The sequence below is a fragment of the Typha angustifolia genome, chromosome 13 (assembly GCF_048772165.1).
Source record: "Typha angustifolia cultivar Huaian chromosome 13, ASM4877216v1, whole genome shotgun sequence".
NCBI lineage: Eukaryota > Viridiplantae > Streptophyta > Magnoliopsida > Poales > Typhaceae > Typha > Typha angustifolia.
In genome coordinates this window covers 10,042,430-10,186,608 of record NC_133251.1, presented here as the reverse complement: position 1 = coordinate 10,186,608, position 144,179 = coordinate 10,042,430, and the positions used below count along the sequence as shown (strand labels likewise).

Below are 144,179 nucleotides of genomic sequence, written 5' to 3'. Positions count from 1 at the left end.
GATTTTAATTATAAATAAAATATAAATATAAATAAAAACCTAATTATAATTAAATTATATCTTGATTAATTAGGGACTATGTAGTCATTATCTTATTTGTTACAAAATAATAATGTATAATAAATTAATAGAATTACTTAAAATGTAGATCATAAGAATATTAGAATATAAATCTAATAATTATAATTTACAAATTTATCTATTAATCTAATATACATATAAGTAAATAAATAAATAAATAAATATAAGTATTACCTATATTTATGCGTAATAATTTACCACTTAATTAATCATCAATAAACTTTAATTAATAATAATCATAATGATGAATATGTATTATTATTAAAATAAATAATATCTAAATCTATTTGTATTAATTAAGACAGAAATACCTAAATAAATAAATAATAAAATTAAAAGGATAAAGGATCTCTGCTACAGTGCTGGGCTCGGGCCCAGCACTAGCCTACTACAGTGCTGGACCGAGCCCAGCACTGTTGTAGAAAATAAGAAGAGGAGAAGCAGCTGAGGAAGAAGAAGAAGAAAGGAAGAAGAAAGAAGGAAGAATAAGAAGAAAACAGAAGAGAAGTAGAGAAGAAAGAGAGGAGGGGAGGGAACTGCGGAACCGGGTCGGCGGGGAGGGCAACGGCCGCTGCTGGCCAGCCAGCGGCCGGCCTCTTACCGGCGGCTCTGTTCCGACGTGCCCGAGCTCGGGTATGAGCGAGAGAGAGAGAGAGAGAGAGAGAGAGAGAGAGAGAGAGAGAGAGAGAGAGGAGAAAGGAGCTCACCGGAGCTCGCGGAGGTGGCGACGGCGACGGCGGCGATAGGCCGGCCTCAATGAGAGAGAGAGAGAGAGGTTTAAAGAGAGAGAGACCAAACGAGAGAGAGAGGGAAGGCGGTGGGAGGTTGGCGGTGCTTGCGGCGGTGCTGGGGCCCACCGCTGCCAGATGGCCGCAGCCGGTTGGCTGCGTCGACACGAGGGGGGGGGGGTGCGTGGCACCTCCCCCACTCAGCCCCACTGCACGGGCGCGAGGCCGGTCACACTATGGCTGACCACGTCGTGCCCATAGAAAGAAATTTTTTTTTTTTTTTGAGATTGGGTTGTTACAGCCCACTAGACCGAAAGATAGGCTAGCTACAGGTGTGGGCCACAGCCCACACTGTAGCCTGCCCAAATATTAGGTGGGATGGGCTTAAGAGCCTAGTCCACCACATCAACCACTAGAAAATTGGGGTGGATTGTGCTGAGCCCAATCCACCAGTAGCTATGAGTGTGGGCTGTGACCCACACCGTAGCCCACAGAGGTCGAGTGGACTGGGATCACGAGCCCAGTCCACCGTTGGCTACAGGCGTGGGCTACTGCCTACCCCGTAGTCCACAAGGGTCGGGTGGATTGGGCTCACAAGTCCACCGCTAACTACGGGCGTGGGTTGTAGCCCACTCCCGTAGCCAACACAAGTTGGTGGGGTTTTGATCAACCCCCACCTAGCTCAGACTTCTTCTCTAAGAATAGAGAGATGGAGTTGTTGCTGCTGGTGATCCCTATCACCGGCAGTCAAGCTCCACCGACTCCCTAAAGTCGGCGAGGTCGACTTGGGTTGTAGCCCAATTTGAACCATCGACCAATGTGGTCGATGGTAAGGAAATGAGGAAAGCTTCCTAGTTTAGTGGGAAATGGCTCGAAGCTCTCATCTCGTGTACCCACCTATTCCACGTGAAGAGGTGAGTCAATCGAGGCTAATAAGCAACGCCACCACTGCCGGTGGTGGCCGCTAGTGACCAAGGAACTCGGCGGTGGGAGGCGACATGGCATTGCCTCCCATGTACCTCATGGGTACCCAATTGGGTACCCACGACAAAGGGCTGATGCGGAGAACTTCCCAGACCGGTGGGTAGTCGACCTGAAGTCGCCGATTGGCGAATTTCTCCAACGAAGATAAAAATAGATAAACTACAATTAACTATGATTTACTTAGCAATATTTAAATTAATTTAAATGGGAGAAGGAGGCTGACTAGTGGATTAAGGTGAGGGGGTTTTGATTGGTCGTCGATGCTCCGGTGATCCACTATCCACGACGAGGTCTTCGACGGGTCGGAAGGAGAAAAGGGAGAAAGAGGTGGAAGAGCGAGAGAGAGAGAGAGATTGCGAAGCCAAGAAAACCAGAGGGGGAGGGGTGTTGGAGTTTATATAGAGATGAGGGGGAAAGGGGGGCGGAGTGGAGTTCAACTCCACTCCGGTGCACTTCTCTCCCATCTCTCGCAACTAACTACAAGAGGTGAGGTGATACACTTAGTTATGATATTTTCTTATTGTATTAGGTGTTTATTTTCATTAAATAAAATTCCTTTAGGTCACGTTCGAATGTAGGAGGGGTCACGTTCGAACGCCCTTGAGAATGCCTGCATTGGGTTCGCAAATACAGAGAATGCATATTGTGCATTCGAACACGGTCAGGCGAGTTCAAATGCTCAAATTAGAACGCTTGCACTGCGTTTGCATAAACAGATGGAGCTTTATAGGTGTGTTCAAACACGATCGGGCGCGTTCAAATGCGATCGATGAATCCTCTAGAATTAGAGTTTCATATTATTTTAGGACTTGTTGTAATTGTGTGGATGGTAGCCAATTTTATTATGCAATTGGATTATTGATTTCTTGCCTCCTATCTTCTCTTTAAACTTCTCCCTCCTCCCTCTTTACCATCCTTCCACCTCTACAATTGGCAAGGTTTCTTTTAAATTCTAATCTTCCTCGATTGTCGAGCCACCCCTTTTCTTTGGGATCTTGACCAGTTCGTTCCCTTCGTCTACTTTCCTTAATCACTTTCACAATCCACCCTCATCTTCATATCCATTCATAACCCTAACATCCACTTCACCTATCACCACCACCACTACAGATACCCCATAGGTCCAGGTGCGTCATATGAGTGTCAATGATCCCCACCTACCTATGCGTTCACATCATCCCCCACCTCCGTTACAAAACCCAAGACCGGTGGTAGTGGAACCCGAGAGGCGTGCGGCACCGGTGCGCTTCGTCGATAAGGAGGATTGTCACTATACGAATGAGGTTGATCCCTATGAAAATGGTGATGGACATGCTCGAGGATTTAGAGAAGGTGATCAACATGCATAAAGGTTTAGACCTGAACTAAGGATTTTTTGTGAACCCGATTGGAAATTCTATGATTTCAAAAACAGTGGCTGCAAGTACTAGACCGCGACCACCTTTGAAATCTTCCGATGTTAGAGAAGTCACAAGACCCCCGGTTCGAACTCTCACACCTGCCCAGGTGGAGGAGCGAAGAGCGAAGGACCTTTGCTTTCAATATGATGAGCGTTTCACCCCCAGTCATCGGTATTCTAAACCGATCAGGAGTGTGATGCTCATCGACGGTCTTGAGGAGGATAATGAGGTTGTAGATGATGGAGAGTGTCTAGAGGATGTCCATGAGAAGACCGTTGAGGAGGGCGTGGAGGAAGATATCCAAGCTGAAATATCGATGCATGCATATTCGAGTACTTCCGCGCCGAGAACGTTACGAGTAGACGGACTCGTTAAAAAACATTGTGTGCACATTCTCATCGATTCGGAGAGTACACACAACTTTTTAGATAAGAGATTAGTGAGGAGATTGGGTTTGGATGCCGAACCGACCACGGAATTTGATAATGCTATTAGAGACGACACGAAGCTTAAGGCGGAGAACTTGTTTTGCCGGGTCATATACGGGTGCAAGGACACGACATCATTATGGACTTGTATCCATTGACGCTATGAGGAGCGGACATTATCCTTGGTGCTCAGTGGTTATGGAGTTTGGGACCTGTCACATTTGATTTTCGAAGTATGTAGATGAAATTTAAACAAGGAAACAAAAATGTGTGGCTTGATAGCGTTCGGTCTTCGTTGATTCCTACGATGCAGCTTATGGTGGAGCTGCCTTGTGCGTATGATTTGGCCTACTTTCTTTAGTTAGGACCAGCAGGAGACGAGCCTCAAACGAGTTTAGGTACTGCCATTGAATTGTCTAACTTATTAAATAACTTTTCTGGACTGTTTGAGGAGCCACAAAGTTGCCACCGAGGAGAGCTATAGACCATCGCGTAGAGATTGTACCCCGGGCTATATTGGCGAACGTGAGACCATATCAGTATTCACATGTGCAAAAAGAAGTTATTTCAAAGATGTTAGGTTTTTATTTGTTGGCAATTGTGTACAAAATATTCTAAGTGTTTTTTTCATGTATATGAGCTTTCCACAAGTCTAGAATATCTCTGGTTTGAAGAATTACAAGTTTATTGGAGAAAAGCTGTTGAGTTCACACCGCGTTCACAAACGCGTTCGAACTCGGAATCTGCGTTCACACAGACAGAGAGCCGCGTTCACAAACGCGTTCGAACGCGGGTACTGCGTTCACACAGACAGAGAGCCGCGTTCACAAACATGTTCGAATGCGGGTACTGTGTTCACACAGACAAAGAGCCGCGTTCACAAACGCGTTCGAACGCGGGTACTGCGTTCACATAGACCGAGAGCAGCGTTCACAAATGCGTTCGAACGCAATCTGAAGAATTCAAGCTGTCGCGTTCGAACGCACTTGGGCCCGTTCGAACGCACCTGAGATTAAGTCAGGCAGTTCGAACGCACCCGGGCCGCGTTCGAACGCACCTATGAAGTTTGCAATTTATTGGATTTTCGTGAGTACGGATAAGACTCGGATTTGGCTCTATCTTGAAGATCATATATAAGGATTGTGATGCCCTATCTCTAGGGTAGTTGAAGAAGCATTATTGAAGGAGACTTCTTGAGGCTACATCGGTTCTTCAACGAACAAGGTTCTTCTCATCTACAAATCTTAATCTTTCGTCTTAAGGGCAATCTAGATGAAAGATCAATCTCGAGGGCTACTGAGATTGGACTTCAATCACGAGAAGCAGTGAATCGTGGGTTCTAACGATCAAGACTGAGAGTAATAAAGTCATTTGGATTGACGGGTTGTTTTGTGAGTCAATCTTGTAACTGCTACTATCATAGTGATTGGTTTTGATCCGAGTTTGGATCCGTGGTTTTTTTCCCGTTTGGGTTTTTCACGTTAAAATCTTGGTGTTCATCTCTACTTTCGTTTTTAATATTTCCTCGACTTTTACTTAAGCGAACAAATGATATCATTGCCTAAAGGTTAGTTACATACGTGTGTCTAGGGTTTTTTTCAAAAGATGGTAACCGAGATGTTGGAGCAAGGCCTCATACCTATAGCTTTTAAAAAACTAAAAATTGACGACGGCACCCGTTCTAATGCTATCGGACTTCACCAAAGAGTTTATTATGGAATGTGATGCATCGAGAGTTGGCATAGGAGTTATACTAATGCAAGGAGGATGTCCCATAGCTTTTCTTAGTAAAGCTTTGTCACAAAGATCTTAGCAATTATCGACTTATGAGAGAAAGATGTTGGCAATTCTGCATGGAGTCCTTATTTGATCGGTAGATGATTTATTATCCGAACCAATGAAAGGAGCCTTCAATACTTTATAGGACAGCGTATACACACTCCGACACAGTAAAGATGGGTCACAAAATGGCTGGGGTATGATTATAAAATCCAATACAAGAAGGGAATAGTAAATAGAGCGGTAGATGCACTATCATCTATAACTAAATAAGCCTAGTATTTTATTTTTTGTAGAATAATAATATATATAATAAATTAATAGAATTATTTAAAATGTATATCATAAGAATATTAGAATATAAATCTAATAATTATAATTTACAAATCTATCTATTAATCTAATAGACATATAAGTAAATAAATAAATAAATATAAGTATTACCTATATTTATGTGTAATAGTTTATAACCTAATTAATCACTAATTAATTATAATTAACAATAATCATATTGATGGATATATATTATTATTAAAATAAATAATGTCTAAATCTATTTGTATTAATTAAGAAAGAAATACCTAAATAAATAAGTAATAAAATAAAAATAAGGATTACTAGTGCTAGTGCTGGGCTTAGTCCAGCACTGGCCTGCTATAGTGCACTGTTGGAGAAAAAGAAGAGAAGAAGCAGTTGAGGAAGAAGAAGAAGAAAGGAAGAAGAAGAAGAAGGAAGAAGAAGAGAAGAGAAGAGAAGAAGAAAGAGAGGAGGGGAAGGTGAGGGAGGGGGTTGCGGACTTGGGCCAGCGGGGAGGGCACCTACCGCTGGTGGCCATCCAGTGATCGACCTCTCGCCAGCGGCTCGGCTCTGGCGAACCCGAGCCCGAGGCAAGAAAGAGAGAGAGAGGGAGAGAGAAAGAGGGAGAGAGAGAGAGGGAGGGAGAGAAAGAGAAAGAGAGAGAAAGGAAGGAAGAGGAAAGATGAGGCTCACTTGTAGTAGCACGGCAACAGCAGCAGCGGGTCGACAGTGGGAGAGAGAGAGAGAGACAGTTTAAGGGAAGAAGGAGAGAGAGAAAGACTGAAAGAGAGAAAGTGGGGAGAAAAAAAAGATAAAGAGAGAAGCGGTGGGGAGAAGAAAAAGATAAAGAGAGAAGCGGTGGGGAGAAGAAAAAGATAAAGAGAGAAGCGGTGGGGAGGGAGGCCCCGACGGCGGGGCCCATCGCGCTAGCTGGCCCGGCCAGGTTGGCCGGGTCAGCGATTGGGGCGCATGGCGCTCTCCCCTCCTGCCACTGCATGGCACGAGGTCGGCCACGCTGTGGTCGGCCACGTCGTGCCATGCAATAGATTTAGTTTTTTTTTAAAGGTTGGGTTGTTACATTTCCCTTCCCCCCTTATAAAAATTTTGACCCCAAAATTTAAATCACATTGGTATTGTAAGAAAATCTATATATCTAGTTCCACTACCTTCTAATCAAATCGACAACTACGCAATCTCACTTTTTCAAATCTATAACTTACACCACCACAAGTAACTCCCTTATAAAATTAAAATTTCTAGATCTAAGTCAGTCAGGTAATCATACCAGGTCTATAAACATCAATAATACCACTGGTCTGCAAGGAAGCGTACATTCATTCTATAATATAAAAAGTGTTGTCATCTATTAAGTGAATCATATTCTACTCTAAAATACCTCAAGCTGTTCCAATTTATCACTTTTCTTGCTAATTACAATAATACAATATCGTAATGCCATAATCACCTATGATAATATAATATAACTTATTTAAGTAAATTATCTCCAATCTACTGAATATATACTCTGATCCCAAACATACTCAATGAATTATCCTTCAATACTATCACTAATACCAAGTAGAACGATAAATATAAATTATTTCAAGAACATCCAAAATATTTAACTTATATTTCTCTTTCTAGACAAATTATGTCACTAACCTAAACATAATTACCATCAACTGATATCCTCATAAAATTTAGGCAATAGTACAAACTCTCTTATTTAAAACTGTATTGCTCAGACGCTTAAACCATTATGCCAATTACCAAACTAATCAATATAAAAGATCACATCTATCCATATAAGACTACAATATCATTTGTATTCATAATATATTCTTTAAAATAACATTCAGCACATCTAGTCCAACCTGTTAATACTAATCATATTACAACATCAAATAACATTTATACAACCTTTTGATTCCCTACATTATTTTCCTTCTTAAACTGTAATAGTTGAATGGTTAAATTCAATCTACCTCAAGGAACATACATGATAAAATTTATAATGATCTTTCTATTAATCATTTTCTGTATCCAAACTATTTATTCCTCGATTCATGTAATTTCAGTTTGATTATTATCTATTTAATTACTATCACTACTATTATATTCACCAAAATATCACTTAATGATAACGATATTCAGATCCAAATACTATCTACTGAGTTCTACTAAGTAATCCAATAATCTCTTCAATATCTCGACAGACATAATATTCAATTCATTGCCACACAACTATTTACTAATCCATCATACGTGATCTTTAAGAATACATAAATATAACTTAGACAAATCTATAAAAATATTGTACATGAACTAAAGTTACTAAGATTAATTTCCCGATTTGGTCATGCTATTATGATCTGCTAATAAAATAACTGACACTAACTGATTCATATAGATCAGAAGACATCCAAAAATATAAATTATAACCTTATTAGTATATCTTCCATTTTACTTTAGATTAACTCGCAACCTTAACTTTGCAATTCATTAAAAGATCAAATTTTCACAAACTATAATGGAATCAATCATGAAATTATTATCTCTCAATCAAATATCTTTATCTTAAGACTCAAATGCAAACCTATAAGTCTTTACAATTATTAAGATCAATCTCATCATTCTAAAAGGCTCGCTCAATAACCTCTAGTAATAATTGAACATGTACACCAATAGGTAAACAAATGCTGATATACTCACTTTCATATACATCATTATCTATTTATCATCTAGCAGTATAAGAAACATCCATTGATACACTAAACATGATTCGTTCTATGAAGCAATTAGTTCAACTTCCAAATCATCTATTAGTCATAATGAATAATCATATGTATAGGCTCTATGAATAACTCTATCAAATTATCTCTCCAATTAGTATCATCAAAACAACTAACCTGTAAAAGCACATAATACCTCAATTTAACATCTATGATTAAAAACCAACATATTTTATCTCTAATTAAATCACTTAAACCTCATATTTTTTTCAAGAGTCTCATTTTAATATTCTATTACATCATCTACATAAAGTCCACCACATATACTGAACAATTTAATCTTATAGTATCATCAAAAAATCATTCAATAACATCATTAATATCACCTAATAATCATAAAAAAAATAAGTCTATATATTTGTAATTTAAAATTCATCATCCAAAACACACGAACGTCATGCTATAATATTCTTATCCTCTAAATCAACATCTAAAACTAATCTAATAATCAAAATATACTTTCACTATCATATATGTCATGAGACCATCAGCTTAGTAACTATCATCACTCTATATAATTCTTTTCATTATCATTATCATTTTTTTTACCTAATCATAATTCACATAATTAATAACTATTAAACCAAACCTACTATCATATCATCCAGAACTATATACATTACGTCTCAACTATTGAAATTATTTATAATCTAATAACTGTATCCATGCCATATTTTCTATGTTCAGTACCCTATTTGGTAATCATCAACTTAAAGATTTAAACAAGATGTTAATCCTCTATAAAATTATCGGACAAACATATTCCTATTAAATCATCCATCTTGTCGGTACAATTAAAATTTTATACCAACTAACACAAGTATCTTACAAACATAATTTATCATTACCAGTCATCCCAAAAATTCTTTTCCATATACAATCTACAATCATCTATATCACATCACTTAATATCTTTTTCACTATACAAAATCATCATATGTCTCACTCATCCATCCACAATCCATAATTATAACCCTCATAAAAATTAAAATAGTCTCTCTGCACATATATCTCTTTACATCAATCTCCTATTATCAAATATCTCCATAAAAGATCAAAAATACAAAAATATGCTATATCTGCTCAGAATAACCTCAAATCTACTAATAATAATCATTCTACATAAAATACTTATCTCCACATATTTACAAATTTCTACACTTTATCACAACTTATGAACAAGTCGATATATCTAATATTATGCTCCGCAGACTATAACACCTCAATATCAATAACATCAATACATGATTTTAGTACTATCTCTTCCTATTCATTAGTCGCTTAGATAAATTCTTAGTACACCAATATCTCAAATTATTACTATCAATATCACCAACATCTCAAATTATTTCTATCAATATCGTCAAATATCAAAACATAATGATCTCAACATCACAACCTAGACCTCTATCTCTACCAATAAATATCCCAATTGTAAATATCGACAACTAGCGTAATCCTAAAATAAATCGACAACTACTATACTTGATGGTTTGCCAAATCATCCTTAAACCTATGCTCTGATACCACCTGAATTGTAACGCCCCCGCCCAGCATAGGCACATGCACGCCCACGCGCCCACACGGCACGCGCGGCGCACACAACAAGTCGGGCAGGGCCCGTCACGCAGAGATGCTCTCCTATGCACATATAATCATGACATCGTCAAATAAAACCTGCTAACCTATCCATGATCACATAATCCATCACCAAATAAATCATACTATTAACCAAATAAACCTCTTAACATATGAATATCCAAGTCATAATAATATACACTAGACCACTACATAATCTGGTAGGACCCACACAGACCACAACAAACCATCAAAATACAAATAAACAACTAATACAAGAGCACACCATGATTCGACTTGTATTATACAAATCATCGTCTAATACAAAAGAGTACAAATATCAAATACTAGTACAACTCAATTTCTATTTAAACTATCATCTATACCGTCTCGCATCTATAGCTCACATCATCATCACTCTAAAATATCTTCACAAGATATCTCAAGTCGTTATCATGTACCACATATCTGAGGGGGTTAAAAAAGAAATAAAGAGAGTCATGAGTAAAAGGCTAAGTGAGTAGACCTTACTTGAATCAGTGATGCCAAACAGAGAGAAAATCGTGTACTGGATAATATGAATTAGAAAGAACATCATGTCATGAATGAGTATATGAATGTATCTTCAATAATATATAAATAAAAAATAGATAATATATTATAACTGATAAAAGTATATAATCATCGACAATGAGTAAACAAATCTTCATGTCATACTATCATTATAACTCTCTCTCAAATATGACACATATGATGCATGCCGACTATGTTATGATGTCAAATACAAAGGTGTATAAATTATGATAATTACGCAATAATCCTATGAAACTCTTCGTATTATAATCATTACCGACATCTCGGTACACTACCATCGTACTATACCACTATGCATAGTCAACATCCGGTACCCGTTCTCAACATCCTGCCTGTAGTCCCTACCATACGCTAAGGGTATCTCAGTCATAATCATACCCTACTATACACTAAGGGTATATCAAAATCCATCCAGATCAGGTACCCCACTAGTTAATAGAAATCACATGAGGGTAACTCGCCACACGTATGCCCTGGCGAATGGCAAGTGTCCGATTGTTTATGCGCACAGCCTGAACTGACTTCGGACATGGGCCACAAGATATCGCATATCAGCGACCATAATCATCCCTCTAGGCACCCCTAACCCTAGCGCCTACTCGGGTACCCTCATGCTTTTTCTATTAACTTTGAGATTTATACATTTTCTTCTATATGATAGATCACATGCATATATCCAGTACTATAACAAGTCATGCATATCAGGAAGTTAATGGTAAGGAAGTCAAGAGAAAAATAATGCAATGCAGTATCCAACCATATATCTAGCACATGCATACTCATGCTAGTTTATCACATGCATACTCATAATAGAAATCATCTCGATATAATATCATAATAGTATAGTCATCTCAGATCATCTCTATATATCATCAATGTACTCATATCTCATATCAGCCTAATCAAATGCATAATAAAATATGCTCGACTGAAATTATCTCTAGATAAAGTCATATAATCATGCTGGAGGCCAAAACATGCATGCACATAATATATAATATAACTTAATTTGAGAAAGGCGTCTAGAGGATAAAACTACTCACAGTCTGATCAGAAGACACGAACCACACATCTCTCATGTCCATCAGTCAAACATCAACTTATTGTCAAGGTCCACGAGGTCCCACATAAAGGGGTTCGGCATTTGAAAATATTTAAGTAGCCTGAAGTTAGCCGTTCATCTAATTAAAATTAATTCAAGTAAAATATAAAGGTTTATTAGGTTTAGAATCACTTCTTTTTATTTCTGATTACATAACTAGATCTATCTTATAGATTCAAATACTATAATTATATTATTATCATAAAATGCTAATTATAGTATAAGGAGAACATGTCTGTTTCCTTTTATATAAGAATATTTCTAAATATATAATTACAAAATAAAATAAAATAAAAGGCTAAATAATTATAACTATAGACAAGGTCTAATTATAATTAATTTTATAATTCATACCCTATCTTGATTAATTAGGGACTATGTAGTCTTTACTTGATAAGATAATAAATAAATAACTAAATAAGCCTAGTATTTTATTTGTTGCAGAATAATAATATATAATAAATTAATAGAATTACTTAAAATGTATATCATAAGAATATTAGAATATAAATCTAATAATTATAATTTACAAATCTATCTATTAATCTAATAGACATATAAGTAAATAAATAAATAAATATAAGTATTACCTATATTTATGTGTAATAGTTTATAACCTAATTAATCACTAATTAATTATAATTAACAATAATCATATTGATGAATATATATTATTATTAAAATAAATAATGTCTAAATCTATTTGTATTAATTAAGAAAGAAATACCTAAATAAATAAATAATAAAATAAAATTAAGGATTACTAGCGCTAGTGCTGGGTTTGGTCCAGCACTGGCCTGCTATAGTGCTGGGCCGAGCCCAGCACTATTGGAGAAAAAGAAGAGAAGAAGAAGTTGAGGAAGAAGAAGAAAGGAAGAAGAAGAAGAAGAAGAAGAGAAGAGAAGAAGCGAAAAAAAAAGAAAAGGGGAAGGTGAGGGAGGGGGTTGCAGACCCGGGCCGACGGGGAGGGGGCCACCAGCGGCCGGCCTCTCGCCGATGGCTCAGCTTTGATGAGCCCAAGCCCGAGGCAAGAGAGAGAGAGAGAGAGATAGAGGAAGGAAGAGGAAAAAGGAGGAGCCTCACTTGCGGTAACACGGCGACAGCGGTGCCAGGTCGACAGTGGGAGAGAGAGGGGGAGAGAGAGAGAGAGAGTTTGAGGGAAGGAGGAGAGAGAGAAAGACCAAAAAAGAGAAAGTGGGGAGAAGAAAAAGATAGAGAGAGAAGTGGTGGGGAGGGAGGCCCCGGCGGCGACGGTGGAAATGGAGGCCTCGGCGACGGCGGTGGGGCCCACCGCGCTAGCTGGCCCAGCCAGGTTGGCCGGGCCAACGGTTGGGGAGCGTGGCGCTCTTCCCTCCTGCCATTGCATGGCACGAGGCCGACCACAGTCATGTCATGCAATAGAATTAGTTTTTTTTTAAAGTTGGGTTGTTACAGAGACGCTACATTGAGAAGGTTGCGTACTCATCTTAAATTTGCTCAAAACCGCATAAAGTAGTTTTCGGCCATAACATCTTAATCACATCCACCATCCACCCTCACCTCCATATCCATCCATAACCCTAACATCCACTCCACCCATCACCACTACCATCACCCAAGTTAATTCATATTTTCGTCCCTGCTACAGTTTGAATCTGCGAAGGGCATAAATATAAAAGTTGTAGATCACGAAGTTATGGACCTAACCCAATTAGTTTCATAATTTTATGACTATCGGATAATATCTAAAGAATATTTGCCCACGGTTGTGCAGATTAATTCCTGTAATACATTTAGATCTTAAAAGAATCGTACCGTAGCCTATCTTTGGGTCCAAAACTTATCACTCAATTCCAATGAACCCAAGCCTGAGAGAGGAAGAAGGGAAAGAAAAGAGGAGAGAAGAAAAGTGAGGTGAAGGGAGAGGGCCCAATGGCCATGATAGCTTGGCCCTTCTTAACAGCAGTCCAAGGTGGGCAAAGGCAACAATCATGGAGAAGAGAGAAAGAGTGAGGTAGCTAAGAGAAAATGAGATAGAGTGGGAGTATATATATAAAGAGAGGTGGATCGGCTATGGCGACGATAGGCTCCCATATATGAGGCTAGCCATGATAGTCTCTGTTTTTTTTAGTATCTTACAAATCACACTCTATATTTTATCTATTTTGTGATTCACACTACGTCTTTGACGATTTTATAATCTGACCCTTTTTTTCTTTGTAATTCTCGTTTAACACCATAACGTTATTTTGACTAAATAATATCGATCAAATTACTAAAATACCCTTAAGACTATTTTTCTCCTCTCTGCCCCTACTTTAAAGAGGCATAGATAATTTAGGTATTTATAAATTATTTTATATATTATAATGGAATATTTCTTTGCCGGTATCATTTAAATTAATGGAGGGTTTTAAATGAGAATTATAAGAAAAAAATAGGGGTCGGGTTACAAAAACCTCAAAGACGTGGTCACAAAATAGAAAAAATATAGTATGTGATTCATAAAATTCTCTTTTCTTATCAACAAATTTGTCATTATAAAAATATTGTTATTACAACATAATTATCCGAAAACAAGATTGAAGATTGAGAGTTTTATTAGGATTTTACCTCTCACTTAATATGTAAGAGATCATTTGGACACTGCTCAATTTTCTCTTATTTGGTCTTAGATTTTCTCTCCACGAAGAGAGGCAACGAAGAGAGGCAACTGGGCTACTAGTGCTATTTTAATGTTAGCTAGCTAGCTATTCCTAATTGCACAAAGGAAAGCTAGTCCTCACAGGATAAATATTTTATTATGGTCCAAACGTCCACTTCCCAATCTAGATCGAATATAGAAAAGCAGCCCGCACAGTCGAGGGAAAATATTCATCTTGGTGGTCGATTTGTAACTTTCTGATTTACGAATTTGGTATTTACGCCCCTCGCATATTTTGATTACAACCGGGACGAAAATACATAAAAGTAGGGGTAATGATGGAAGTGACGGATGGTGGTGATGATGAGGTGAATGATGATTATGGCGATGTGGTGGATGGATTGTGGTATTTAGGGGATTAGGATGAGGTGGGGAGGGGTCGAGATCCATAGGAGGAGCGAGGACTCGATAGACGGGGGAGCTTAGAGGATCACTAACATCGAGATGACAATTAAGGAAGAGAGGAAGAAAAGGGGATAGAACTCAATAGTCATTCATCATCATATTTTTGGTTGCCAAGGCGACATACAGAATCCTTATTTTTTTGAAGGAAATAATTAGAACAAAATAAGAATAGATCCCCATAGATTGTATCCATGCTCAAGATAACTCAGTGTGGTCCGTATCACATAATATTTATACTAGGATACAAGAGGATTTAGAAACCTAACATGTTATGTCTTTAGTAATAATAAGAAAATTAAAGTTAGATAAACATGCAAGAAACACCTACACAATGTAAACAAAGAGATCTATGTAGAAGATGAAAATATTTAATTCTCTCTAAAAGATATATTTCATTTAGAATGATAAGAAACACTCAAAATATATGAAACATAATATGCAATCAAACACAACAATTTTAACATGGAAAAACTCCTTATCAACCAAGGGTAAAAAAACCACAGGTCTCTTCTATGAGATCAAATCAAGCACTAACAAAATAATGATTACAAAACACTTACAATCCGATTATTATTTCCCACAATCCTCTTGATGATGCTTTGCTTGACTCCCCTGCAATGCACTGCTTTCCGTGCTCCAATACCCAACCTTGATGACCTTTAAGGTCGTAAACTTGCCTCTAAGCCCTTAAGATAATGTTGAATTGAATCTTCAATATAGTAGAACTCTAACAAAATGAAAGATTGATCTCCCTAACTTCCCCTTTGAATGATCTCCAAGAAAAAATTTTAGCCTCTAGGAGTTGTACCCTTTTCTTCAAGATTTTCCCTTTTATAGCCCTCAAAAGGCAAGTTTCTCAAACCCTAATTTGGACTAAAAAGGTGAACATTTCCTGACAGTTTCAAACAAACCCATTGAAAGCTGCTTTGAATGACTTATAAAGCTCTCCAGCAAATCTTGTTCGAAGTTTGTTCGAACAAATTTGAACAATCGAAATTTATTCAAAAAAATTTGAACAATCGAAGTTTATTCGAATAACTTCGAACAAACAACTCATCATTATTTTTCTGGAGCTCTCTGAAAGCCTTGTTCGAACAACTTTGAACAAACTTCGAACAAACTACTTAGCATTATTTTTTTGGAGCTCTTAGAAAAATTTTATTTGAAGTTTTGTTCAAATAACTTTGAACAATCGAAGTTTGTTTGAAAAACTTTGAACAAAATACTCAGCTTTATCTTCTTGAGCTATCAAGCAAGATTCGTTTGAAGTTGTTAGAACAAGCTTTGAACGAACTTTGAACAAGCTTCAAACAGGCTTCAAACAAGCTTCAAACGACCTTCAAACGAACTTCAATCTTTGTGGTATCAACTCTATTTATCTTCCAAAATCATGAGATATTATGTCATAGCTTATACAGTAAAAACTAGAAAGTACAATATGACTAACTTTATTTAATCACTAATTTAACAATTATAAAATCTAACAAAAGACCCTTTGATCAAAGACAAACCAAAAAAACACATATTTTCTCCATTTCCATTTTTATTTCTTTTGTGAGAAAGTTACGGGATGCTAACGTTTAAAGGATAAACAAAGATATCAAGAGATTCGGGTGTAGTCTATTTCTTAAAATCTCGTTTAATTGATCCTAGTTAATTACATCTTCATCGATAATCTTCAATTAAACTAGATTTCATTATGAACGAATCATTTATTTTAACGTAGTTAATATAAAAAAATTTCATTTGTGCCATACTTGATAAGTGAGTTTTAACAATTGCACTAATTACAGAATTATGTTAATATCTTTTGAGCTAAATTGAGGATGATCCAGTAGCATCAAAAGGAGCTCAAATATTGGTCGACATTAAACAACTTTGGTACACATGCTTTTGAGAATTGATCTATTGATCAGGTGCTTACAAAATAGAGATGATCTTCTTTACAACGACAATTAATCACAATCCATTTTGAAAAGGTTTTCTTAAACACTAGGGAATTTGAGCATCGGGAGGGGTTGTAAATAAGTTTTATTTCTATCATTTAGTAAAATAAGATCGATAGGTTTTGGGTGTGTCCACAATATTTTTCTCTATGTACGAGAAAGATTTTCTATGCTCAAAAAATATGTCGTCATGTGTTAGTCATGCTTATCTTTCTATTCCTACTCAGTACTCAAATTTTTGAACACCAACTTGACAATATATCAAAATAAAGTTACACTAGAAGTGAATCGGTCAGCTAAGTAGGGAGTGACAAATAGCCAAAGAAACTCTTATGAGCAACTCCAACCGGGCTCCAACTCAGTGCTTCCTCCAACTGGGCTCCAACAGTGGAGCCTCACCAAAAGAATGGAGCCCAGCTCTGTTGTTTTAAAAGTTTTTAAAATTCCAAATTTACCCAATAAGTATTGCATTCAATAATTTTAATTTCCTCTATATCCTTTATTAAATAATCTAATTAGTTAAACTGAGTATATAATTAGTTTTACCAATCAGTTTTTAATAAAAAATAGTACCGTTGGAAAGGTCTCATTGAGACTTCATAATGAGTATAATATTAAATTATTTTTAAGTTAATTTAAATTTAAATTTTTTATTATTTATAAAATGAGTCTAATATTTTATTTGTTTATCAAATAAATATTTTTATTATTATTTAAAATTAATGTGTCCTAAAATATAATTACTCAAAATTATTTTCCAATGTAAATATTAAATATTAAATATTAAAATATATTAGATATGAAATACATCAAATATGAAATACATTAAATAAAAATTACATTAGAAATTATATTCCTTTTATTCCCGTGCCTCTACAAAAGATTTCAACCAGTGAATTTCGAAACTCATTTTCAGTATCAAGTGTTCAATTAGTAATATTTTTAGTTAATGACATGTAATACTTATTTCGATATTTATTTCGTATAATATAATTTCGATGTGTTTAATTAAAAAATTAGTAATTTAAAATTATTTCTAAAACTATTAGATATTAGTCTTATCTCAATGAGAGTTCTCTAACCATATATTTTTATTAAAAAATAATGACACTAAGATGACGTATTAAGTAATTTAAAATAGATAATATAAATATATATATATTAAATTATTACTTTAATAAATATGGAGCCCGCTGCGTTAAAGTGCACAGGGGTATCATGAGATAAAGAAGAAGATCAATTATCAACATCCCAATTGGCTATCAATCAAGAATAAAAAGATAATTTGCTAAGACTAACAATACGATTAATAGTTAATCAAAGTGGTTAAGATATTTTATCAAGATTAGCAGTGCGATTAACCACTGATCAAGATTAGTAAGATTAACCACTGAATTGTATTTATAGATGATAAAATCCATGAAGATGAAAACATTTTTATTATTCGGCCTTATCCTCAAGGATTGCAGATAAAGCCAAATATTTAGAAACCTATGCCGATGTGACACATGTATGTGGTCCATAGAGAGTTTCTCACAAAACTACTATAAATTATTCCTCAAATTACATCACTGTTTAAATTATTTTTCAAAATCGTTAACATTTAGTAGATTAATTAATTTTTTAATATACTGAACAACAGTTAGAAAATTTGTCCTCTTACACAACGAATTTTATTTCACCATTATTTCTATATAAAATGCTATAACAGAAAACGACTTACATATAAATCATTTTTAAGAAAAGTGATTTATAAACTATTATATAACAAATTTAAAGTTAAAATTTAGAAGAGTTATGATCTTTATTTTGTTCCATATCTTCATAATAATATATTTTATAACTAAAATAAATAACCCAAATGCAAAATTAAAATAATCTAAATTTTTTCTGTTGTACGTACTAGTTTGGACATTTGAAGATGGATAATTAACCACAGTTAATTTAAAATACATAAAAATATTTATCAATGGACATTTTTTTATTGTAAGTTATTTGTTTGTATCATCAAAATTAAAAAGTAAACCGTCAAAATTACAGAGCTAACAAAATTGCTACTTTACTCGCTCTTTCATGCTCTTTAGTTGTAAAGATGATGGAAAATCGTAGAGTCAAATTGAAAATCTCAGAAAATTTCTACCTCTCTATTTCAAATTTCAAATTTTGAAAAATTCCTCTCTTCACTTCTGAATAGAATTCATTTTTCTAGATAGTGAATGTTAGTATCCAAAAACTGATTACTTGAAAAAAAATTAAGAATTAAGAATTTTGATTCATGAACAAGCTAGTTTAAATATTTGGATTTCGGATTGGAGAATTAGGATGATTTGGATCAGTGGAGAACCAACAATGGTTTCATTTTCTTTTAGTGAGCCTTTTCAGCTGGGCCCATCTCAGCCCAACCCAACTTGCTAGCCCACCTCGTTTTGGTAGAGAGCTTTGGGCTTCATTTCGGCCCAAATAAAAGATTAAATTAGTTTTAGATTGTGGAAATTTTGTTTATTATTAAATTAACGTATAAATCTATTTATGGATAAATGGGAAGATGTTTACTCGTACCTACATTATTGATGGAGCTATCCCATGTAGATCACATATGAGCGGATTCACCTAGTTTTACTTTGTATCGAATTTATAAAATACGTGTGTATTACTTACCACAAATAACTGTATTCTCAATGCAATGTTATATTTCTGTTATACTTTGTGAAATGTTATGTTTTGCTACATATGACGAAACATTGACTATGAGTAGGTAAGACTTTGCGAATACTTACAGGCTAGATCGAAAATCTCCATGTGATAACTCAAGTCTAGTTTAAAGTCTAGGGAACAAACTTATTTATATAATGTGTTCTATTTAGGTGACATTGACAAAGTCAATAAATAGTTTCAGACTAGGCCAAAAATCTTCTTAACATGACTCTAATATCTTTCAATGGTCAAAGGAAAAAGACAGGATGCGTAATAAAATTAATTATGAGAAAATGACTCTAGCATCATCTCGATAATGACTTCTAGTTGATTTGGATCCAGAAGCATAGACCCAAGATGAGAAATATGATATTTATTTAAATTTAAGAAGTTCTGCATAATGAGGCTCAAGAATATCATCAATTTGTTACTCACAATATTTTTATTCATGCTTTATTATTCTTGTTGTTATCTATTTATTATAAATTGTTGAGCTTTTAACTCATATTTTACATATTATATTTTCTAATTGCATTTGGATGGATTTACCTACTGAGATAAAATTATCTATTCATTCAACTCTCTTAACAACGTGACCAATGAACACTAGTGCACCGAGACTCTTTTACCTCCACTTAGGATTCTTTTTTTTTTTTTTGTTGATAAAAGACACTGAAGAATCAACTAGTTAATAAAAACTCTTCTGGGAGTGCTAGCTCTTAAAGAGTCAAAATCCAGAATACAAATAAGTTTAAGAGGTAGTCTAAGTAAATTAGGCTCTGAGAAATAAAAACCCTCTATATTTCTCTCTCTCAAAAAAAAAAAAACCTTCTATATAATTTAGGGGATCAATTAATGTAAGTAAATAAGCATAATGCAAAGAGATATAAACCATATAGTCCTATCGTAAGGGATGTTTCTTAAATGAAAACCTCATATTGTTATTGGCGGTTCATTTAGTTCTTTCTCATATAATCCTTTCTCATATAATCTGTAGTCAATGTTTTCATAAACTTATCATACAATTAAGCCACAAGTTACCTAAATAATGTATACAACAAAAGTCTAACCACAGGCCATAACAATTAATCCCAAAATTTATACATGCCCAGATATCAATTAGGTATCAATAATTAAATCCTCGTAGGAGCCAAAATAATTAACTAAATGCCCATACATAGACAAAACATAAATAACGTCTAGCTAAATGTGAGTGCTTCTCCATTTCCTTAATTCCACCCTGTCTCTAAAATAAAAATGTTACGATAAAGATAATGAGAATAAAGCCTATCGAATAGTAGTTTAGAGTAGTAATGCATTAAAACAATAGGACAATATATCATATACTTACAAAGTAATGAAAACTAAACTAGCATAACATCAACATCACATGAAAAAACCAATATCCCTAATATAGTGTCTAATAAAGGCATATAATGCTCGTAATAGGGGAGTTAAATATCTAGTCATAATATCATCCATGTATGATAGACCCCAATTGTAAGCTTATTCTCAAACCACTCTTGCTAACTAATATATACAAGTAGATGTGTTTCTTTGATTGATCTATCCCCAAATATTTTAGAGTTATTGTATTTATATTGCATAGTAAATTTATTGCTACTACCACCGAGTTTTTTGTGTTAAAAGATTTTTTCATGTATATCTTTATATCAGAGTTTTTCATGATTATTTTATATTTTTTTTATAGTTTAATAAGATCAAATTATACACAACATGCAAGAATACTTCTGCTGACTCATGTGATGCTCTACCTAACAAGTGATATTAAAAATTAATTATTAATTTCACTATTTGTTATTAATCTTTGGAGTTGGTTCATAAGCTCTTCAAAAGGGTAGCCTTTGAAAACTTGATGTATGAAAATATTGTATCTTAAAGATAATATTTCAGAGTCCATTTGCTTCATAGGTGAGAAAATTACTATATTAAAAAAAATTACAACTACCTTACATGTCCAACCAAAAGTTTTATTCATCTCTACTTCAAATTTTTCTAATATTTTGCTGTGATTAGCACAATTTTGTACTGCTAACAACAATTAATAGTTTTCTTTAGTTCCTTTTGAACAATTCACAACATTTTTTACTTTGCCAACAATAACAATTTTTATCTATTAGATAAATCTACACTTGATTTATAAACTCTGGCTTTGTTTGGTTTAAGTTCAAGGGGGTTTCCTAAATTGGTTCAAGAACCCCTAACCTAGTTTAGTAACCAAATAGTAAATTATCTATTTTCTTTTCAAATCTAGTTCAGTACCCATTACCCAAATAATAACTACTATATAAATTCTAATATCATTTCAAATTGATTCTAGTTTTACCCTTAATATGACTTAAATCTATCAATTTTATGTTATATCAATCTTTATCTTTTCAACTCTTTCAAAATACTCATATTTACATTGTAAATATATGTCATGAATGTAATGAAAACCTTGAAAATTAAAAATAAATATGGACAAAAGTATAAATGTTCCTAAGCAGAAAATAATCATTATTATTTATAATTTACTAATAATAGGTTTAATGTAGGTTAATATAAAATAAAGTAACTCGGCGACTTAGGGTGTTTAAAAATAATTAGGTAACCTTAATTATTAGTTAACTAGCTTGAAAGAGAAGCCTGTAATATTAGCTTTTTAAGATTTGCGAGCTTAAGGTGAATAAAATTGACTAGTTTGCAGGCTTTGAATCCAATAAAGGTTACTTCGTTAGCTTACAAAATAAGCCAACAAAGGATATTTTGCGAGCTCACAGAAGGAAAAATTTAAAATAAATTAATCATACACATCAACGGTTGTGTAACAAATACCAAGTGAGTTACTACCAGAAGTACTCTAACATTTGCAGGCCAGAAGTACTTTGACATGTGTGGGCTTATATGCCATAAGTTTGCAAGCTTACTCGTAACAATTGTTGACTTAGAAGGCGAAATCTGCAAATGAGAAGAAATAAATCTATATACTAACTTCATGTGTCAGATCATATCCAATCTCATCTCTTTCCTCTCCTCTCTCATCTCCTTTCTCCTCTCTCTCAACAAGGTAGAATGGTTGGGAGAGGTTGGAGAAAACAATTTTCCCTCGCTCCACTATTAGCCTTCTTCCTATTGCTCCCGCTCTTAGCCACACGCCATCTCCGACAAAGCAACGTCTCGACAACTGCACGCCGTCTATGATGAAAAAAGAACTCGGCAGCCGCATGCTACCTCCGGCGAAGAAACCACTCATTGTTTTACTCCACAAATTGGTTTGTTTGATTAGAGCTAAGGTGTCATATGCAAGTTTAAAAGGATAATGAAAGTCTCCGAAAATATGCAATTCCGTTTTGTATTCCTTCTCGAAAGGTGTTTGTTGTAAATTTTGGATGTTATATTAAATTAAAATTCAATTTTTAAATTTATTAATTGTCATTTTTTAAAGAATTAGTAAGAACGTAGTTGAAAATGGATCATTATTGTAATGTAACGTAGAAATTATACATTGATTAAAATATCAATTTGAGTAATCCCACAAATCGCTATTATAGACATCATATAAGCTAGCAAATCTTTTCAAATATGTACTTAAGCCTACGGTTATTATAGATATCATATAATATTTGTATATTATAATAATAACCACCATCATGACATGAAAAGTGTATTTTCGTTTATCAAATTTACATATTCACTTCTTTTCAAAAACCAATATTTTTTTCACTCTTTCACATCATATTATAAATAATAAATACATTCTTAGCCTAGTTAAAAACTAAACATTAAATACCTTAGTCTTGTTTAAGGTATCTAAATCAAGACTAAAAATAGGGTCAACTAATATAGTTCATACCTTAGCCTCAAACCAAACAAGACCATAGAAAATATGGAATTACTTTTTATTTAATAATCCAAGGCACTAGTTTATAAGTTTTGCATGTAAAATTTATTATGTTAAATTGTAGGTTTACATGCAAATGTTGGTATGTATTCCATGCGGATATTATAAATTGTTTGTAAAAATCTATGTATTGCATTTGTTAATGCTGGTAAATACAACCAAATTTCTATTTCTCGTCACTCGGAAAGCTCACAAATATAATAAAACTCATGCATATAAATGTGATCACCATGCCCAAATCAAAAGTTGTGTTCAACTTTGAGGTGGAGAAGTTGAGAAACAAGTTAGCAAGGTGGAAGTCCAAACTCATCTCTTATGCTAGAAGAATAGTTCTTATTAAGTTTGTACTAAGTTAGATCCTAGTGTACTTTGTGGCCTATAGTATCTTCCCTAAAAAAAATTTTAGGTGGGGCAATTTATGGATGACAAATACCTTCTCTATCTTAGGAGCTGAGAGTTGATTTGCAAAGCAACTAGAACTGGTGGGCATGGTGTCATACCTCCTCTTTTTCTGAATGAAACTCTAGTGTCAAAGTTAGCTTGGAGACTAATAAATGAGAAGGATAGAATTTGGGCTTCAATTTTAGAAGCTCATTATTTCCCTAATGATTCCTCCTTGGGTGCATCCATGAGGAATAAGTCCTCTTGGCTTAGGCTGTCTGCTGAAGATAAGGAGTAATATCAAGAAAGTATCCAAGTGGCTTGTGGGGAATGATCTCTGTAATTATATTACTAAAGATCCTTAGTTGCCCTCGTATAACCTCTAGGATCTGACCTCCTCAAAAATATAAGTGAAGTCAGCGTTCTTATGATAGAGAGCCAATGGAATAGCAACCTCATAGTTGGTCTACTTCCTCAAGACATCGCAAGGACCCTTCACAGAATGCATACTTGTCTGATCTCTCCCTAAATCATGATAAGTTTATTTGGACTCAAAGGACCTCCGATGCCTTCTCAATGAATTTTGCCTTCAACATCATCTCTAGGGATAGCTGGTCGAATTCGACGTCCAATTATTTGGGTAGTAAATTTTGGAACATGCTTTGGCAGTGCAAGCTGGTGATACCCAAAATTAAGAATTTTATTTGGGTTGCCTAGTTATGGCCTTTCCAATCAGAAACTCACTTTCAATGAACAGTCTGGCATTAGAAGACGAAGCTTGCCATAATTATAAGAACACTCTCTAGAAACTATTGAGCATCTCTTCTTTGGATGTCATTTTGCCAGAGCTGTCTAATTCATGAGCCCTCTTGGCTTCAAGCCTCCCCTAACCTCACTCTCTCTAATTAGCTTATGTCTATCGAAGCTACACTCCAATCAGATCAGTTTGCCTTGGTGTCTCCTTGGTGTGGACAATTTGGAAGTAGCGCAATGATTGAACCTTTAGAGGTATCGGTCATCTCCCTAGTCTGCGGTGATTGAAGCTCTCAACCTCTCAAGTGGTAGTCACATTTTAGTCCGCCTGAATCTCAAGCATCTACCGATTCTCTCGCTCCAAGCTATCCTAGGGCAATCCCACTGTCATTCTAGGGTGGGGACCTTCTTTGTTGGATGGATGCTGCTTGGTGTGAGTGCGATAATCCATAACAACTATGCTCACAATTTGGCCAATTACACCGTTCAAAAACCATGCATGTATTATTTGGAATGATCGTCCTATGGATCTTGCTTGTACATAAGGTGATCTTCGAGCAGGTTGGGCTAGGTTCTAGGCTCAAGAATTTATTTGCAGCCTAACCCACTACTTCGGTCTGGCTAGACTAGAATATTATAAATAGTTACCGCCCACTAACCCGTGAGATATTAAGCTCGTGTCGGGTTATAAAAAATATCTTATATCATAATGGGCCAAGTACAATAGATCTCTCCCATGAAAGTATTTTTGTAACTTTTTTTAAGAACATATTTATATAGTGGTATACAATTAACTAAATATATGATGTGTGACTAAAAATTATAAGAACAATTAGACATAACAGGTTGAGATGTGGGTAAGAATAGTGGGTCAGGTCGGCAAAGACTTAGCCTGTGCTGCCTATTACTATTTTAGGCTCAGACCTAAGCGAGCTGAAATCAGGCTTAGACTGGACTTAGCCTAATTAAAATACAATCCAATCTACTTATACCAACTAACTATGAACTTTTTCTAAATGTAAATAAGTGTGCACCAAATATCCTTTTGTCGAAATAACTTACGGGAATTTTCTGATGACACAGTTGATAACACCCGGAAAGGAATCTATGTGATCTAGGGGTGAAAACGGGTCGGATTAACTTCGACCTGACTAGTTATCCGACCCGACTCGGATCGGATTCGAATAAAAAATTTCTATCCGATTCGGATACGGATAGAATTTTTAAAAAAAATTCGGATACGGGTCGGGTTATATATTTTTCTGATTCGGATACGGATATCGGATATCCGTTTATCCGCATATTTTTTTAAATAATTTACAGTTTTTAGTTTGCTTATTTAAATAGTAAATATTAATATTATTACTAATAATACGTTATATATTATTTATAGAGATTAATTTCTCTAATTTTATATATTTGACATATAAAAAAATTATTTGTTGTAAAACTCTTAATAATTTTATGTTAATTATATTTAAATAAAATATTATAATTATTTTAAATTCAATCAATATCCGTTTAAGTTTAAGAAGAGTTGTCAGCATCCCAGTTCAGATAAAAAAGGACATATTCTTGCACTAAAGTCACATATATTTGGTACTCTAAAAGACATTTAGTAGAGCTTGATCATGAACTCAAGTAAACGTCAACCAAATTTAAGTAAGACAGAAATATTTAGAGGACTTTATCAGAATCTAAGGCCTTGCTGGGAAAACACCCCCTTTTATCCCAAGTTTTGGTTGGGATAAGAAAAAAAGGTTATCTCACTCTTTTATCAGAAAGAAAATAATAAATTTGTTGTTGATAATATATAGGATAAATTCAGATACTCACATTATAATTTGACTATAATATACTTAGTAATATTTTAAAACATGCTTAATAAAAATATTTTTGATATGGAATGCTCATTTATGATAGTATTTGAGATAATATTTATATATTGTGTAAATTATGGTGAATTAAGTCTAACTAATTTTTGGCCAAGAATTCTATAATTAATGATGAGAAGATAATATAATCGCTGCAAAATAAAATTATAATTTATATTTAATTTTAAACATAATTTCCATTTTTTAAATAAAAAGAAAATTCTATTTATATTAAACTAGGAAAAGAGAAATAAGATCAATTTAATTTATTATCGTTATCTATTATCCCAACTACTTTTATCCCATATTTTATTCAACACCTATCTTACTCAATTCTTTGAATCAAACACACAAAAAAGAATATTGTGATAAAAACTACCTTTATCTAGAGATAAGCCATCATTTTATTCTTATCTTACTTTTTTCTTATCAACGGACCCTAAGAAAAAATACGTAGTCGTGACATGTAACTAATACATCACTAAGAATATATAACTAGGTTAATTAAAAACGGATACCATACTTAATAAAGAAGTCGATGTTCTAATTAATGAAATCAAGGAAGAGATTTCTCACGTAAATACACCATGGATGTTACGTCAAAATCTGTTCCAATATGATACATGCATACATACAAACAAATTAGTTGGTAATCATACAAATGAAATATAAGAAATGTGAATACTTGACGTTCTTTCATAACAATGCGGCTCGAAAGATTGGAATGCTGCTGATCTAAGTCAGTTATTGTGAATTGGCATTAATAATAACAATGATGGCTACAACGATGACGAGTACATGAGGAGAGGATGACAACACCAAAGATTAAAGACTCTCTCTTTGATCTTCCCATATTTAATTTGTCTCATTGAGTGGGATACCACCTACAAAGGTAGAGAAAGTCAAGGCCATCTAGAAATTTAATGCTGGTCGTCGTCCACGCTTGTATGACCGAGATCGATAGCTTTGTGGTCCTCTTTGATTTTCTACGAAGTGTTTCGTTTTATATATATTAAACGTGTTTATGTGAATTTATGCGGTTTTCATTTTTATTATTTCAATGTGATCCATGCTCTTCTTCTTTTTTTCTCTCTCTTTTGTCTTGGGTTTGTTGAAACGGAGAACTGTATTAGCTTCACCCCTCACCCATTTGGGCTAAGATGGAGTCCAAAATGAGAAGATTATATAATTCCGAGGGGATCGGCTCAACTGACACAATCTACTCCCTACATGATCTTAGGCTCCTCATAGCCGCTACCCAATTTGTAGCCCGATTTGCCTCACAGTACAAATGGTGGATCTGGACATTTTAGATCCCAATTAGTCTACACCAACACACATCCACTAGATTCCTAATACACAAAGGGCTAGATTCCTCTCCTCTAAGGATCTTAGCCAATACAAGGGAGCCCGTCTCGAAAATTAAGTCCAGCCCTAGCTCGACAGCCATAAGCCCCAACATGAGAGCCCATACTTCTGAAAAATGGGCAGAAACCTTGGGGCAGGGCTTCCACACTTCCCAAAGCAACTCCCTTTTGTCATTTTTGGCGGTCGCTCCGGCACCACTTTGGGCTGTCTCATTAGAGTAAGCTTCGTCTGTACTTATTTTCACCCAACCTATCTCCGACACTACCCACTTGGCTACCCTCCTTACACTAGCCTTTGTGGGAGATTTGCTCATCGTGGCATACTCGTCGGCCATCTGCCATGCATGCTGCACTACTATTCTCAAGCTCACTAGAGAACCACAAAAATTGCAACGTTTTGTTGCTTCCATATTTGCGAGAGCATGGTTAAAATAAGACCCCTCAACCCCTTGGCCTAGTGCAACTCTGGGCCGGTTGTCATGTGGAGGACCTCCTTGGTAGCTAGTTCTAGATGAGTTTCTAGCACAAGGAACATACTGTCGCCTACTAGTCCATTTGTGGCAAGGATACTTGCTCTTTTTAATATAAGTCGTGGAAAACAAAAGGTGATTTACTTGGGGTGGATGGTGAATAATCTATTTGTACCTTTGGAGAAAATTCAATACACGAAAAGAGAGTACCATATTTTCTATACATAGGTTCAAAGAGACAAGTATCAATTTGACTAAGGAAAAGTTGATGTTTGATATCTTAATAGGAAGTGCTATGCAAGCCTCCCACTGAACTTTTAAGAAAAAAGTAAATAGCTTCATTAATTAGCCACCATGGTTATGAAAATATCTGTTAGAGTTGGAGACCAAAAGCTGAATCAACTCAACAGGGAACTGCTATGCTATGTACACCCAAACCCCTACAACCTACCCTTTCAGACAGCCAATCAGTAGCATAATTGTTTTTGATAGACATGATAACTTTACAAATTTGATAATTGTGAGTTAGTTTAACAATATCATGAATAAGATTTTTTACCATCCATGAAGCTGGAGTAATGCCTTTGACTATTGACCAGTATAAGCAAGTCTAATTCTATTCATAGATTTGGAATAATTTTGTTTGGCAGGTAAAGTAAGGCCTCCCTCATTCCCACAACTTCTACATATAGAGCCGAGCTGAACTAACCTTATCTAACACCTGCAAGTAAAGGCTCACAATTAGCCTTTTGAAAAATGAAGCTAGCTCCCCCCACCTCCGTGGAACCCTTAAAAGCAACGTCTATGGTGGAGATTCCCATTGGATCAAAGCAGGAGGAAGAGTCGGTTTTATTATTCTTACAAAATAGTTCTCAAAGTATTTTGCATTTAAATTTAAACTTGGGTCCACACCTTTTTCGGATCTTCTCTTTGATTATTATAGTAGACATTATTTCTAAACTTCCAAATTTGCCATAAGATGATAGCAATAAGAGCCCACAACCAAATTTCCCCTTATCCTGAAGCTATATGCCATTCTTAAGCTAGAGCCCATCCTCCCATGAATCAAAAGGATAGAAAAATAAAAAAATCAGTCTAGTAGAAAGCCCCACAGGATAGAGGCCACTCTACAGTTTAAAAACAAGTGAGCTATAGACTCATGTTCCAGATTGCAAATAGGGCATCTAGACTCATAATTTAGCCTAATGCTGGCTAGGTAAGCCCAAGTAGGCAATTTACCCCAGCAGAGTTTCCATATGAAAATTTTTATCTTAGACGGGACCAAGAGGGCCCAAATTTGTCTCCACCCATCCCAAGCTCGAGGATTGCTTGGGAGGTTACAAAGATAGTTATAAGTAGTTTTGGAGTTGGCAGACCCATAGGGATGGATGGTCCACACCCAAATATCGCTTCTATCCCTTATAGAGATTATCAGATTAAGTATTACATCCGACAACCAAGATCCAAAACAAGGAGAATAAGGTCAACATCCCATTGAGAATTACACATAAGATTAGAGACTTGGGAGAGACTATCCCTAAATCCATCTTAACAAAAGTTGGCTATTTATTAAAGGGGATAGTAGAGACCCAAGGATCCATCCAAATATTTGTATCTCTATCATTTTAAGAAGCACACCCTTGACCAACTGCAAGGTAGTTAAAAATAACCGACAAGCCCAACATATCTTCTTTATCTTCTTTTTAGGAAACTAAGGGTGGGGAATCCCATATTTGGCCTTAACCAGATTTACTCAAGGGTCATCATTTAAGGACTTTCACAATATTTTTTGCCAATAAAGAAAATTTGATGAGTTAAAGGTTACGAATTCCGAAACACCCTAGATTTTTTGGTAGGGTGGCCTTATCCCAACCAATAAGGTGAAGACCCTTTCTTCCAAAGCCCTTATCCCATAAGAATTTTTCGGCAAGCTTAGCAATATGATCGGCCACAACCATTGGGGTCCAAGTAGAGGAAAAAAGGTGAATCGACATGAAATTTAGGACATATTTAATTAAAATAATTCTTCCTGCTTAGGTTAACGTGGCCTTCTTCCGGCCAGCCAATTTACATTCAATTTTAGCTAGAAAATCTTCATGATCTCTAAATAATAAACGATTTGGAGAAATTTTTGAACCAAGATACTTAAATGAAAAAAAAAACCCAGCATTTATATTTAAAATTTTGATAATATTTGTCCTAATCACACTTGAAATCCTATCAGGGAAAAAGACCTCAGATTTAAGCTTGTTTATACGCATATTAGTAATATTTTGAAACTTTGAAAAAATAGCTAACAGATTAATCAAGAGGAGGTCATCTGCATACATGAGATGACACAAGTGGAAATCCTTGAAAATTTTCAAAGGAAAAATATCACCCTAAACAATAGACTCCTCAATTAAGCGAGTCAAGATCTCAGAGATAATTCTAAAAAGATAGGAGGAAAGTCGATCTCCTTGGCGGTACCTCTTTCCCCCTTAAACCAATTAGAAGCATTTCCATTCATTAAAGCAGCAAAAGTAGGAGATGAAATGCATGCCTTTATCCAATTAATAAACTTTTTAGGATAAATTTTGCACATAGACTTGGTTATAGCTTCCTAGTTTACCTTATCATAAGCTTTTTCTAAGTTTATTTTAATCATGATGTAATCATTCTTACAAGAAGAAGCATTAATATAATAGGTGATCTCATTTGCTAAAGCAATATTGTTGTGAACATGTTTACCGGCTATGAAAGCTGATTGCTCAGGACTTATCAAATTAGGCAAGTCAAGTTTAATCCTATCAACAAGGAGTTTTGCTAGGATCCTAATGAAAACCATTAGGACTCAAGGCCTCTTTCATCGGCATAGACCATAAGACTTTTTTCACATCTGCGATGGTAAAATGCCTGAGTAAGTCATCATAGCTACTATCGTTAATTCTAGGCATCTTAGCTAGTGATTAGGGGTGGAAATGGGCCGAATTAACTCTGATCTGACCCACTATCCGACCCAACTCAGATCAGATTCGGATAAAAAATTTCTATCCAATTATATATGGACTCGAATACAGGTTGAATATAGTTTTTGGATTCAAATACAGATATCCGTTTATCCGCATATTTTTTGAATGATTTACAATTTTTAGTTTACTTATTTAAATAGTAAATATTAATATTGTTACTAATAAATACGTTATATATTATTTATAGAGATTAATTTCTCTAAATTTACATATTTGACATATAAAAAATTTATTTGTTGTAAAACTCTTAATATTTTCGTGTTAATTATATCTAAATAAAATATTATAATTTTTTTAAATTCAATCAATATCCGTTTAAGATCTGATCTTCTATACGAAAATTATTCATATCTGTTTAGTTAGGATATGGTTTTAAATTTTGCTATCTGTCCAATATCCATATCTAAATTCGTATCCGAACTAAAAATATAGATCTGGATATGAGTTGAGCACTATCCGATCCATATTCGATCCGTTTTCACCCCTACCAGTGATCTAGAGACTAGTCACCCCTAACCTCTGTAGCCTAGAGATTCATATAGAAAGCCACGAAAGCTTCATAAATATCCTTACATGAAGTCAAAATAGTATCATCATTTAACATGATTTTATGAATGTAATTTCTCAGTCTATGAATCTTGGTTGATAAATGAAACAAATCTGGTATCATCATCTCCATCCAAATGCCATTTAAGATTTATCCAACAAAGAAGAGCATTGCATTTTCTATTCCACATAGACAGGTTATTGATATATGAAGATGATAGGTTAAGGTACCAAAAGATCGGCTACGCAACAGTTTCTTCAAGATCTGGATGTATTATAAAAATCAGTCTGTACAACCGTGGAAAAATATTCGTCAAATATTTTTCGATAGTCAGAAAATTACGAAACTAAGTGGATTAGATTTGTAACCTCCGAATCTACAACTTTCGTATTTATGCCCTTCACAAATCCGAATTGCAACTAGAACAAAAATATGAAATAACGTGGGTGATGATGGTGGTGATGGGTGGAGTGGATGTTAGGGTTATGGATGGGTATGGAGATGAAGGCAGATCTGGATATATTATAGAAATCAATTCGTATAACTATGGAAAAATATTTGTCAAATATTCTCTAGTAGTCAGAAAATTATAAAATTAAGTGGATTAGATTTGTAACTTCTTAATCTACAACTTTTGTATTTATGCCCTTTGAAGATTCGAACTGTAACTAGGATGAAAATATGAAATAACGTGAGTAATGGTGGTGGTGATGGGTGGAGTGGATGTTAGGGTTATGGATGGGTATGGAGATGAAGGTAGATGGCAGATGTAATTAAGGGATGTAAACGAAGGAAACAAAGTGGTCAAGATCCCAAAGAAGAGGGGTGACTCGATAGACGAGGAGATTAGAAGTTAGGAGAAACTTTGCCAACAGTAGAAGTGGAAGGATGGTGAAGAGGGAGGAGGGAGAGAGTCTAGAGAGAAGATAGGAGGCAAAAATTTGATAATCTAATTCCATAATGAATTTGGCTGCCATCCACATATTTATAAATACTAGCCAACAAGTCATAATAACAATAAGTAACCCTAATTCTAGAGGATTCCCATCGATCGCGTTCAAACGTTCCCGATCACGTTCGAACGCACAAAAAACATTCTCTGTATATGCGAACGCGATGCAGGCATTCAAATGAGGCGTTCGAACTTACTCGACTGCGTTCGAGCGCACATTATGCGTTCTCTATATTTGCGAACCTGATGCCAGAGTTTGCAAGGGCATTCGAACACGATCCCACCTGCATTCGAACGCGACCTATAAAAATTTTATTTTAATAAAAATAAATAACTAATGTAATAAGAAAAGATCCTAAGTAATGCAATAAGAAAAGACTCCTGCTGGTCCTAACTGAAAAAGATAGCCTCATCTCCTGCTGGTCCTATGGAGCATTGGTGAGACCAAAACGCATCACCTGGAACTCATAATGCCCATCCGGAGTCCGAAATGCAGTTTTGTGCACATCCGCCGGGTGAACTCTCATGGCTCCATATTTGGAGCCTAAAGGCTCAAAATATAGAGCCAAAAATGGAGCAAGAGCACGGTGCACTCCAATGCACCGGGCTCTGTTCCATATATATTAAAATAATAATATAATATATATTATTATATTAGCTATTTTAAATTACTTAATAGGTCATCTTAGCGTTATTATTTTTTAATAAAAAAGATATGGTTAGAAAACTCGCATCGAGATCTTTAAAATAAGACTAATATTCAATAGTTTCAGAAGTAATTTTAAATGCATCGAAATTACATTACGTGAAATAAACATCAAAATAAGCATTACATGTCATTAACTAAAAATATCAAAATTATATTACATAAAATAAGCAAAAATTAACCAAACATAATAAAAACATTAGATGTTTAATATTTTGGTAAGTCATCCCCTAGCCACCAGTTTCGGTTCTGTAGCCACCGGTTTCGGTTCCAATTTCGATTTCATTTTTAATATATTTCATGTTTAATGTATTTCATATCTAATATATTTAATATTTAATATTTACATTGGGAATAATTTTGAGTAATTATATTTTAGGACACATAATTTATTAGACTCATTTTTATAAATAATAAAAAATTTAAAATTTAAATTAACTCAAAAATAAATTAATATTAGACTCATTTTAAAGGTCTCGATGAGAACTTTCCAATGGTATTATTTTTGTTAAAAATTGATTAGTAAAACTAATTATATACTCAGTTTAATTAACTAAATTATTTAATAAAGGATACAAATGGAATTAAAATTATTGAATGTAATAATTATTGGGCAATTTTGGTATTTTCAAAAGATTGAAATGATAAATGGAGCCGGGCTCCATTTTCATGGTGGTACTATTGCTAGCTCCAAATTTGGAGCTAGCTTTAGAGCCCCATTGGAGCTCAACCGAGCTCCAAATTTAGGTTAGAGTTGCTCTTAGGGAGGCCTTTTCGCTACCTACCCTTCCTGGGCTTGATAAGGGATGTAGCTTTCACCAAAGAGGAGGGATTTGCAATTTACGTTGCTTTAAAGGCTTTGGGAGCGATGAAGGCTTTAGATCTAGATCGAGCGGTTCTTTCGGTATACTAATCGCTCTTCCGAGGCCTCTCGCTTTGCTTTTTCAAGAGCGTGGATTGCTAAAGTCACCATCTTGTCATGTTCCAGACCCCCAATAGAATTAGGGGTCATAGTAGGCAGGATAGAGAAAGGAGGTGGAAACCAGAACCCAACCCTAGCAACTATTGGTTGATCAACTGGGTAAAGACAAGAGTTTAAGGTAGAAGTCAAGAACTCGGAAAAATTGGTGTTAGAAAGAATTGTGGAGTAGAGCCTAGTAGAGTCATAGGCTCCAGCTCTAGGGAAGGCAAACGTGGATGGGAAATGGGATCCGCTAACCCCTTTCTCTCATCGACTAGCATAAGAGAAGGGCAGCCATCTTGAGGCACGATGGCATGTTCCACCTCCACCATATCCATGGGATCCATGGTAGAAAATTCCATCACTGCTTTTCCTTTGCCTTTGGGGTCGTACACCACCAACGAGGATGTCTCATCCACATCTCCCTCCATTGGCTCTACTAGATCATGCCCTTGTAGAGCTTGCTTACATATTTTTACCATTTCCTTGTGGGTAGATGTGGCCAAGATAGAGCCAAATCCAAGTCTTATCCGTACTCACGAAGGTCCAAGATTTTTAAACTTCGTTGGTGCATTCGAACGCAGCCCGGATGCGTTCGAACGACATGACTTGATCTCATCAACTTTGCTCCAATAATTTTGCAATTCTTTAAACCAGAGATTTTCTAGACTTGTGTAAAGCCCATATACATGTAAAAAATACACTTAGAATATTTTGTACACAATTGCCAACAATTAAAAACCTAACAAACCCTAACAGTAAAACCATTAATATATGTCGTTTCCCTTTTCACCTAGTTAGACATGTGATTCTCATTAATGGGTGTGACAGGTGAAGCAACATCACAACCATTGAAGCCAAGCAGATCGCTTACCATATTTTCCAACAGATTCACTAATATGTCACTTTTCCTTGTGCGACACGCATCCTAGCCCATGTGCATGGTATTGCTCGAGGCATAGCCTAAGTGTGCTTTGAGAACCTGAAGAGATGTAATGACTCTATTGAAAGTAATCATTTGTCCTTCCTTCACCCCACCCAATGTGGGGGCCTAGAGGTAAAATTCGCTTTAATAGAGGCATTGTGATTCTGATTTGAGTTAGTCCAATAAGGCACCTTGGTTTCAACAAACCTAGTAGTTGGTCTAGTCCGATTTGTGGAGCTCGACTTACTCTGGTAGTTGACTTGGTTAGACCTAGCCTAGCCAAAGGGTTGACCAGACCTAGGTCAACCCATTCTCCTTACCGCCTTTGGGCCTCTATTATGGGAGGAGGTAGGCTGTGAACCACCACCCCTCCTTCGTCGTTGCACGATGATCTAAGGGCCATAGGTAGGCTAATTGTCATCCCTCCTGATAAGATCCGATCCACCATATCCCCTATCAATACCTTCTTTCCCGATGGAGCCCAGGGGCACTGGTCCAACTGGTGCTCGATAACTCTGCATCTATCGTAGAGTGAAGGGATGCTTTCATAAATAGCTCTCCAGTACACACGACAATCCTTAGGGCCAAGCCACACTACCTTCTTTATAGGCATAGCTAAATCAATTTCTATGCACAACATACATAGTGACTCCTAAATTTGTCTAGAGTAGTTTTATCAACCCTTAGGGGTCTACCAAACTTGGTCGCAACTAGAATGAGAGCTTCAAGCTCCCACCATTTCATTGGAAGATCATATAATTGAATCCACACAAGGGATAACCTAGAAAGCTTCCAGTGTTTGCTGAAAGTTATCCTTCTAGCATATCAGGTTGAGCACTTGGCTATTGATGGTCCAAGACCCTGTAGTTAAGATATAGGACAAGTCCTCATCCTTAAAAAACTGAAAAATATAATACCCCTTGTCCATGTCCGAGACTGAGAAATTTTCAATACCTAACCATAGGCTAACTTAGGTACTTTACCTAAAAATCGACTGAAGAGTATGAGTTTCTACCTCACCCAACATCTTTCCATCACTTTAGGCTCCAGGTTGACAAAATCCTCTATCTTCTCCATAATCTTATGGAGAACATCATCGGGAATAATACTTATTCCTCCCATGCTCTTGTTACTCTTGATTCCACTAGCCACTAGTAATTTGGGCTTGGGCGCATGGTTGATGCTTGGGAGGTCATCAAACCCCTTAGGTCTAAATATTTTGATGCTAAGCAAGGAATAAAATAAAAAATTTATTCGACTTAAAACAAACGATCTAGTTATTATTAATGTAAGAAATAATCTTAATTAGCCTAATAACAATAGAAATAACATAATACCTTAGATTTGATCTCCAAATCAAATCAAGAAGGTTTGTCTTACTTAACAACTTCTTATTCCCTTCTCTTCCAACGGTTGTTGTGCTTTAGCCCTTCAAATGACGAGCCTCTTTAGGTATCCACCGAAAGATTAAAGAAGTACTTGTATCTCTAAGCAAAGCAAGAGATTAACAAGTAAAACCTCAATCTTAGTTTAAACCTTCTTCTAAATTTTCCAGAATTTTAATAAAGGTTATTTTTCAACACATGAGGAGGAGGAGAGAAAAAAATTTTTTAAACCCTAAAAACTGATAATTTTGCCTATTAATGTGAGGGATTTATATAGGCATAAGATTATGGCAACAATTAATTAATTTGAGGAGAAAATTAATTAGCTTCCTTTACCATCAAACATTCTATTCTTAGCCTAAACCTCCACAATTCTCTTTCTAATGTCGATTCCTTTTTTGCCGAAATTTTAATAACCTATATTTGGGCTTTGGGCTTAAACATATTAATCATATTAATATTTAATTAAGTCAATAATTCTATATATTAAAAGGCCAATATATAAATTAATATCCTATATTAATTTATATGTATCTCTCATGTGCCAAAAGCTATTTAAAATGTCACACATACTTTAAATATTACTAAGATTATTTTATAACATCTCAATGTCATAAAATTATTCATGTATTAATCACATATAATTTATACAAATTAATAATAACTTCTTTTAATTAACACAACACATATTATATGCATATAACATATGCTTTATTAATACATTTTCTTTTAATCTTTCGTATAGTGTGACCCTATGGGATCCAATGATTATGGCAATGGAATTAAACATTTTAATTCCATAAATCAATAGTACAACTAGCCAAATGATGTTGATGAAAAAGTACAATGCAAAATCACGATCCCTATAACATTCAAATGTTGTTGTGATATCCAAATAATCGTAAAGTAAAAATATGTCATCCATACCAATTATTCTTTTTTTTATTTTCTGAAGTTGTAATTATGATATGATTATCATATAATCATATTGCATGCACATAATACAAACTTTATTAAGGGGGCCAGAGATATCATTGCTTCTATTTACATATAAGGGGCAATGGTTTCTTGATACGTATTATTCTTCCGCATAAATTATGTGCACTACAGTAACTGCTTGTATAACTACTAGTTAAAGAAAGCATTGGATAATACCAACAATATACGTTCCTTATATATAAAAAATAAGTATCTCAACTAAAGAATTCTAAACATAATGAAATATCAATAACACATAATACAATCCGTATGACATTTCATTCTTGGGTTTGTCCAGTGTCACACATCTCCATGTATGCACATGTATGATTAGATCAATAACTCCTTATCATATAACTTATAGAATATGGCTATCATCTAATCTCTACACTTATCTTATATGATTAATCAGTGTATCTTGCTAATTGTCAAGATAAGAGATATTTAAGAGTAAACAAATTTCTCCATTGTAAAGCTTTACAATTTAAGTCATCAACTTAAATGATCTACTAATATAAATACTCAAGGTACAAAATAATAAAATAATTTATTAATAAACTAAATATATTATTCATATAATCTGGGTTCAAGTTCAAAGACTCGTTCCCCAGCATCACTACCCTTTAGCCCCTCCCTAGGAGGTTTGAGCCACCGGTAGCCCTAGAGGAGGTGGAGTCACCGGTCTTTTTCGCTCCCTTATCGCTGGACCTCATCTCGAGAAGTTCCTCTCTCCAACTCTTGGATGTTATTAGGCTTTCCCATCCAAAAAGAAAGGAAAATCAACTGTTTCTGCATTCAAAATATGCAAACAACTACTCTAGTTATATAACTGCCGATCCATCATATGATCGGGGTAGATGGTGAGATCCACAATTCAACTTCGGCAACTAACACTCCTAAAATAAAAATAATACGACGACGACTCGGATCTAATAAAGCATTAATAAGATGGTAGCGGAACACTAAGTCCTACGGCATGATCGAATCTTTGTCATCCCAATGATTTATTTAAGGAAAGTACGGTGATGACGAGGACGGTGACGCGTCTGAAGCCCACCACCCTTCTCAATAGTGGGTGAGGCGAGGAGGAAGCTCCCTTTCCAATTCTATCCTAAACCTTTCGCTTTTTCTCATGTGAGTAAAGTCATGTTGATAACATTTCTTAAAAGGAGTCCAACAAGATTCAAAGCTTGCCTTCAGACTCTACTGCCTATGTGAAATTTTACAATTTACACCACCAACCCCTGTAATTAATTAATTAATTAATTAATTAGAAGAAAAAAAAAAACTTGTAAAAATATAAATCTTATATATCCAATTAACATCCTGTTATTATCATTATAAAAGTTATTTAACTAGAAGTTCCAAAATACTCATCAACATAATATAGATAATAAAAAAAGAAAAATAAACATGTTACATATTTAACTTGATTCATACCGTTAAGAATTATACGGTTTTCTTAATTAGAGTTATATGCCACATCTGATAACAATTGCAATGAAATTGGATCAAGCAATTGCGGAATGAAACCACGGAATGGCATAGCTTGTTTGGAAAGGGGTAATAGAGATTTGATTTAATTATTTGCAGCTAAACTAATTTAGCCAGAACTATCTCTATCCGGAATAGACTGTGGATTAGACATCACCAGGAAATTGAATCCATTTAGCTTTCTAGAAAGACAAAGAGTTTGACCAATTAACAACAAACTTGCTTTTCTTTGCAAGTATATATTATTGAAAAGAAGAGAGGAAAGAAAGAAAAAAGTATTTCTCAAGATTGCATCTTTGATTTGTTTTGGTTTGAACATGCCTTCCAGCATCAGCAGAGAAGAGATAGTGGCAGTTTACATATTAAAATATTTGCTTGTACAGAAAAGAGTGACTACGTCCTAAAATGAAATATGAATTCTTTTCTTCTTTCCAATATCTTCTAATTAGAAGATATTTGGATAACGTAATGCTAATTTCATTCTCTTAATTAGGGGAATACATTTGTATTTAATTAAAGAGACATTGATCAAAAGTACCCTATATTTTGTCTTTATTGTTATTCACCGTCTAAGGTATGGATATTCATCATTCAATTCCTGTATTTTACTTTCGATGTGCTAGACAAAAAAAATATCACGAGGATACTATATGGAGAAGTTAACTCAATTATAATAGCGAAATAACTGTAATAATTTAGAGTAATTTTTTTGTGATTAACATAAAAATAAAGAACATATTTCAAGATTAAATGAAATGATAATTATTTCAAGACTAAATATTTTATATTACTTTTAAAATAGTATCCCCGGGAGAGAAATTGAAATGATAATTATTTCCTACTTGAAAAGAAAAGAGCTTTATAGTGCATAATCTTGCATGTTTTTTTTTATCATTTGTGAGCCCGAAGGTTAATTATAGGCTGGATAAAAAAATAATCATCTCTAGATATAGAGGCACTTAAATTTCACCAAGTTTTTAGCCAATATAGTAAACTACCTAGTTTAGACTTCAAACCATATACATCGCCAAACAATTGCTCCGTACCAAACGCCATCGAGGCCTGCTCCGAGCCGTCGCGCTGCTGAGCTGCTCCTCCAAACCAATTATACTGTCGAACTATCAACCGAGTCGAACCATTGAGCCAAGCCACCAAACCACTAAATAATTTTTTCACAATATTATTTGGAGTTGCAGTTAAACTCATGACTTCCTTATTACAAGAAAGATATGTATTAACTCTAAGATTGTGAATATCAAGGTTTCCTCTAATTTTAGACTCAAATTCTCCACTCCACCAACTGCTGGGATTTCATACAACTTTTTCTCAACAGGTAACAAACAGTATTTCTTCGTTGGTTGCCGGAAGAAAAGGTTGGGTCCAAACTCAGACAGTACACATTCCTTGGCAAATATCAATTGTCTTCCAAAACGCCAACAACCCATCGACACGAGTGTGCATGCAAGAATAGCTGATGGCAGAAAGGTTGATAAATAGGATTTCAGTTTTTTCTCATTTCACACCCTATATTTATTCATTACAGTTTAAATCGCAAAAAATATTCTTCAAAAGAAATATATATATATATATATAGGGGTCATATTACAAATTATTCGAAAGATAGGGTGTAAATTGCCATAAGCCCACCAGGGATACTTCAGCAGCATCGAGCGGAACCGTGTGGATCAGAACTTTTTTCCCTCCTGACCCCACACGCGCGCATCCTTTGATTTGCAAGTCAACTTTCAATATACCCCTCGGTTTGGGAGAAAACCTGGATATCCGCCCCTTGGTTTTGAGCGACGCTTTTTGCCAAATGTACCTCACTGGGTTTTTATTTTTTTATTTGGAGTACCTAAACTGCCCTTCGCTGTTTTATATAGGAGTAGTGTCAACTTGCTTTACTTTTTAGTATATAATTCTATGATAATAACGAAACGAACAGTGGCGAATCTCTTATCTCTATCCACTTTTAGAGAGTGTTAATTACTTGGTTATCTATCAATATCCGAATTATAGATTTTTTTTGATAGAAAACCGTGGTATAAAATATATAAAACTAAACTTACGGGAATGCCCGTAGGCAGAATTTTTTATTAATATCAAAGAGCTACAAAACTTGAAGACTGGGAAAATAATGAGAGACTCAAATTTGTCTTTCACTGATAGTATAAATAAATAAAAAGATTCTCTAAGCCTTCAAAATTTATAGATACAAGCATAATGTTATTGCTATAAACTAAGGTAAGATGACCACCCTTTCAATTAGGCCTCCAACTTAGATAAATCACACATTATAACAAATAAAATATGATATTAAACTTGACGGTCGTTATTGAATGATCATTGAGTTAAGTTATTTTATTATCTCATCTTTATTTTTTACCATAGTCATTAGATCGTCTTTATTTTTATAGGAATATATCATAACCCTAAATCCATTCAAAGCATCCAAACTTTAGCTATCATCTTCCCCATAAATCACCCTACTTTACGATCATCCATCACTATCATTGGCTGCCCGCTACCCTCCGACGATTGTCGCAACATCAGATAATTATCAATCTGTCAAGTTCTAATCTTTTTTCACTATTTTATTTTTAACTTTTCACCCCGACCTCATATTTACATGAAACAAAATTTATTAGATCCATAACTCGTGAGGCTACCATATAAAATTCTTTGAGTTTTCCTACAAATAGATCAGTCTAGATCTAGTTCATGTCATGAACTGCCACAAAGACCCTAGAGACCTTCTCGCGCCTTGTCAACAAGTGGCTGAGAGGGGTAGAGGAGGAGAGAGGGAGGTAAGGAACAAAGAGAAAATCTATATGTGACTTGAGAGGGAGGAAGCCAACCTAGAGCAAACAAGGACATGAGGAAAGAAGAAAGAGAAGGGAAGAGAGCAAAAGAGGAATAAGATGGAGATTACAAAATAAGGGAAAGATCTCACTAGAGAGAAAGAAGACCTCTTCTCCTATCTCCTTTATCTTGGAATGGGGAGAGAAAGGAGATTACAGAGATTACACACAAGGAGTCATCTCATAGTACAAGAGGAAAAAGAAATTAAAATCGTGGCAAACCATGATTGCTAGCAATTATAGAACTATAAAGAGATGTGATGTTACTCAAATCTATAGCACAACAAGTAATTGTCTATAGACTATTGATATACTTCAAGATTTTTTTTTTTTAAAAAAAAGGTAATCAACCTTACTTGAGCAACATACCTATCTCAATCCTCTAAATTTTATCTAATTACTTGTCCAACAAGACTTGATAAATTGGTTTCCTCTCATATATTGAGGTTAACATGGATAAGTATACTATGGAGTTGGTACCTTAGTAGAAAGAAGTGAGAGTTTTAAAATCAAGGTTTAGATGTTCTTCCTCTTGTTGAGCTCCCTCTCTGGTCTTCCTCTGGTGAGTCTTGCATCACTTCATCATCCTCTCTTTTCTCTTTACACTTTCTTGCTTCCTCTCTCCCATCATTTCCTAGCTTCCACCTAGGCTCCTTTGCCTTCGGCTCCTTCATTGACTTTCTCATACCATCCTTCCTTCCCCTATCTTTCCTTGACCCTCAGTTTTGTTCTCCGCTCGCTCCTCCCTCCACTTGATTTCTCCAATAGCTATTGCTCTTTAACTCCATGGTTGACGACAAAGATCTAGTGGCCATATTTTCTAATATCTTCAAGGGCCATGATATGGAGGACACTATTCCCTCGATAGTTGAGCATACCATTGCTAAGAACTACTTAAGTCTATGTTTTATGGGCAAACTTCTTATAATCCCTTTAGCTCGATGACACTAAAGGCCACTATTACTAGAGCTTGGAACCTAGACGGTACTCTTGAGTTCTTGAATGCGGGTAAGAACTCCTTACCTCATCTTCTTTGAGAATGAAGAAGACAAGTGATGCATATGGTTCGCCTCCCCTTGGTCCTATGATCATTATTTATTTACTCTTGAAATAAACCTTAGACACACGTATGTATCTAACCTTTAGGTAATGATATTGTTCGTTCATTTAAGTAAAAGTCGAAAGAAATATTAAAAACGAAAGTAAAGATGAACACCAAGATTTTAACGTGGAAAAACTCAAACGGGAAAAAAACCACGGATCAAAACTCGGATCAAAACCAATCACTAGAATATTAGCAGTTACAAGACTGACTCACAAAACAATCCGTCGATCCAAACGACTTTGTTCCTCTCAGTCTTGCTCGCTAGAACCCACGATTCACTGCTTCTCGTGATTGAAGTCCAACCTTAGTAGCCCTCGAGATTGATCTTTCGTCTAGATAGCCCTTAAGACAAAAGATTAAATTCTTGTAGATGAGTGGAACCTTGTTAGTTGAAGAACCGATGTAGCCTTAAGAAATCTCCTTCAATAATCTTCTTCAACTATCCTAGAGATAGAGTTTCATAATCCTTATATATGATATTTAAGATAGAGCCAAATCCGAGTCTTATCCGTACTCATGAAAGTCTAAGATTTTCAAACTTCGTTGGTATGACTTGATCTCATCAACTTTGCTTCAATAATTTTGCAATTCTTCAAACTAGAAATTTTCTAGACTTGTATAAAGTTCATATACGTGTAAAAAATATACTTAGAATATTTTATACACAATTGCCAACAATTAAAAACCTAACAACTCTTGCTCATTTCAACCATAACTCGGCCTCGAAAGAACGTAATTTTGATCTCAATGAGTTTTTGGTGCAATTTCAAGGCCTTCCTTCCTCTCAAACTTGTCAAGTTCTTGTGACGAGGGTTGGTGAGTAGATAATAGTGGATTCATTGAAAGCAGACATATTTTATTAGGATGCGAGTAAGGATACACTTCCAATCCCCTAACTATTTCCATATTGGTTATTCTTCCATATAAATGAGAGATGTTTTGGTTAAATACGAATGAGTACATCTTTTCTTATTACATTAGTTATTTATTTTCATTAAAATAAATTTTCTGTAGATCGCATTCGAATGCGGTTGGGGACGTGTTCGAACGGCTTTGCAAATGCTTGCATCGCATTCGCATCGATAGAGAATACCTTTTGTGTGTTCAAATGCAATTGGGCGCATTTGAACGCAATCGACGGGAGTCCACTAGGATTAGGGTTAATAATTATATTTTGGCTTGTTGGCTAGTCTCTATAACGATGTGGATGGTAGCCAAAATCAGGATGCTATTGGATTATTGGTTTCTTGCCTCCTATCTTCTCTCTATTTTCTCTACCCTAATCTCCCCTCTTTACCAACCTACATATCTACCGTTGGTAAGGTCTTTCCTAACTTCTAATCTCCCTCGTATGTCGAGTCCTCCCTCTTCCTTCGGATCTTGACCACTTCTTCCCCTTCATCTTTATCCCTTAAACTACATCGACAATCCATCCTCATCTCTATTATCATCCATAATTCTAACATTCACTCCACCCGTCACCACCACCATCATCCGCACTATATCGTGTTTTCGTTTCAATTATAGTTTGAATCTACGAAAGGCATAAATACGAAAAATATAGATCAGGGAGTTACAGATCAATTTTACTAGTTTCATAATTTTCTGACTATGGAAGAATATTTGGTAAATATTTTCCCTCGATTGCGCAAACTGCTTTCTACAATAAATTTAAATTTTAAAGGAATCGTTCTGTAACCTATCACCATCTTCAAGTCCTCAAAATTCTCCCTTTATATTTGAGTCCAACCTCCTTGGCAGAGCACCGGCTCGAACTATCTTTGATGCTACTCTTGGATTTTCAATGATTTCTTATAAAGAAGAGATTTTATTTATTCTTAGTCTTAAGCCAAATCTCACCCCAAGTCTCGATGGGTTCATGGCTAAATTCTTTCAAAGTCATTGTCCATAGCTTTAAGATGCAATGTGCAAAGAAGTCCAATCTGTGGTTATATGAATAGTAAGATAAATAGATTCACTATTGTCCTAATTTCTAAAAAGAACAGTCTTGAAATCGTAACGGATTTCCATCTAATCAACTTGTGTGAGACTATTTATAAGATAGTGGCCAATATCTTTGCCTTAAAGATAAAACCTCTGCTTAATGACTTAATATCAAACTCACGTGATTTTCTTAACCTAGAGGGTCAACAAATTCTCAATGATTTTACTCTCTCTCATGAGGTTGTTCCTCAGCTTAACACTTCAAAAAGTTACACTATCTCCTTCATTAAGGATTAAGACAGATCTTGCAAATGCCTTTGATCGTATGTAATAGAATTTTATTGGTGATTATCTCAAATTTTATGGGTTTCTAGACTAGTTCATCAAGATGGTATTAGGGTGCATCACCTTGGCCTCTCTTTCAATGGATAAGGATCAATAGTTTCTTCCAGCCTTCAAGGGAGCTGAGGTAGGGCTACTTATTATCTCCTTATCACTGTTAGTTCAAATTTTCTTTCCTTACTTCTTGATAAGTAGCTTCAACTGAGAAGGATCTCAAGGATTAAAATTGTTAGAAGTGCCAACCCAATTATGCTTCTCCTCTTTGAATATAATCTTCTTATTATGGGAAACAATACTATTAGTGATGCCACAAACATCGTGTTATCAATAGGTACTATCTTTTATCTAGGTAAGTCACTAATATGTCGTTCTTTCTTAGCATATATGTATATCTGCATGAAGGATTTAAAAGAAGAACCATAGGGTTTGTTGCTAATAAGCATCAAACCTAGCTTACATGGTGAAAACTTCATCATTTATCCCATGTAGGATGTCTAACATTGTTAAATGTTGTGCTCGGTTCTATTTTTGTATACTTCATGTTAATCTTTCACTAATCATTAAAATCACTTAGAGACTAATCAAGAATACTCTCTCACTTAGAGACTACCCCAATGACTCCTTCTAAATAGTGAGAGGACAAATAAAGATTCGTAAGTATAATCTTCAATCTTACAAACCAAGCTTTCTATTCGCAAAGTGCTTGTTGGGTTGTTGGAAATTGTGACTCAATCTCTATTCTATGGCTGCCATCCTTTGAGATGGATAGTAATATATAGCCTTCTTTCTATATCTAGAAGGTCAAGAACTTAATCATGGATAAGCAGCTTGTATTTGCCATTTTTTCTTAGCCTACCATAGCTTTCATCGTCTATTACCACCTTGTGTAGATTCTTAATAGACCTTACCACTTTGCTAAGTCATGCTTCAATATTCTCACCCAAGGCGCGTGGAATGGAATAACAAATTTTGAAAGGTGATATAGAAATATCAAAAGTCTCATTCTCAGGGTGAAAACTATTACTTGTTTTCTTTACTTACGAATTTCCAAAACAGTATGGTTTGCTAGCCACTTGGTCTTCACATAAAGCTTCCTAGCTTAGGTCTCATTTACTGGATCATGTCACTTGAAGCTAAATTGTCCACTTGAATACCTAGGCCTTTAGTTATAGAAGTTTCTTCCTTCTCTTGACATTGTACATGAGGCTTATCGCATTGGTCTTCCTACCTTGAAGCCTTTCCCTCAACCTACCTACTTGAGTCCTTCGAAGCCGACTATGATTGAGGTTGGTAGCTCGTTTCTTATATTGCCTGTGTGGATACTGCTTAGAAAGGTAATAGTCACGGTGGCATAGGTGTGTTTATTTGCAAATATCTAATGGAACATTATGCCTCTGAAGAGTTTTTATAGATTTGTGCAACAATGTAATAACTGAAAGCCTTATTCTCCTAACTGGGGCTCTATTCCTAATATGGGCCATTGTCAGCTCCTTTCAAACTTCTAATTGGTTGTCACGGTTGTAAATGGTCCTTCAATTATAATTAGTTAAAAAAAAAATCTATGATATTATACAAGATTATGTTAGGTAAATATCTATCTTCTCCTATAAGGGTCTTCTTCACGAGTCTGAGTCAACAACTATTCGGTTCATAAGTTAGCCTGTCTACCCTGTCGGATTAAAACCTCCTTTGCCAGGACTGATCCACCGTTGGATGATGTATATTGTTTTAGTGATAAATGAACTTACTATCTACAGTTTCATCACAAAAAAAAAAGTTCAGGGTTAGATTTAAAAGTTTTGTACACATGTATGTTAACACACTAGAATATACAAAAATTACAAGATTGCAGATTGCTTAGGATTATAATTGGGAGGGTTAACCTAGTTTTGTCATCCCATTTAGCTTACAAGTTTTTATTAATTAAAAACATAAACTTGGACAGATGTTTATGGGAGAGTACCAAATATGGCAATCTTGTCTTTTCACGTACTGCCGACTTCTTAGTTATTAGTGAGCATATCCTCTGGTACAGGAAAAAGAATATTAAAAAAAAAGTTGCCAGCGAAATGGCATCGATGTAGTTATATTCAATATCAGGGGCCTTTTGTTAATTGGGTATTGTTCCTGATGTACAAAAGGTCTATTCCTCCTCTCTTGCTTTGTCGTCGTTAAAAGAGTCATTCTTCCATTGTTTTGAGCTCTCTGGAAGTTCAGTTGGGAACCTAAGGGGAAAAAGAAGGTATGCCAACCTCCATCTTCCATACGTGAATATCATTAACAGAGCTGCCCTTTTTCGGGGTTTTATGTTTCCTTCTTTTCCATGATTCTATGATCTCTTTTGTGAATCCATAGAGTTGCCATGAATTCCTTCTGTTTTTATAGATTTATGAAGTGGGTTTCTTTAGTCGTGAAGTTTATTAGTTACTCAAGGTTTTCTTTCAGATCCACTAGTTCAATTATTTAATTTGATGGCTATTTCATGGGTCTTGCTTTAAATTTTAGCTTCTCTTGGAGATCAATTAGAGTCTCAAATTAGTAGGTTTTGGTTAGACTACAGAAGTTTCTGACATGGATGATGGTTTTGGGTTTCTCTTTTTGAAGGTTGAACTATTCTTTGTTTGGATGTGAGGATGGCTTGAGAACAATGAGTTTTTTAACCTTCTTTTTCTTCCCCTTCTTGTTTTTTCTTTGTAGAATAAGTTTTAGGAAGAGATTCTCCATGCTTAGTGAGAATTATTTGTCGGTATTCCCATTTATACCTATGCAGTTATTCAACTGCAATTTAATTTACCTTTTTCTTCAGTAAAAGATATTTTCCTTTTGGCAAGAGGAGTTCAGTCTTGAGTTTATTTATATATTATAAGTAGGGTGGCCCTATGCCCGGGGCTTGTGCTAGGGAGGTAAAGTGTACACAGCCTTACTGTTGTGTCCAAAAGATTTATATTATTTCGTCCCAAATAAATTATGGTAGAAACTTCTGCTTAGACATTTTGGGAAATTTAGTAAGTTCATCTGGATAAGTTTAGAGATGTAATAGAGTTCTGATATAAGAATGATATAGATATAGTGGATCATATTGTGCATGAAAATAGAAATCAACCTGCAATTTTTGTATGATTGTGAAAAACAGGAAAAGGGATCTTTTTGGCATGATAGTTGTTTGAGATCCTTCAGGATCCATCTATATATAGTTTTTTTTAGGGGGATATGAAGAGAGTGAATTAGATATCTCACAGGCTCCACATAAATTCATATTTGTCACTAAAATAATACATGGAATTGGAAATTCGGACCGAATACTATATTCCTTAAAAGAGGGAATAGCATCTCACCTAAGAGGTAAGATGATATATCCCAAGTGGAGAGATAAAGATCTTATTACTACATTACTCTTATATAAGAAATAATTTATTTAGATATTTAGATATATAAGTAACAAACTAACAATCTTAATTACTTTTTTTAATCTTTTTATTATTATTTTATATTTATTTAAAGTATAGCTACATTAAAAAAGGTTTACATTTTTGTATTATTTTTTAAAAAAATTTATTAACTTTATTCTATTATTTCTATTACCTTTTGTTTTGATTTTAATTATTTTGAATCGAACGTCATTAATTTTAATAATTAACATGATATAATTTAAGTTTGAAATAATCAACATTGGTTTAGAATAGTAATTGACGTTATTAATTTTCTTAATAGAGGAGAATAATGTAATTTTATTTAGTTATCCTATATTCTTATATAAACCAAACAGATGACGAAAATTACAATATGAGATTAGTAATCCCTAGGGATATATTACCCCTTGGAATAAGCCTAGGGATGATGTATTCTCCCTTATCTAATCCTACAACCAAACACACCCTAAAAGAACTATCAACTCAGGTTATGCTGGGCAACTAATAGAGCCCTGGATATCAGATTATTGCGCTGAAAATTATAGGCTACACTCATGAGCTTTGTCTACATTGAATTATTTTTTATGTTACCTTAGAATGTTATAGAATCCGTTCATTTGGAAAAAAGCACCAATATGAAACATGGCTTAGGTCATTGATGAATGTGAATGCAAGCTTCAATACTGGCTGAGATTAACAATCAGGAATAAGTCACTATCTTAGTAAGTTGGGAGTTGCAACTTGTAAGGGTTCAAAGTTTTGTGTAACAGGTCAATGAGTAGCTACTACTGTTGTACTAATATTATATGTCAATGAGTAGCTACTGTTGTACTAATATTATATGTCTTCTATTTTCATTTGAAGTATACAACATGAATCACATTGCATCAGTACAAACTACATATTCTTGGTTCTTCCAACTTGTCCTATCATCTTGTTTATTTTACTTATAAAAATCGATCTCTTATATGATGAGTAGCTGGAAATTTGAATCGTACACATTGAGAACATAAAATTGTGTGGAGTTAATATGCTTGAAATAGCAATTCACAGGCTGGCCTCTATGACCTGATCTGTGAGATTGCAGAGATTAATTCCCTCTTTCCTATAAATGCATCCAAACATGTGCTCTGAATTTAGAGTGAATGATATCCAAATTTTTTTTGAACTCCACCTACCAGTTCTGTAGAAGAAATAAAAAGATTTCTGTCTATCTGTTATGATTCATACACTGCATCAGTGCATGTGCTTACTTTCTTCATATTGTGAGAAAAAAGTGGGCAATTGTTTTCCCAGAAGGTGAACTATGGGAATCTTCTTAGATTAGGTAAACCAAATTGTATAATTCCTCGCCAAGATGCCAGCTACTATTAAAGTTTTCCTGGATATCGAAAAGACGAAAAAGGAAAAAGATAATCAGATGTTTCCATATTGAAGGTTGGATTTAGGGTGTTGGATGCAACTAATGGAACTAAATTTTTTGTATGCATGTTTTAGTTCTTGTTAACTTTCTTATTTTGTTAGATGACAAGAACGATTTCTATTGTCAAGGGTCTTTAAACTAAGATTTATGGATATTTTATGGAGATTTCTAATGCATTATGATGTATGATAGCGCATACTAAAAAAATCTCGTCCCAAGTCATATTTTATTTTCAAGTAAAATGTTTAAGATGTTCGAAGTTTAATATCTCCTTGGATGATAAGATGCTATTGTACTCTAGACCTCGACTAGAACTGTATTCTATGATGGTTATAAAATTAGTCATTATGTTATTTTTCTTATCTATATTTGTTAGCACCTTTGTAACCTTAACGATAAGTTTCAGAATTTTTATTTTTTATTTATTCCAGCCAGACAAGCAAACAAGTTCTACAACCAAAATTTCCAAAAGTGCAGGACCATAGCTCGTGTATAATTAGATTGAACTGTTTTCTCTGGACATTTAGATATTCCATAGTGGAAAGAATAAAAAAAATTCATTTTCTCCATTAGGGTATAATGAAGGAAAGTTGTGTAATTAGCTGGAATTTTGAATAAATCTAGTTGGTGATATTCAGCATTTTATGACTTTATTAATGTCTGTGCCCTTGTATAGCCTTGTTACTTACAATGAACTTATGACCTCACTGTTGATGCAACTCATTCTTACTAAACATCTTGAATAAAATATGCACTTATTCGTGCATCTTTGTTTTTCTTTTTTTGCAGATTTTGGATTGGTCCTAATAACAGGGAATTGCAATTCTAATAAATACTAGTTAAGGTAGTCATCAAACCATTTGGTCCATAAAGTCTCCCATGCAGATAAAGTTTGTGATTTAGCAAGAAAGACCGATTATAAAGAAATCAAAATTCTTTGGAAGATAGATTCTGGGAATTTGACATTGCAGCTTCTCTTTAAAGGTGTCCAGTTGGTAATATACCATGCAAGCTTCTAAACAGCATGGACATTCCAATAAGTCCCACCAACCATATTATAATTATAAATCCATGTCATCGAAGGAAGCAGAATCCCCTTATTTGCAACAAAATCATGAATCTCTACACTACCTTTACTCCAATGGGGCATCTAACCAAAGGAATGTTCATCCGCAGACAACTGATGGGCAATACTGCACACTAGAATCCTCCCTGGAAAGTGCTGGTTGTACGACACACAATTCCCCATCTTCTGTTAGTTTCTCTTCTACAAGTGGGAGCCCATTATCGCAACAAGAGTCAGACAATACCTATGGATCTCCTTTAAGTGTTTCATGCATTACTGAGGATCCAAATGATTTCAGACACAAACTAAGGGAATTGGAGGCTGTAATGCTCGGGCCTGATGCAGACATTGACAGCTTTGATAGCTCCATCCCTAGTAACCTCTCTTTGGAACCACAGAACTGGAGACAATTGGTTGGCATACCTAGGGGTGACTTGAAACAAGTACTCATAGCATGCGCTAGAGCTGCAGCAGAGAATGATGTCGACTCAACAAGATGGCTGATCAATGAGCTAGAACAGATGGTTTCTGTATCTGGAGACCCAATGCAACGGTTGGGAGCCTACTTGAGGGAAGGTCTTAATGCCAGGCTTCATTCATCGGGTAGTTCAATCTATAAAGCCTTGAGGTGTAAAGAACCGACAAATTCTGAGCTCATGTCCTACATGCACATCCTTTTCAATGTCTGCCCGTACTTCAAGTTTGGCTACTTGTCAGCAAATGGTGCGATTGCTGAGGCTGTTAAAGACGAAAAGATGATTCACATCATTGATTTCCAGATTGCGCAGGGAAGCCAGTGGGTGACTCTAATTCAGGCCCTTGCAGCGACACCTGGAGGACCTCCAAGAATAAGAATCACTGGCGTTGATGATTCTGTTTCTGCTTATGCCCGAGGTGGTGGACTAGATATAGTGGGACGGAGGCTGACTCAAATTGCGCAGTCATATAATGTGCCCTTTGAATTCCATGCAGCTGCCATGACAGGCTCCGATGTAGAACTGGAACATCTGGTTATTAGACCTGGAGAGGCTTTAGTTGTGAACTTTGCTTTCCAGCTGCATCACATGCCTGATGAGAGTGTGAGCACTGAGAATCATCGAGACAGGCTTATAAGGTTGGTCAAGAGCCTGTCCCCAAAGGTGGTGACTCTCGTGGAACAAGAGTCCAACACCAACACAGCTCCATTCTTCCAGAGATTCTTGGAGACTCTTGATTACTACACTGCCATCTTTCAATCATTAGATGTAACTCTGCCTAGGGATAATAAGGAACGTATCAATGTAGAGCAGCATTGCCTTGCGAGGGACATAGTTAATATTATTGCATGTGAGGGTGCAGAAAGGGTGGAGCGCCATGAACTCTTTGGGAAATGGAAAGCACGGTTCACAATGGCTGGATTTAGGCCTTACCCACTCAGCACTGTGGTGAATGCCACCATCAAGGATCTTTTAGAGACTTACTGTGAAAATTATAGGCTGGAAGAACGAGATGGTGTGCTTTATCTTGGATGGATGAACAGACCATTGGTTGTCTCTTGCGCATGGCAATGAAGTTCTAATATAACAAGTGACGGCTTATCTCTTGATTTCCTGTAGGTGTGTTTGTTACTCTTAAAAATCTCTAGCCCTTTTTATCTGTAGTTACTTAGACCGAACTTCTTGACTGTAATCTAGTCATAGATTGTAGACTTAAACATAGAGGATAGAAGCAGGAACTTGGGAGTTGTATTGTTGGATCCTGATATTATTATTCCTATAGTTGTGGCCTATTTGCTATCACCTGTGTTGCCCTTTGCTTTATGATAGTGGTGCACTATCATCAGAAGGGTAAGTTTTTATCTGACTTTTCAAGTAGATTCTCATACTATTTGCAGAAAAGAAATGCATGTAGCATGTTCCAATTAACCAGAGGCAGGGCTCCACAACCCAAGACCATCTGATGTTGCATCATGTTTTTCTTTTTTCTTTTTTCTTTTTTTGGTATGTAATGTTGCATCATGTTGATCTGTCAAGTATATGTTTGCTGAAATCAAGTATGAGAAATGTTGCAAAGGTACGGATATGAGGCAAGACATTAGATACGTTACTTTCAAGAGCATTTTGAGAACCATTATAGCATTTCAAGTGGAACATATCATTCAGTCAAAAATAAAAAATAAAAAAAAGTGGAAGATATCGTAGCTCTCTTTCTCAATGTAATGACAGTGAAATTACTACATAAAGTAAGCAGCTGCACTCAGTGCTAACTTTGTCGATCTTCGAACATTTATTGCTACTATCCTACATCAGCTCTCCTTTATTAGACTGAGCTCTACAATTTTTCGTCGCGTAAATGCTGTGAATTAGACAAACACTTTTGATATGATTGATGTATCATCAAAATTTTCTCAAGAAACAACAGAATTTTCTAGTCAAACTCTTTTAACTTAATTGGGCATAGTTCCTTTCTAGTGCATACTGGGAAAAAAAAAAATCGTTCCCAAATTGAGATGTATAATTAGGTTAAGCTATCCTTAAATAAATTAACTCAAAAATTTCAAAATAGAAGTATAGCAGTCATTCAAGGGGAACAAAGTGTACATCAATCCTCTCACACAAACGGAACAATTGAGATGTAGTCAGACATACTTGCTGTTATAAATAACATCTTTTAATCAAAAGCATGTGATGGGTAGTGATCAACTTGAAGGCCTCTAATATTGCTCTGTGAGTACGCAACATCTCATTCATAAATTAATTTGGACTGCTTGACGATCATATCAAAAAGGTGACCCAAACTATGCTTCTTTCAAATATTAAAGAAACTACATGTGAGACGTTTATCAACCTCTATTAAGTATTGTACAACAAATGTACGGTTTACAAGGTCAATGGAGCTACAAACAGAATAGCTTCCTCATTAAGTGTTACAATAAATTATGGTACAAAATAATACAAGTTGAGAGGTGTTCATTTATAACATGAACAAAGGAAGATAATTGAAGCTGCAAGCAGTAGTAACTTAGATGATAAAGGTAAAAGGCTGATAATCTCATGGTCCCAAGACTAAATTCCCTGTGCTCGTATAATGCAAGTTTGAGGAGTGGTTTATAGGCATTGCTTTGAAGGTAAAACCCTCACCTTTGTCTTCTCTAGATCCATAAATTCTGTTGTTTGGGTCGCCATGCAATGTTGATATAGGGATCGTTGGTATAGCCATTCTACTATACGGATTACTAGCAGATCGCATTTCATGTTGGAGATTGTCTACTGCTGAGGATTGCATCTCGTTTGCTGTGGTGTTATGATCTGGGCTGATCCCAACACCGAGGTCAAGGCTGATGGTGTCACTCTCCTCTGGTTGCATGTACTGATGGGGGTTGGTCGTTGCCAACATACCACTGAGAGCTGCTGATATGTGATGATTGATAGGGTTTATACCACTCATAACCATTGGTGCCGACATTCCATGACCAGCAGTCCTTGCAGCAGGTACATCATGGTTATGCTTGCCCTCGTATGTGGTTATTACTGCTTTTGGATCGTGAGATGCCCTCTCTACATGTTTCCTAACAGGGCATCCAGCATTTGTGCATTTGTAATAACTCCTGTGATCCAGAGAAAAATAGAGTTAAATAGGCTAGGAAAATTCAAAGGTCACACAGACTAGTTCAACCAAGAACAGCATCACATATATTTTCAATCACCAAGACCCTCAAAATTTTCAAGTGGAATCACGACTCTGATATTTGCCCAACAAGATATAGCACACCAACAGTCAAGGAATGCTAATGCTGCTGCACAAGTGATACAGAACCATACTTGCAAAATTGCTGAAATGCCAGGAGGAGTTACACAGGTCATCAATGTAACACCTCCATACCTAAATTATCCCCTTCTTACAGTTATGGCTCCTAAAATCTTTTGGAGGTGTGTTCTGTGTGAGGTTACTACTTTTTCTTGCTTAGTAAGCCACATCAATGAATAATATTGCTTCCTGAACAAGCTTTTGAGATACATTGGACAAATTTATCAAAATGAAGACATGGATCATGGCATCACTTCCAGGAGATGCTAAGAGTTATAAGTTGTACAAGGAATTCTTTCTGGAACTTTATCTAGTCCTGAATATTGCATTCAGTTCATTACAACAACATAAGAAAAAATGTAGAAAAAAATGATATAATAAATTTGTATTTAGACCAACAAATTTAAGCATCTTATAGCACTTTGCTGATTTATCATCATTACCACCTTAGCTATCTTGTTCACCTCATTTTCTTGTGTTGTCGCCTACTGTTTCTTCACTCTACCCAAAATGTCGTGGCAGATGGTGCGCAGTGTAGGAGGTTGAGATTAGGGGTGTAATTAAGCCGATGAATTGAAATTAATTTTGAGCCTATATTTGTGATCAAGCTTGAATTAAAATTATTTCAATTTAAGCTAATTTTGAACTCAAGCCTAAACAAGTCGATCAATAAACAATTTCAAGCTTTAATTAATTCAAACTAAATTTCGAGCATGATCAAGCTTGAATTAAATTAAGCTTGATTTAAGTTTGCATCAAGCTTAAAGTAAGGCCTAATTAAAATATAAAATAATAAAGATATTCATGTATTTAGAAAAGATATGATAAGATCAAAATTTAAAACTAAACTCTATAAGATCAGAGTACGTAATAATCCACTTAAGTAAATCTTAAAATATAACATAATTATAGTATAGTATAGAAAGTATCATATTATATATATATAATTATTTCAGGCCTTATTAAGCCTTATCGAGCTATTTGATCGAGTCGGATCATGATCAAGCTTGGCTTGAAATTATTTTCAAGTCAAGCTTGATCGAGTCTTATCGAGCTAAGCTTGAGCCGGCTTGATTATTTTGACGGCCCTAGTTGAGATCGGCTGGATTGTATTAATTAGTGGGAAAGAGGCAATTTGAATTTTATAGTCATAAAAATTCAAAAAGAATTATATGAGCTTTATGTTACTGTTGGATCAAAATTAATCTCAGGTGTTATTTAAGAATTAGTAGAAAACTGGAATAAATGAAAAAAGCAGAGTGCAAAATAAAAAATGTCTATTATCAAGCAATTTCAAAAATATAGAAATAATCTCCTCCATATATCAGCTCACGTCATTTTTCTCATGTCCGAAATTCTCGAAGGGTAACTTCCATAGTACAAAATAAAAGGCTTAAATCTAAGAATGCAACAGCAGAGTAAAAGGAGACAATTTTATGGATGGTTGTAATGCCAGTCATTAAAGAAGGTAGCTTACATATAGTCATATACCATATAATGCAGAGGAAATGTAGCAGAAAGCATTCAGCTGTAACCGTCTCTTATGCAAGACAGGGTAGCTGAATCACAACAATTAGAAGCCACAATTCCAGTAGAACAAGGATTTGGCTATATAGTGCAACCTAGATAACGTTAGAAGCTAAAGCCTATAGGCCATAGACCCACAGGCATAAATGAAACTTCTGACACCATATCTTTCATTCCATGTGAAACTGAACTCCACGCATTACCACATTCTCTGCCATCATATGATCATTTGGCCAACTGATAGATACATTTGCTAGTGTGCACATGACAAATCATTCAAACTTCAAAAGCCAACAAATAACAGCTCCACTAAATTAGCTATATGGCTTTATAAGCCAACTAATATATCACCGTTGAACTATCAAACACAGTTGTTAACTCATCAATTATTATAAAAGCTTAAGTTGACCATGACTTTTATTTATAATATACCAACACTTCACTTTTGAGTTTGAGACATTTAATAGAGACCAAGAAGTGAATTGGCTTAAATAGGTGATGGTTTTTCTTTTTAAAGTATTTTACAAATCACATCCTATATTCTACTTATTTTGTGATTTACACCCCATCTTTGACGATTTTGTAATCCGACCCCTCATTTTCAATAATTCTCATTTATCACCCCGACGTTATTTTAACTAATTGATATATAGACCAAATTACTAAAATATCTTTACCACTATTTTTCCTCCTCTCTATTCTTTCTCTAAAAAAGACATGAGTAATTTAAGTATTTAAAAATTATTTTATATATTATAACAAAATATTCCTTTGTTAGTACCTTTTAAATTAACGAAAGATGTTAAATGAGAATTATAAGGAAAAAGTAGGAGTGGGGTTATAAAACCTCAAAAAGAGTGTGAATCATAAAATAGATAAAATGTAGGGTATGATTTGTAAAATTTTCTTCTTTTTGATCGACAAGGTATGCCTAATGAGATTTGAACTTATAACCTCTTGCATTGATACCATGTTTAAGGATTCTTGTGCCGTAGATATGGGGGGTGAGCACAGCACGTGCAAATACACTGTTCATACAGCAAGGAAGAAAAAGTAACCAAAATAGAATAAAGGAGAGAAGTATAAAGGAAGCATAAAAGAATGGGAGAGAGAGCACCTACCATCATTGGATCATTATCAGCCCTATTTCTTCCTCTGACCTATGGTTTCCCTTCATAATTTAGTCCATCAATGTATGAGAAGAAGAGGAGGTAGAGCAAATCATGAAAATTAAAAGATCTGCTTAATGGATTTAACTTATACTAAACAATTATCAGCTCATTTTAAGTCAGATCCATTAAGAGGGAAGTTTAAGAGACTATACAATTGTCTTCCTAGCACATTCCAACAACTACTTCACCCTCCACCCTTTGTTGCTACCACTATTCCCCTCTTCTATCTCTTTGCTGACCTTCCACTACCATATATTCCCTTGTCTGTCCTTCCTCTCAAATTTGATTGTTACGGTTCTTGATTTAGATGCAAATTAGACACGATCAAACCACTTCAAATTGTATTATTTTCTTTGTTTTTAAAACAATAAGATGACTTCTGACAAGTGCGTTCAAACACAAGTAGAGTGTTCAAATGCAACGTTTGAACGCCTAATTCGTGTTCGCACATAATGTCCTATTTTTTGGAGTTTGAACGTCTGAACAACGTTCACATATGCAAAGCATGGTTTTTGGTCATTCGGACACGATCAAAGTGTGTTCGAACACCTAAGTTGCGTTCGCATATTTAAAGCCCTGTTTTTAGCCATTCAAACGCATGCTCGATAAATTGTTTCGTATTAGGATTCGTTTAGGATTTTTAGATAATTGGCTAGCCTCCAAATATGTGAAAAAACAGCCAACTTTGGATTTTTGAAGATTAAACTTTACTTCTAGGCTTGAGCCAAATTCTCCCTCCTCCTTCCTCTCCCTCGGTATTCAACCTGAGTTTTTATCTAAACCCAAGGTTAATCCTCTAATCGCTTTTCCCTTCTCACTCCAGCGGTCAGCCATACCTAAAAACTCCCTTCTCTCACCTCATCTTGTTTAAGATATTAATCCATTCACCATAGCCATCATCATCTTCCAAACCCTAACCAGATCATCTATATCCATTCCGTCACCTCCTGACCTTTGATCATTATTCCCTTCATAACTTTTGCTCTACTAGCCCGATCGACGAGATTCTGATTGCGTCAGATTTCTAACTTCTAGAAAAATAATATATCCGACTCTCAGATCGTTCCAACGATTAGATAGACAATCATCTTCCTCGAGAGCGACCATAACATTGATGTTCTTTCAAGTACTTTTACTCTTCATATCTTATGTGAGTAATATGAATTTCTTACATCTCTATCATTTTTCTTAAAATTTTAGAATTCCGTACATTATATATCATTTATAGAATTCAAGTTATTAAAAAATAGTTTGAAATTGAAAAGGTCAACACAATGGGGTAGTATGACCGATACAACCAAGAAATATCATTTCTTTCAGCCAATACACCTATCAATATTTAGAACCTTGAACCCTAAAGACATACATAAATATTTGAAGCTGCAGTTTTAACTAAGATAGACCCAGGACATCTTGTTGGATTCATTATTTCTCTATGTTATGGATAGAGAACTCATTGACTAAAAATCTTATAACAAAGATGGGTTTGGCATTTGACATACATTGAAGGAGCCTAGAAGGATAATTGCTGCTACACCAGATGTCAAGGAAGGGTATAAGGTTGGAGGTTACCTAGTTGTTTATTGGAGACCCCATCAAGGATTTCATTAAGGAAGCATAGACCGGAGACTATCCTTATATAGTGACAGCCTAGGATGAGAAAACATGCTAATATGAAAAAAGAAAAAACATACGAAAGTACATAGATCCATCCATAAGGAGAAAAGATAGAGCCTCCAAGTTCAGTTTCATACTACAATGTCTAAATAGATAGGAAAGATAGAAAATAACTCACCAAGTCTTGGGATAAGAAGATCAACCCACCTGACATGTGGGAGAAGAAGAAAGCCCACCTAGATTGTAAATGAAGTGTGAAATCTATCACAAATGAGATGAGGAAGGAGAAGAGCAAGGAGAAAACAAGAATGATAGTTTTAGTTTTTCATTTTTTTGTTCTTCATTTTCGAAATTCCCATCACCTCTGTACATATACATGCGAAGATTACATCAAATTACAACTTAAACTTAATAGAATCTTTTCTAATCTAATCTATAACTAAACTAGGACGGGTTTTACTCAAAACACCAACCAAATCTTAACAGAACTTATCCCAAAATAAATTAACAACCAAAACCCTTAGATTTTAGAGTTTTAACCAAATAAGACACTTCAATAATAAATCCAAATTTTATACAAGAAATACATCCGAAAATAAAAAAAATGGAAACCTAATTCTCAGGTAGGATGCCTATTTATAGTCAACAACAAACCTACACTAGAATACACAAGACCTCCAACCAACATTTCATTTCTTCTTATTCTCTCTTTTTTCTTCTTTCAAATTGTGTACAGCTCAGAACTGGAAGGTGAGTTAACCATAAATTGTTCCTTCCAATGTGGTGTGGTTTGATAATTTGCATGCACAACTTTGCACCTCCTAATAGAGCACCACTGCTTATGTCAACCTTGCCAAGTTCTGACTTTTATCTTGAAGCTTAATAGATTAATTCAACACATGCGCCATTGATTCCTAATGATCGAATAATTGTTATTATCTTTATATTGATACTAATACTAATACTTTTCCTCACTTTCGTCTTGAGGCACTTTGATATGGCCATGAAATGGACTTAATTTAAATGGGTAAAGATTTTATATTTTAAGACAAAGATGAGCATAATAGAATTGAAACACATAACATATTAAATCTTTATTTTAAAAGCTTAAGCTTTTAGAGACCAGTAGTTTTTTAATTTATATTCTACCAGTTATATAATAGCCATTGACACTGATTGCACCAGAATACTAGGTCTGTATAATCAGATTATGGCTGGACACCACCGCTACCAAAGCTGCTATAATCATGCTGCCGCCATTACCATAATGGTTAAACCATGGAGGACGATAGAAACCTTGAGCATATGCTATCATAGATGACCTCAGGAAAGGCCTCATGGATGCATGAGGGGCCATTTCTGAGGATATGAAGGTGATCAAAGCTGTCAATCAAACTACTCTCTGCCAAATGATCCTTGGGCAAGCCGCCATAAAAAAATTGTAAATAGATGTGGCCCTACGAGATACGAGTCACCAATAAATAATGGTTAGATAGTTTCTAAGCTATTGCGGCTGCAGCGATCAGTTGACAAGTGGCCTAGGGAAGGAACAAGGAAGGTGCTCGGTCCTTTCCCCTACACATTTACTGATCAAACCAAAGAAGCAAGACAAAGGGATCAAGTTCTGAAAAAAGGAAGAAAGAGAGACGGGAAGCAGCTTTGATTCTTTATGGGACATGAACCATCCAATTTGACAAGGTCATTCAGTTTAGTTAAACTAAAGTCGGACTGGAAACAAACATGTCTGACTCGGTTCTATCTGAACTAATCCATTCTAATCTTTATATAGTCAAGTTAGGATCATGATTGAATTCACTTTTCATCATACAAGCACTAGCAAAGGCAGGTTCATATATACATCTAATAATATTCTAATTAGGCTAGGAATGGTCATTCTATATGTTATACTCAAGGTTCCAAAAATTGGTATCGGGAATGGGATTGACCGTCCAAAAAAATAATATGTATTAAACATATCAGCTGTATCGGCCATACCGGCCAACCCTATCGAATTGAACTATTTTTTAATTATAACATATTTTAATATATTATTTAAAAACTACAGAAAATTCTTAAAAATTTAGAAAAAATAATAAGAAAATAATAATTACTTATATATGAAGCCTAAAAATTAATATACATTAACTTACCAATAATTAGCATTTTTCTGATTTTTTTTCATTTCTTCTCTCCCTTCTATTTCCTTCTCTCTTACTACCGAGGCAAAAAAAAAATTCATTTCTCTCCCTTCTCTTTCCCTCTCTCTCTCGCTCCTTCCTCTCTCTTAGTATCGAAAGGCAAAAGAAAAGTTTCTATTTTTTTTTTTCATTTCTCTCTGCCTTCTCTTTCCCCTTTTCTCACGTCTCTCTATCCCACTCTTGCAATAAAAAGTCTACTGCAATAATAGAGACAACGAAAAGAAAAAAGAAAGAGAAAAAGTGAGCAGAGGAAAGAGAGGAAGAAAGAGGGGGGCGAGGAGAGGGGGCTCGCTGAAGTCGGAGAGAGAGTAGAGAGAGGTGGGGCGTCAGAGAGAGTAGAAAGGAAAACAAAAAAATAAATAAACACCAACCCGAGGTCACCGAAGGTCAAGCTCACCAATCTTGGTTGGAGGATGTCGCCGGGTGTTGAGGTCACCAGGATCTGCGTCGGGTGCCACCAACTAGAAGGGAGACAAGTAGAGAACAAGAGGGAGAGAAAAGTGGGGAACAATTAATTGATACGAGTCAGATCCTTCTCAAACCCGACTTATGTCAATAATCCATATCAATCGGATCGATTGATCCAGTCGACATCACACCGAAACAATTTGCTAGATTAGTTTTGGCCATGGATCAAGATTGAGATGTGGCCAATCCCAATCCATTTCAGTTGATCAAACTAGAAATCGGTCAAAACTTATTTCCATGGTTATACCTTTTATGGAACATAATGATCTCATTAAACAAATTTAAAGTTGATCATATTTCTTAATTGTTGAAAATTGAAATTAAGTCATCTTGCTTTTTAGTTTGAAAACATGGGGCCAAATCTCCCTAATACAAGGCATAAATGTGCTCTTTCATTTGCACCATGGCTAGGCCACACTTAAGGAAGAACTGAATCAGGGCATGGGCTTTATAGCATTGATAATTTGCCACTAGGTCACCTTGTGGTAAAGGAGGATCTCTGGCTAGGGGAGGGTAAGCAGCCATTTCTTTTAACACTACAGGTATTTGTAAAAATAGAAATTATTTTTTACAGAAATAAATCAACAATTAATTTGGAATTCTGCATTGTAGCCTATTTCTAAGTTAGGAAAATTTTATCCTCGAGATTCTTTTATGAAATATGCTTTCATTTAGATGGTATGATTCTAATTAGTTTCTTTGTAGGGAGAGAGAATGTCATATCAAAGATTCTTCACATCTAGGAGGGACCACTATGACATTTAACTGAAAGTTATTCACAAATCATAATACTGTTACAGAAAAGAACTTTTCAAATCTCGGTGGCCTGAACCCTCCCCCTTGGTGTCCTGTGGCCCAACCATTTCATGCACTTAGTCTACAATATATGCATCCAACACTTTGTAGAACAACAATAAGTTTTGTATTTAAAGTTGTTTCCATTTCAGCTTCTTCTCACATAGATAGGAATCTCAACTAGATCTATCACACAACTATTAGGCCAACAAATTTCTGTAAGATCACAGAATGCAATTAGCAGTAAATTTTATGAATTATTATCATTTATTATTTTTTTCATCACATCCTTTCTTTGCGTCCTCTCTTCTGTCCCATCTTTTTGTCCATTGTCCAATTATCATCAAGGCACTTTGGTATAACAAAAGAATCTTCTTAAAGCTAGAGCTTATGAAATATATGCAAAATTCCAAATCTTTAATCAATATAAGGAAGTTTAGAGAATGTAGTGGAGAACATAGTAGGTCAAGCATTTGAATGGCATACATGTTTAAAAAAACACATTTTGGTATACAGAAGAGAGATGATCCTCTCTTCTACTCGAATTAATGCTCTGGAAATTTACCCCTCAGCTCAAATATATAGAAAATTTTCCAGTTTTTAAATTTTAAAATGATCACAAGATATCTCCTTGCAAATATAGTGTATGATGTCCTGCATAACTACTTAAACCCTAGTAAAAATTTTCTCATCCTCTCCCTCCTATCGTAGGTACCTTTGGCAAGGATTGGATAACCTGAATGTTATGGTCTAAATTGAACACAGAGAACCTCTAAAGCAACCAGCAGGAGTTACATAGCAAATAAATGTTGCTAATCTTAGATCCTATCAACTAAAATGTCAAACAGCAAATGCCAAATGCCAATGTTGCTAAAATATGATAGTCCAAAAACAATGTTACCACAACAAGTATCTAATAAAAGCAATCATTTTTCATACTTTATCTTCAGAATTCCTTAAAAGTATAAAGGTATTACCATAAATTTCTTATAATCATTATCAAGGAATGGTACATTCTTAAAAGACAGTTATTTTGATTAAGCAAGATGATAAATGACCAGATGATAGGGGTAAATAATGTTACTTTGCTTGAACCATCAAGCACTTACCGTGGATTAGGATTCCCTTTCACAATCTTCTGTCCATACTTGCGCCAGCGATACCCATCATCCAGGATATCAACTTCGCTCACGGTTTGAACAACTACACGCGGCTCACGATTAGTTTTACCCATTGCTGCAGCATCAATACTTGTAGTATCTATTTTCCTGCTTAAATATGTCACAGAGAAAATTATTAGTACATGCATGGAATCACCTCACAGGAATTCCTAGATTTTTTTTAACATAATCAAGGCACCTGCGTTTTGAATCTGGATCATCATCAGCAGCAACCTCATCATTAGTGTTCAATTGTCCGCCTCCAGTATCAATATCATCATCACTGGCTGAGCCTGGAGATGGCTCACTTATAGGATTGACTTGATTAGGAAGGTGGTCAAGAGCATTTGAAGAGTTATCTGCAGAAAAGTAGCTACGGTTATAAAAGTTCATTGATGTATAAGAAAAAAAAGATATTTTCCGGCAAGCTCATGATATTTCCTTACCTTCAGCAATTATTAAACCATCAGACTTTTCCTCTCCTTGGCTGGAGAGATATGCACCAACTGCTAGCCGACGGTTTGTCTGAGGTTTAGGATGATCATGCTCACCTTTATAGATAATTTCGGTAATCTGACCATTATGAGAGCGTTCTAGTTGCTTTTTCACCTGACAATTAGGATGTGTACATTTGTAGTAACTCCGAGGATTTTCACTTCCTTTAACATGTTTTTGCCCATATTTGCGCCAGTTGTATCCATCTTCTGCAGATTTTTCTGATACATTTAATGAACTAGTTCCATTAAGAGCAGACTGGTATGTCTGCATGCTTTTCTCTGAACCATCCATCTTCCTTAACTCATCAGAAGATATTTCAGCATGTTCATTAGTGCATACAGCACTTGATTCAACAGGCTGACTAGGAGCAGTTACTGAGAGAGTCAACTCATGTGAAGAGAGAGCTTTGTTCTCAGGGCTAACTAACTGGCATGTATGATTCTTATTTTGACTTTGAATTTGTACAAAAGGCTCATGTTGTTGTAGATTAGGGCCAGCAGGTTCCTATAGTACACAATAATAAGGTAAGGCAAGTAATACCAACATAATCAAAATCAGCTTAGGAATGGGCTGACAAAAGAAACTGAACTTGGAGAAAGATGAAACTCAAGAACCAATATTGATGCAATCCTAGAAAACACAAATAAATAATCAAAAATAAATTGAGGTGCTCTATATTACTTACTCCAAGCAGTATCAATGAACACATTGAGAGATTGAATTATTGTATGGCAAACGACCGTGGAAGTATTAGAAAGCGGTGCCACAAATTTGAAGTTTCCTGCCAGACTTTCAAGATCTATAGCAGACAAGTAGAAAAATTTCTGCAATGATCTCTCCATTACTTCTAGACATGGAATGAAGTTTTGGCGGATCCAATCTAGATAAGCCGAAATGAATCCTGATCCATTCTTACTGGTTTCGGGTAGGAAACATTGCAATTGGCTGAAATGGCAAAGACTCAATAGCTACTTACTGGGTCAGATCCAACCCGGGTCCTAAAATTGATATTTACTTTCCCCACCTCTCCCACGCTCTCTTTTCCCTTTCAGTCTATCCCTCTCACGATGCATCCGCCTTTTCAATATGAAAACGACAAGTGATAGTGGGTAGTTTTCCAGTGAAATTGACCTCTAACGAGTAGTTCTCCAACGAGGTGAGGTATTTTTCTTCTCTGGGGGGTTGATACTTAGAACCTTTCTTCTAGAAATAGAGATATACTTGTAAATGGTAATAACGTTATGTGTTGTTGAAGAGTGAAATTTACATACACATGAAACATAAAATCTATTATAATCAACAATTATCATAGTTAACCACGAGATTTTACAAATAACTGATCTTTAGATATCTTCTACGCAGCAAAGCAGCAAAATCAACCAAATGATTGTAAACATCTGAATAACTACCCAATCTTACAAACCATCTAGTAGCTTGCACTGCACTATAGCAATTACATATCCATTACTTAAATCAGGCTAGAAAGACCATTCAGTAAAGATTACTTGGTAAGGAAGCTTGTTTCAAGTGCTGGCTGGGGCTGCAAAGTAGCAGCTCAATTTTACTTCAAGGTACTTCATATAACAGCAAGCCTATCTCTCAGATTGTATCTCATTGAACATATATTGTAAAGAAATCACAAAGATTTCTCTAGTTAGCCAGAATATAGGCACAGTTATTCAAGAAATTTAGAAATCCATTATCGCAGGAGAGCTCATTCTGAGAAAAGATGGAAAAAAATCAAGCAATTATCCTTCTTGTTTTGCTCAAGGATAAACACATTTAACCCTACTATTTTTATCTTGGAGCCAAATGCATAAGCACATTAACTGCTGCCCGAAAGATTAGCCATGGATTTTGATATATGGAAGGGTCTTTTATTAGACTAGTGCTAAAGTAGAGAATTAGAAAAGAAAGCAAGTGGAACAGGAAGAAAAAAAAGACAGCAAGAAAGGAAGTCTTACTACACCATGATCTTGCACATTCAAAGTAGAGTAATTAAAGCATGGGGATATATTGCGACCACTAAGATTTACAACAAAGTGTATAAAATTATACATACTCAAGATAGCAAATCTAGGTATCCAATTTTCTAATTTTACAAATAGGTCTTAACTATGAAATTATGAAAGAAACAAGGAACCATAAAAGAAGAAGTGACTGAACATAACCAATGGTCTAGTTTATCTAGAATGCAAGTCCTTGTTTGCAGCATTAGATATATAAAAGTTAAAGTACAACATCTTCAATAGATCTTGAAAATTCCCTAATAAAAATAGGAAGCAACCACGAATTTGATTTATGTTAGGTAATTTATGATTATCTGTCTCAATGCAATGAGTCAAATAGGGTTAAGTTTGTGGCTTGTTACAGACTAAGAAAGCCAATAATTACATCAAACAAGTTTATGTCTGGCAAAAAGAGAAAGTAATAAATATTATCAACAGAACACATAAAAGAAGAGAGATTACTGGAGGTTGCTCAGTTGGAACAGCTGACTGCAGAGATGAACCAAGATGGGGCTTGAACTCAAAATCTCCAGAAGACCCATTATCATATGGACTAAAAGAAGTCTTCCTTGGAGAAGATAATGTGTCTGAACGAACAATCTTATTCATGAAAAAAGACATGTTCAAGGTACCAGTGGTTGGCGAGGGCTCAGCCTGAATGATGAACACAACAAAAAATTAATGTCAACTTATATAATGTATTTCTCAGGAAACAGAGATGTTTTTGTATCCTCCAGTTTGGAACCAAAAGTCTGTTAAGTTTATATGAGAGGAAATATAAAAGAAGAAAAAAAAGTTGCCAAAGCAAAACCATCAGCCTTACATTTTGGCATCCAGCAAAACAAACGAAAGCTTGTGCAACAAGATATGACAGAAAGGTAATGAGAGCCTTATATTATGCCTTACACCTTACTTGTACTCATAAGCTTAAAGAAGCGAGTGACCATACAAAAAGAAACGAATCCCGTGCAAACAGGCATCCGGGAGAAGCATCTTAGAGAATCTTCCAAGTCCAAGAATGCAACCAATCCTATCTGTCTTCATAATCTCTGGAGAACATTTGTTATAGGGCATCCTAGTGCATGAGGGCTCCTGCCTACAGGGGGTACAGAAAGAGGATTTGCACGGCCTTACCCTTATTTATGAAGAGGTTCTTCCACCCTTGAATCAATGACATATTAGATGCAAGGGACAAGTCTTACCGTCGCATCAAGTAGAGCCCCTCTCTAGACAATATTCTTTTATTATAATAATTCTGACCTAAGATAGCAGTGCTGCACAATATGGGTGACACCACACCTATAAGAATATGATAGATCGGTAGAGAAGGTTTTCATAGACTCGTGGCACTAATAAAATAATTATGATATTGAGGGTCAGTCAAAATAGTAACCTTTAGTTATCCATTTATCCTCGTTTCTCCTCTGAGCAAAAAGCATCTTAGATTACTAGTAATCTAGAAACAAACATAACTGGAAGAAAATTCAACAAATAAACACAAAAACGCCACAAGAGAATGCTTAAGCGATTGTTTCCTTTCTATCTACCAAGTGGGAGTATTAAAAAATAGTTCTCCAAGAACATGATGCAGAAAACCTAATGAACTTAAAAGCATAAAAGAATGTGCTGCATTACCACCAGAAAAGGGAGAAAAGTGGAGAGCATATAAGAAAGACAGATTCCAATAAACTCAACATCAGAACAGGTGTCTTCCTATTATCTAATGTTAGATATAGCAGCATGAAGGTGAGCAAGGATGGCATAAAGCGGGCACTGGAATCCCATCAATGGATTCCATTTCTGCATTTCCACCAACTTCATTTTGTTACATCATAGAGAACCAGATTGGTAATAGTCAAATGTATGTAACCAAAGTAGAAAATCAGTGAAAGAAACAAAAAATTTACATCCAAATCATAAAGAATTAAAACAAGAAACAATCAAACAATGGGACAAAAATAAATATTTTCTGTCTAATTAAGTAGAAAAAGTGAAGTTTAAGATTTTAAGTGAGATTTCAGAGTTAAACAAACGAATTAATAACTTCACCTCGCATCTCACTCTTATACCAACAAATAACATACTAAAACTACAAAATCTCATACGCAACATCCACAATCCTTGAAAGTGTCGAAATATGCAGAAACGGAGTAAATTTAGAAAGATAAGAGGAGGAAAGAACCGAATCGATCTCGTACCTTCATATTGGTGAGGAGGACGGGGGATTCAAGCAGCGCGGAGGGGCTAAATCCCGGAGGAATCGTGAGGCACGGCTCTCGAGTGATCGGCAGGCGAGCCGGCGACATCGACTTGTACCTCGCCGCGTTCGCCCCAGCAGCGAGCGACGAAACCCTAGGATCCACCTTCCCAACCCGTTCCTCTCGCGATCCGCCAACAAAACCCTCGAACCGGAGGTCCGGTGCCCGCGATCGTCTCTCCGGAGATCCTCCGTCGAGATCTCCCCCTTTTGCTTCCGATGTCTCCGCCATTCTTAGATCAGCGAGAGTAGAGAGAGTACAAAGAGCTGAAACAGTCGAGAGAGAGAGAGAGAGAGAGAGAGAGAGAGAGAGAGAGAGAGAGAGAGAGAGAGAGAGAGAGAGTGTGTGTGTGGAAATGTTGGGGATGGAGGGAGGGGTATTTTTGGGAAGTTAGTCTCTGTCGGATAGCTTGTTCTTGGATGATTGTCAAACTGAGGGACAGAGGGAGTAGTAGGCTTGGGCCTGCGACGCGATTGACCAGGGAGGGGTTATTAAATAGGATTTTTTTTCATTTTCTTTTTTTTTCTGTGAAGTAAAAGAAGGGAATTTTGTTTGAGCGGAACAGTCCTGGTAGTTTTGGTGAATTAATGCAAGGTCCAGAAAAGTCGGGCTGGCACGAAACCGGTGTGGAGGTGACGATACTGGACCTACGTACGTATACGTATATACGTATAGCCTAAAGAAAGGTGACGACGAGGACCGGACGATTTAGGGATACAGGATACTTTGTAGAGATTTTTTTACTATTTTAAATTTTCCTAATGTTTTTTATCAAGTATCTAAATTCACCTCGAAACTTAATTATAATATTATATAAATTAAAAAACTACTAATTAAAAATGTGATTTTTAAATATAAATAGTTTGGTCAGCGACCTATATAAAAATTTAAAATAGTTAAATGAATTGCTAAGTGCAGGAGAAATTTTTTCATATGAATTACTAAAATATTTTACAAATCAAATCCTATATTTTAACTATTTTATGATTCACATCCGTCCGAACTCTACTTTTTTCTTATAATTTTTATTTAACACTCTTCGTTAATTTAAATAGTACCAACAGAGAAATATTATAATAAATAAAATAATTTATAAATATATAAATTACATATGCCTTTTTCAAAGGATGAGTAAAGAGGAGGAAAATAGTGATGAGGATATTTTAATAATTTGGTCGCGCGATATCAGTTAGTCAAAATAACGTCAGGGTGTTAAATAAAAATTATAGAGAAAAATAAAAGGTCAGATTACAAAATTGTCAAAAATGGGATGTAACGAACTAGATCTAGACCGATCCGTTCATAAAAAATTTAGGTGTAGGTAGCCTCATGAGTTACAGTTTTAATAGCTCTAGTTTCACTTAAATCGAAAGTCGGGATGGAAAGTTAAAAATAAAATAGTAGAGATAGGTCAGAGAGGGCAAAACGGTAAGTATCCGACGTTGCGGCTGTCGTCGGAGGGTGGAGGACGGCCAAGGGTGATGGTGGACCGCCGTATTGTAAGGTGGCTAGGGTTTGGATGTTTGAAAGGGATATACGGGTATGATCAACTCCTATGAAGATAAATACAATCTAACGGCTAAGGTAAAAAGATAATAACGAAAATAATAACTTGCTAAACTCAGATTTCTCCCAATGATAATTATCAACACATGTCCACCCCTATTTATAGGAGTAAAATTTCTAGCGGATCAAATCCACATGCATATTATCTGATTTATTTAAAATTCAAAACAGAAAGATAAAGCTAAGTAACTAATTTGACTTAACTTAACCTATGTGATCAGATCATAACAATACACCACACTTCTGACACTTTGTCCTCAAGATAACTAGTCTCTCATGTCCTTGTACTCATACAACTTTTCGTGTCAATTAGTAGATTCGGGTTCGTCTTCCTCGAGTCCACTTAGGAACATGATGTGAGCTTGCTGATGCTTGCATTTGTGATCAGGGGTAAATCGGTCATCACAATAAAAACACAAGTCATTTCTTTGGTGCTCTTCCGAGTCGTTGGGTATAAAGCGGCGTGTGATCCTCTATCGGTTAGGCTGAGCCGTTGGTGCAAGCTAAGTTAGGGCAAATGTCGTCTCTATGGACCGTGGGCTTAGGCCGTCTTTCTTCTCTCCTTCTTGCGGATCTGGTTCAGCTGATCCAACTTGGACTCTATCAAGACAACTAAGGAGAAGGCCTCGTCAGAAGTAGTGAGCCTTAAAGCCTTGACCTCAACTTGAATGTCAGGCCTGAGTCCACTAATGAATGTACTCTTCAGGACCGAGTCAAACCAGTTAGTGATTTGGTTGCATATCCGCTCGAACTCCTCCCAGTAAGCTCGAACTATTATTGACTGAGTCAACTTAGTCAACATGGCCTAAAAGTCCTCGTACTGGGTCGAACCAAACCGAGCACAAATTGTATAGGCAAACTCCTGTCAAGACTCGAATGGTTGAGCCCGCTCAGCCAATTGATACCACCTAATCACCATGCTCTCCAAGTGGAATGAGGCTAGCTAAACCTTCTACCTGGATAGGTACATAAAAAACTGCTCCATTAGATAGGTCCAGTCTAGCGGGTCTCCTCTAGAAAATTTTAGAAAATCAAGCTTGATGGTCTGAGCTTGGATCCCAAAATGTGATCTATCATCGCAGGCGAAGTGAACTCAGGGTTGAGGGTGGTCTCTTGGGTCATAGACCCACGGGTTCAACTCAGTCTGATAATGCGGGCCCATTGAGTCATTCCACTATTCATCCTCGGGCTAGTACTCATGCTCGGGGTCATATTCATTAGTTCCAAACTGGCTTTAACGAGGTGGTCGAAACCGGTTCGTGAAAATTTAGCTTGCCTCAAAAATCGTGCGCTTCATCTCCTTCATTCAAATAACCTAACCCTAACCCTAGGGCTGAATTTGGAATTCGGCCTAGGGGCATCGCCACAGGGTGCATGGGGGGTGACGGCGGCTGGGTTCGATCGGGGGTTATCGGAGTCGACCACTAGCTATTCCTCGTGGCGGTGGAATGGCGGCGAGCGGTAGAGGAAGGATGAACTCGAGCTGGTGTTGCAGCGGCCATGATGCATCACCGGTAGGTCCACTGGCCCCGACGGTTGCTGGCAGCTATGCTAGCCACCACTGGTCGGCAATCGACCGGAGGAAGCCAGCCATGGTCGATAGTGGGCATGGGAGCATCAGACCCGTGGCCTCTAGCCGCGGGTTTGCTACAATGATAGTCACTGTCGTTGGCGGTCTTCCGGTGGTTGTTGGCATGAAAGAAGACCATGTTGCGGTTGGTCCTAGGAAGCGACCGGACATGGTGGTTGGGGCCGGTGTGGGTTAGATCTCCGTTGGTGGGAAGCTAGAATATTCAGCCCTAGCTTCCACTACATGCGAGGAAAATGACCGTGGCCCTTCCGCTGGCGATATCTCCGGCACGACAGTGGCAGTAGTGGGTGCCTATGATGATGGAGAGGCCTCCACCGCAGCAGGAGAAGTCATGGTTCCCGCAATTTAGGGCTCCTCTCGACCACCCTCACGGTTTGAGTTTTTTAGCCGTGGTTGGCCGAATTCTATCGTAGCCAGCAGCACTAGCGGCACAGGTCGATGGAGAGCGGCTAGTAAAGCCTCTGTGAAGGCCTAGATCAAGTCCTTGAGGGTGGTTTGGATCTCCTTTGCGTTCTCCTTCTACTCGACTGAAAATGCTTTAAAAAAAACTTTTGCCCACGCCGATAGCTTGTCGTCAACAATTGCTGGGGTTAGAGGAAGCACCAAAGAAACTCCAATAAGAACGAAGATGAGATTGTGGTCCTCCATGGTCAATCCCTCCTCGTTGGTCTTGGATCGCGTGTTAACCATCTTCCAAGGAATGTCAGCTTTGATACCAATATTCCAAAGCAAATCTGGATCGATCCATTCGTAAGAAAATTATGAAAATTTAGGTGAAGGTAGCCTTATGAGTTGGAGTTCTAATGGCTCTAGTTTTACCTAAATCGAAGGTCAGGATGGAAAGTTAAAAATAAAATAGTGGAGATAGGTCAAAGAGGGTAGAACGGTAAGTATCCGACGTTGTGGCGATCGTTGGAGGGTGGGGGACAGCCAAGGGTGGTGGTCAACAATTATATTGTAGGGTGACTGCTGGAGGTAAGAGATGACTAGGGTTTGGATGCTTGAAAGGGATCTACGGTTATGATCTACTTCTATGAAAATAAATACAATTTAACGGCTAAGGTAAAATGATAAGGATGAAAACAATAACTAACTAAACTCAAATTTTTTCCAATTCTAATTATCAACACATGTCCATACATATTTATACGAGTAAAATCCATAGTGGATTAAATCCACATGTGAATTATCTAATTTATTTGAAATTCAAAACAAAAAGATAAAACTAAGTAACTAATTTGACTCGACTCGACTCGGCTCGGCTTAACCCATGTGATCGGATCGTAACATATATAAATCATAAAATAGGTAAAATATAATGTGTGATTTATAAAATATTTAAATTACTAATCATATCAATAATATATATTAAAAGGCAGTATAATTGGAAAATGACTTGTATGAAAAGGTTTTCCCTCACATTTTAGCAAATCATTTAATGATGTCACTGGCTTATATTTAAAATTGATAAAAATTGGTATCTGGTGAATGGCTTTTCAACTTATTTATTCTTGTATTTAAGTTTTAGAATATGCTGGACGCATTTAAAAAAAAAATTTGGGGTAGCCACCAAAAACTTTCAAAATATTATAATAACTATTACATTACACAAAATGTCATAATTTTCAAATAAAGCTAAATTAATAAAATATTATTTTGTCCTTGTAAAAGTTGCCTAAGATAGTTCTTCTGGGATCGTTAGTTGTTAGGCCAAAGCCTATATCTTCCTCTATAAGGGTAGTTGGTGGTAAAGAGAGAGAATGGGTTTGAGGAGAGCCTAAGTCGACACTAGATAGGGGGATCTCCTCTCTTAGCTGGCCCCCTCTGCCTGAGCAAGCAAGAGGCACGATGAGAGGGGATTGCCAGATGGAGGGAATAGTGAGGGAAATGGTCCACCTTTACTTTGAAAGAGAGCAGGAAAAAAGTCAAGGTGTTGCTATGACATTTTACCTCGGTCAGATCTCAAAGAGACAATAGTATCAAGTATCAGCTGGCATGTAGAGGTTGTAATGAATGAGAGAATTAACTACGCTGAAACCCCTTAAGTATACCCGATTTTTATGGGGACCTTTTAAATTTCTTTTAGGTTATAATGTCATCCCTAAACTTTTAAAAAAAATTCAATGTCATTCTTCTATTAGTGTACCGTCAGATAAATTAAGAGAGTTAGCTTACATTTCAAATGTTAATTAACCTAAAATAACCTAAATGCCCTTATTGGATGGAAAATAACTTAATTTTATTTTGGTCCAACAATAATGATGAAGATACTCTCATCTTCCCTACCCGTTCCCTTCTTGCTTCTATTCTCCCTCCCCGACGATGCTACCGCCCACGATTTACTCGCTAGTGAGGTACATGACGAGAGTCTCTACTGCGATAGGATCTCCCTCCATCCCTCATGCCTTACCCTCTTCGTGCACGTCGACTTCATCGTCGGCCTTCTCGACGCGCTCGCAAATTGGGCAAAGGCGTCCGGGCACGAGATTTGAACCGCTGAGGTCGTGGTCTTTGCCCTCCTTAGTTATGGCTGTGGCCCTTGCCCTTCTTGGCTATGGCCGTAGCCTTCCTCGGTTGTCACCATGGCCCTTGCCTTCCTTGGCGACATCGATCCCAACGACCTCCTCTTCCTCACCTTCGCCACCATTTATGTCAGACTCTAGTGGCGCCGCTGCTCGAAAGCAAGCAATAACGAACTTCTCTCAGGGCCTCCGAGGTGGCTGGTGGTGGGCAACCTCTTCCAAGTGACCTATGCATCTGGTATTGCGCATTGTTCATGTACAGGCCCCATCTTCACCCTCTGCACTAGCGCATGCTCATCATCATCACTAAGGTGATCGATGAGTTCAACTCTTTGTCGGCGACATCGACCGTTGGAGAAGATCTCATCGGTGGTGATCTCATCGGTCATTGAAGTCATAGCTAGAGTCATTGTTGTCGTCGACTACATCGCCACTGTCGTGATCCTAATGCACAACTTGTTAGGAGTATAGTTGATCATTACGTATTTTCCATCACCACCATTATCCGTTTGATTTTACCCCAAAGTTTAAAGATGACATTATAACTTAAAAAAGTTTAGGGGGGGTCTTCGTGAAAATTGTGTATACTTTAAGAGGGTGTCAATGTAATTAACCCTAAATCAAACCTAAAAGTAATATAAATAGTTGTAGTAATAATAAAATAATAATAATAATAATATGTAAATAAATATAAAAGAAAAAGAAAAAATTATTGCATGACATATTATAATAATAATATATGAACAAAATTAAAAAAAATAAAAGAAAAAATTTTGCTGCATGGCACGGCGTCGTTTCATGCATGGTTATGGGTCGCACTAAGGGCGCCACGTGCCCCCAACCACCAATTTGGCCAATCGGGCGGGACGAGCCAGTTAGCCACGACAGGCCCCGCCGCAGCTGTCACCATCCTTCCTCCCCATCGTCTTTCCCCTACTCTCTCTCTAAACCTCTCTCTTCTTTTTCTCTCTCAAACTATTTCTCTCCCCTTTGTCGATGCCACCTAGCTGTCGTCAATGTCGTCGCCTCCACCGAGGTGAGCCTCCTTCTCCCTTCTCTCATCTCCTCTTTTCTCTCTTCTCTCTCAGGTTCGCCAGAACTGAGCCGCCAGCGAGAAGCTAGCCAGTGGCCAAGCCCCTCCCCGTCGGCCCGGCACCTCCTGCTCTCCTCTGTTCCCTTCTCCTTCTTCTCTTATCTTCTTTCTTTCTTTCTTTCTTTTTTCTTCTTCGTCTTCCTTGATTCCTCCTCCTCTTTCTGCAATAGTGCTAGGGTCAGTAATGTAGCAAAGGGGTTGCTATGTCTTTTTTAATTTCTATTAATTATATACTTTATTTTCTAAAGTTAATGTCAATTAGTTTATTTAGATAGTTAATTATTTTGATAATTTACACTCACTAGTATAGTTATTAGCTAAGTATTTTAGTATAATAATTTATTAATCATAATTATAAATATTTACATATAAATGTATCTATAGTTTAGCCATTGTTTATTAGATTGATGCATAGAGTTTAATTGATAAGAATCTTATATTTATATTTATATTTTATGTAATTATTAGCATCTTATTAGTGTCTACTACTTTGTATAAAATGAATTAGCTTGCATATTATTCTTGTGTAATAGGATAATGACTATTTTACATATTATTAATGATTAATTAAACAAGAGTAAGTATCATAAAATAATTATTAATCAGATTATATTTATAATTATATTTTACAAATCATATATATGATCGTTCTTGGTTGTATTAAAAAAGAGATAAATTATTATATACTTACACTATAATCAGCAAACTATGATTATTATTAAATAAATATAATTATGGTAATAGCAAATTGATATTATCATAATTAAATTTATCCAATGAATCTAATTAAATTTAAACTAAAGAAACTATCATTGTTTACTCAAATGGATCTCGAATCCCTTATTTAAAACCTCATGGATTTTGCTAGCGTTGAAATGACACTTGGTTCCTCTATTTCTTTATCCTCTCTTCATTTTACCTTTGTAGCAATAAAACACCTGTCTAAATTACTTATGTTATTTAGTTAATCTAAATTAGAATTTTAGTTATTTAAAATTTCAACAATATATATTTAGTAATATGGTTATTAGATAAGTATAATTAGTGCAATTTCAGTTGATTATAATTATAGATATTTGTACATAAACATACTTATAACTTCATATATTTTTATTAGATTAATACATGTCTTTAAAATTAGGTGTATATATATATATATAACTTATTATACATTATTATGCATGTAATAAAATAGTAGGCTTACTTAATGTTTATATTACATGATTAAGTAAAGATTATTTTATATGCAACTCTTAATTTGTTTAGTAAGAGTAATATTGACAAAATAATTAAAGTATAATTATAGAATATATGTCCTTGTATTTTAAATTATATTATTGTACATGTAGCTCTTTTATTTTATTTTTATCAAAAGAGATTGACTATTATATACTTAATATATAATTAGCAAACTATGGTTTTATAAATAATCTACAATTAGAATAATAATGTATTAACATGATTATAATTAAATATATGATAGAAATCAAATCATTTAGTAAAAACAAAAAAAAGAAATTCAAAACCTAATAAATCATCATATGTTACACAAACGGATCGTAATTGGATAAATAAATAACTTTATATTACTTAAACATTTTCAAATTCCAACCCCCTTATTTGAAACCCCATGGACCTTGCTAGTGATTTGTGAGATTGATTCGATAGACGTGAGGGATACGTATATTAGGCCTTCTGATCAGACGGTGAGTAATTTTATCCCTTAGACGTTTTTCTCAAATTAAGATATCTTATATAGTATATATACATGTTTTAGCCTCCAGCATTATTATATGACCTTATCTAGAGATGATTTCAATCGAGCATATTCTATCATTCATTTGATTAGACTAATATGAGATATGAGTATATTGGTGATATATAGAGATGGTTGGAGATAATTATATTGTTATGACATTATGTCGAGATGATCTTTAGTATGAGTATGCATGTGATATACTAGCATGAGTATACATATTATAGATGTATGATTCGAGATTGCATTATATTATTTTCCTCTTGACTTTCTTACCACCTAAATTCTTGATATGCATGACTTGTTATAGTATTGGATATATGCATGTGTTCGAACGTATATTTTGCGTTCTCTATTTTTGCGAACTTGATATAGGCATTTGCAAGGGCGTTCAAACGCGACCTACAAGAATTTTCTTTTAATAAAAATAAATAACTAATACAATAAGAAAAGATTCTAACTAAATATATCAGATTATGACTGAAATACCCTTAGCGTGTGATAGGGTATGCTTTGAGCCTACGGGCAGGATATTGAGATTGGGTACTAGGTGTTGACTATGCATAGTGGTCTAGTATGATGATGATTTTTAGAGATGATATTGATGACTGAGATGTTGAGAAATGCATATAATTTCATTATCATTTGATATACCTGATTATTGAGTAGTTAATATACATCATGTGGTTGCGTTTGATATCAACATAGTTATGGTCGACATGTATCATATGTGTCATATTTAAAAGAAAGTTATGATGATGGTATGACATAGAGATTGTTTATATATTATTAAAAATTATATACTTTAATCAGTTATAATATGACATCTACATTTCATTTATATATTATTATTGAGGATACATTCATATACTCATTCATGACATAGTGCTCCCTATGTGATTCATAATACATCACCGATTCGGGGTAAGGTCTATTCACCGAACCTTTTACTCATGACTCTCTTTATTTTCTTTTCTAACCCCCTCAGATATGTGATACGTGATAGCGACTTAAGATATCCTGAGAAGATATTTTAGGATTATAGTGTACTTATGTATCAATTGTTTTAGTTGCATCTTAATAGTTTATCATGACTTATGTGGGCCCTACCAGATTATGTAGTAGTCTACTGTATATTATTGTAGACTTGAATATTCGTATGTTAACAGATTTTATTATTTGATGATGTCATGATAATATGGATACAGGAGTGTATTTGGGCGTGACAAGCCCCACCCGACTTGTCGCATGGCAGTTAAAATCATTATACTTAATAAATATTAGTTTCTTGTCTCCTCTATCCTCTCTCTAGTCTCTCTACCCTAATCTCCCCCCTCCCTCTTCACCAATCGGCCACCTCTACCGTTGTCAATGTTTCTCCTAACTTCTAATCTCCCTTGTTTGCCGAGTCCTCCCTCTTCCTTGGGATCTCAACCATTTTTTTCCCTTCATCTTTATCTCTTAAACAACATCAACCATCCACCCTCATCTCCATTATTATCCATAACCCTATCATCCACACTACCCGTCACCACCACCTTCATCCGCACTATAATATAATTTCGTCCCAATTTAAATTCGTATCTGCAAAGAGCGTAAATATTTAAAACGTAAATTAAGGAGTTATAGATCAATTCCACTTAGTTTCGTAATTTTTTAACTACGAATTCTCTATTGCGTGGACTACTTTCTACAATTAATCTAGATCTTAAAGGGATCGTTCAATAGTCCTCTATCACGTGGTCTCTCTCTCTTATCTTTGGCCAACTAGTGAAACCATCATAGGGGTTTTAGTGTGGAAAATCTAGTTGCATTTTGTTACGTGATCGTTTAACTCAAGGTTTCGATGGTTTGAGCGAGAATGGTGGAGAAGGTCTATCCCAAAACTTCAATGGACTTTCATAGCATCTCCATGTTTGGATCCGTGAAGGAGGGTGGCCGCGTTGTGTGTGCGTGGTCCTCTTCCCCATAGGTGCCTATGTGTGGAGGTATAGAGTTCCTCTCTCCTACGCATGTGGATGTCTCCCCTTCTTCTCTTCTTTGTGTCATCATGAATCTAGTGGTCGGCATTCAGATGCGTGCCAATAAAGATTGGCTCTGATACTAACTTATTACAATCGACCTCGAAGAAGAAGGTTGTCAATCCAAGTAGTTAATTTGGACATAACCTAATATGAAACTTTCAAAAATAATAGAGATCATTCCAATTGTTGGAACTATCTACGATTCAGATATATTTTTCCTCCGAAAGTTACAAATCCAACGTAACCATAATCTCATCAATCCGGCATATAGATCAAAAGTTATAAAAAATAGTAACCAAATGTCAGGGGATGATAGGATGGACGTGGATGATATAATTAGGGTCATGGGAGATGATGAGGGTTATGGTGGATGCATTAGTATCTTGAATAAGATGAGGTGGGAGAAGGAAGCTTCTAGGTATGACTAGCCACTGGAGTGAGGAGGGAGAAGCGCCGAAGGATTATCCTCGACCGTAGAAGGAAGTTTAGGTTGGAGGAGAGGAAGGAAGAGGGAGACAATTGGCTCAAGCCTAGATGCAAAACAAATTCAATCGTCAATAATGCAAAGATGGTTGTTGAATGCGCCTGCCAGAAATCATCTTTTTTTTTTTTAAATCAAAGATAGAAAAAGATACAATTCAAAGTGGTCATGTCCAATCTAATTCGTTTAATAATCAAATTATATTTGTATTTATTACATCAACCCATTTAACCCACTTATAACAATTGTATTAAAAGAAAAATCAAAATCATTTTTAGATCAATCTAAAATTTAGTTCATATTAAAAAAATAGGCATGGAAAAATAATAAAATAGAAAAATATGGGACAAAAAATAAATCTACTTGGTTTCAAACTTGGTACAACCCAAAGTCATCATTCTGTTTGGTTCGCACAACCAAAAAATTATTCCGCTGACTCACCAACATATTTATAACATGATAATCCGTTTATAACACGATAACCCAATTAACATATTTATAACATAAGAAAACACATTAATAACATGAAAAAAAACTAGTTTATAACATAAAAACTCATTTATAACCCAAATAAGTATGTTTATAACCCGAATAACTTATATAAATTTAAATAACTTGTGTCACCCAATAACCCCTTTATGACTTGTGTAACTTGCGTAATAAACTAGTCATGTTTGTGTTTATGTTATCATGATCTAACCAAAACCCAACCCAACTTGTACACAACTAACCCGACCTAATTGTCATTTATTATCGAAAGACAAGAGATTAAACTAGTTAACTCGTATCATTTTACCAAAATTAAAACAATAGATGTTTTCACTAAAAATAAGTCAAGAATATGCTAGACCTCTGTGTTGCATATGTTTATATTGCAAGAATTAAAATTCATCCTAAGGTTGGATATTAACTCATCATATGTGACTAATATTATGAAAAGTGACTACGATATATGAGCGGTCATATGACTATATTGTGTCTATACAGTTAGTGGCTACACTATAGCAATAAAATATTTTAAAAATAAATTATGTATAAATTACATATTTACTTTATAGAACATGTTAATAGGTAAAAGTTGTAAAGTAATATATGAATATCAATTTTATAATATTTTATTCATTAACTATATTATTAATATATAATTACTCAATAAATATTTTCAAGTATGATAAGTTGCATGAACAAAATTAATTAATAGAAAAATATTAAGAAGTGTATCTCATTATTATGACATAATACTTTAATATAAATATGAGGGTGAATATGCATATACAAATGTTGGTGGTCAATATGTTAGTGATATGCATGTGCAATCTATATATGTGGCTTTGTCGAATCACATATGATGACCACATAATGTATTTGTGAGGTGGTTGACCTATTGCCTCCACTTATGCAACTACATATGTGATCAGTATAGCTACTTTTTAAAATAGTGAATGTTACAATTATACCTAATAACTAATAGTCACTTTAAGGCAAAAGATACTCAACCATTTTGTTGTATAAGGCAAAAGATACTCAACCATTTTGTTGTATAAGGCAAAAAATACCCAGTAATGTGTTTTAGCTTATGACAGAGTGGTAGCTCACCTATATAATTGACCAAATATAGCGTATATTTAATATTTCTATAATCAAAATGCACAATCTGATCCATGCAGTATATCCTCATCAATCTCCTGAGTAAGAGGATAAACTACTCATTATACCAACTAGGTGAGTGAATGGTGGATTAAAAATGAGGAGAAAAAAAAAGAGATATAGTACTTGGTGAAGTCTATAAGTATTAGAGACTTTTCTAACTGCCATCTAACTTAAGGCAGTTGGAAGGTACCGACATGTGACCTAAGAGGTCATAAGTTTAAATCCACCTCTAAGCAATTTGTTGTGGGCAAATTGTTTGGGTGTTGGTGGTTTGACTTAGCTCAGTTTAATGGCTCAACAATGTGTTGACTTAAAAGAATAGTTTGTCGATACGATAGCTAAGAGCAATAGCTCAGTGGTACAATGACTTGGAGCTTAGATTGGATGGCTATGTCTATCGGCTAAAAACTTAGTAAGGCTTAAGTGCTTTTGTATTAAAGAAGGATTGATTCTTTATCTAGCCTATATCTAGAAAAAAAGACATAGCCAATTGGGTTTGTATTTATTAAAGTTCAATTTGAGTAAAGATTGTGGATGTCAGAGGTACAATAAGTAACGAACATGATCAGTGACAAAATCGTGGATGCTGGAGCTTTATGAAATTTAGGAAACTTTGTTTTTGTTCCTTCATCTTCGTGTAGTTGGTCATTTGTTAAGATACTTTTCTTGCACCCTAGTCATGCTTAATATGGTAGTAATAAGATCATCATGACATTAATGGCATATAATATAATTTTAAGGTCAACACATTTTTTTAGGTAATTGGTGTCAATAGCTGATCATTGAGGATATTTATGGCAAATCATCAAGTAACCAGAAAGTGTATAATATATAATGGAGTGCCACACAATAATTTTATAATTTTTAGAGCAATCTTGAGATTTTTAGTGACTTTTATTAATACCAAATGCTATTTTTGGGCTTATTAGTGCACATTAGCCCGTCAAATAAAGCTCAAATTGACATTGATGTACCATAGTGTAAGGTATATTATGTGTTTCAACTTGGGTTTAAATCCTAGGTTTTACAAGTTCAAAGTTTTAATTATATATATATATATATATATATTGAAAAACTGAACCGAGATGATTTAATATTTATTTTTAAAAAAAATTGAAAAAATTGAATCTAGATACTTGCTTAACTGTTTACATTCGTTGGTACATACAAATAGTGAAAATGCAAATTATACTAAAACCGAGTAATGCACACTTTTTAACTTGATCAAATAGTTGTGAGGAATCTCTAGATATAAATTGAAAAGTTAGAAGACCCATAATATGTGGAAACATCAAAGGAGTATCTTAGAACATATTATACTTTTTAAAAGCAATTCTAAAATTTCTTTTTAGTATCGGAGCATAATACAATTTGCACCTTTATTAAAGCAAGTGGGACAATTGTTAAAGATTTGGATGGCATAAAAAGTATAAAACATCTGAGATAATTTGTTTGTTAGATCAAGTTGATCGGGTATGAATTTTTCTATAGGATATTGAGATTAATATTGACAGATCTATTGAGTTGAGATGGAGAGCATAAAGGAAAAGAAAAAAGGGAGAATAGTAGATAGAGAAAAAATAAAGAAAATTTTTTCCTCATCTTATTTGAATGTAACCAAGAAAAAAATATTTAATGTTATATTCTTCATATAATATTTAATTATTAAAATAAACTAACCGAAACTATATATTCATAATAGAAGTAATGTAGATACGCTACATATTCAACAATGTATTTTTAGTTGAAGCAGTCTAAAAATTATAAAAAGAAGCCAATTTAATACTCTCAATCTTGCTAGAGAATAGCCTAAAGATTCTCTAATAGTGGGGTATCGCTATCCCAACAAACACTCATATCCAATCCACTATTTTATTACCCTCTCCAAATGCATGTTTAAACTCAACAACACCAAATTTACACAATTAGTTTTAATAGTCTGCTATGGTGCCCTTGAGTCTCTAAGGAACCGCCTAACTCATCTTTCAAGATCTTTACCAACTCCTCAACATTAGTCTCAACAATGGCTTTCACCTCAGCATCGTTGCCTTCTCAAAGTCCCAGTAAGACTGCACGAGCTTCAGTAAGGATAGAGGAATTATTTGCTGTGGTTTTAATGGTTTTAACGACCACCTTAAAGCGTGTCTCTATTTCCGGTCATCACAGCAGCACTATTTTGATAATTATTGACATTAAACACTCCATATGTATTGATCTTGATCCACCTAGCGGGAGTTATAATATCTAATATTTAATCATTTTTCTTTAAATTATTTAATAAAATCTCAAAAGATTAAATAAATAATATAATAGAACAGAAAAATATTTAAAATATAAAAAAGTATAAATAGTATATATATATATATATATATATATTTTTTTTTTCTCTCTATTGCTAGAAAGACAAAAATTGTCACATAGATGCTCTTCTTATCTCTTCCATTCTCACCTAAAAATTCAATCCAAAAAAAAGAAAAATAATTCTCTTCTGTAGTCCCCATTCTCTCCATTGAGATAGGGTGCAAGATTGCTTTCATAAATTTAGAGAAAAAGTGCATTTTTTGGGGTCAAAAAGTGGTCTAAAATGATTGGAGAACATTCTGCACCGTCGGATTTCTTACTGATGGAGCAGATGTATGATTAAATCTTAATAGACGTGAATTCATATGAGCCGTTTGATCAAAATCTGATAGCTCAAATCAACCCTAGTCTCTGCAGACATCCCTCAAAACCCTAGCCGTCACTCCAGTTTATCCTCAAAAGATAAAATTCGAATATGGCCGTTTGATCAAGATCCGAAGGGTAATATTCGAACGAAATAAAATAAAGAAGAAGAAGAAAAGTAAATAAATAAGAGCTGCGATTTACTGTAGCCCTAATTAAGGCTACAACGCCGCAGCTTCAAAAAGAGGACATTAACTCTCACTTGAGGCAAAAACCCTACTCTCTGTATCTCTCTTCGTCTCGCAGCTAAAACCACCTCCTTCCTCCCTCCTCACATCAGCCGCTCCACCCCCAAGCCCTAGCCGCCACTTCTAACACGACCTTCCTCCTCCCAGTCTCCCACCTAAACCCGAGCTTCATCCCCTCCTCTTCTCAGAAGGAAAAGAAGAAGCCTTGAAGCTCTCGCCGGCCCCTTCAATTCCTCCACCGGCAACCAGCGGTCACCCCACCCTGGTGGGCCCCCTCCTCCTTCATCTGTTCTCCCTCTCAATCTCCTCGAAAAATAAGAAAGAAGGAACAAAAAGAGGAAGTAAGCCGCACCAGCCCTGACCTATGATGATAGCTTATTCAATCATACCATCTTTCGGGACTGATTGGCTTTTCATAGCCATGCTGCTATTCTGCAATTCTGAGGTCATTATGATGATGCGCAAAGTAGCTAGTTTTAATAATACTTTCATGCATATCTTGAGAAATGCCTCTTGTTAGTATGTTTGCTCAAATTTGGTTTGCAAATGGCGTGAATTGAATCTTATCAAGTGAAGCATGATCTTGAAATGTAGGAAGGCTCAATCAAGCAAGACTTGTGTACAACCAGTCAGCAATGCCTCTTGCACTAGGAAAGCGGTTAAGTTTATGATGTTTACCATTTAGTGTTCCTAAATCATAGGTGTCAGGTAAGAATATACAAAAGAATATATTAAGTTGAATGACAATAGTCATAGCCCACGAGGAAGGTTTGGATTCAAACTTAGGAACATACAGAGATAATTTAAGTTACTATTTCTGCGCCTGCCATTTTTTAAACTCATTTCTCTTAATATCCTTGTTTTTGTATGCTATTTTTGATGTCATTACCGACAACTTACCATTCTTGGAGTGACCCAGGAGAAATTAATCTTTTTTATTTTATTTTAATGTGGGTATTTTTGTCCTGTTCTTTATTTATCATCCAATTTTTGTGCTCTGACCGATGATGATAGCTTACTCAATCATACCATCTTTCGGGACTGATTGGCTTTTCATAGCCATGCTGCTATTCTGCAATTCTGAGGTCATTATAATGTTGCGCAAATTAGCTAGTTTTAATAATACTTTCATGCATATCTAGAGAAATGCATTAGTATGTTTGCTCGAATTAGGTTTGGAAATGGCATGAATGTAATCTTATCAAGTGAAGCATGATCTTGAAATTTAGGAAGGCTCAATCAAGTAAGGCTTGTGTACAACCAGTCAGTAATGCCTCTTGCACTAGGAAAGCGGTTAATTTTATGAGTTTTGCAAACCATTTAGTGTTCTTAAATCATAGGTGTCAGGTAAGAATATACAAAAGAATATAATAAGTTGAATGACAATAGTCATAGCCCACCAGTAAAGTTTGGATTCAAACTTAGGAACATATAGAGATAATTTAAGTTACTATTTCTGCGCCTGCCATTTTTTAAACTCATTTCTTTTAATATCCTTGTTTTTGCATGCTATTTTTGATGTTGATACTGACAACTTACCATTCTTGGAGTGACCCAGGAGAAATTAATCTTTTTTATTTTATTTTAATGTGGGTACTTTTGTCCTGTTCTTTATTTATCATCCAATTTTTGTGCTCTGACCGATGATGATAGCTTACTCAATCATACCATCTTTCGGGACTGATTGGCTTTTCACAGCCATGCTGCTATTCTGCAATTCTGAGGTCATTATAATGTTGCGCAAATTAGCTAGTTTTAATAATGCTTTCATGCATATCTAGAGAAATGCATCATGTTAGTATGTTTGCTCGAATTAGGTTTGGAAATGGTATGAATGTAATCTTATCAAGTGAAGCATGATCTTGAAATTTAGGAAGGCTCAATCAAGCAAGACTTGTGTACAACCAGTCAGCAATGCCTCTTGCACTAGGAAAGAGTTAAGTTAATGCGTTTTGCAAACCATTTAGTGTTCCTAAATCATAGGTATCAGGTAAGAATATACAAAAGAATATAATAAGTTGAATGACAATAGTCATAGCCCACTAGGAAGCTTTGGATTCAAACTTTGGAACATACAGAGATGATTAAAGTTACTATTTCTGTGCCTGCTATTTTCTATATTCATTTCTTTTAATATCCTTGTTTTTGCATGCCATTTTTGATGTCGTTACTGGCAATTTACCATTCTTGGAGTGACCCAGGAGAAATTAATCTTTTTAATTTTATTTTTATGTGGGTACTTTTGTCCAGTGCTTTATTTATCATTCCATTTTTGTGCTCTGACCGATGATGATAGCTTACTCAATCATACCATCTTTCGGGACTGATTGGCTTTTCATAGCCATGCTGCTATTCTGCAATTCTGAGGTCATTATGATGATGCGCTAATTAGCTAGTTTTAATAATACTTTCATGCATATCTAGAGAAATGCCTCTTGTTAGTACTTTTGCCCAAATTAAGTTTGGAAATGTTATGAATTGAATCTTATTAAGTGAAGTATGATCTTGAAATTTAGGAAGGCTCAATCTAGCAAGACTTACAAGCAGTCAGCAATGCCTCTTGCACTAGGAAAACGGTTAAGTTATGAGTTTGCAAACTATTTAGTGTTCCTAAACCATAGGTTTCAGGTAAGAATATACAAAAGAATATAATAAGTTGAATGACAATAATCATAGCCCACTAGGAAGGTTTGGATTCAAACATAAGAACATGTTAGAGATGAATTAAGTTACTATTTCTATGCCTGCTATCTTTTATACTCATTTATTTTAATATCCTTGTTTCTCTCACATACTAATTTGGCTGTCATTACCAACAACTTACCATTCTTGGAGTGTCCCAGGAGAAATTAATCTTTTTTATTTTATTTTTATGTGGGTATTCTTGTCCTGTGCTTTATTTATCATTCCATATTTGTGCTCTGACCGATGATGATAGCTTACTCAATCATACCATCTTTCGGGACTGATTGGCATTTTATTGCCATGCTGCCATTCTGCGATTCTGAGGTCTTTATGATAGTGCATAAATGAGCTATTATCAGAAATGCTTTCATGCACATCAAGAGAATGAGATTTTTATTAGTATATAATGAACACAACATTTTGTCAGCATCAGAAGTTATCTATGTTGATGCTGTTACAAACTCTACATCTGCTTTCTAGATTATATCTTATTTGAAAAGAATGTTTACATTTTCATTCCTCACATGTTCTTTCTATTTTGATCTGTGTGTTGATACCTCTTTCAAAATTACCATCTTTCGGGATTGGCAATCTATAGCAATGATGCTATGTGTAATTCTGAGGTCCATGTTGTATTGCTGTCATTTGATATTGTCATGATATTTTGTCTAAATTTGTGTTCTTTGAAACGTACTCAATTTTTATCTTGCCATATCACACATTAGGTGATTTATTTGCTTGACCCTAGTTGGTATATATTACTTTTATTAAACCTTTCATCGTTTTATTTGTTAAGTTTTATCCTCTTTCCCTCATTCTGGATTCTGGAAGGATGATTCCTATTGTGAAAGAAAGTTTGCTCCAGAAACTTGTGGTCTGTGCGTTAATCTACAGAAATGACATCCTTATGAATGGTGCTTGTCTTGCTACATTTTTACTGGAGTCATCAGTCCGTTCTAGTTGATTTCTATTGATTTTGATTGTTCATATGATCCATGTTTATATACAATATATTGTAGTGGCTAAGTAGAGAGCAATTTTTTTAATTTGTAATTAATATTTATATATATGTATATATTTTATTTAGTTACTGAAGAAATATATATATATATATATATATTTTTTTATTTAGTTACTGAAAAGAAGAAAAGGTGCCCCACTGGCTGTCCTGCAGACAGTAAAGACAACACGCACCGCCTTGGGTCTTGCCACTTGGCGGTCCAACATTGGGGGAAGTTTTTTCTTTCCCAGCAAATATTAGTTGTCTTGATATTAAAGAGAGCATTCAACTATACAAGGATTGATAATTAGGTATTAGGAATTTTGGGCGTATTGAAAAAAACAATTGATGTGTACTCTTTAGCTTAGCTGTGCCAACTTTGACAACTTTTGACAGTATTTCTTGTGATGGTCATCTTAGGTGTACTGTTTTGTGGAAGGATCATGAATGTAATCTCGGAAGTTTCAGAACTAATGGTTTTGGAATGAAGTTGATTGGAGATCAGGATGGAACGTTATGGATAGAATAGTGGAGCAAGGTCGAAGTAGGGCAAAATAGTAACTTATCGATGTTGCGGCGGTCGTCGGAGGGTCGCAGATGTCCAAGGTGGAGGATAGTGGCTAGGGTTTGGAAGGTCAGGGTATTTCTACGGCTATGATTTATTCCTAGAAAGGTAAGACGGTTACAATAAAAAATAAAAGACGATAAGAAATATTTGACTAAACTTAGATTTATTCAATGACACATGTCCACTCTTATTTATAGGAATAAAAAATTTCTAACGGATCAGATTTATATGCGAATTATTTGATTTATTTGAAATTCAATATAATATGATAAAACCAAGTAATTAATTCGACTTAACTTGACTTAATTTATATGGTCAAATTGTAACAATTCACTATACTTTCAACATTTTGTTTTCAATGTGATTAATACGCAAGCTGGAACTTTAAATTTACGTTGTGCTCGTAGGCTCATAGGTCTGTATGTAGATACGAGTTAGCTTGATAGTGCGGGCCTATTGGTTCATTCCACAAGTTGTCTTCGAGCTCTAAGTCGTGCTCATGGCCTTTGAACTAGTTCATGCAAGTTGATCAAATTAGATCGTGAAAATTTAGCACGACTTGAGATTTGTGCACTTTATATTTCTCACTCAATATCTAAAAATTTAACCTTAGGGTTGAATTTAGATTTCAGTCTAGGGGTGTTGTTATGGATTGCATGGACACTGGTGGTAGCTGGACAAGGTTGTGGGTAGATCATAGTTGTAGAAGTATCTCAATCTTTCAAATCCTAGCCACTACTTTTCATCAGCCACTCTATTATACGGTCGTCCCTCACCACCCTTTACCGTCCGTCACCTTTCAACGATCGTCGCAACGTCGATTAATTATTATTCTGTCCTACGTCGACTTTGCTCCACTATTTTAACCATAACATTCAATCCAGATATCTAATTGACTTCATTCCAAAGCAATTAGATTCGAGACTTTTGAGATTACTACCTCTCAAACTATAGCCGTCAAGGGGTCGGGGGACTTCATTCCAAAGCAATTAGATTCGAGACTTTTGAGATTACTACCTCTCAAACTCGACAGTAGTCGGTTTACGATCACCAACTATAGCCGTCAAGGGGTCGGGGGACTCATTGCGAGGCGCCACGGTCGTCGCTGTAGCCACCCGAGCTGAAGCTTGATATTTGGCTTCCACTGTTGCTTGTTGTCGCTTCGTCGTTGCAAGGATCACCTTGACGTTGACTATCAGCGGCTCACAACCTTGTCTAGTTGTTGTTGGTGCCCATCTAGCGCACAGCAGCGCCCTTAGGTCGATTTCTAATTTCAGCACTACGATTAGATTTTTGGTTATTTAGTAGGAAAGATAATGTGAACGTATCTAGAGGTGTGCTAAATTTTTGCGATCTAGTTCGATCAACTTGCTCGAACTAGTTGGAAGGTCGTGAGCACAACTTGGAGCTCAATGACAACTGGTGGAGCGAATCGATGAAACTACGCTATTGGAGTGATTCGTATTTGCATACAGATTTGTGGGCCTAAGGAGCACAACGTAAATCAGATTTAGTTCGTGTATTAGTCACCTTGAGGATAAGGTGTCGAAAGCGTGGTGGATTGTTATGATTCGACCACATAGGTTAAGTGGAGTCAAGTGAAGTCAAGTTAAGTTAGTTATTTAGCTTTATTTTATTATTTTAAATTTTAAGTAAATCGAATAATTTGTATGTGGATTCGATTCGATAGGGATTTTCACTCTTATAAATAGGAGTGGACATGTGTTGATAATAATCAGAGAAAGAATTTGTGTTTAGCCAAATATTTTTTATCGTCTTTATCTTTTATCGTAATTGTTATATCGCCTTATTTTTCTAGGAGTAAATCATAGCCATAGAAATATTTTGACTTTCCAAATCCTAGCCACCATTCTGCACTAGCAGCCACCCTACTATATGACCGTTCCCCACCACCCTTAGCCATTTGCTACCCTTTGACGACCGCTACAATGTCGGTTAATTATTATTTTGCCTTACTTCGGCTTTACTCCACTATTTTAACCATATCTTTCAGTCCGGATCTCTGAGTGATTTCATTTCAAAGCTATTAGATATGAGACTTTCGAGATTATTATTGTCAAAATCTTAGGATAATCCTATGAGTGGATCGTTCTAGATTTGGTTCGTAATAGATTAGGCTTGGGTGGCTGCAGCAGCGGCTATGGTGCCTTGCTGGTAGGTCCATCGGCCCCCGGCGTTTGCGGAAGAGACCATTGGCCCTACTGTAGGGGAGTAGCGGAGGCAGGAAGTTGCAGCGTAGCCACCCCGACGTAGGATAGCTTCCCATGGTGGAGGCTGTCGGGTTCGGCCACCTAAGGGTTGTTGGCGGTTGCGGTGGCCACTTGACGGTTGGCAGTCGTGGCCGCCGGCAGTCGTGGCCGCCGGTGGTCGTGAAAGCGTTGGAACCGTGGCCACTAGTCACAGATTTGCTGCAGCAAAATCCGTCGTCGTTGGTGATCTTTTGGGCGGTGTCGGTGCGAACAATGGCTTGGGCTCGGGTGCGAGAACGTGGAGTTTGTCGTTGATGGGGGTTGGATTGTTGTTGATGGAAAGTTAAGGTTTTCGGCCCTAGCTTCCACCTTGTGTGGGGAAGAAGACCTCAGCTCTTGCGGTGGCGGTTGTGAGGATCTGCGGTTGTCGAGGGACCTCCATCATGGCCGGAGGAGGGGTCGAGGCCGGCTCGTCCCCTCCCTCACGTCTTGAGTTTTCTTGTCGTGGGTGGCCAGATTCCATCGTGGCCAGCGGTGGTAGTGGTGTGGGGTGATCGTGGTAGGCTAGGAGAACGGCCGTCAAGGTTTGGATTGCTTTCTCGATTCTCTCGGAGCTTTCCATGGCTCTCTTCGATGATTCTCGCAAAGAGTTCATGGACTCTACCCATGCCTTTGCCCATGTCGGTGGCTCATTATCGACGGTTGTTGGGGTCGAGAGGTTGTTGGAGAAACTCCCACAGGAACGAAGATGAGTTCCTGGTCTTTCATGGTCGTTTCTTCCTTGTTCGTCTTTAATCGCGTGTTAATCCCCGTTTGAGGAATGTCGGCTTTGATACCAATGTTGCGAAGAACGATTCATTCGTAGGGTCATCCTGAGATTTTGATGGGTAGTAATCTCGGAAGTTTTGAATCTAATGGTTTTGGAATGAAGTTAATCGGAGATTCGGTAAGAAAGTTATGGTTAAAATAGTGGAGCAAGGTCGTAGTAAGGTAGAATAGTAATTAATCGACGCCGTGGCTGTTGTTGGAGGGTTTCGGACGGCCAAGGGTGGTGGTGGATGGCCACAAGGTAGGGTCGTTGCTGGTAGAGGGTGGTGGCTAGGGTTTAGAAGGTCAAGATGCTTCTACGGTTATGATCTACTTGTAGAAAGATAAGATGATTTAACGGCTATGATAAAAGATAAAGACGATAAGAAATATTAAGCTAAACTCAGATCTATTCTATCATTATTATGAACACATGTTTACTCCTATTTAAAGTAGTAAAAATTCCTAACGGATTAGATTCATATGCGGATTATTCGATTTACTTGACTCGACTTAATCAATGTGGTCGGATAATAACACATATACGCCGAAATTGGATTATACTTAATTTCATCTTCCTTTAATTTGGTTCAACAACTCTGTTTTGCCTGGTATCCAGTTTTATGTGTTGTAAACTTGTAGGTGTTGAACTTCATCTCATTTAGGTCGTACTTGAATTAAGTCTAGATATTTGTTTAGGAGTTTCATTTAGTCACAAGATTGCTAAAAACTGAGTTTTTTTTAGTGAAATTCTCTGGTGGGGAGAATTAGATAAGATGGGTCAGAATATGTTAAAAACCAGGACCTACTCGGAAACTGTTCATCACCAAAGAGAAAAAAAGTAGGGATCTGATCACGCACTAATTAATCTATTTCACTAAAATTGTGGAAATAATACTTGCAAAGACACAGATGTCTAATTGTATGATGAAACTACCTGCAAAACCCTTCCCTCACCAAAGAGGATTGTCATACTTGTCTTCTAATAGATAGATATTGGCTTGGTACGTCGTTTTTCCTTTTCTTAGTTAAGAAGGGATCTGCCACACGGCTTAGGACGCTAAATCTCTAGATTCTCGTCTAATAGGTATTTGAATATTTTCCGCATGGAGATCTGCTGAATAGCGATTAGCCTAGCACTTTGGGGTAGAAAATTTTCAATTTGAACTTTTGACTTAAATCAATCTTGAATAATACTCAGTTGACGTCGATTCAAGCTTGATTAAAGTTTATTTGAGTTTATATCATTACCAGGTGCAAGAGGCTCTTTAAATTCGAGCTCATCTTGATTGGAGATAAAAAGTAAAATTCAAAGTCAATTTAAACAGGTCAGCCTTGATTATCCTGTCTAGGTTCATAACTAGTTTCATGCCGAGCTTGATCAGAGCTAGTGGTTTGACTACGCCCTGTCCAGCTTGTTACCAAAAGGAATGTAAAGAAAAGTAGAAAGAAGGAAAGAAAAACACCATCGCGAAATTGAACCTCCTTTTCAAATTAAAATTTGATTATATGTGTTTGATCCAAGGAATGAGCATGAACGGTTATTGGATTAGGCCTGAGGAGTGATAGTCTAATTAGTAATACTAATTCCACTTTATCTTTGATCTCTTTGAATGGGAGAATGGGGGATGGTGAGAGGTCTTTTACTTAAATTAGGAGCTTATGAGAGGTCTTTTAGGAGTTCATCCTAATTTTACTTAAAAAAATGACAGCTGGCTTTGGATGACTATATGAAGACATAGGGCTAGTAGGGAATTCGTATTGGAAATACGAGACGTATAAAAGGCGCTGTGGAGGTGCAATGTGCGCGGGACATGGAAAGTGTAAGATGAACACAAATTGACGGGTTGTACTACAAAAGACTTATAAAGAGCTAATATATGAATAATAGTAAAATATTGTTATGAATTAGATTTGCACCGATCTAGATGTAAGAAAATTATAAAATTTTTATGAGTGGTAGACTCACGAGTTACATATCTAAAGACTTCGTTTCATGTGAATTTGAAGTCAAGATGAAAAGTTACAAGTAAAATAGTGGTGGAAGGTCGGAATTGGATATATTTGTAAATATTCGATGGTGCGGTAGTCGTTAGAGGGTGGTGGTGGAGGTGGTGGATGAATGTTAAATAGGATGGATGGCTAAGGTTTGGGTACTTTGAAGAGATTTAGGATTATAAAATACTATTATGAAGATAAAAGATGATTTAACAACTATAGTAAAAAATAAAGGCAAAAAAGTAAATTGACTCGACTTGACTCGATTTAACTCAACCCGCGTGGTTGGATTGGTTTGCACTTGTTGATTGATACTATTTAATTGCCATGTCCTTTAGGTAAAATGATCTTTTAATTATCATGCTTGCTATGGTACGTGAAAAATTGCTTCGCTAGATAGGTCTAATCTAGTGAGTTTTCTCCTAAAACTTTTGAGAAATCAAGCGTGACGGTCCAAGTTTGGATCTCAAAATGTGCCCTATCATCGTAGGCCAAGTGATCTTGTGGTTGACGCTAGTCATGTGGGTCATAGGCCCACGAGTTTGACTTAAGTTATGCCTAGGTTGCATGCGGGTTTGGCTCAGTCGAATGAAGTGGGCTCGCTGGATCATTCCACCAGTCATCCTTAGGCTCGTACTTGGGCTTAAGGTCATGTTTGTGATTCCTAAATTGGTTCACATGAGGTGGTTGAATCTATTCGTAAAAATTTGGCTTGCCTTGACATTCATGCACTTTATCTCTTCTATGCAATTGTTTTAATGTAACCTTAACCCTAGGGATGGGTTTGGATTTTGGCTAGGGGCGCTGCCACAGGATGCTGTAGCCTTGATGGCAACTAGGAAGGGTAGGTGGCCGGTGGTAGTTACCATTCGACTGGGTTTCAGGATAGCGATGGAAGGCCAAAATTGAGCTTTAGCTCGCTTAGATGCAGGAACTGCCAGGGTGCATTGCCTGCGGGTTCACCGGACCCTAGCGGTTGTGGATGGGGCCCATGGCCCACTGTAATGGAGAGACCATAGCGGGAAGCTACCGTAATGAGGGAGTAGCTCCCCGTGGTGGTACACATCGGGTTTGGCTACTTGACAGTCGCCAGCAACTGTGGCAGTAACCATTGTTTGGTCGTCACTCTAAAAAAGCTAGCTGTGGTCATCGGTGATTGCGGAAGTGTCGGACCTGCGGCCACTAGTCGTGGGTTGATTGTAATGATAATCCCCATCGATGATGGTGGTCTAAGTCTATAGTGGTGGCTTCTACCATAGTCGAAGGAGAGGTCGAGGTCGCCGTTTGGGCCAGCTTCCCCTCTTTCACGGTTTGTATTATTTTTGCTGTAGGAGGCTATTTTGGTCATGGCCAGCAGTATTGGCAATGTAGGGCTGTGGTGGTGGCTACTAGGGCCTCTATATAGGCCTTGATAGAGTCCTTAAGGGAGGTTTGCGTCTCTTTCATTGATTTTTTTAATGAGTCCATGAACACTATCAATGCCTTTGCCCACGTAGGTGGTTCATTGCTGAAGGTTGCTAGTGGTGGAGGTGGCATCGAAGAAACTTTCATAGGAATAGATATGAGTTCTTAATCCTCAATGGTTGCTCCATCCTGGTTCATTTTTTTTGATTTCTTGTTAACCGTCAATGGAGGAATAGTGGCTTTGATAGTAGTATTACGAACCAGATTTAGACCTATCTGGATGTAAGAAATTTGTGAGATTTTTATGAGCAATAGTCTCATGAGTTACGTATTTAATGGTTTTATTTTATTAAATTTGAGATCGAGTGAAAATTTAAAAATAAAATAGTAGAGGAAGGTTAGAATTGGATAGATTTATAGATATTTGATATTGTTGCGCTTGTTGGAGGGTGGTGGATGACCGTAAAATAAGGTGTCTCATTGAGAAAGAAGGTGGTTAGGGTTTGGGTGCTTTGAGGGATCTAGGGTTACGATTTACTCCTACGAAGATAAAGACGATTTAAGGGCTGTGATAAAGGATAAAGATAATAAAAATAAATTAGCTAAATTCAACATTCATGTAACGATAATAATTAATCCATGACTACCCCTATTTATAAGAGTAAAGTTCTAACAAATTATTCGCTTTATTTTAAAACTAAAGACAATTAGCAAATTAGACCAACCAGATACCCATGTGGTCGGATCAGATACCCATGTGGTCGGATCGTATCAAACACGATAAGAGTGTCTCCCATGTTGCTGCGTTGTGGATTTTATTATCCTATTGAGAGAGATTTCCATATAAATATGAGTTTGCTATAATTATTTTGTTCTCTTCTAGTTTTGGCGAGATCGAATTACACGAAGTGTGAGAATGTTTCAACCGATTGGTGTTGTGCACAATAACAATATTAGGTTAACACGGAAGCCTTATTTAAGAATTTGTTCCCCCTTATGTAATAATATATTCAAGAATTATATAAAAATAACACTTAATAGCAAAAAAAAGAAAGAAAAAAAAAAGAAAAAAAAGGAGAAGATGCGCGTGTCGTGTCTCTTTCCTTATATCTTCGTTTACTTAGACCTAAAGCAACATAGATAAAAAGAATATGACTATTGCAATAAAATTTCAACTAAGGAGAAATAGTTGGTACCTGGTGAAGGCTAGATATTAGGGTACTCTACTCTCTTTGCTGTAGAAAAGAAACGGGAGACAGGACTCCTTGAAACAATTTAATTGTTAAGGTCACATAAAGTGACCATCTCCTTGCATGAATTTAATACCTCAGTTGCCCTTTGAATAAGGCAGTGATCCTTCCCTATACTATGTTATCCTAACCTAGGCCTATGCTTCTTTATCTTTGGATTCCCTCTCTATCTCACCTGCACCCTGATACAAAGGTAAGGGAGGGATATAAACAACTACAAATCCAGAGAAGGCAATTAATGCTTTAGCAAGAAAAAGGGTAAGAGAAGGGGGTCTGTACAACCAAAAATATATCCTACTAGTTGAGGTTCAAAGTCATTTTTAGCTTACCTGAATATCATATTATATAAGTTCATATATATATATATATATTGCTGACCCAGCTAGTGATTTATTAATGTAAATCTTACAACATAATTAATGATTTCAATATTTTCTACCAAAACAGTTGATTGATTTTTCGTATATATCTTAATATGTTTACTTACATTTCATTGAAGCCGCTGGGATACAAAACAGAGAAAGGAGTCAATTGGTGGGTCGAATTGGCCTCAGTTTGATGCCAGGTTCAGCTGGGTTGGAATGTACAGACCCAAGTTGAGATAAGTTATTCTAGTTTTACCCGGTCAAGATGTGTTTGCTGGAATTATTTATGAATAAGGATAGAATGACTCGTAAAAGGTACATAGCTAGATTAAGATATCCAGTCAGGGAAATATTTGTTATGAGCTTAATTGACATAGTTAAATGAGGCTAGAGAGGTGGTGTTTGGCAATCTAACAATTACTAGAGTAATTAATTGATGCAAACTCTAGGATTTTGAATTCCAGAGTTTCTCATTTCTGGCACCTGTTTGGATAGGCTTCATTTTTACTACAAATGTTTTGGAAGTTTGGGGTAAAACTTTTAACATACTCTGACCTATGCGTTAAGATATTAATATCATCTACTAAGACCTTAACAGACTAAAAAGGCTTGGTGTCCTTTTTCAGACAGTTATCCAAGAGAATGGTGTTAGATTGAATAATGATATTGTGTATATAGCTGTACTTGTGAGTCGCAAGTGACTATTCTGGCAAGATCGCAACCATCTCTCGGATGAGCTCATCGATTGTAGATAGGGGATAAAGCTTAGTTTTTTTTCATTAAAAAAAGGAAAAGCAATTTTATTTATTAACTTTCGTAGTTACAAAATCTTTATTTAGATGAAGACTAAAAATTGTAGAAGATTAGAAAGAAACTCTCTAGCTCAAATATAACTGTAACCTATGGTTTTATCCTAATTAGCAAACTAATATGTAACCCGATTAATTTCTTTAAAAATATGATTAACTTTATAATTTTAAAAAGTATTAATTAAAATATTAATATTATCCATTTATCATGATAGACTAAGCTTGGTGACCCTTTTTAAACATTTAAATAAAAGAAGAGAGTCAGACTGAATGATGATATTGTGCATGTTTTTTCCCTTAAGGAAAAGAAATGCTTTATGAGCTGCCATAGTCACAAGAATTAGGGCCGTACATTCTACATCTCATCCTTATAAAGATAGGAGTGTATTTAGGCTGTTAAACTTTAAATCTAGCACCTCCAACTTCACTTGGCTAGGAAAAGAGCCATTAGTATTTATTTTATATTACCATAGGGTTGGTAGTTCGATGAAAAAGTCAGAAGAGGCTAGTTCTGAGGGTTTGACAAAATGGTACTTAACATATTCATTAGTTAGCTAACCTAATCCAAGTTTTATGTTTTATTGTTAAAAGATAGACGATTCCTAAACTTACAATTCTATCATATAATAACAATAATAAAGGTCCTTACTCATGCCTTATTTTTAGTAAGAAGTCTTTTACCCTCTCTTAGCCAAAACTTATCAGCCTATCTGTCTCAAAAATTGAGATGAGTAGGGGAATGCTGTCTTACAAAATAATAAAGAATAAATGGATAACAGTTTTGAATTGAGAGAATAAACATGACAAGTAATGTTGTTTTGTAAAAACTCAATGGCAGCTAGATGAGTCTTGGTGGGCAATTTGCCCCAATAGAGTTTTCACAAAAAAAAAAAAAAAAAAAACTTTGGAAGAGACAAAAATAACTTAGAGAAATCAACGAACTTAAGGGGTTGCGAAGGTGGCAATAAGCCATCTTGGAAGAAGCTGTCCAAAAAGGATGAAACCACTAAAAAACATCATTACCTTTGCTTAAGGGAAGGAGGATACTAATGATATTATTGCTAGGCTAGAACTAAAAATAGAGTAAACGCTAAAATATTCTAATTTTCATTAATAATGTGACTAGAGACTTTAAAAATAGAAGCTCTATATTTAACATTTACAAAGGTTTGCTAGAAATTCAACAGAATGTGAGAGATCCAAGAATCCTTCCAAATATCCATACTCATGCTATTACAAATGCTCTTAAAAAGACCCGTTAGCAACTCCCTTAAGGCAGCAAGACAAGCCTCCAAGCCCAAGAGCAGCACTTGGGTTTTTTCTTTGCCCAAGAATGAGGGATCCCATATCTAACCACATAATCTGATCTCAGATATCACCATCCCCATTAAGAAGCTTATGAATGCTAGCTTTTAGCCATTAAGGACACCCACATAATGCACATATCATGAATTGCTAGACTAACATTGCTCTTAGATTCAGTAATCTTGTTTTTGCCCATCGAGTGGAGGCCCCGGTTAGAATTATGCTTGTTCCAAAGGAATCTACGAGAGATCCTAGCTATGTGATAAGACACCACAAAAGGGGTCTAAATGGAGGACATAGATGTACGAGCATCAAGTTGAAAACATTGTTAATCAAAGTAGCTTGTCTTACCAGAGTTAAGAAAGGTCTCTTTTAGCTCACTAGTTTAGTATTAATTTTATATAAAAAATCTTCATAATCCTTAATAAGTAATATAATTTGAAGAAATTTTTTGTCCCAAATACTTAAAAGGAGAAAACCCCAACATACGTATGAAGAGCTGTGAAGAATACAATTTTGCATAAATGAAAAAAATTTATAAGAGAAATACACTTTAGACTTAGCTTTATTTATGTGAAGATTAGTAATTTCTTCATGAATATCAAACAAATAAATTGAAGCATTGTATAACTGATGACAAGCTTTAATGACTAGGAGAAAATTGTCATTATATATCATATAACTGATGCAAACATTATCCCTAAACTGAAGGAAAAAAATACTACCAGATAAAATTTCATGTTTTATAAAACTATTGAAAATTTCAGCCACTATGATAAAAAAAATTCAGCCATTATTGACGGATGCCCCTCTCATGTTTAAACCAATGGACGCGTAGCTATTTATTAAAGTTGAGAAAATAGGAAAAGTAATATGAGCATCAATCCAAGCAGGAAAAAAATTCATACCAAGCATAATTTTAGATATTGCTTCTCAATCCAGATGGTCATAAGCTTTTTTTTAAATCCATCTTAATCGTAATAGTCATATTTTGACTTAGATGAGTAAATAAAATTAGTAATCTCATGAGGAAGAGCAATGTTATCACCAACTAAGAAAGCCGTCTACTCAAAGTTGATTAACTAAGGTGAAAGAGGTTTAATGATATCAGCTAACAATTTAGTTGTGGTGCGATAGTTTACATTGTAGAGAGAGATAGCCGAAAATTCACAACCTTAACTAGATTAACTTTTTTCGAAATAAAAATTAAGTATATATGTCTCCAATGGACATGAAGAAAATAGAATTTTGAAAATGCATAAAAAGATTCCAAAAGGTTAGAAACTTAGCCTTGTTTGGTTTGAGACTAAATCCTGAACTCGGTTAATTAGTCTTATTTCTTAGTCTTTATTTTATAGAAAGTATATTTGATTAGATATAAAAAATATATGATGTTTGGTTACTAAACTAGTTTAGGGGGTTCCTAAACCAGTTCAGAAGAGGTCAATAAACTCAAAACAATCATATTCTAAAAATTATGATAAAATTCAACCTAAAAATTATCAGGGTTAGGGAATTTTTTTAGTCGTTATAAACCACACAGCTTTTCTTACCTCTTCAATGGTGAACTGCCTGAGCAGATATTCATTACAACAATAGTTAATTTTAGGCATGCCTACTAATAAGAGGTTCAATAAAGAGAGATGTGTCAAATTTTTATCATTTAAATCCTATATATATATATATATATATTATTACAATAATTTTCATATTCAATAGCAAATATAATTGTTATTAAAAGATATATTTTTGTTGCTAAAATATTTAGATGTAAAAGAATCATTTGCTACAGCAAATGCTTTCGCTAAATCTTATAGCAAATTATTACTTCTAAAATTACAATTTATAGCAATAAAAATATTTGCTATTGTAGGTAAAGTTTATAGTAATGTTCAAAATTGCTACTATTATTAATTTTTAAGATGATAAAACACTTAAAGTAACAGATACCATTTGTCGTTGGAAACTATTTGCTAGCGCTAAAAATTTGAATTTCTTAATGGTAATACACACACCCATACATATATATATATATATATATATATATATATATATATATATATATATATATATATACTACTTATGTAATCTATCTTATTTTTTTAGTATTGAACATAATTGCTGCTAAAAGTATAATCTGTTAGGCAATAAAAAAATTTATTTTATGATTATATTAGAATTTTTTAATTTCTTATAATCAATTTATAAAAGTGAATATAATTAAACATTAGAGCAATATATTTTCATATGCTCTTATTTAACATATTTGGTTTATTACATCCATAATAAAATATCTCACATGATATGTGATACTTTTAACATAATTTATGTTGCAAATATACAAAAAATTTCATATAGTGTATTAAATTCAAATGCTTATATTATATACAAAAAAAAGATAACATAATCTGCTAAAAGTATCTTCGTTTTTTTCATTATGTCTAAAATAAAATAAAAAAAGAGAAATAGATAGAAATCAACGTCCATAGATAGAAGTGGCTATTATTTTGCATTATACCTAATCAACTTATAAACTATAGAAGATATAATTCATCTTTACTTATGTAAATTTTTTAATATAATAAATAAAATAATGAAAAGATTTAGTATAATTACATATGTAGATGGCCAAGCAATAAAAGATCTAGCAACATCACTGATAGTTTAAACTACTTGTATTGTCTAATTAACGGTGACTCATTTTTTTTTTCATTGTGTTATTAATAACAATTCTGCTATGTTAGATGATAAGTCACGACTCATTAGCATTCAACATACTATAATATTTTTATTAGGGTATTGGCAACTCTTTAAAAGAATATTTGATCTAATATGCATGCAAGCTATAATTCACTAGTGAATAATTAAAAAACCACATATACTTTTGAATTTGTAATACACTTTAAAAGTTGTAGCTCTCTTGAGTAGTAGTAAATAAATTAGGGACATATTGCATTAAATTAATTAGTAATCGTTAATATCAATCAAAAAATTATTTTTATATTTAATCTTGCATAAGCTCATAAATATATATTAAAAAAGAATATTTAGTAAACTATCTTTTACCATTAGATCTTTAAAATCACCTAAATATTAGGTGCTTTTCTCTTCAAAAAATCTCTATGGCCATAAGTTATAAATTAATATTTGGAAGTATATGTTTGTAGATATCATCAGAAATAATTTACCTTTTTCTTGCTATTTTTCACATATATTTTAATTACAGTTTCAAGTCGGTGTTCATTTCTCCCCTATGTGACAGTATAGAATGAATATTTAATATTGGATCTTATTCTAATTTTTGTACATATATCTTAATTATCACAAACTTTACCTTTCCCATAGTTATTTTATGATTTGAATCTATTTTATCAAGTGATTATTGCATTATAGACATCTGTATAAATTTGTAGTATAAAGCTTAGTTAGTTATTATTTAATTTAATTAAATATGTGCACTTACAAAATATTTTACATAGCTACTATTCATTTTACTGAACTCATTTAGAGCTTCAAGCCAATTATCTAGGGTGCCTTTGGATGTCATTAATTAAAAATTAATATGTCAACATGAATTATATTTAGATGTTTATGTTCAAATCAAATATTTCAAATGACAATGTTTACTTTTTTCTTAATATGTTAGATATGTTGAAAACTTATTTTGGTCGCTCTATTGATATCTCTTGTATTCAAAATACAATGAAATAAAATTGAGTAAAGAAATCATAGTAACCTCACTATTCTAGAACTAAAATATTTTTAAATTGATATCATACCTTTTTATTGCACAATGAATTATTTGTAGCAATTATCTTATTGGATGAATTCTTATTTGTGGTCTCCTATTTTGATAACATAGTAAAATTAAGTGTTTTTTTAATACATAGAAATATTTTTGGAATACAAATAAATTACTTGTTGCCCCTGCAAATTTTAAAGATTTTAAATTTCATCTTCCTATATATTATCATCATTATACTTTTGAGCAACATCTACATGAGCTGATTCTTTCATCCCTATTAGCATATTGTTTCACAATTGCTCAATCTCTTACTTCATATTAATTATTATATTTTGTCTTTGTTCTTCTAATACTTTTTTAGCTTTTGATAGTTACTCTATATATTGGGCATGGGTAGAAACCCAACCATGGAATTTATAAGGTGATGGACTCAACTCAAATATGAGGTGACATCTAGGTTTTTCCACTTCAAATATATCCGAAAATAGTTTTTTCTTTTTCAATGTGTTTGTGGGTTCTTCATTAATTGGCTAATTGTGTTGATTGAACTCGTCCTATATAATTAGGAAAATACTAGATGAAAATTTTTTGTTAAATAATTTTAAATAGAGGATTTAAGATTCTAGAATTTACAATCTTTTCTGCTAAGCAACCATCTATTAGTTTTCCATTTTTAGTATATGTTTTAATAAAATTATCAACTTTTATTGGACTCTTGCTATTTTTTTTATTTTTCTATGATACATAAAAGTTAGTAAAAGAAAAAAATTACATAATCTAAAGAAAGCATGCATATAGATGTATAGTCAACAATTACCTCTGCCTTGGCAAACTCATTTAAAATTTTTTTGTCCTAAAAATATGCATTGTTATTAATTTTGCATGATTTACTTTGTTTATATTACTACATACGTTAAAAAATCAACCAACATAAACAACCATATATAATATTATATAATATAATTGTCAAAGGACTATAATTTATTGGTCAATTTATTAGATCAGTTAGTCTTGTGAAGAGCTCCAATAAGCAACCAAAGAGGGCCACTAATCTTGTTATATCCTTTCATATTAATGGGCCAATATTTTCTCAAGTGAATTATATTTATTAAAAATTTTCAGTTTAAAATGAACACTTAAAATTTTTCTATTGGCTAGACACAATTTTTTGCATCCAAATTTTACCTTATTCTGTAATAAGATAAATATTTCTGCATAAAAATAAATTAGAGCCACATTTGATAATTTATTATAGCTAAAAAATATAAATATAGAAAGTATAGTATATTTGCGTTCAAATATCTAATCAAATCACTACATTTATCTTCACAATTAGTCATATTTTAACTCTCCAATCTTTATAGTCGAGAAGTAAATAGTTTTCCATTTCTAGCTTTCGTCTCTACGTTCCATGGTTGGTTTTTTAACGTAAATAGATTTTTTACATGGGTTGAATTCTAACCCAACTTTTATTGAAATACACTCCATTTTTAGTTAAAGAATGTATACTTAAATAATTTAAAAGAGTAGCGTGGGTAAATCCTCACAAAAAATAGCTGGTTTTACTAAAATAATATAATAGCAATATTTTTTTATACATCATTACTTTATTTTACTTATGAAGACTATCTTGTCTAGATATAGTAGTTGAGTATACGATTTTTATACTAGTAAATATTCTAATATGTTATTGAAAGTTTATTCCTAAATATAATAATTTTTATAGTGCTAACTTAAGAAGACATCGAGATAACCTTCTATACCAAGCTCTTGGAGCTTGTTTAAAACATATATTTTGAAATCGACAAATATGAATGAAAAATTTAGGATTAATGAACCCTTTAATTGCTCATTATAGACAATCTCTTCCAATTTACCATGCAAAAATTTATTAGACAAGTCAAGTAGCTTAATTTGCCAAGCAAAATGAATTGCAAGATAAAGAACAATTTTTATAGTGGCATCTTAATAACTAGAATGAAAGTTTCAATAAAGTTAATCCCATTTCTATCTAATCAAGTCGTATACCTATTAATTATGTCATTTTTCTTTTGCTTTGCTTTATAAACCTACTTGGTATGAATCAAATATCTATTAAATGGTTTAGAAGATAATTTCCATTTTCCATTAATAACTAGTGTACTATACTATTCTTCCATGGCTTTGCGTCAATTATCAGATTTGATGGCTTGATTGCAATTTGTTGACTCTAGATAATATAGGATAGTATGAATAAGAGTAACTCGGTGAGTAGTGATATGAATTAATTGATAGTTAGGGTAAGTATAACGTCATAGATTATTAGTTTGAGATCTAATAACTATATGTATAGGAGAATTAAGTGGTAAGAGTGATGTGTCGGCCGGAGTATTTATTGGTAATGTGAATAAGAGTGATTCGATAAGTAATGATATGAAAGAGTTAATAGTTATGATATGTCTTGAGTCATAAGTAACTAGTTTGAGATCTAATAACCATACGCACAAAAGAAGTGAGTTGGAAAAGTGATGTATTGATTGGAATATTTCTTGGTAGTGTGACTAAAAGTGATTTGAGAAGTAGTGATAAGTGTTCGATCATAGGTTATCGGCTTGAGATCTATATGTAAATAAAAAGTTAAAACAGTGATATATAGGTTGGAGTATTTTTTAGTAGAGATAAGAAGATATTTGATTGTTAGAAAGTAAGAGAAGAAAGTATTTATTTCTAGATGCCTCTCTATTTCCTATATTTGATTGTAGAAATTAAATTAAAAAGTGACTCTTTTACTTACAGAATATAATTTTTCTCCTCCTTTTGTCTTCTTTTTTAAAGAAAAGAGCCACTTTACTAAAATTAACTATTTTATTAAACTTTACTTTATAAATACACCCTAAAGAATATTGAGAAAATAGATGGTGAAGTTATTTGGAAGGAAGATATGTCATTTGAAGAAGTGAGCGTAGGTAAAATAAATCTTTTGCGGATGCTCACTTTGAATACTTCAATTAAATATTTGATAATATTAGACAACAATGTCATAAAGCTTCTTACATAATTGGTAGTTTGCTTTCTTAGGAGTTTGTTTATTGAGAATTATTGTATCCTTGAGAATTAGACCCACCAAATGTATGATTAATTCTTATATTATTATTTGGGGATAGTTTTTTTGATCGATAAAGTCACTTTGAGATCTATTGGAACTACCTAAGAACTGACCGTTGGATGCACATCAATACTTCTTTTGCTAAGGTGACCTAACCTAACTTAATACAAATAGATCCTTCTTTTACCATAGAACATAAGGTGGATTAAAATCAGAATCATATTTGGTGGTAGAAGAGGCCAAACATTAATGTTGGCATTATTTAATATACCTTTCCCATCTTAAGTATTGGTACAAATTGGGAACACCAATTTAAGTAGTTCGTTCCACCCATATTAATAGAGATTAATTGAGAAATATTAGGAGGAGTGAACACATTACGGGAATTGGAAGTCATGCTAATAGAAACAAAAACCACAATAAAACACCATGATTAATTAGCATAAGCTTGTGGCTCTAATACTATAACAAAGATTTAGAGATGTGAAGGAGCAATGGAAAATGTTGGGTTCAACATTATCTAGAAACACTGCTAAAATTCTCTTATATAAACTTGAGATGTACAATAGAATTTTATAAGTATCTTAAACAAAGAAAAATAATATCTAAACAAAGTAATAATTTAACCATGTACAAGCTAAGTTTCTTATCACATAGTTACTCTCGGTTGTCGGCCTCGGACTAAGATAGTCATCGGTGGTTGATTTTAAATATATAATTGATGTGCCGCGAGCCAACTTGATTGAGTCTGGCTTTGAGTAAGTTTGAATTGGAATTAGTTAGGACCTTAGATTTGTGATCAAGTTTGAATTAAAATAGTTTCAACTTGAGCTAATTTCGAGTCCATTTCGGATTTGAGCTGAGTTCAAACTTAAACGAGCTACAATTAACAATTTTAAAATTTATCAATTTAAGTTATTTTTGAGCCTAAGCAAGCTTAAATTAAAAAAGAGAGAAACTTAGCCATTAGATCAAAAAAAATCTAATAATTTATATTACTTATATTAAATAAATAAATAAATTTATATATATCAAGTCTTATCGAGCTGGCTTGAGATTAAGCTTAGCTCGAATTTAATTTCGAACCTAAACTTCAAGATCAAGCTTGGCTTTGGCTTGGCTATATAGCTTATTCGTTTCATCTTACTTTTAGTCTCTCTCAATCTGTCATCTTATTAATCACTCTCTTCCCTTAAATCTCAAATCTGCATAAGAACAAAGGGTGAAATTACAAAATTTATTTGTTTTCAACAGTGACAAACTCTTTTAGGATTCTGATAGTGTCATATATTTTGTTTCGGATTATAAGAGAAATTAGTTGATAGTTTAGGGTGTTGACCTAATTTAGTCTAATTTTAAATTGACTCTGGGATGGATCTAATCGACTTAGTTTATAGTCTTAGTTCTTATCGGAAAGGTTGACCGAGATATTTTGTTAAGGCTAGTTCCGTCACCAACCTGGGATACTTTAACTCACAGGTGAAATCGCATCTAAACCGTTGGATTATTTTATTAAAGTCTATCCAGTGTTTAGTATATCCTTTTCTCAAAACATAACTTTTTCTCTCGGGAGTAAGTAATGCATCCGTTTTGCCGTGTATCTAATCCGCAGATTTGTTTTCCGCGTCGAAAAGGAGTTCTCCTCCCCCCCTATAAATAGCCGCCTCGCCGACTCCTTCCGCTTCTTATGTTTGTTTTCCAACTTTATCGGTATTCCAAGTTTGCCAAATCTCTTTCGATCTCGAAATCTCCGTCCTAATTCTGGTAATCTCTACGCTCCGATCTCTCTCGCTCTGTCTCGCTCTCTCTCTTCATTTTTGTTTTTTATTTCCTAAATCAAGATCGAGCTTCCGGATCGATCGCTCGGGTTTGTGTTCGTGTTTGGTTTAAATCCGTCTTCTTTGCTGCGCGATTTATTTTTCCTTCATTCTTCGTAATCTTACTACGTTGGTCGATTACTTTCGCTTCAAATCTTAGCTGCAATGGCGTCGTTGGGGCTGTACCTGCAGGAAGCGCGGACTTCGTATTTCCTCGTGATTTGCGCCGCCTCCGTCTTCATCTAACGTCTCGATCGCCGGTTCTTGATCCCGAAAAGTTCTGCTTTCCCTCATCCGATCGAGGTAGGTTCTCTTCTCTCCGATCTCATGTTACGGTTTCGGCGGCGACGCAATACCAAGGTCTAATTTTCGTGGTATTTTCTCAGGGTTTCCGATCTAAGCCGAATCATTCTTGAACGCTAAGTCCATCGAGGTAATCCTATTTCCCATATAAATTTAGGGATTTAGCTCTATTCCCAAGTCCAAGATCTTTTTTTTTTTTAATTTTAATTTTTTGGTTTGAATAGGGTTTTCCGTAGTCAATTAGGAGATTTCGATGAGGACCCCTGGATCCGATGCTGCCGCGGACAAGGACGCGGAGCCGTTCGTGGAGGTGGACCCGACGGGCCGATACGGCCGCTACGGCGACCTATTGGGCGCCGGCGCCGTGAAGAAAGTGTACCGCGGGTTCGACCAAGAAGAAGGGATCGAGGTGGCGTGGAACCAAGTACGACTCCGGTGCTTCCTCGAGGACCCGGCGATGCTCGACCGGCTCTACGCGGAGGTGCGGCTGCTTAGATCTCTCCGCCATGATAACATCATCGCGCTCTATAAAGTCTGGACGGATGAGAAGGCTGGAACGCTTAATTTTATCACGGAGATTTGCACGTCAGGGAATCTGCGAGACTACCGGAACCGGCACCGGCATGTTTCTCTCAAGGCGTTGAAGAAGTGGGCGAGGCAAATCCTTATTGGACTCGACTACTTGCATTCGCATGATCCCTGCGTTATCCATCGTGATCTCAACTGCAGCAACATCTTCATCAATGGCAACGTTGGCCAGGTAAAAAAGAAAAATTGACTTTTTTTTTTGAGATATTTTTGGTGGTAGATAGGAAGAAATCGCTTTAATTTTTATTTTTCCTCTTTTATTTCTTTTGGTATTTTGCATGAAAACTCTTTTTTTTTTATATTATAATTTAGTATATACTCCCAAAGTTTCATATTATGTGTGCTACCTCAGACTATGCAATTAGGGAAGTATACGTCTTTAATTATCTGATACCAAGTTATAAATCTAAGAGTAAGGATTTTTAAGGTTACATAGGAATCAGTGGAAGTTTTGAAATATTTATAATATTTTAAAATATGAAATTTAAATGGTTCTAGATGCAGTTTTTTTCTTCTTTGTGCAAGATTGGTGGGGGGATCGAACATTGGCGACGCCTTTATTTGTTCTCTTCCAAATTTGGTTCCTAAATTCTGTCTCTTTATTTCTAACAGCTAAAGATAGGTGACCTGGGGCTTGCGACCATCGTCGGAAAGAGCCACTCGGCGCATTCGATACTCGGCACGCCGGAGTTCATGGCGCCAGAGCTCTACGAGGAGAACTACACCGAGCAGGTTGACATCTACTCCTTCGGCCTGTGCGTCCTTGAGCTGGTGACGCTCGAGACCCCCTACAACGAATGCGACAGCGTGGCTAAGATCTACCGGAAGGTGACCGCCGGCCTGCGGCCCGCCACCATGGCCAAGGTGAGAGACCCGGACGTCCGCGCCTTCATCGAGCGGTGCCTCGGCGCACCGCGGGCTCGACCGTCGGCCGCGGAGCTCCTCAAAGACCCCTTCTTCCACGGCCTCGATAACGACGACAACATTAACAGCGGAGCTCCTCAAGCATATCCGTGAGTGATGCAACTATCTTATGGGTTGTTTTGTGTGCAATAATGGTGAGAGGGCAACTCCAGCGTTGGAAATGTGTATAGATTCTGTCTGGAATTTATCCCTTTTCTTTTGCCCAATTAGCCCATAGCTAGTAGCTAGTTAGGTTTGGGAGTGCGGTTGTGGGTGGGTATAGAGGGTCGGGGTGCTTCTTTTATGATTCGTTTTCTCCTTTCTTGTTATTAGTTCTCTTTTGGGATTCTTATGCTTAATATGATGCTTCCTATATGCTTTTATTATTTGTTGATTATAATACCCTCCTCCTCATTTGCTTTTGCTTTATATTTGCTTAAATTGGCGGACCTAATCGAGGTTATGCTTACTCTTTCCCCTGTTCAAAAATAATTTCTTTATAACCAACCATACAGTTGAAAAGTGAAAAATGGTTGAGTATTTCATTCACTGTAAAATTTGTATCTGATAAATTTATTATATGCACCATTTGTGTGTAATTATGTATCTTTATGAACTTTCTATTGTTTGGTTGTAAAAAGTAAACAAAATTGTATTAAAACCTTCGTATATGTTTAGGGAAAATTTTGTTTTTGATTGTTAAACAGTAGATTTACGAATTTTTTTAACTTCTTTTTCCTCGTTGTTGAAAGAAAATTCTCAATTTGGGATAAAGAGTTCTGTTCTGTATCTTATGTTTCTTGCTTTGATTTATTGGAATAATCTCCTTAGCAATAAGGTAACAATACTTCATTCTTTTATCTTTTAGTCCCCATTCACTTTAAATATATATATATTTTTAATTCTAAAAAATAACTCTTTATTATAAAATAATTATTAAAAATTATAATCACCCTATTATAGAATACAAATAGTATTCTCAAAATTCCACCTTATATTATATACTAATTTAATTACTAATTTACCCTTGATATCTATTTTATCAATTTATTCAAGATATTATGATAATTTTATAAAAATTAAAATATTTTTTGTATTTATTTATACTTTATATCACATCAAAAATATTTTATTTTGAGAATAATAAAAAGGAGTATTCTATTCTATAATTGACAAATGAGACCTACGAATAGATATTTTTTTAGTGATTTATTTATCATTCATTTTTCTAAATTTCAGAAGCATTATAATTTGCACATTGGCTACTTTTGGTAATACTTTCACATTTTCAATAATGTATTTTGTTTGTAAAGATTTTTAGCTTTTTTTTAAAGAAATTTTCCTCCTTTTTGTTATGGTCCTCTTCCCCCAATCCAGGAAAGCAATCCGTGCAGTCGAGAAAAAATATTAATCTAATATTCTATTGTAGTTAGAATATTACAAAATAATGGTGGTTGATTTGCAACTTTTTGATCTATGTTTTTGGTATTTATGCTCTTCGTAAATTTTGATTACAACTAGGACAAAAATATGCAAAAGTGGGGTGATGATGGTGGTGACGGGTGATGGTGATGATAAGGTTAGAGATGATAATGGAGATAAGGGTGGATGGTTTGTGGAGTTTAGAGGATAAGGATGAATGGAGAGAAGGGGCTGAGATTCCAAAAAAGAGGGAGGACTCAACAGATGAGGGAGGTTAGAAGATCACCGACGTCGAGATGGTGCACGGTTAGAGCTTGAATGAAGGGGAAGGGAGATTAGGGTAGAGAGACAAGATAGAGGATAGAACTCAATATTCATTCATCAAAATCTTTTTGGTTGTCATCCACATCTTAAGAGGCTAACCAAATAAGTAAAAAATGATAATTATTAACCCTAGAAACAGAATTCTCGTCGATCGCATTCGAATGGGGTCGAGCACATAATTTTCGTTCTCTGCTAATGCGAACGTATGCAAGCGTTTGCACATCGATGTTCTAATAGGGTCTGCGCGTTTGAGTGCACAAATTACGTTCTCTATTGATGCGAATGTATGCAGGTGTTCGTACGTGGGCATTCGAACGTTGTTTGCGTGTTCGAATGCACAAATTGCGTTATCTGTTGATGCGAACGTATATAGGCATTCCCACACAGGCGTTCGAACATGGCTTGTGCGTTCAAACACACAAATTGAATCTTTTGTCGATGTGAACACTTATAGACTTTCGCAAGAGCGTTCTAATGCACTCTCTCCCACGTTCGAATGCGACATACGGAATTCTTATTTTTTTTAAAATAAATAACTAGCACAATAAGAAAAGACTCCCATAAGGTATATCCATGCTTGAGACGACTCGGTGAAGTCTGAATCACATCATTTTTTTTTTCTATTTTGACCTATGAGAGATGACTTTTTGAGAATTACAAATAGAATAACCAAAAGGTGATAGAAACTGACTTTATTCATCCCTTAGTTAGATGCTTATTATTTATGACTTGTATAGTTTACAATTTAATTTTCAAGAAATAGGTGTCCTCTGCCTAAGGCGTTCGAATGCCATTAGTCCAACGTTCGAACACTCAAGACTAATAGTCAATTAGGACTTAAGGCATTCAAACGACACCCGCCCCACGTTCGAATGCCCCATACCGACAATCAATTAGGTCTTAAGGCGTTCGAACACCATTCACTTGACATTTGAATGCCACAACCCGGCAGCAAATAAGGCTTATGACATTTGAACGCTTGAATACCGAATCTATTTCGTATTTGCATTCTCAACATGTTTACTTTATATTAGGTCTCTTTAGAGTCTTTAGGACATGAGCTAGTATATAAATATGTGTCTAGGCTGCCCCTTTAGATTAAGCATCAATTATTTTTATTGAAAATCTATCTCTCAAGTCTCTATCTTCCTCCAACCCTTTAGAGTTATATTGTTCTTCAATTCTCTTGTCTAATTCTACATCTCCTTCATCTAGTTGTTCCTCTCATTCTTGAGACCAATCCACCCCCTTCATCCTTTCACCTTCAACAAAATACTCGAGTATCCCACAAATTCTATTAACTTATGATGCAAATCGAGTCAGATCGGGTCGCATCATAAGGATAATGGGTTCGATGGACCAAGTTTGTTTATTTTTTAATTGATTCATGCTTATCTCTTATAGAAGCCCTTAATATAACTCTAAGGCAAGTTCAATTAAGTCACATAAACCATTAATATAAGTTCAATTAAGTCATGCAAGCCTATAAGACAAGTCCTAGTTCGAGTTGTATAAGCCTTTAGGGTTAAGTTCGAGTAGGACTCATTGTACCCGACCTCTATATATAAAGGAGCCTAATTTTTTTGTTTAATCATCCAAACATCCAATAAAAGATTAAGTTATATTTTAGCCTTAGACTATCTTAGAAGTAAGAGTAAGATAATCTAAAAGTAGAAGTAATTAATTATAGTTGTTTATTTTCCTAAAAATAGATCTAAGCTAGAAATCCTATCTCTACCAACAAACCATAGCCACCATCTACCTCCATGAGCTACCCATTTAGTTCGAGAGTGACGAAAGTTATGAAAACCACCCTAGACGCCTTGAGGACAAGGTGGTCGGAAGTGTAGTTGATTGATATGAATTAGGTCATATCGGATTGCATCATGAGGATATTGGGCTCGATGGATCGAGTCTATTTATTTTTTAATTAATTCATGTTAATCTTTTATGTAAGTCCTTAAGATAAGTCTAGTTAATGCAAGTTTAATTAAGTCACGTAAGCCACTAAGACAAGTTCAATTAAGTCATGTAAACATCTAAAGTAAGTTCTAAATCGAGTCGTATAAGTCTTTAGGGCTAAATCCGAATAAGACTTATTATATCCGATCTCTATATATATAGAGGATAAACTTTTTTGTTTAATCATTCAAGCATCCAATGAAGAATTAAAAACTATATTTTAGCTTTAGACTATCTTAGGAGTAAGAATAAGATAATCTAGAGGTATAAATAAATTAATCATAGTTTTTTATTTTCCTATGAGTAGATCTAAATTAGAAATTTACTATGCTATTTCATCACCGTGAGCAATCCAATTGTTATAAGATTTACTATGCTATTTCATGTTAATATAAAGAAACCTATACATTTATGATTAAGAATAGCCAAATTAACACTGTTTGTCAAGGAGAGAAGCCTAAGTTTAATTCTCCTTCCTTCCAACACCAAAATCTCTTGCTTGACCTTGTCAAGATTCACCTCTAGGTGGTTCAAAAAGTTTTGTTCCACCTAGATACAACTTGCTTAATAGAATCAAGATTAGAAAAGAAATAGTTTGTTTTTTATTGGCCCCCAAATATTAGCGATTAAACTATAAATTTTAGAATACTCAAACTAAAACCATTCAAAACGGAACAACATTTTACCAAATTTTCAAACTGGCTAGATTAATTAAAATCGAGGCATGATCAGAAGCAATCCATAAAAGATGTTTAATAGAGATATGAGAATGGAAAATTAAGTTTGGATTAACAAACACCTGATTTAATCTAACCAAAGCCTTACTCGACCGATGTTTATTATTACACTATGTATAAGGTGAGTTAGTAAAGCTTATATCTATTAGATTAGAGTTGTTAATCAAATTTTTAAAAGCTGAGACATAATAAGTGAGCACGGGAAATGTCTGCCACCAAGCTTACCAATAGGGTTTAAAATGTAGCTAACTCCTCTAAAAGAATCATTGGGAGATTAAGAAAAGGAAAATCAAGTTCCTTGGTTTGAGACTATCCCATGCATTAGCTAGGCTGGGCAATGGATGATTGAGATCTTGTAAAAAGACGAGCACCAGTAGAGAAGAATCCTTCTTGCTGCGCTCGTTCCCGAAACAAAGGGCCCCGTCTATTTTGGATTGATCCTACGAAGAAAAAAAAGAGCAATGTGAGAATTGTGTTTACAAGATTGCAAACATATTAGGGGAATACAAATTTAAAAGTTTGAATAAATAAATTTGGCCTTTCCTTTTTAAAAGACATCTAATGTTCTATGAAAGCAAACACATTAAGAAACCATTAGAAATGCGTCACCCTACTCGTAGGGCTGTTTTAATTGCTTAGCTATTAATGCTGCCGTCCAAGGCCCCACTTAAAAAGGGCCCTATATTTTCCAAATACATATGAATTACTATATATATGTAAATGTAATTCCATAAATAAAGAATTAAAGGGCCTTATATTCTTCATATATACATTTTCGTATATAAGTAGGTCACTTGGTTCTATTAATAGAAAAACAATTCAATTTGTATTATAACTTTTTATAATTTTAATATTCATTATTTTACTATTTAAAAGTTTTGCTAGAGCCCTTATAAATGTTGAGCCGATTTTGCTTGCTTGGTTGAGACCAAGATAGTAGAATCTACGGAATGCGATTCATGGTCATCTTCTTTTTCTTGCTTTTTCTAAGTTTCAGTTCTACTATTTTCACAATGGAGGATTGTCACTGTAATTTTCTTTGACTAAATGACATTTGGGGGAGGAATATTTTTGAAATCTTGGAAATATAGATTCTCAAACTACTATTTCTTTTCTTTGCAGGATCAATCTAGAATGGACGAGGCCCTTTGTTTCGGGAATGAGCGCAGCGGGAGTGATTCTTCTCTGCTAGTGCTCCACTCTTTACAAGAGAGGACGCGTCACCCTGCTCGTATGGTCGGCTCAATAGCTAAGCTATTAATGCTGCCGTCTATGTCCCCACTTAAAAAGGCTCCCATATTTTCCAAATACATATAATTTACTATATATATATGTAAATGTACTTCCATAAATAAAAAATTAAAGGGCCTTATATTCTTTATATATACATTTCATATATAAGTAGGTCACTTGGTTCTATTACTAGAAAAACAATTTTATTTGTACTATAATTTTTACAATTCAGTATTCATTATTTTACTATTTAGAAATTTTTCCTAGAGCTCCTATAAATGTTGAGCTGATCTTGCTTGCTCGGTTCCAAGATAGTAAAATTTATGGAATGCAATGCATGGTCATCTTCAGTCATCTTCTTTTTCTTGCTTCTTCTAGGTTTCGGTGCCACTATTTTCACCATGGAGAATTGTCACCGTAATTTCCTTTGACTAAAGGACATTAGGGGAGGGAAAGCTTTTTAGTCTGAATCGATAGGCTCGTTTGGGATCTCAACTATTTGAGGCATAGACCTTCTCATGAGTAACATCCAAAGCCTTAGTAGCTAAGCCACGATCTCATTGTGATCAACCCCCCCTCCAGAGAATTTGAAGATACACATTAGATAAAAGATTGTAAAGAATTGGATAAACTTTTTAATGTATTTAAAATAACACTTATTGGATTAAGTACAGATTTAGATTCATCTAAAATCTTATCTAATCCTTTACGACTTTTAATCTAATAAGTGTTTTTAAATTTGATCTATAATTTGGTAAAATATGATAGAAAAATTAACGATTAGACTTTAGCCTAGACTATAAAGGGCTAAAGTGACATAAATAAAACTACAAGGGTTGAAATAAATTTAAATCTAACCACTAGGGGGTAAAATATAATTTTTCATGTGGTTTGGCTAAAGTGTAAAAAACCATTCTATAGTTTCAACTTAAGCCCTTAACCCCGATGGTCTAGACTAAAGTGCCATTACTTTTTTTGGTCATATTTGATTAAATTAAAAGTCAAATTTAAAAATTCTCATACAAATAAGTTGTAGAGTATTGAATAAGCTTTCCAACTATTTTAAATAGGATGAATTGCATTTAACATTTTGTCTTTTAATTTTTGTGGTTTACACTCTCAATTTTTATTATTTGTAAATTGAGCCATATGTTTTAGTGATTATGTATAGAAAACACCATAGCTTAGATTTACACTAACCCTATCTAGGCAGTTGGCATAAAGGAAATGACTAAAATACCCTTAGTTCCTTCTTATCTTCTCCTTTCTCTTCTTTTTTTTTTTCCTCTTTTTCCATTTCTTCTCTTTCCTTCTATTTTAGGGCAAAAAATGATTGATTTTTTCCCCTTAGGCAAATTAGACTCGATCAAGAAAAGGCAAGTTCTTATCTAGTGATTTTTTCTTCTTCTCTACACATCAGAACATAAGTTGAAGGATCTTAAGGCAAAGAAATATTTGTTTTAAGTAATTAATCACTCTATTTTGGAGACCATTCTCTTGGCAACTATACATGATTCTCTCATGAATCGCCTTCCGCAAGGCATGGCTCCATTTCAAATTATAGAGGAGAAAGAGATCTTTTATACATGACATTCGTCGCTGGTCTCAAAAAGATCTTATCCTGTGAGTGTTAGTGGATGTTTTTTCGTTCTTCAACTGATCTTTAGTACCGTTTCCAAAACAACATTTGTTGACTATGGATAGGCGCTAAAGAAGGCATGCCTATAGGTTTTTCTAATAGAAGAAGAGTGTCTATATATATAAATAAAATGAGTAGGATCATTTAAGGCATGAAAATAATAACCTTTGTGGAGAAGGCCTAGTGAGTTAAGTGAATTCCTTTGATTGATGATTAAAGACCTTTCTTTTCTCTGGATTGATGACTCGCTTATTCTGTACTGCTAACTATTTATAGGAGGATGTCGTCCCCGTTTAATCTAGTAGCTTCGATTGTTTAATATCATGCAAGTTAGGTTGTGATATAAATTATATTAGTTGCAAAAGAATGTAGACGCCGTAGGTGTGTGTCAACCAAACACTTGTAAACACATATGCAGTTCCATAAAGAAAAACTATCAGGGTACTAAAGGGTGAAAAGGTAGCAACTTCAAGCTCTTCGCAAAAGGTTCAAGATTCTTCACATGAAAGAAAGAGAGTTTATTGATGAGTATTTCTTAAGAACATTGACAATAGTAAACAAGACACATATCCATAGTGAAAAAAATTTGAAGACGTGACTATGATGGAGAAGATTCTTTGATCAATAGCTCTAAAATTCTCTTATGTGGTTTGTTCTATTGAGGAGTCAAAAGATCTTAATGAACTTTCAATTGATAAATGACGAAGTGTTTTGCTACTGCATGAGTAGAGAATGATGACGTCAACATGTTCAACCGAAGGACAAGCTTTAAAGGCTTTTACTCATGGTGAAATCTCTACTGGGAGAAATCAAATAGGTGCCATGGACGAGGTCATGGAAGAAGACGAGGAGGTTCTTACACACCAGATTCTCGGGATAGAGGTAGAGAATCTTTTACGATAACAAAAGAGAGCATTGTTACAAGGTTGGTAAGTCTAACATTAAGTGCTACCATTGTTACAAGTTTGGTCATTATAAGTCCGAATATGCTACAAACTCTCACGATAACAAAAGAGAGCATTCCAACTTTGTAGAGAAAATGGAGCAAGAAACATTTTTGATGGCATCTCACCTCAAGTAGGAGCTTGAACCAAGTATATAATATATAGACAAAGGATGCAGCAATCATATGTGTGGTAACAAATATTTCTTTTCCTATTTAAATAATAATTTTCATACTATTGTAACTTTTGGCGATTATTCTACAGTAAAATTATGGGAAAGAGGATGTCCAAATTAAGACTAAAAAAAGCAAAGTTGAAACTATATGAAATGTTTTTTATATTCTTGACTTGAAAAATAATTTGTTAAGTGTTGGGCAGTTGCCAGAGAAGGGTTATGAGACTACAATTAAAGAAAGTGTCTGTGATCCAACAAGAGGAATAATTGGTCATGTCAAGATGAATCCAAACAGGTTGTTTCCACTTAAAATAGAAAGCATTGAAACATGTTTCATGGCTGATATACATGAGTTGATATAACTTTGGCATTTGCAATACTCATTTGAATTACAAAGGTTTATAGATTCTTTCTTAGAAACACATAAAGACTAGCCTTCCCCAAATTACTTTTCCCATCAAAATATGTGAAGACTGTGTTGTTGACAAACAACATCATCAGCAATTCCAAAAGGCAAGGCTTGAAGAACGCATAGACCATGAAAGCTAATCCATTCTGATATATGTGGTCTAATAAACTCGATATCAAAATAGAAAATATAAATATTTTTATTTCTTTTATTGACGATTAATATTGAAAACATGGATTTATTTTTCGTAGAAAATATCTAAAGCATTCATAGCTTTTAAAAGCTGTAAAGCCTTTCTGGAGAATGAAATCGGGAGAATAATTAAGACTTTCTGAACTAATCTTGGGGTCTATATATGTCACATTAATTTGCAAATATCTGGTGTGGAATTCGACGTCAATTGATAGCAGCTAAGATGCCTTAGCAAAATAGCATAGCATAGCATAGCATAGAGGAAGAATCTGGCTATCCTAAACATGGTGCGAAGCAGCAACCAAAAGGATTTTAAAAAGATTGTGGCTAGAAGCATTAAATTGGAGTGCTTATGTTTTGAATCAAAATCCCACCTTTTCATTAAAAAAACATGACTCCAGAAGAAGCTTGGAGTGGGCGGAAACTATAGGTTGATTATTTTAAAGTCTTTGGGTGCATTGCATATGCATACATTCTAGATGAAAAGAAGTTGGATGACAAAGGCAAAAAATATGCCTTTCTTAGAATATATGTGCAATTAATCAAAGGCCTACAAGTTATTCAATCCAATCATAGGAAAGATTATCATCATTCATGATGGTTTTGATGAAAAAAAAAAAACTTTAGGCCAGCAGCAAATACCTATGGATTTTGAAGAAAAAGGAGCAAAAATGCAAGATCTTTTTGATGCACCTTTGTCATTAGAAGCTAACCATCAGCTACAACAGCCATTTGATGTCACCGAAGCTAAAATAGAAGGTGCAAGTTCTAGATCTCAACAAATCAGAAGAAGATCGATATGGATGGAGGATTATGAGGTTAGTGGTGACCATTCTGATGAAACTCTTGATCATTATGTTTTATTATCAGATTATGATCCAATAACAATCCAAGAAGCTGTCAAAGATTCAAAATTGCAAAAAACTATGAATGAAGAGATTAGGTCAATAAAGAAAACACACATGGGAGCTATCGAAACTTCTAAAAGGACAAAAATCCATTATTGTTAAAATGGGTTTATAAGATAAGTTGAATAAAGATGGCAAAATAGACAAGTATAAAGTTTGCCTTGTTGCAGAAGGATACAAGTAGAAATTTGGTAATGATTGTAAAGAAGTCTTTGCTCCGGTTACAAGGCATAATACAATTTGAATAATAGGGGTATTGGCAGCATAAAATTATTGCCCAATCTTCTAATTGGATGTAAAATCAGCTTTTCTACATGTGTTATGATCCACCTCGGGGTGGTTGTGCTCTCAACAAGACCTAGCTTTGACCAAATTTAGAACCGAAACTTTGGAAGGAAATGTCGACTGATCTAACTGTCCAAAAGGACTGAAACTCTATAAGGTTTTTCTCCAGAAAGTCAGGAGTTTAACAGAACTAGAATCACTGACCTAAGGTTAGAAGGTGACGAGATGGTCGTGGATGGTGGAAGATAGAATAAGGTTAGGATTAGGGTTGTGGAAGATGAATATGAGAGTGATAGTGGGGATAGAGCATAAAATCTAGATGAAAGGGGAGAAGGGGACCATACTCTCAAGGATGAGAGGGGATGATTTGACATAAGAGAAGGGCAGCAATGGTGTTAATCATAGTTGAGAATGAAGCTCGACAAAAGAGAGATGCCGCACGAGAGGAAAAGCAGGGGAGAAGAGTCTTTCAGCAAAACCAAGGTTTCAATATTCATTCAATAATCCAAATGAGGTATGCACCTAATTATTTATAAGTGGCCCGGTACAATTCAGTTCGGCTAGTTTGACCGCTTAGACATAATCCAAATTAAAAAACTGAAAATAAATGCCCCTAACTTCACTTCTAAGGTCTGGTGCGCACTACAAGTTGGTGACTACTTAACTTGATGCGATCCGGGTCAAATCGGATCATATCATAGGGACATTGGGATCGATGGATTGAATTTAGTTATCTTATTTATTCTACTTATGTAGTTTAGTTAGAGTCTAAGTAGGTTAGAGTTTATTTAATTAGCTAAGTTTGTTAACTTCTGCATAGTTTTAGAAAAATATTCTGTAGATATTCATCGGTCGATTAAATATTATGAAACGACTAGGAAAAGATCGTAGATATCCTGATCTACAACTTTCGTATTCAAGGTTTCTCTAGATTAGGACTTTATCTGTGTCAGAATGAAGAAACATTCTGAGAAAGATTAGGAAGACTGATTTAACTAAGTCATATTTATTTCTAGGTCATGTTTATATTTAATATAAGCCCTTAAGGCAAATCTAGTTAAGTCATGTAAGTCATTAAGGCAAGTTTAATTAAGTCATGTAAGACAATAAAATAAGTTTAATTAAATTATAAAAGCCATTAAGGTAAGTTCAATTAAGTTATGTAGGCCTCTGAGGTAAGTCCTAATTCGAGTTGTATAAACCTTTATGGCTAAATTCGAATAAAACTCATTGTACCCAACTTCTATAAATAGAGGATTTAGGCTTCTTAGTTTAAGCATCCAAGTATCCAAGTATTGAGAATTAATTGAGTTTAGTTATTTGCTTATTTTTGTATTTACCAATTTTATTATAGCTATTATATCATCTTTATTTTTCTAAGAGTAGATTTAAATTAGAAACTCAAATTCTACTTCCAACCCATAGCCACCATCACTTCTAGTAGTCACTTTATCCTACAATCATCCTATAACACTCAGCCACTAAACATGCACCCTTCATGTGGGTAGAACTCAAGTGATTACCATGTGACCTACTAGTCAATGTTTCAAGACAATATACAATAAACAAACCCACATTTCCATAAATAAAATAGACAAAAAGAAGTCTATAACATCATAGACAACAATAAGCTCCAAAATACATACCCATAAATAGATAAAATTTTCCATATAGAGGTACAAGCCATTTAGTTTAATTTATAAGAACAAATAAATAAGAGAAATTAGTACTATTTCTTCGCCAGCTCCACTACGAACTCTGGCTCATCTACTAATCTGAAAATATTTTCACTAAAAAGTTGGTAAGCATAAAGCGCAGCAAGTTTCTACTTCTACAATCTAAAAGTAGTATGATGAATGATACAACAATAAATAAATATGAATATGTGCATCATGATCAAATCAATACATTAGTCCGGACTATTAAGTCCTCAACTCGAGCTCACACTAAGCTCTCCCCATAGGCCATGTCAAAACCACACCACATAATATGCATCATCTTAAAGTACAAAGTCCGTAACATAGGCTCATGTAAAGTTACGCCCGTAGGCCACATGAATCATCACACTCGACCACACGCATAACCCCAAGGAAGGGTAGACCATAGCGGTAGAATCGCCAGCATATCACTTGGCAAACAGCATGATTGATTGTCTGCCATTGCAGGCTAAGGATCTTAATCGTAAGCCCATCACCAAGGTCAGTATTGCACATCGATACTACCATCTGAGTTTTCGGCTCCACATCATTACACCATCAAAAATCATGAGTGATCGCTCACGGACGCCCTCACCTTACGTCATCGAGTACCGCTAGGTCTACATTATTCTACCCTTCTCTCTTTCTATCTTAAATACCCTAAAGGGTATGACTCTCGTTGATTGACAGTAAATCGCCCATCGTTTTACGAAACAATTGCATGATTGTCTGAGATCAACAAACCAAGACCTCAAGCGTGGGCCATAATATATATAAGTATAAGAATATCCCCTGCCTCTAACCTTGGCTGGGGAGGTGTCAGGTATTGTTGAGACGCAGCAGTCATCCCCCTTTATTGTCGTGCACGTGTGCAAGTGGCATGATATCTTCCAACACAACAAACATAATATAACACTCATCATTATCATGATTTGCATGCTAAACACATGATCATGCCAAGTAAGTATGTGAAGACATCATAATTTATGAAATCTTACCGAACCGTAAAGTATAATTTCCATGCATGATGTGCAATAATAATGGTAAGGAAAACATATGCACATGCATGATATGGATGTAATGATTTTATAAAGTATGATATGTCATTCTCTACACTACTCCTAGAATATAGAAGTTTCACTTGTTTGAATCACTTTCCTGACACTAGTTGTACCTATGCCACAAGATCATCCTCATAGAATACGTAGTACACCTCGACCAAGAGAAGTAAATAAAAAGCATGAGCACAATATTCCTTTCACTAATTAGTTAAATAATCTTACTAACGTTCACTACAGGCTTGGGTAGGTCTATCTCGTAATTCCTACTTTTATTAATCAGGTAGAGTCGGCATAGTTGTACCAAGGCCTGACGCGTTATTAAACGTAATAAAAAATATTTTCCTCAAACTATCGCTCAAATCACTATTATCAAATTTACGGAAAATTGCATAGACAATACTTAATTAATAAGCTTCATCAAAATAATGCAATTTGCTTAATATCATTTTCCTACATTTATCTGTATTAATTCTCCAATAGGAGCAATTAATGCAGATACACCTAGACGACCGACTCCTTTGATAAAATTGAATTAGCTAAAAATTATAATCAGCAAAATTCATATCCAACTGGAGCTAGTTCCTAATATGTGTTATTTGTAACAGCATTCTCAAGCTATGTCTAACTCATTAAGATTAATTTATAAAAATAATTAACGCATCAAACACTACTATCAATAAAAATAATGATTAATTAAGGCTCATAGTTGCCAGCATTAAAAATAATTAAATAATGACTTAATAATTTAAAGAGGTAATTAGCGGGTAAATACTCTATTTAGCCGGCACAAAACCAAATTAAACCCACCAAATTGGCCCAAAGCCTACCATAACTAGAAGAACACATGGGTTAGGCTATAGACCAACCTATCCCCAAATTGGGCTAGGCTACCTATGGCCCCACCCACCCTAAATATAGGCTCGGCCGCATGTAGCCCAACAACACTCCATAGCCTGGGCTAGGCCGCACCCATTCTAGCCCGACATGCGCTAGGCTGGGCCGCACCTAGCCCGACGAGACACTTGGGCCCAGGTTGGGTCTCACCCAACCTAGCAAGTGAGACCCAGGCTAGGCCAGCCGATTCGGACTTGTGCTGGCTACACTCAGCCCCAGCCCGACTCAGACTCGGGCTGGCTGCACCTAGCCTGAGCCCAAGGCACCACTCCCCTCCTTCCCTCCTCACCTAGACTAAAATAAGGGAGGATGGCTGTCGGTGGCGGTGACCACCGACAGCCGGGGCCAACGGGCCGATTGACGCCCTGTCAGCAGAGGAAGGCACCCACGGTGCTTACCTCGCTGGTGGGGAAGACAACCACCACCCACTAACGATAAGGACCTAATTAGTGGTTGGAAGGCTATCGGAAAACCCAGTCATCAACCAGCTCAATTGACCCCACCAACATGCTCCATTCGGCAAGCCAAGGCTAGCCGAAGAGAAGCCCAACAGCCAGCCAGTGGTGAGAATCCACCTCACCTCAGCTGCCGGCCAAGGCGAGGGGCCACCCGACGGCTCCGGCCATGAGAGCCTCGAAGGAAGCCACCAGGGGCATCCTTGTGAAGATGGGGAGCACACCGAGCCGGCGCGGCAAGGAATGAAGCCGCCGGCTGGCCATATCACGACAAGACCGAGAAAGAAAAACTTCGGAGAAGAAAAAGTCATATGCTAACACATTTTAATTTGAATTTACCTGACAAGAGAGGCAGTTCCAATGCTTCAATCTATGGGGTCGGTAGTTCCGGCGGCACTTCGGCGCGGCGGGAAGGAGATGGTAGGGGGGGGGGGGGGGGGCGGGGAAGGTTTGCTGGCAATGTGAAGAAAGAAGAAAGAAACAGAAGGAAAAAAAAGAGAAGAAAGAAAAGAGATAGGAAAGGAAAAGGGGAAAGGGGTGCACGTGCCCCGCACGTGCGTGCCCTTAACTCCATGCACGTGTTGAACACATGCACGCAACGTTGGATATTTAACGTTGGATAAGCATACTCTCTTTATTAAAATAAGGATCTGCAGAGAAAATTATGGTTGTTTGTTTGCATGTGGATGATTGTTACAATTCAGCTAGTTATAACGTGTTTATTTTTGTTTTAGAAATAACTTTTGTTTTAGAAGAATAAGATTTTTGGTAGTCGCATTCAAACGCCAGGAAGTCGCATTTGAATGCAATTATCAAACACTTGCATAAATTTGCAAAAATACAGAACATGTTTAGTGCGTTCGTCCACATTCAAATGAGCCGTTCGAACGCCCGCACACGTTCACAACGATAGAGAACACGAAATCCACGTTGCGTTCAAACACAATCAGCAAACTACTTTATCCTAGTTTTTTCTAATTATTTTATCTCATAGGTTAGCCTCTAAATATGTGGAAGGCAACCTAATTGAGAATTATTGATGAAATATTAGAATTATCCTTCCCAACCCTCTCTCTTTCATCTAATGGCATCCAATCTTGGACGTCGTCTTCTTCCTCCCTCAATCTAATCGTGCCCCCCTTGCCTCTCAAGGATTGGTACACCCTCTCCCTCTTTGTCTAGCTTAATGCTCTACCCTACCACCGTAGCATCATCTTTCATAAAATCTAACCATTATTTCCCTATTCCATTACTCACGTCCCCCACGCCACCATCTGACCCACGGTTGGTATTTTCCCCATAACTTTTGATTTATAAGTCTGATAAACGTGATCTCAGTTGTGTTGGATTCCTTCTTGAACCTATCAAGTGGTATTAGAGCTAGGTTGACCTCGGACGTATCATTGATGACGATGACTCGAGCGATTGCTTCTAGAAGGCAAATAGAAGATCTAAACGTAACGGAGAAAGGTGCAAACATCGAAACACCAAGGCATGAAGCGCGGAGAGCGGATCTTTTAGCGGAAAGTCCAACGATTGCGGAAGGCCTAGTGTCGGCATTCATGGCTGCATCGGCACTAACCATCATGATCTTGGAAAGGTTGGTGAAGGCTAGTGAAGAGAACAAGGAAGACTATCGCGCCACTCACGAAGTGATTCATGGATTGATGTTGGAACGCAGCGAGACCTCAACACATCAGCATCAAACATTGGGTCCCGCTAGCCCTACTAATAGATATGTCATCCACCACCATGAGCCGTTTCTTCCACACCCCATGGCGTGAGAGGCCTCGGTTATCCCTAGACCGGTGCAACCCGAGGAGAACCCTAAGGCTCAGGTGTGAACTTTACATAAAGATGATGAGGTGTGGGTGGAGTATGATGAGGTGCACTGATGTGATTTCATGCAACGGAGAAGGGATGCATACCGACCACAACAACACCCTCCTATGGCTAGGCCTGGTCAAGGCTATGATCCTAATAACGATTTTGGTGTATGGGGTCGATTGGTACGTCTTAATTTTTCAAAATTTCAAAGTGGCGATCCTCTTGATTTGATATATAGGCCAATAAATTTTTTGAGTTCCAAAGAATGTTGGAGGACTCCAAGGTGATGCTAGCAAGCTTTTATTTTGAAGGACTAGCCCTTCATTGGTATCAGGGCGCCGCAAGGAACAGGCGGCTTGGGAGATGGGCTGACCTTACAAGGGGCATTGTGAAATAGTTTAGGGTGGCTGAATATGAAGATTTTGATGCTCTTCTCACCAAGGCGGTACAATGAACTACAGTCATAGCGTATCAAGAAGAGTTCAATCGGATTAGTGCACGTTGTGATTCACCATGGATAGACGCCTTGCTGAAATCTAACTTCTTAGTTGGATTGCAAAGTGAATTACGAGCAGATGTTGAAGCCCTACGTCCAAGAACCTTAGAGGAAGCATATGAGGACGCCTTCATTATGGAGATGAAGCACTAAGAAGAACCAAAGCAAAAACTGATGTCTATCCGAGAACCACGACAGCCTTATCTGCCAATTGAAGGAATTGGTATTGCATCAATGACTCCGAGATTGGCTGCTGGAAATCTAGGACCGAGAGCTCCACTTCGGCCCTTTGCTGATGTGAAAGGGAACTATAGAGCTCCTGTCCGAACTCTCACATCTGCCGAAGTGGAAGAGTAGAAAGTGAAAGGCCTATGTTTTGAACATTTCACACCTGGTCATCAGTGTGCTAAAGCAATGGGGCGCGCCATGTTGGTTGATGGTCAAGATGATCCAGAGGAGGAATTGACCAAGGAAGAGATTGTAAAAGAGCTTCTTGAGGAGGCCCTGGAGGCGTATGAAGAGAAGGATATGCAAGCCAAAATTTCAATGCATGCTTACTCCGATACCGCTGCACCAAAGACGCTTTGGGTAGACAGGTTGGTCAAGAAACACTGCGTACACATCCTCATTAATTCATGGAGCATGCATAACTTCTTAGATGAGCGGTTGCTAAGAAGGATTGGGTTGGAAGCGGAACCAACCAATGCATTTGGTATGGCAATTGGCGATGGAACAAAATTGAAAATTGATAGTTTGTGTCACCGAGTGGAAATTCGGGTCCAAGGACACGAATTTATTATTGATTTGTATCCACTTGCCTTGTAGGGTGATGATCTTGCCCTAAGTACTCAGTGGTTACAAAGCCTACGACCAGTGTCATTCGATTTTTGCAACATGTGGATGACATTTTGGCAAAATGGGAAGGTGGTGCGACTGAATGGGGTGAAAACATAATCTAACCCCACATTGCAACCTATGGCGGGATTACCATAGCCAAGGGAGTTGGCCTATCTTTTTCATATGTCTCCAGCAAAAACGGAGCCTCCCTTAAGTTTGGGTAGACCCCAAGAATTGTTACAATTATTATTAAAATTCTCTATGTTGTTTGAAGAGTCACACGGACTGCCGCGGTGCAAAAATTCAGACCACAGGATAGCCATTGTACCAGGAGCTGTACCGGCTAATGTGCGTCCTTATCGGTATCCTCATATACAAAAAGAAGAGCTAATAAAACTGGTTACCGAGATGCTTGAATAAGGAATCATTCAACCAAACAATAGTGCTTACTCACTAGTTTTGCTTGTGCACAAGAAGAATGGTTCATGATGTTTTGTGTCGACTACCGAGCACTCAACGCTATAACCATTAAGGTTCGGTACCAATTACCGGTGATAGAAGAGTTATTAGATGAATTGACAGGGGCTTTTTATTTCAACAAACTGGACCTTAAAGCTAAATATCACCAAATCCGAGTCCATTCTGAAGACGTGCACAAGACGGCTTTTCGAACTCATGATGGCCATTATGAGTTTTGAGTCATGCTCTTTGAATTGACCAATGCTTTGGCAACATTTCAGAGCTTATTGAATGACATATTCAGGCCACTCTTGCGCTGGTATGTGTTTTAGTATTTTTTGATGATATCTTGGCGTATAATAGAAGTTTTGAAAATCATTTGAAACATTTACATAAAGTGCTAAAGCTACTTGAAGAAAACTCTTTGAAAGTCAAGATGTATAATATTTGTGGTGTGAGAGAAAGTTAGAATATTTGGGGCATATCATTTCAGTAGAAGGTGTAGCAACCGATCCAAGCAAGGTGAAGAGTGACCAATTAGCCGATTCCGAGGAATGTCCACGAGCTGCATGGGTTCCTTGGGTTAACAAGTTACTGCCGTAGATTTGTTGCTGGATATGGTAAAATTGCAGCACCATTTACTACCCTTTTGAGGAAGGTTCCTTTGTGTGGAGCGACAAGGCGATAGCGACCTTTGAAGAATTGAAATCTGCTATGATTTCAACCCTAGTTTTGGCGTTGCCAGATTTCCAAAGGGAGTTTGTTGTTGAATGTGACGCATCCGGAGTGGGATTAGTGCTGTTCTAATGCAAGGGGGCAGACCTATAACATTATTTAGTAAAGCTTTGTTCGGTATATCACAACAGCTCTCAACTTATGAGAGAGATGTTGATGATTCTTCACACCGTGACAAAGTGGAGGCCGTATTTGATGGGACGTTACTTTATCATCCAAACTAACTAGAAGAGTTTGCCATATTTTATGAGTCAGTGGATACACACACCAGCATAGCAACGGTGGGTGACAAAGCTTTTGGGGTATGACTATGAGATACAATACGAAAAGGGAATTAAGAATTGAGCGGCGGATGCTTTTTCATGCCAACCGATTGAAGTTGAATTGGCAGCTTTTTCCATGCCTTCTTTTCCCTTCCTCGAGGAGTTGAGGAGCGCAAGTACCATTGACCCATGCATAAGGGGGTTATTGTGGGAGGTTCGAGCTGATCTAGAGCACCATCCAGAGATGGAGGATAGAGATAGTTTATTGCTTGACCACGGGTGTATCCGAGTGCCCGCGGATGCATCGTTGTAGTCCAAACTGCTAGAACACTTTCACAACACTCCTGAAGCAGGTCATGAAGGTGTTCTTAGGACTTACAAGAGGCTATCTTATAGCTATACCTGGCCGAAATGAAGAAGGACATCAAGGCACACGTGAGGGCATGCAAGACATGTCAACGAGCAAAGACGGAGACCTTGAAGCTGGCTGGACTTCTACAACCCTTGCCGATACTGGATCATGTTTGGGAGGATATCTTTATGGATTTCTAGAGGGGTTACCATTGGTACATGGGTATTCAGTTATCTTTGTGGTGGTGGACAGATTGAGTAAATACGCACATTTTTCAGCCTTGGCGCACCTTTTTTTTGCCAAATCGATAACCAAATGTTTCATCCAAAATGTCGTCAAACTTCATAGAATGCCTCACTCAATTATTTTGGATCGTGATCGTATATTCATCAGCAAGTTTTGGACTAAATACTTCAAGTTACAGGGCACAAAACGGAACTTGAGCTTGGCATATCATCGACAAACCGACGGGCAAACAGAGGTGGTTAATCGGGGAATTGAGCAAAACCTTCGGTGTTTCATCGGTGATCATCCTAAACGCTAATTGGAGTATCTTCCATGGGTTGAGTGGTCATATAATACTTCTCATCACAGCAGCACTAGCATGACCCTATTCGAGGTAGTATAAGGATGAGCGGTATTGGCGTTAAGGGTGTATGATTTGGCGGCTTCGTCGGAATGGACTGAGGTTGATATGGCATTGATGGATCGTGATGCCACCCTTAGGAGCCTGCAGATGCATATGAGAGCAGCCCAGAATCGGATGAAACAAATGTATGATCAACATCATCACGAGAAGGAGTTTAGTGTGGGTGACATAGTGTTTGGCATTCAAATTTTTTGGTCCATTTCGAGTTTATGAGCGCATTGGACTAGTCGCTTATAAGCTTGAGCTACTAGAAGAGTCTAGAGTACACCCAGTGTTCCATGTTTCATTGCTGAAAGCGAGAATTGGCCCAGATCAAGTGGCGAGGTCGGTTCTACTCGAACCTGAGGAGGATTTGCATCAGGTGGAGCTGATATAAGTACTAGCACGATGATGGAGACGACCTGGCTCAAGACTAGAGATAGAGATCTTGGTTGAATGGTTGGGCAAACCATCCAATGAGGCGTCATGAGAGCTTGAGTCCGAGATCGTCGATCGATTTCCTGACTTTACACTTTGAGGGCAAGGTTGGGAAAGCGTGGTGGGGTGTTACGATTCAGCTATTTATGACTTTTGTTTATTTTTGTTTTAGAAATAACTTTTGTTTTGAAAGAATAAGATTTTTGGCAGTCACGTTCGAACGCGACTATCGAACGCTTACTTACGTTCACAAGAATAGAGAACGTGTTTAGTGTGTTCGACGGCATTCGAACACGCTGTTTGAATGTCTACACACGTTTGCAATGATAAAAAATGCAAAATCTGCATTCGACTACGTTCGAACGCAATCGGCGAACTGCTTTATCATAGGGTTATCTTTTATTTATTTTGTTTGATAGGTTAGCTTCTAAATATGTAGAAGATAACCTAATTAAGGATTATTAATGAAATATTGGAGTTATCCTTCCCAATCCTCTCTCTTTCCTCCAATGGCTTTCAATCTTGGACGTCTTCTTTCTCCCTCAATCTGACCATGCCCCCTTGCCCCTCAAGGATCGGTCCACTCTCTCCCCCTTCGTCTAGCTTAATGCTCTACCCCACCACCATAGTCATCATCTTCCATAAAACCTTGCCATTATTTTCCTATTCCATTACTCATGTTCCCTACGCCACCATCTCACCCATGGTCAGTATTTTCTCCATAATTTTTTTATCTACAAGTCCAATCGACGTGATCTTAGTTGCGTTGGATTCCTTACTTCAAGGGGAACAAATCTATTGGACGGTTCAATCACCCGCAGATCCTCTCGAATGTTCCGCCTAAGAAGAATTCGGGCTGATCTTTATATTGTTGCAACCTGATTATTCCTGAACCTATTAGTAATCTAATCTATACATGAAATGATCAACCAATGTTTGAGGAGTTTAAAAAGTCCATGATGATAAAATTTGAGATGACTAATCTATGAATGATGCACTATTTTCTTGGCATAAGCAGATGAGATTTTCATCGCACAAAAGAAATATGCTTTGCAAATCTTGGACAGGTTTCAAATGTAACAGCTATCATCATAAAGACATGACTAGAAGTACGTTTTTTTTATCATCTAGGTCTCATGCATAATTATTATCACTGAAGCTAATAATATCTGATCCTCCACCTTTTTGATAAAATATACTAAAATCAACTCTACCTTTCAAGTAGCGTAATAGCTGGGACAGTTGGAGATTCGATAGACCTGCTAATTAAATTTACATCATACATGATATCACCGTGTAGTTGCTGTTAAGTACATCAAGCTTCTAACAATTTACTTGTACAAAATATTATTAATCTTCTTTTCTTTAGTTAATAATTTAATTGATATCCGTTAGTTAAAATAATATCAGGTGTTAAACAAAAATTATAAAAAAAATAATTAAAAATAATAATAGTAAATAGTAATAAGATCATTAATCCATTTAATTAGGTGATTACCGCAGGTTCTTAATTTTCATAACCACTAGGTGTATCGAAAGTCATTTGATTAGTTTTGCAAGTTTTAGAATAATAAGTCACTAACTGGATTAGCGATATACATATAAACTTATCTAATATGACATAGAGTTTCTCATCGAATCATCCCTTTTAAAGGTTATTTTACACATCGATCTAACTTAATAAAATTATTGGATAACAATTTCTAAATATAAGTTATTGAACAGAAAAATAACTCATGTAAAAACTTTGAGAGGGCTAGTTTGGTCAAGAACTCATATGACACTCACGTCAGCTAAATTCACCAAATTAAATAAATAAATTTGAATCTCAACTATTACGACAGTTGGATTAATTAAATATTGACTCCCTATCACTTTCACCCTTGAAAACATAAACCTTTTAAAATATCTAATTCTATCATTAATAAGTTTGTTAGAAAAGTATTAAAAGTTAACTAACTAATTAGATTAAAAAAATTCTATACTTTCTCTTTCTTTCTCTTTCTTTCTCTTAGAAGTGGATATTAAAGGAATTAAGAAAAATTCAGTTTAAAGTTTGATATTTATATAAGTTGATATAGAGATCATCACTGAAGAAGATGACAGAAGGATAAAGACCAAAGATTGGGGGCATTTTAATCTATCTATTTAGTCAAATTTTAATATTTATTTCTATCAGAGTATCTAATGAAATATCGACGGAGGGGACATAGTAATATATTTAAATGGTTTAAGGGGTGTATTTATATAATTATAATAAAGAGCAATCATTAATGAGAGTATTAAGAAGTAATTAACGTAGAATAGTTTTTGGCTTTTGGCTAAAGTTCAAAAACTCTCCTTTTCTCTTACGCTTTCCTTGCTAAAGCATTAATTCCCTAGCCAGGTGGTGGACACTTGTAATGCAAAGCTCATCTCTGCCGCTTTGGATCTTTTCAGCTGCTGATGCTTTGAACTTATAAATATCCTTGACTTACCTTTATACTAAAGATAAAAGAAGCAAGCATAGCCCTAGTATGGGGAAGGATCACTGCCTATTCCCTATTCAAAGGGGCAACAGAGTTATTAAATAACATGCATGAATGTTCATGCATGGGAGATGGTGACTTTATGTGACCTTAACAGTTAAACTGTTACGAGGACTCCTTCCTCCGGTTTCTTTCCTACACATATAAGTCTAAGTGTAGGAAGAAGATAAGGAAGGGGTCACGCGCATCATCTCATTCATGTTTTTTTCCCTCTTTTTATGTTGAGGTATTAAGTGTTATTTGTAGATAAATTTTGAGTAGCAAGACTTCATATCAACCTACTACGAACCCGTTGAAATTGAACGGGGCTAAAGCTCGGTTTGGACTCAGCTCAACCCTAGATCAAAATACTAATGGGTTTTATGAGATGGTCTTTTTCTTACACAGTCCGGCATGAAAGCTCAACATTATGCTCGGTCACAACGGGACTGCTAAACCCATTAGTAGCCTATAACCTTATTTAATCTCACTTGAAAGTTTGATGTTTTAAAAACTACTATACTAGTGTTTTTGCTATCTTGTAATTTAATTTGAACAAATACGGCATACTTAATTATGCCACAAAAACTTTCATTTGTATGCTTTACTATCATATGATTGACACCACAAATTATTGATTTTCAATTAGTCTTAAAATCACCTGCAATTAACATTGTCCGGATGGAATAAGAATACGTGCATGCAAATTAAAAGATGATATGTTATTTGTACACGTACAGGACGAGTCCTGCAACGTGGTTCCTTATATTTATTCAGAATCGAATTGAGTGCGGAGTATCTGCCCATACTTTTCTTGATCTGCCACGTTGTTTAGCTGCTATTCCCAGGACTCATCCACACTCGCCTCTTTTCTTCTTTTCCAGATCAGTTGGGAGCGAAAAGAAGGCGTTTTAGTGGTTTGAGTCTTGGCCTGCACATTATATGGAAGGAAAGTAGTTATCGATAAATATAGCAGAATAAAGTAGCATTTAATTTACTATTGGGAGTGGAAAGATTGCAGAGTGGGATATTTGATATGAAATTTGAGCCACTAATGTTAGGAATCTCAGGGTTGTTTGCACCAAAAATTCACTAGTTTTTATGTTTGTGAGTTTTTGGTTTTGTTTACGGATAAGATAATTTTTATTTTTTTCTTCTAAAATATGTCATTCTGTAATTTAGTTCTCATTAAATATATATATAGGACAAGATAAAAATAGTAACCCGTACTCTTTTTCTTTCCTTCTTCTTTAGCTAATGCTGCTGCTTTTTTCTTTTCTTCTTTTGTTTCCTATTAGTTAAGATTAGTAGGAGACTCACCACTATATTTGATTAATTGCTTATTTTCTTAATTAAAGAAGTTATTAGAGGGACTTGTAGTACTATTAAAAAAGAAGATAAAGATTAAGCAAAAGAAGAATAAGCAACATCATTAGAAGAAAAAGAAGAATAAGTAACAGCAACAGAAGAAAATATATAATAAAAAACTTTTATTACTTTTTTTACATAATATAAAATATACATATTTCACAATTATAATTTAAATAGAAATAAATAATAATCATACAGAGTCATATTTTTGTTTATTTAACTAATCCTAATTATTTCACTACTATTTTCGATTAATCTCATATTTTATTAATTAAAAAGCAATTAGAGAGACTTATATAGAGAAAAATAAAAGAATTTAACAACTTTTATTATTTTTTTTTATATACTATAGAATTTGCATACTTCATCATTATAATTTATATGAAAATAAATAATAATCATATAGAGTTATGCTTTTAATAATTTAATTATCTCACAACTATCTTTGATTAGAAAATATCCCATCTATAAAGGAAACCGAAAATAGGCCTAACTCACGTAAGCAAAAACCAAGTAGGTTTTTGGTGCACAGAATTTCACTATCAGTATTAGGGGAAAAAGTAGAAAGGAAAATATACTAAAGATCAGATGATCATCATTAATTATAGTTAGTCATATCTGCATGCAACCTTTCATTCATTGTAAAATCACAGATATGTATTAACCATCATTGCAAGGGAGTCTAAATATATATAAGAAAACTTTATTTATTTATATTTGGTGAGTAGCTAGACAAGGATATTGTATGCCCTTCATTTGGGACTGAGTTACAACCGATATTAACCCTATTCAACTTAGTGGTATGGTTACAGTTGTAGAGATTAGAAGCAAATTTGGAGAATGACATTTTTGGGTCACCTAATAATCCTAGGGCAAAGAATGTAGAACTGCTACTATCTTACTCCACCTTAAGCGTAATCACATCGGTTCTCTTTGGGACAAACTTTTGTGTTAGTTTTTAGAATGCAAAAATTATCAATGCTACCCATATTTGATATAATTTTATACTCTAATACTTGAGGATGCTTTGGATACAAATCTCAAAACATGAATTAAAATCAACTTGATGCAATGAAAGTAAATTTTCCAATTCTACTAGATATAAAAATTAAAATTTATATTTGATATACAAGATTGCATGCAATTGAGATGGAAACAAGTAATTTTATGTTTATAAATAATTCTCTATGTATGCATGTTTTATAACCACTATTAGCTATCATGATCAATTATGCTAATCATACATATATACATATGGTTATCCATATTATAAATAATACTTAAAATTGCAATCATACCAAATATACTGAATGCCGATAGTTTACATTAACAAACAAAAGTTTATGTTTGCAATAATTTCCCTATGCATGCTAGACAACCAAAACTAGATGATTCCCATTTGAAATTTTTAGCATGATGATCCAATTTTATGTTTTATGGTAAACCATAACAATATATATATATATATATATATATATAGATATATATATATGAACAGACGTATAACATGTTTTAAAAACATGATTGTTAAATTAATCTGTAAACCAGTCCAGAGTTTTGGACCAAACTAGCCGTTCTCCAAATATTTTTATTGAAATAAATTAGCCGTCAAACTTATTATCAAATGGGGTCTAGTTTCCTAAAGCTCCAATACAAACGCTGAATTGATAAACTTTTTTTCCCTAGGTAAAATTGCTGTTCAGTTTAGCTCTTTTGGTTGGTTCTAAAATGCTAAACTGATCAACGTTTAATACATATAAAAATTCCTTTAAATTAGTATTTCAATGGTTAATATAAAAAAATATTTAACGATAAAAATGCTGAATTGATCAGCGTAAACATTTTTGTTACTACTACGGTAATTAACTTAGATTCTATTTGATATTAAGTTTGAGTGTCTATCTATCTTAATAAAAAAATAAATAAAATAGGTTGGTCAACAACTCAATCAGTCCATGTGCACATGCATTAATTTAATAATATTAGTAATTAATTTAATGATGCTAAAGTGCATATTGATGTCACACGGCAAAACAAACCGAATAGGACAAAGCATGTTAAATCTAACTCATTTCAAAACTTAATCAAGAGAATTCCTTATCCAAATTAATTTAGGATTTAAATATGGATCTGTTGATTAGATGGATGAAACATGAAATCCACATGAAAACAAAAGGCCGTGCAATCATGACTTTATGATAAGGCTTTGTTTCCCTTATCTGATACTAATACTTAATATAAGCTTAAGAGAAAAAATTTAGATTAAGAAAATTAATCTTTCCCAATCATTCTTTGTAGCAACTGTAGACAAAGAATACGGTAGAAAACGAGAACCCAAATGAATAAATTCAATCTATTTCGTTTAGATTGAAATAATATTAGAAATTTCTGTTCGTGATAATTCTATAAGAATGAGATGGAGGAAATCCCAAAAATATACACCCGAAGGGAATCCAACATTTCATATAGATGAATTTAAGAAACTAAATATCTATACAAGATAGATTGAGATCTCAAAATCTATATACGCAAGAGATTGAAAACTCAAAGATTCTGCTTTAATACATGTAGGAGACACATTAAAAAGGGGAGATAAATGAAATCAGATAGCTAGACTCTTTCAACTGTCAGGTAAAAATAAATTTATCTTTTGAACAAATTTGTTGTCCATTTGCGATCGAAAATTACGAAGGCAGTATGTTCTCGGGATACAAGAACACTACTAATCAAGGTGCAACTCGTAAAATTAAACCTTGATCTAAACAAGAGTTAATTATAACAGCAAGTAACACTAAAGTATTTAGAATAATCTAAAATAATAACACCATATTCTATTTATAGAAAATAAAATGACACTAACTAAAAGGTGCTATAACTAAAAAGTAGTTCTACTAGTTAAATAATTAATAGATAGTTATAATTATGAAAAGTTGTCTAATATAAATATCTACTCACAAAATTATTTATTTTAAAATAACACCATAGAAATATTAATATTTCTAACAATTTTTCACTTATTTTAAAATAAATAATAATAACTTTGATTTCAAATATACTTGCTGTTACATAAATATATTGATACATAAGTGAAAATATCATATGATTTGAATTTTCACGTAGTGTAAATCCTCAAGGTTGTATTAGAATGTTAATAGATGTTAAGTCCTTGAATTAACAAATTTTACGACACCATCGGAGAATTCAACACATATTTTTATCAGAATCTCAGTGTTCTTTCCGGTCACGCATTAATGGCCATGAGTAGATCTCGATTTTATAGGTGTACTAGGAGTTGACCAACTCCGAGAGAAGTGGATTGACTTTGCACTCACATAGGTAGAGTTCTTTTAGTGCTCCGGTAGATTAAACACACCTATTATACAAACGTTTTAAGAGTTTAACTCCACGTCACTTGCTTATTTTAGGAACAAAGCATTTACCAAATAATTTCTAAGGAGGGCCAAATAGCATGCTACACCATCACTCTCTAGATTTATTTTTCTCTTTGAACCTAGAGCATGAAAGTCCATGGTTTAGATAGGGTTGCCATCTTTTGGTGATATTATTTAACTGATCTAAGATTCACAAGATATTTTTCTAATTAGATCCTTGTTAAGGCCTTTCGTCAAAGGATCTGCTAAATTTATGCACGATCGAATGTAATCCATAGTGATTACTTCATCTTCTAATAGCTATCTTAAAAAATTATATCTAAGACATATATGTCTTAACTTTCTATTATATGATTTGCTATATGCCCATGAGAAAAGTGGCTTGACTATCACAATGAATTGAAATAAGAGGCATAGGATTAGGCCACATTACCAAATCAATCAAAAAGTTTTTTAACCACTAAGCGTCTTTGCCTATTGCTCCCAAGCCACTAACTCAGACTCTATAGTAAAATGAGTTATACAAGTCTGTATCTTGGATCCCTAAGAAATAGCAGTACCACATAGAGTGAAAATCCACCTATTTGATTTAGAACCATCATCTACACAGTTTCAGTTTGTATCACTATACCCTTCAAATATAGATGGATTTTCACCACAATATAGTGCAAACAATTTTGTTCCTTCTAAATATCCTAATACAATAGATATTGCTTTCCAATATCTAATATTAGGATAACTAGCGTATCTATTCAATTTATCTGCGATAAAAGCAATGTCTGGATGTGTGTAATGCATTGCATACATCAGACTTTCAATAACCTTTGAGTATTCAAGTTGTGATATATATCGATTTTTACTAATATCAAGCTTCAAGTTTGGATTATAAAGAACTATTGAAATTTTATCAAACAAATGAGAAAATTTCTTAAGAATTTTCTATATATAATAACTTTGTGATAATGCAAGAAAGTTTCCATCTCTATGTATTTTCATACAAGAATAATATTTGTTATACCCAAATCTTTCATATCAAAGTAAGATGATAATTTTTTTACTTATTTTAATGCATAAATCACTCTTGTTAAAAATAAGCATATCATCCATGTATAAGTATATGATCACAATGTCATTATCAATCATCTTATAATATATTCATTTGTTCGCCTCATTAGACTGGAATCCATTAGAAAGCAAAACATCATCAAATCTCTTATACCATTGCGTGGGAGCTTGTTTTAGACATATCATAATCTAACCAATTGGTATACTTTATTTTCATGACCTTATAAAATTAAACTTTCTAGTTGATCCATATAAACTTCTTCATCCAAATAACCATTCAAAAATATTGTTTTCACATCCATTTGATGAATTTTGAAGTTATATATTGACCCTAATGAAATCAATATTCTAATCAAAGATATCCTAGCCACAGGGGCATGAGTATCAAAATAATCAAAACCTTTAGATTGTCTAATCTCTTTGGCTACCAATCTAGCCTTATACTTGTCAATTGATCTATCAGATTTAAGCTTTCGCTTAAATATTCATTTACATCTAATAGATTTAGATCCTGAAGATAAATTTACCAAAGTCCATATATTATTAGACAAAATGGACTCCATTTCATCATTATGGCATCTCAAGATTTTATTGTTTCATCAAAACTAGAAGGATCACTCTCCATAAGACAAAAATAAAATTCATCCAAAACAGAATTTGAAGTGTCTTCCACAAGATAAGTCACAAACTCAGGACCAAAATTCAATTCTTTTCTAACTTTTTTGGATTTTCTAATTTCCATATCTTCAAAAGAATTTTCTGAATATTAAAAATCAAATTCTAGAGATTTAGATTCTTTAAAGGTTTTATCCTCAAAGAATTCAACATCTCTAGATTCAATCACAATGTTTATAATTATATTTAGAAAATAATATGCTTTGCTATTAGAAGCATAACCAATAAAAGTACATTTTGAGATTCTTGGCCCCAACTTTGATCTTTTCAGATCGGGCAATCTAACATAGGTTAGACACCCCCATAATTTCAAATATCTTAAGTTAGATTTTTGATTAAACTATAACTCATAAGGATCTACATTCGTTTTAGAATGTATTCTATTAAGAATTTGTGCAGCCGTTAAGATTGCTTCACCCTAAAGATTGTTTGGAAGACAAGAATAGTCAAACATTGCATTAACTATATCCATTAGAGTTCTATTTTTCATTTCGGCACACCATTTTATTGTGGTGTATATGGAGCAATTCTTTGATGCATTATACCATGATTTTCATAAAATGCATTAAATTCATTGTTAAAGTATTCGTCTCTCCTATCACTTCTAAATATTTTTATTTTACCACCAAGGAGATTCTCAACTTTAGATTCGTATAATTTAAACTTGCTAAGTGCTTCATCTTTTATCCTTAATAAATTGATATATGTAAACTTAGAAAAATCATCAATTAGGTAATAAAATATCTTTTACCACCTTTCGTGAGTTTATGATTCAAGTTACAAATATCAGAGTGTATCAATTCATGTAGAGTTGTAGAAACTCTATTTACACTAGGAAATGATTTTCTAGTCAATTTGGTTCTAATACAAGTTTCACATTTACTTTTATCATTTTATAAATTTGAAGAAAGTAAATCTAATTTAATCATTCTATTAACTGAATCAAAATTCATATGACCTAATCTAGCATGCCATAATGATAAAGAGTCAACAATATAAATAGAAGTATCATTATTTACTAAATTTAGTTTAAACATACAATCTTCGGCATAGCCCTTGCCAACAAATAAGCTTTTTTTAGTTAGTACAAATTTGTCTGATTCATACACAAGCTTATAACTATGCTTAGAAAGCAAACAACCAGAAATAAGATTCTTTCGCATCTCGGGAGCATGGTATACATCAAGTAGAGTAAGAGTTTTTTTTAATGTAAACTTCAATTCCACAAAACCCTTTCCGATAACTTTAGTAGAGAAAGAGTTACCTATATAAAGCAAGACATCGTCATTTACAAGTTCATATTTCTTGGAAAAATTTCTCTCCCTACAAATATGACGAGTCGCACCTGTGTTAACCCACCAATCAGTTTTAGAGACTACCGAATTTACCTCAGATACAACAGCAATAAGATTTTCTTCAATTTTATTGGATTGTTGTTGCTTCTTCTTAAGAATGCAACACTCATTTTTGTAGTGTCCCTTTTTCTTGCAGGAATGATATTTTTTATTCTTTTAGTTGTTGTTCTTCTTGTCACTAGAAGGATTGTCAAATTGAGATTTCTTCCCTTTCTTATTGTCTATTTTAACAACTTGGGCAATTTTGTCATTTCTGTTGTTTTTTCGGCTTTATTTTAAAATCTTGACTCTTCCTCAATTTTGAGTTATTGTTGAAGAGCCTTAAGAGTAAAATTACCACCCTTTCTCTTAAGAGACTTGCGGTAGTCTTTCTAACTTAGAGGTAATTTGGTGATGATAGTACCAACTTGAAGTTTCTCCTCTATAAAAATATCCTTAGAAAGCATTTGTTGTACAATAAGTTATAAATCATGGACTTGAGAAAGAATATGCTTATTGTCAACCATTTTAAAATCAAAGTAATTGGAGATAAGATAGTTTTTATTACGAGAGTCTTCTATTTTGTATTTATTCTTCAAGGCTATCCAAATCTCCTATGCAATCTTCATGTGAGAGTACATATCAAATAGATGGTTGGTAAGAGATCCAAGAATAGGACCACGACACAAAACATTATCCTCGTCCTATTTTTATTTGCGACTCTTTCTTCTATAGTAGACTTCTCGGTCAAGACTGTGATGTGATTCAGACCCCACTAAGTCATCTCAAGCATGAATACACCCTATGGGAGTCTACTTTTATTATTGTCTTATTTGTTTCCTTCAGAAAATAAGGATTCTAGATGTCGCGTTCGAACGTGGGAAGGTCGTGTTTGAACGCCCCTTGCGAACACGGGAGGGTTGCATTTGAACGCCCCTTGCGAATGCATGTAGGTGTTCGCATCGATAGATAACGCAATTTATGCATTCTAACGCACTTGACCTCGTTCGAACGCGAGCATGCAAACGTCTGCATCCTTTACATTGGCAGATAGTGCAAATTCCATGTTCGAATGCGTTCGACCCGTTTGAACGCGATCAACCTGAATTCATTATTTCTAGGGTTATTATTTGTCATTTTGGCTTGGTGGGTTAGCTGCGTAAGATGTCGATGGCATCTAAAATAGGGATTATGAATGAATATTGATTTCTGTCCCTTCCCTTCCTCTCTATCATAATCTTCCTTCCTCTTCATTCAAGCCCTAGTCGTGCACCATCTCGACGCCGGTGATCCTCTAATCTCCCTCTTCAGTAAAGTCCTCCCTCCTCCTTGGGATCTCGATCACTTCTCTCCCCTCATTCTTATCCCCTTAACACCATGATCCATCCATACCATCACCACTATCATCCCTCTACCTATCACCCTTACCATCACCACTTTTGCATATTTTTGTCCCAGTTGTAGTCAGAATCTGTGAAGGGCATAAATACCAAAAATATAAATCAGGAAGTTATGGATCAACCACCCCTAGTTTTGTAATTTTCTATCTATGAAAGAATATTTGATGATTATTTTTCTTCGATTGTGTGGGCTGCATTCGACCTTGATTGGGTAACAGACGCTCAGTTCATAACAAACTAAACATTCCTTTTTCATCACATAATGAGTCTTCATCACCGTAAGGACAAACTTAATTTTCTCCTTTCGCTTATATTTATTTCTATCAAAGCAATCAAGTTTGTCATGCGATAAGATGGATGAAAGTGCAGCATTTGAAGTAGCCATTTGAAATCACTAAGTCAGAAAAAATTTTGTTCAAAAATTGTAGAAGAAAAATTAAAAAATGGAGATGAATGAAATCAAATAGCTAGGCTCTTGCAACGGTTAAGCAAAGGTAAATCTATCTCTTGAATAAATTTACTATCCACTTATTGCGATTGGAAATTACGAAGGCAATATGTTCTCGAGATATAAGACCGTCATGAATCAAGGTGCAACTCGCAAAATTGACCTTGATCTGAACAAGATTTAATTGTAACAGCAAGCACTAATGTATTTAGAATAATCCAAAACAATAGTATCATCTTCTATTTATAGAAAATAAAAGGACACTAACTAAATGGTATTATAATTAAAAAGTAGTTAGATATAAAAAATAGTTGTAGTTAAATAACTATTAAACAATTATAATCATAAAAATGTGCCTAATCTAAATATGTACTCACAAAATTATTTATTTTTAAGATAACACCATAGAAATATTAATATTTCTAACAATACCAATTATTATATAAAGTATTTTATTAGGTTCAAAGAGTTAAGTGTCAACATGATAGATAAAATGTCTATCCACACTAAGTCTTTAGGTGTAAGTGATTTCTCTACGTTTTGGATCTCCACTAACTAAGGATTGACAAGCTTTTTCCCTCTAACCTATCTCATCGGATGAGATTCCCACCGATGGAATATGAGTTCTCTATTTATAGATATGAGAGGAGTTAGATTCCTTTATCATTACAACTCATTATCTTTATCATATCCTACCCTATTATGGATATGTAAGGAATTTTCTTAACCAAATAGGAATATACCTAATAGATTAGAAAACTGTAACTAACTCAAACCAATCATTTTCATGGGATAATGGCCACTAAAGGATAAGTGGGTTAGTTAATGATTATCTCGTATACTAGATGAGAATCATTCAACTAATAAATATTATGCACGTTTAAAGATCATGCTCCGCTCAACTCATTTTCGAGTCGAGCTTGACTGAGCCTTATCAAGCCTAGCTCGAGTTGGCTTGATTATATTGATAACCCTAGAAATGAACAAAATACTTTGTTGTGTTTGTTAGGCAAAACAGAAGGGTTTTGATTTGATTTTTGTTTAACCGGTATTCATCTTCTTCCTATATGTTATCTAACTACTAAACTTCATAAAAATTCAGGTTTAACAATACTTACTATGTAGTTAGCACAGTGTAGAAAGTAAATGAAGAAAATATGTAGGTATTTTTTGAAGATAAAGAAATGCTTAAATAAGAGGGTAAGGATAATTTTGTCCATAAAAAATTAAAAATGAAGGGAATTCATCTCATCATTCGAATTTTTAAAATATTAATACAGATTTTGTATATATATGTATGTATGTATAAAACTTTATTTATTGAACTTGATTTATTTTGAAAACAGAATACATGCACGATTTTAGAAAACCATGAGTAAGTTTCTTTAATTCAACTTAGAGAAACCAATGAAAAGAACTTTTGCGATTCTATCGTAGTTCCTTAGTGTAGTTCCTTCCATAATTTATCACGGATCTATCTAGGCCAAATATCTTTCTGTGATGTCTTTATGTGAGTGTTTATAACTCATGCTCATTAATAGATGGCTATCAACCATAATGCCTTCTTTCTAGCCTTTGCTTTATTGCGCGTTTTAACCAACACAAAATGTTGAAAAAGAAATACAATGAATGATATATCTAGCAATAAAATTGAAATATGATGTCAATAAATGAATATAACATCAAATATCCCAATCTGAAGTCAATGTTTTTGACATATTCCTCATATAACCTAGGTGCTAGTAGCCCTTTGGTCATAAGATCTACAAGCATCATTGTAGTGCTGATGTGAAAAAATGACATGTAACCATTATTTATCCTCTCTTTAACAACATAATACTTGACTTTGATGTACCTTAAGCTTTTCTATATCTTCTTGTTGTTAGCAAAGAGGAAAGCTACCGAATTATCACAACACATCTTCAATAGTTTGAAATAGAATTAACCACTTAAAGTTCTGTGATGAAATTGGTCAATGACAACGCATGAGGTGTGGCTTGATGGAAAGCAATATATTCTACATGCATCATGGATGAGGTGGTTGACTCTGCTTTGCAGTCTTCTAGGATATTACCAAATTTATTGAGGATGGCTTAGATGGTGGGAGCATTGAACCTCGAAACATAACTTTTGAAGAAATAGTAAAACAAATAATATCTTCTAATAATTTAATAATTCCATATATAGAGCTCAACTCCCAATACATGAGAACCTATCTTAGCCAATTTTAATCAAGAAGTTACTAATCTGACTCCGCTTAATTAGGGTGAAGATGTAGTGACATTAGGAGATCAAATATGAAGATTTCCAAGCTGCTCTCACTAAGTTGACCAAAAGGAC

General features: G+C 35.2%; 3 protein-coding genes, 2 long non-coding RNA genes and 5 other non-coding genes across 13 annotated transcripts in view; 8 read left to right on the top strand and 2 right to left on the bottom strand.

Annotated features, from left to right (window-relative positions):
- LOC140775182 (uncharacterized) overlaps positions 1-832 on the bottom strand; it is a 7,780-nt gene extending 6,948 nt beyond the window's left edge. Inside the window, exon 1 of the long non-coding RNA XR_012106688.1 lies at positions 789-832. This is a non-coding gene — a long non-coding RNA (uncharacterized lncRNA). The remainder of the gene's footprint in view (positions 1-788) is intronic.
- A 46,764-nt stretch (positions 833-47,596) lies between these two features.
- On the top strand, positions 47,597-53,128 carry LOC140773674 (chitin-inducible gibberellin-responsive protein 2-like). Of its 3 annotated transcripts, none has more exons than XM_073116359.1 (2): positions 47,597-47,718; positions 51,074-53,128. In XM_073116359.1, exon 2 carries the CDS (start codon positions 51,290-51,292, stop codon positions 52,898-52,900), a length of 1,611 nt encoding a protein of 536 aa, XP_072972460.1. In that variant the 5' UTR covers positions 47,597-47,718; positions 51,074-51,289; the 3' UTR covers positions 52,901-53,128. The 3 variants fall into 3 exon arrangements, with proteins under 3 accessions (XP_072972460.1, XP_072972459.1, XP_072972461.1); XM_073116358.1 differs by having other exon boundaries at positions 47,623-47,693; XM_073116360.1 differs by having other exon boundaries at positions 47,646-47,693; positions 51,461-53,128.
- A 1,001-nt stretch (positions 53,129-54,129) lies between these two features.
- LOC140774160 (WRKY transcription factor SUSIBA2-like) lies at positions 54,130-69,275 on the bottom strand. Its single transcript, XM_073117036.1, has 6 exons — positions 68,779-69,275; positions 67,043-67,234; positions 64,520-65,075; positions 64,273-64,432; positions 64,023-64,181; positions 54,130-54,936 (listed from the first exon to the last, which is right to left on the bottom strand). Exons 1-6 carry the CDS (start codon positions 69,067-69,069, stop codon positions 54,381-54,383), a joined length of 1,914 nt encoding a protein of 637 aa, XP_072973137.1. The 5' UTR covers positions 69,070-69,275; the 3' UTR covers positions 54,130-54,380.
- Positions 69,276-84,418: 15,143 nt separating this feature from the next.
- LOC140774792 (uncharacterized) lies at positions 84,419-87,641 on the top strand. Its single transcript, XR_012106647.1, has 2 exons — positions 84,419-84,878; positions 85,028-87,641. It is a non-coding gene; the product is annotated as an uncharacterized lncRNA (long non-coding RNA).
- On the top strand, positions 84,792-84,882 carry LOC140775205 (small nucleolar RNA SNORD96 family). The gene has a single exon (XR_012106695.1). It is a non-coding gene; the product is annotated as a small nucleolar RNA SNORD96 family (small nucleolar RNA).
- LOC140775207 (small nucleolar RNA SNORD96 family) lies at positions 85,432-85,522 on the top strand. The gene has a single exon (XR_012106697.1). It is a non-coding gene; the product is annotated as a small nucleolar RNA SNORD96 family (small nucleolar RNA).
- Positions 86,071-86,161, top strand: LOC140775208 (small nucleolar RNA SNORD96 family). Its single transcript, XR_012106698.1, has one exon. It is a non-coding gene; the product is annotated as a small nucleolar RNA SNORD96 family (small nucleolar RNA).
- LOC140775206 (small nucleolar RNA SNORD96 family) lies at positions 86,714-86,804 on the top strand. The gene has a single exon (XR_012106696.1). It is a non-coding gene; the product is annotated as a small nucleolar RNA SNORD96 family (small nucleolar RNA).
- Positions 87,356-87,446, top strand: LOC140775210 (small nucleolar RNA SNORD96 family). Its single transcript, XR_012106699.1, has one exon. It is a non-coding gene; the product is annotated as a small nucleolar RNA SNORD96 family (small nucleolar RNA).
- A 19,659-nt stretch (positions 87,642-107,300) lies between the features above and the next one.
- On the top strand, positions 107,301-109,601 carry LOC140773717 (probable serine/threonine-protein kinase WNK11). Of its 2 annotated transcripts, none has more exons than XM_073116422.1 (5): positions 107,301-107,428; positions 107,674-107,784; positions 107,868-107,914; positions 108,009-108,544; positions 108,985-109,601. In XM_073116422.1, exons 4-5 carry the CDS (start codon positions 108,038-108,040, stop codon positions 109,387-109,389), a joined length of 912 nt encoding a protein of 303 aa, XP_072972523.1. In that variant the 5' UTR covers positions 107,301-107,428; positions 107,674-107,784; positions 107,868-107,914; positions 108,009-108,037; the 3' UTR covers positions 109,390-109,601. The 2 variants fall into 2 exon arrangements, with proteins under 2 accessions (XP_072972523.1, XP_072972522.1); XM_073116421.1 differs by having other exon boundaries at positions 107,352-107,428; positions 107,642-107,784.
- The last annotated feature ends 34,578 nt before the right edge of the window (positions 109,602-144,179 follow it).

What these genes read in the sequence shown, in the direction of transcription:
- LOC140773674 (XM_073116359.1), top strand. Translation starts at nt 51,290, where the DNA reads ATGCAAGCTTCTAAACAGCATGGACATTCCAATAAGTCCCACCAACCA.
- LOC140774160 (XM_073117036.1), bottom strand. Translation starts at nt 69,069, where the DNA reads ATGGCGGAGACATCGGAAGCAAAAGGGGGAGATCTCGACGGAGGATCT. An exon ending in TTCCAACTGAGCAACCTCCA is followed by an intron (nt 65,076 to 67,042) that starts GTAATCTCTCTT and finishes TGTGTACTATAG; the next exon opens with GAACCTGCTGGCCCTAATCT. An exon ending in GATCCAGATTCAAAACGCAG is followed by an intron (nt 64,182 to 64,272) that starts GTGCCTTGATTA and finishes ATATTTAAGCAG; the next exon opens with GAAAATAGATACTACAAGTA.
- LOC140773717 (XM_073116422.1), top strand. Translation starts at nt 108,038, where the DNA reads ATGAGGACCCCTGGATCCGATGCTGCCGCGGACAAGGACGCGGAGCCG. An exon ending in TCAATGGCAACGTTGGCCAG is followed by an intron (nt 108,545 to 108,984) that starts GTAAAAAAGAAA and finishes TATTTCTAACAG; the next exon opens with CTAAAGATAGGTGACCTGGG.